This window comes from Notolabrus celidotus, chromosome 3, assembly GCF_009762535.1.
Source record: "Notolabrus celidotus isolate fNotCel1 chromosome 3, fNotCel1.pri, whole genome shotgun sequence".
Taxonomy (NCBI): domain Eukaryota; kingdom Metazoa; phylum Chordata; class Actinopteri; order Labriformes; family Labridae; genus Notolabrus; species Notolabrus celidotus.
This window is the reverse complement of record NC_048274.1, coordinates 20,810,981-20,919,966: the sequence shown is the minus strand read 5'-3', so window position 1 is coordinate 20,919,966 and position 108,986 is coordinate 20,810,981. Positions and strand designations below refer to the sequence as shown.

Genomic DNA, 108,986 nt, shown 5'->3' with positions numbered 1-108,986 from the left:
TTTGTATATTTTTTCTGGACAAACCTGTAAATGGTTTTTAAGTGCAAATTTTGCTGAAAACACGTGACTGCCCCATGTTTAAAGGATACTCTTGAGAGACGGTAAAACAGCTGAGGGATGTGTTCGCAAAACTATTAACTGAAAGGTGCTAAAATGCTCTTTGGAGCTGAGTATGTGACCCCTCGTACATTAGTCATCAGTAAAAACTTTATAAAATGATTGAATATCTTCTTTGTTGACCACTGTGTGAGGTTTGGTTTAAATATCAAAATATTAAAGATGCAGGAACATGCTGTAGACAGTGATGCTGTCGAACCTGCGTTGGTGAGTGGGTGAGTTTGAGCAAAAGTCCCATTTATTACCACTCACTTAACTCGCTGCTGTATGGCTCGATTCCAACAAGCGTTAAGATATCAAATCATCCTCTGTAATCAGTAAAGGGAAATACTTGCAGTGAAACTTTTGAACAGAAAGGAAAAGAGAAAATGGAAAGGGGGGCTTTGTAGTTTCTGCACCTGCAGTGAGGATACAACCTGCAAATGAAAAGTCAAAACATGCACACCCTTTTCACCCCTTAAGTCTCAACTTTCAATCACAGTAGGTCTAGCTGTATTAATAATCCACGGATACTCAGATATCTGGAGATGTAGCTACATTTTGTGTGGGTGTACATAAAAGCAGTGTCTGCCCACTGACTGAGCTCTCCTGTTGGCTGAACAGTGGTGTTCAGTGAGAGGAGCTCTCCGGTGTTGGTTGTCAGCTCCATGAGTTGGGGCACAAAGCTCCCTTTATGTGTGTGAGGGTTCCACCCTGTGACTCAGGGAGGCATGTGTGTATAGTGTGTGTATGTGTGTGTGTATATGTGCAGAGGTAGCGGAGCCCCGAGGGATCGGCTGTGAGGTGAGCTCTGTTACACTGAACAAAAGAACACCTTCCTGCAGGAGCACACGGGTCCCTCCACTGCCAGGAAATGAGGGAAAAAATGCTCGCCACAGGATTACCTCATACACTCTGAATCTACGGTTACTGACACTTTGTGTGCCCTTCCTGTACCTAAAGTTTTAGCCCCCGTTTGCTCTACTTCTCTAGTTTCTGACTCTTGATTATAGTCCAGCATGCCATATACTTTGTATCTTAGAAAGATGCATATTACCGCAGTTGGTTGACAAATACTTTCACATTTGATGATAAAGAGAACTATATGCACACATCCAACTTCATACACAGGCATGGTGGAACCAATCCCAGCTGTCATTAGGCCTGAGGTTGAATACACCCTAGACAGGCTGCCAGTCAATCACTGGGTAAACATCAGACAAAAAGTATCACTCAATCTCACATCTACAGGGAGATATAGTATGGGTTTACAGCATAGACTGTATAAGATATGGATGTAGGATCCGTGACGTCACCCATTTATTTCTGAAGAGCTGTTTTGAGGCCAATCGTCGGCGGGATCCATATTGCTGCTGTCGAGCGATTGTGACCTCCTAGCCAACAGCTGCAGTGTTCCCGCCTGTCAAGCAAGTCAGCTGTGCCTCTCATTGGAAGACTCGTAATCTCAAAATCTTCAAAATTGCCGTGTTAGAAAAAGATTCAACCCCCTTGAAGTGTGAGCCAATCGAGAAATGAGCTATCCTCGTCTTTTGTACCAGGCTGTACCAGGTTTATTTCCGCGGTAAAGATCGTTTTTTTTTAAATTGGTGTGTATGTGGTTTCCACTCATATTTTTAGACCGGAGGTTGCCACTTGGTTTACAGGGAACCTAGCAAGTATGTCTTAGGTTTGTTGGTGGCAGTCAAACAGGGAGGATAATTATGCAAACTCCACATGGAAAGGCCCCTGCCAAGTCTTGAACCTTCTTACTGTTCAGCTAACGTGCCACCATCATCATGCAACTGTGCAGCCCTGATAGTCTCACGTCTCACATCTAACGTTACGTATCACCTCAGTGAACACTTTCCTGACAAGTTTATGATCTCAATCGCTAGTTTCATGTCTTCCTCAATAAAGCATATTGGTTCCATTTTATGTTATGGAGTCATTTAAAACAAAAAGAGTATGAGACAGCAAATACTTGAAGATAGGGCTACCTGTGATTGACAGGTTGTTTCCATGGTGAACTCAGCATACTTGAATATTGTGGTTTATTCAACCTCTTAACCAAAATAGTCACTCCCAGCTCCAAATAACAAGTCAGAATACCAAATTTGAGGCTAAGAAGTTCAGAAATCATTGGCAAAGGTCACTGTGGTTACATTTACCTTGTTCATACAGCTGAGAAAAGAAGACCCTGATAATATCCTCATAAGTGAGCTTGAGACCTAACATATTTATCAGACAGTCCTCTGATTCAAACTGGAGTCATGAAGTTTAAAGGAGATTTATTGGTAATTTCATGGGAAATGTTTTTTAAGATTATCATTGGAACCCATCAGTCGTGATTAAGAGGCAGGATGTCTGTGCTATACTTAGTCTTAAATGTTTTTCAACCTTCCTTTACAGAAGTTAAGAAAATAATAGTTGCTACTGTAGAGTTTATGTGTTGAATTAAATCAGTGTGTTGAACTTTCTGTGGTGAGTTTGAGGTTAGTGATTCACTTTTCAGACAATTGAATTAACTATCATATTTCTCTTGGAGGAAAATCATCCTTTTTCATGAACTGAGTCACTCTGAAGCAGCTGCACAAATGTGAAGGTTAAAACAATTCACTCTACCTCCAGTTTTGACGACAGTAACCCAACGGTCTTGCCTGCATAATAATAATCCGAATCAGCCTTGATGTTTAGGAATGAGAAAGCAACAGTCGCTGTCACGGACAACGTTATGATACACAGTGTCACCAGCAGAACAAGAGGCTGAAATCAGCGTGGGAGTTTCTTTTTTGTCTCTTTTAATCTCTCACAGTGAGATTCTGAATAAGAGCCAGATGTCAGTGCGCATATCTGCGTTTCTTTGGAGAATCGGTGAAGACCAAGAATTTTACAGTGAGTGGACGGTCTCCAAACAGTCTTCAAACCCACACAGTTGAGCAGATAGCTGAACTGGAGGAGTCCCAGGAGGACTAACGAACCCAGCTGTCTGCTGGTTTTAGAAGATGAATCGCTGAAGGGAACCTCTGACTGTTCTATGAGATTAGACTTCAGCATATTTTCAAAGAGAGGTTTAGAGCTGCACTGCTTCATTTTCCCTTTACCAGATGGTCACATCCATGGGCAGAAATGGATGTATGATCATGTTCTCATGCTTTTAGTTTTGTGTGTTCTGTTTTCAATATGCAGCTCAACAATAATAAATGTAAAGATGTATCCAAATCCAGGGGCCTGTCCAGACTTTTAGGAGGTTGTGGCTCCAGCTGGACCACTGACCTCCACTGTTGGGTAGGTGTCAGACAAGGTCAAATTTAGCAGACTGCAGGAACAAACTTTTTCACAGCAAAGATTTACAGTGAGTTGCATGGTATTAAAATGAAGCAAGATAAGACCTTTCCTCAGGAAAAAACACCTATTAGGAATGCACAATGTGGATTTTTTTAATAGATATTAATATTCTCTACTTACCAATTTTAATCATAGACTGTATAAAATATGGACGTAGTATACGTGACGTCACCCATCTGTTTCTGAAGTGCTGTTTTGAGGCCAATCGTCGGCGGGATCCATATTGCTGCTGTTGAGCGATTGTGACTTAAAGAGGCGGGCTTTGAGCCTCCTAGCCAACAGCTACAGTGTTCCCGCCTGTCAAGCAAGTCAGCTGTGCCTCTCATTGGAAGACTCGTAATCTCAATATCTTCGAAATTGCTGCCGTAGAAAAAAATTCACCCCCTCACAGTAAGTGCCGATCAAAAAATGAGCTATCCAGACTACACTCATCTTTTGTACCAGGCTGTAAACATGTTTATTTCTGCTGTGAAGATCGTCTTTTTTGAATTGGGGGTTGCCGCTTGATTTTAACTGAAATCACAATTGCTCACACACACACACACACACACACACACACACACACACACACACACACACACACACACACAAATAATCAGAGGAGCTCTGACTCTACATTTGTCATGTATTTATTCACCTGTACATGTTTAAGTCTTAATCAAGGCACACACAGCATATACCTGTGGTAAAACTAATGTCAGTGTTGTTGCTGTTGATAAGACTTAAAGTGTGTAAAGATCACATCGTACAGGACAGGTAGGAATACATATGCAAAGCAGCAGTGACTCTGGATTTAGTCGGTCATCAAGTGCAGTGAACTCAGCGGGTTTTCTCATTCATTGTTTTGAGTTGTCTCATGTAACTTTCTGCAGTTCTCATTTGGTGCTAACTGCAGCTACTTGCTGCTTCATATTTAATCTATACATCTTCATTGTCCTTTCAGGTGACATAAAATACTTGTTGTGTTGAAGCTCTGCAGATCTGTAGAAACTTTTTTCATTCTCTTGGAATACTTTTAGCCCACAGTTTGTTTGCAATCATGTAATCCTCCTCTGAAACAGTTATTAACATAAACACAGATGATGCCCTTTTTGCTCTCTCATGAGCAAACTGTTTCAGAATGTGTAGGCTTGTTAATAGGTAAATGAGAGCAATCCGTTGTTTTTATTAGATAAAATTGTATCTAAATAATAGATCGTAATACAATAATCCCACTGTCTGACCCATAACTTCTCTACCCAACATATGTTTTGTATCCCTACTACTTATGCATGTAGGCTACAGATTAATAACATCAACCAAGAGTTAAAGATGCTGCTCTGTCCACAGGGGGTTTTAAAAATCCGTGGAAACCTAAAGTTCCTGACAGGAGCTTACAGATGGTGTATTCCTCTGTATTCACAACTGAGAGGTAACATATACATCTTCCACACTTTATTGTTGAAGGCCTCAAAAAAGACGTGTCCAAAGCAACAACTTGAAGTACTAATAAAAGTTAACAAGACGTTTTAATGCAAAGACGGCTTGTAGCATCCTGTTGCAACACAGGCCAGATTGTTGATTTTAACATAAGCCCCGTCTCTAATAAAGCACATGGCAGTCACAGTTTAGGATTTTGGGGTGGCCATACGGATTTGGAGAGAGGGGAAGCATGCCACCCCTGGCCACCTTTCTGGATCCACCCCTGAACAAATACTGGAGTTGTGATTCAAAGAGAGGACATGAACCCTGGGTGACAAGGGGTCACTTTCAGCCTCATAGGACATCTGCTGGTCTCTTATGCTGCAGAGGAGCAAGCTCTGCCCACGTACTTAAGTAAAACTTTTATATAACTCCAGTAATCGTGGGAAAAATGAAGCTGAGCTGGCCTCGATGGCTATTTTTTTTTTTTTTTTGCAGCCTGCAGGGTTTGCGTGTCACTGCTGTAAATAACAGCTTCAGAACACAAACTGATAACTTAAGAGAGAGCATTCGCTGAGTTTGATAATGGGAAATGTGGTGTTGCGTGGTGGCTGAAGGGGTCATGTGTTTGCATTGTGAATGTTTAGCCCAGCGGAACATGTTCCCTGGTGGTTTCTGGGAGAAGAAGATGGTTCAATCATGCAAAATAAAAGCATTCCAGTAAACCTAAATCCAGAATTGAAACCCTCAGGCTGTAGTCTCCTCTGAGGCTAATGAATTTCCGAGCTTGTTTACATGCAAGGATGCTGACCCTCATACTGCTTCCAGCTCTGCAAGCTCATCATGAATACAAATGATACAAATGCAAGGAAAACATGCCTCTCAGAGGATGCTTTAAAAGATTGCAGTACAGGATGTTCGGTTCAGACAAACCTTACAAAAACCTTACCTGGCATCACATTGAACTTGGGCCTTCTTATTCTGAAGGGGCAGGCTGTGATCCTGATCGAGTCCAAGGGAGGGAGGGTGGGCACTCTTTAACAGGCTACAGAAAAAAATGACTGACAGGCTCTGAGCAATAAAGCATGAAGTGGAATGTGAGGGTATGAAGAGCCATTGTTCGACAAACATCTCAGGAACGCACACAGAACTTTTTTTTTTATCCTGCTATTTGATTCTGCTCTCCAGCCGACTAAACCCCAGTAACTTATTTCCTCATGTTGACTGTCTTTATTTATGCCTGTTGCAGCCGTCTTTATTTAAGGTAGTGAAGAGTCATTATTCAGCATCAGTAGCTCTGAGTGTATGACTCAGATTTCAGTCTTCTACAGATCAGTTTCATTCATAAATCTAACATCATTTGTCACAGCAACTTCTTTGTAATAATCCAGATACACATGAAAAATCGTATTCTTTAACAAAAACTGGATAAATTCTGTTTATAATTTTTCTGAGGAGGGTTTTCTATCCTCAGTCGAACTCACGTCTATATCTCGGAGCAGCAGATAAAAAGAACAAGTTCGATTTGAAGTAAAGTATTGTTGCCTGGCAACAGCATTGAAAACCCAGCAGTGTCTGGGGGTCTGAGATTTTTTTCAAACTTTCTATTTGTCCTCATACACTCTCAGCAAATGTGCCCAGCAGTTACAATGAGGAGAACAAATCATGGTGAAATATATATCTTTGTTCTGGATTGTTGCTAATACAACCACATTATTCCCTGAGTGCAGCTGCCTCTCAGCCCGTTATTATACGTGGTTTTGTGTTTGGAAGAGGACTACATGGGCTCATTTTGGCACACAAAATTAAACCATTAAGCAAATAAAGTTTAATGATGTTTGGATGTAGTGCCAGGGAGGAGTGAGGTTGTGGTACAGATGCTTTTTAGTCCAGCTGTTTGTTTTTCTCTCTAAATGGATGCAGTGGAGTCTGGGGATTTGTGGGGAGGAGCAGTGCTCATGGGCTGACCTTTGACCCTTTGTTCCACTGAATAAATGGTAGATAACTGGGTGGCTAAATTGCTCCCAGTGAATACATCTGGAGCCCTGATGCCATCTAGTGGTGTGATGCTTAAATAGTTTTCTTTAAGTTGAGCGTCTACCATGTTTGTGTATTTTTAACCCACACATAACTGACACTAAAACAACCTTTTTGTTATAAGATATTTATTCCAGTGACTCTGTCTTTTTAGACACTGAGGAGGCAGAGGAAGCATATTTGACTCTGCCTTCCACAACACGCTTATACAAAAAGGTTTTCCCCTCACAGTGACAAACAAACATTAAAAGGACGGCACAGTAAACGGGCACGATATCCATAATGAGAGAGAAAAATAAAGAGTGCTTTAGCTCAACTGTGTGGGAGAGACCAGCTGCCTCTGAGCGTCTCCTGTCCATGCAGCGCAGGAGCTGGTGAGATGGATGATGATGTGGAGTAAAGTGGGGTCAAGAGATGGGGGAGGGGCTGGAGTTCGACTTAAGCAAAGTTTTTCTTGAGGAAGTTGATGAGTCCGTTGGTGGAGGAGTCGTGGGAGTGGACCTCTGTGGTGTCCTTGAGCTCAGGCTCGATCTTCTTGGCGAGCTGTTTGCCCAGCTCCACTCTGATATCATGGGGGGGGGGGGGGCACAGAGAAGAAGAAGAGACATAGAAAGAGTGCAATATGTTAATTCTTCAATGACAATAGAACATGCTGAAGGCATTTATCTCTTTATCACACATTCCTCATACATAGGCTGCCTTACTTAACCTTCGATTTCTCACTTTTGCATTTAATCTTTTTCACATCATGTTGAGTCAGGAGGCAGTTTGTTAGTCAGAAGGACAAAAATGCCTCCCATTTGTTAACTTGTATAAGCTGCAAGCCGCAGACCAAGCAACTGACTGATTAATTCAATATTAATTGCTATTTACAGACTGTTCTAGATAACACTGAAAGAAGCTTGGCTCTACTTTACAGAAATGTATCACATGTTTTCAACCAAACAGGCAAACCCGTTGAAATATGCAAAAATTAAGATCAGTGCACGTGATGTTGTGTTGAAAACAAAATGTAGTCGGTTCCTGAATGTTATCTTATCTCTACTTGTCTGAAGTTTTACAAAATCTACCCTAAATTACATATTGTTGTTGTCACGCAGTGATCATATATCTCCATATTTCATTGTTAACCCTCCTGTTATGTTGCAGGTCAAATTGGCGCATTTTATTTTAGGCAATATATGCCTTCCTAAACCAGCTAAATGCAGCATAAAAATCTGGGCAGCATGTGACAGAAGAGGTGTTGCATTCATTTATCAACATCACTTCATAAAAAAATAAAATGTAAATTTAAAATAAACAAAAATGTATGTCATAAAAACTATTGTGTTCATATTTATGGCTTTCCCATGTACATTAAAAAAAGTTTTAACATCAATTTAAATGGAAAACGAGTGAGTTATCCTCATTGAACCATGATCTGTCAGAATTAAAACACCAATGGACTAAATCTGGATCAAAAATGGTTAGTAATGGAGTTAAAAATAAGATTTAAAAAAATGTGTTTGGGGATTTTTTGGGGTTCTGACACTTTTGGATAGTTGAATATGCCCCGGGTCAAATTGACCCAGGAACATTATTGCTGTGCCAGAGAAACGAACATAACAGGAGGGTTAAATTATTTACACAACATGTTTTTGGGTGCCTGTTAGTGGGTAAAAATTTCAGCTAATGAAAACCATTAAAAAGAGCCTGTGACTGAACCCCGTTCAGTGTTTAGTTATTGAAAAAACATTGTTTTTGTACTCCTGCAAAGCTGTAGTTTTGGAGATACAAGGTTTCAGTCTGACAGCAATGATTTAAGTATGGTGTTACTATTACATCAGATTCCATTATCATTATGACTGTTTTGTGGATCACTCAACGGTTACTTCCTCAAAATTCAATCTGACATTTTTATTACCACTGGAAACTTTTTTAAAAACTTTCCACCGGTATCCTAAATGTATTTCTTGGAGATTGACACATCTTGCTGAACAGCATGAGTCTGCTTCATAATACAGACTGAAAGCTGCTCAGTGCAAACACAGGTGTGTTATCTGAATGTGTGCAGCACAACATGGGTGTGTAGTAAAAGCTGTCTCACCCCCACTGGTCAAAACTGTTGATCTCCCACATCACACCCTGGATGAAGATCTTGTGTTCATACATGGCTGTAAAAACATCACAGTGGTTATCATCAAAACAACAGAAGAGGATGAAGAGTTTTGTTTTCAGATAGATGTTGTTTCAGAGAAAAAAGAGAACTGTAAACAATAAAACCTGCTCTCTTTGTCTGGAGTCCAGAGTGCAAACACTGACTGTTACCATGCAACAATATGCCGCCTCCTCACTGAATGCATATTTGATCTTGGATGTTTTCATGAATATCAAAAGGCTGAATCACAACTGTTTACTATCTAATGATATCCATTAAAGACACTCTTAAAGAATCATTTTTCAGTTTAATTCATAATCATGAGTCACAACTGTGTGGTATGAGGAGGTGAGATAGATAGTCTGAAGAGTGCAGCCGGTAAAAATGATCTTCATAGTTGTTGGTACTCATCATATCCTTTACCGAAGAGAAAATAGCAGCACCCCACTATGAAAAATACACATGAAATGAAATACCAGTTCACAATCCCATCTAAGTCAAAGCAGAAAGTGTATCAAAATTAAGAGCACCAATTCTGAAGGGAAGCAGTCTCTGTTAGTGGTATTATTATTATTATTATTATTATTATTATTATTATTATTATTATTATTATTATTATTATTATTGTTATTGTTATTATTATTATGCATCTTATTTAATGTTATAGTGTTATCTATTGTAATAACATTTCTACACAATTGTTTAAAATATTGGATTTTACAGCAGGAGATGTTTAAAGTCCATGTGGGGAGTTTTTATCTGGTCATGAAACACAAGTGACAGTAATGCCTCTTTATGGCTTCAAAAAGCAAACAAGACCATCAGCAACAGAACTGACAATTTCTATACAATGTGATTTTTCATGTCTGTAACCACTGAGAGCAGGTAGGTGTCTGATCAGAAGACTGATATCATGCTGCAGAAACAGTACTTCAGTACAGGGGGCACCAAAATCAATACAAAGGGGGTGGAATTATTTTAACGACCTTATAGTCTGTTGGATAATTAAATCAACAGCAGTGCATCACATTAAACTAAAATAAGCTATTAAAGAGATTTCATTTTGACTTTGATGTGGGCTCTAAGCAGACTTGCTGTGTACAAGTTAAAAAGAGATATAAATAAAAAAAACAGCATCCTTATCAATAGACAATGACTACACTGCACTGTTTAATAATAAGCTTACTGACAGCTTTTTGATTGGCTGTTAGTCAGGAAAAACATTATATTAAGAGTTCATTTGCAAAAACAGTTAACTCACTTTTGAAAAATTAAAAATACATTTCAAAAAATATATTTTTTTCTAATACTAGCTTTTGGCATGATCAGTCAACTGAAGTTGGGTGGCTTTGACTAAGTCAAAATGACTTTACTAAAGAGATATCTTGAAAATGTAGCTTTATTAGGAATCTATATCAAAAAGAAATATGTCTTTTGAAAATTTGTAAAAACAGAGTTATCTGTTTTTGCAAATGAACTCTTCATATGCTCTTACCTATAAGTGCTCCCAGTGTGTGTGGGGTCAGTTTCTTGAAGATGATTGAGTTAGTTGGCCTGTTTCCTTGGAATACCTGTGTTAGACAAGGACACATATTTCATGACACAGACCGTACAGTACGGGCTTCACAAAGTTTGAGTGAATAAATATCAATGGTCACTGGAAGCGCTACCTCCTGTGCTTTCCCTTCCAGTCTTGATGATTATTGTTGTCTGCTATAAGCACTTCTTCATGCCGAACATAATCTATTTTGCTGAAGCACCACAAGATGACAAGATGACTGGCTCTTCTTATATTTTAGTTGAAGTCATATTTTGTCTTTTGAACTCACTTTGTGCGGCAGGATTTTGTCCAGAGCTTCTCCACTCAGACCACTGGCCTCCAGCTCCTTCCTGGCCTCCTCTGTGGTCTTACCCTTCATCAGAGCTTCAGTCTGGGCCAGGAAGTTAGCCAACAGGATCTAGAGCCCCATTAAACAAACACACATCATCAGATACTGCACAGTACACTATATGTTTAAAACCATGTAACACACTGTGGATGTCGATTTTGTGGGCCTTAAGTTTATGTTTTGTACAGTGCCTTTGAGATTTATTTTCCCTTATTGCGTGCGTCTTGCTGCTTTCAGTGTTAGACTTTCAACTTAGTTGTTACTGTGAATATACAAGTATGTCTAGGACTACATTAAAAGTTGCCTCTTTTAGGGTCAAAGCACAAGGGAAGTCTAATTTGAGTGTTAAAACCTTCACCTCGAATCAAACAGTGAACAAATAGATGTATTAAAAGTGTCAACAAAAAGGTTTTGCGTCATCTTGGGGTTAACCAAAAATAAGTTCATTAAAATTCCATACAAAAAGGAAACAAAACTCAGAATTTCAATGTCCTCTTTAACACCAAGCAAGAAACATCTCCCTGATGATGATACCTTATGGTGCAGGCTGTCTCTGATTGGATGCTGTGACTGAGCTGGGATCAGGAAGTCTGAGGGCACCATACGTGTTCCTGAGTGAGACACAGTTTGGATTAATCAAGTTTTCATCACACGGGTTAGATGCCCAACTAGAACATGGGTTGAATCAAACCAAATTAAAATAGAAACACAATATCTGTCTGGCCGTAAGACATGAATACTACAGTATGCGGTACTAAGTGGTAAACCAATGTTTACTTTGACATGCTGTCTAATTTAAGTTCTCTGAAAAAAGAGCATGACCACCAATAAAGATACCATAAGGAAAACTTGTTTGTGGTTGGTTAATTCCTAACACTCTAACACGCTAAATCTTCTCTTTCTAGCCGTGACTGAATAAGGATGTTTGGTGGTGTTACCTTGGTGGATGAGCTGGTAGAATGCATGCTGTCCGTTAGTTCCAGGCTCTCCCCACACTATTGGCCCAGTGTGATAGTTAACACGTCCTCCATGGTTAGTGATATACTTTCCATTTGACTCCATGTCACCCTAAAAACAAACAAAACTGTCACAGGCACGTATTTTTCTCTGATGAATGTGGACTACTGCAGACTACCACAACCTGTTTTATTTTCTGTCTTTGTTGCCCTTGTTTATATGAGCATGCATGCATGTCTTTCTGTCTTTTTGTTAGTGTGGTATATGATGCCTGAAGGTGCCCAACAAGCAAATTCAACACAAAACAGCATCTTTTAAATACTCTTCTCTTTGTTTTTTCTGTTCGGCCTGCAGCATTGTGGGGGCAGACCTGTTGGAAGTAGGCGGTGAAGCGGTGCATGTACTGGTCATAGGGCAGCATGGCGTGAGTCTCAGCATGGAAGAAGTTGATGTACCAGATGCCCAGCAGAGCCAGCAGGACCGGAGCGTTCTTGTCCAGAGGAGCTGTGCGGAAGTGGTTATCCTGCAGAGAGTCAAGTGTGCAATTATATTTATGTATTCTGTAAGAGAATATGACATGAATACTTCTTCTACACTACAAAGGTGGAGAAATGAAGGTGTTGGAGAGGTGCATACCATCCAGTGAGCTCCTGAGAGAAGCTTTTCAAAGTTGTCAAATCCTGGTGAGGGGAGCAGATGTGACAGGAAAGTTAACTGACTGAATACAAAATTTAAATACTGTTTATTCTGTGTCTGCAGATAATCAGCAAGTCAAATTCCTGTATATACACTGAAGACAGTGTATAGTATCATATTCCTGCTGCATTGTGGGGGCAGACCCATAGAAAGTATGTGGTTCAGGTGTATAAACTTTTGAATTTGGAGGTTCTCAAGGGGCCAGCTGGGGTAACCCATATGGGGATCCATGGAATCGGAAATTGGGAATGTAGACTCTGTTATGATCAACCAACCAATCAATCAATCAATCAATCAATCAATCAATCAATCAATCAATCAATCAATCAATCAATCAATCAATCAATCAATCAATCAATCAATCAATCAATCAATCAATCAACTCTGACACCGCTTAACTCTGTAGGAGTTAGCATGACTGCACACTCCCTGTGGAGTGTCTTGTAATGTCATTATAGCATGTCGAAAATTATACATTTTTAAGTTCATAACAGAGGGGCTTTAAATTACTAATTTAATGTCACTGTAAAAAAAACAACTATTCACTGCACTTACCAATGTGAAGGGCAATAGACATTCCAATTGCAGACCACAAGGAGAAACGGCCGCCAACCCACTGAAAGACAAAATAAAGTGTTTTTAATGACAGAGTCCAGCTTTGCACACAAAATATGTCCTGGCAACAACAGGAAAAATAATGGTATTATTATCCATAAGCTTCATACTGTATATTTATGCTATACTCCTCATCAAATAAGTGTATCTATATCACACATATAACAGATCAATGCAGTTCACTTAGCACATTATCAATTAGCTTTGATATTTTGCATAAGTCCTGAGATGTTGGTCTACTTCTTTAATGTGAAGTCAGCATACTCGATACAGACTGTACGACACTGGCAGTCATTTCCCCTGTGACATAAAGGGCATATTATGATAGCTTCCCTTTAAATACCAACAATGTAACTAAATGCAGCTCCCTGACCTTTGGTGACGGGCAGCCTTTACAGTAACCTCTGCAAGAGAGAAGGTCGCTACCAATAATAACTGAGTCTGAAGAGAGGGGCTTCTGATTACCCAGCAGCTGCTGGCCAGAGCATCAGACTCACCTACTTCACAGGTCAAAAGTCTAGCTTATTTTTAGCAGCTGCCTACGGCCCCCTTCATCCACAGTCTGTGCATGAAGACAGGACCCTGCTGAACAAAGTCTGCTTCAGGGCTAAAAGAGCACTCACATCCCAGAACTCAAACATGTTCTCTGTGTCAATGCCGAAGTCCTTCACTTTGGGCTGAGGTTGGAGACAGAGAAAAAACAGGGACGTTAGGATCAGATATTCAAACAGAGAGAGAATATTTAGTTGAAATAAAATATGTAGGGTGACTTACTCCATTTGTGGAGAGAGCCACAAAGTGTTTTGCAACAGCAGCTTTCTGTTGAAACATAGAGAGAATTTGACAGGAGGATATCTTTAAGAAAACTAACAAACATTGTGCTGTGTGTGGCTGCTGTATATACTCACATCCTTGGCATGTTCAAGGAACCATTCTTTGGCCGACTCAGCATTGGTTATGGTCTCTTGGGTGGTGAATGTCTTTAAGTTGAGAATAAGATAACAAGATCAATATTCAATACCATTAAATTTATGGTAGAGACATTACATTTGTATTTTAAAAAAGTGGACTTAACTACTTCAACATCATCAATTGGTTCAAAACCCCTGCAGAGTTTGCATTTGATTTCGCCTTCTTGGTTTTTTCAACCAGAAGTGACAATATTTGGAAAAATGGATGAATACACATTGCTGTATCTTTATGACGAATTGCCATGGTAGGGAAGATCCAAAATGTTCCACACGTTATCATCAATTCACATTAAATTAGATTATAATACACATAAATAACATCAAGCTTCACTAAAGAGGACTTGAAATCAAATACTAAGACGATAAAGTCTTTAAGATAATGTTAAATGAGGTTTAAAATCAAAAGAAAAGCAGGCTGTCCTTCTTGTTCCATTTAATCAGTAATTGTTTTGATCACTTGAGTAACCCCCTGCTGGCCATTTGAGGCAATGCAGCTTTAGGCATTATCGCATTGCTTATGCACTGACTTTGAAGCCTCTGAGACTTGATACTAAGTTAATTTACTTCATATAATCTATTGTTAAAGATCTATCTGCAAAGGAGGCACCAAGAGTTTCAAAAATAGGTTAAAAAATATCTAGTCTTCTGTGCTTTCCTGACTTTTTGCATATTTACCACCAAATATGAAGAAAAAGAAACATAGATGATTGTGGAATAATGCATGCAGCTTTTCCTGCACTTTCCATATCACTCATGCCAGCACTGGAAGGCTGATTTGAAAGACTTAACTGACATAACATTGGCTCCACTGCCTGGAAATAGCACCTCACACCATCCAGCAAAACCAGATTCATTTATCAGGAGGGAAACTAAATTTAGATCATGAAGGATTTTTTACAAACTCACTGTGTACACATGAATATAAATTAGAAGGAGATCTTAATCTGGTGCAGTCTTAAAATTATACTTTGTAAAGCAGCTACCTTGGATGCAATGATGAAGAGGGTTGTCTCAGCATTCAGCTGTGCCAGGGTTTTGACGATGTGTGTTCCATCAATATTTGACACAAACCAGACACGCGGTCCATCTTTTGAGTAAGGCTTCAGGGCTTCTGTCACCATCAGGGGACCCTGCAATGCAATTGAATTTTAGTTGTAGTTCAGATTTCTGCACCCTATAAATGCTCTATCGCATAAAGTATATAGTGTACAGAAAGCTCTTAATAATGTGATGACAAACTGAAGTTTTTCTGCAATTAAATAAATAGATTCTTATGAAACTGCACTCACAAGGTCAGATCCTCCAATGCCGATATTGACAACATCTGTGATTGTCTTTCCTGTGAAGCCTTTCCACTCACCGCTGCGAACTCTCTGTGACACGATAAGCACAATTACTGTTAGCATCAACTAGAACTATGTACAAAATGCTTATAGCTGTAACAAATCTTAGTTAGCAGTAATATGAAACCTGAAACTGAGAAACGTTTGAACTCAAAGCAGTGCAACAAAGCTTTTTGATTTAGGTGCATCACACTCACATGACAGAAGCCCTTCATCTTCTCGAGCACTTTGTTGACGTCTGGCATCACGTCCTTACCATCCACCATGATTGGAGTGTTGGAGCGGTTCCTCAAAGCCACATGGAGCACAGCACGACCCTGAATGTACATAACATTAGGAAATGAGCACACACCTACACTCATTGCTGTGGCATTTATCTCCTAATGTTGGCTGATTATACTGTCAGCAATGATCATGATGTTTACATTTTCAAAAAGGCTCAATTTGCTAAAAAAAAAAGAAGAGAAGAGCCACTGTGCAAAAGTCATTGTGTAACATGTTATAAGTGCTGTATCAGTGGCTTTTCAGTTTCACCCCACTGGAATAAATGTCAAGAGGTACACACTGCTGTAAGTCAAACAACAGCTGATGTGTGATCATCATAGAGCACCTCAGTGAAGTTGATCTTGTCTCCATTGAACATTTTCTCTCTGGCGGCTTCAAGGCCTCTGGACTTCCCCTGGAAAGACAATGCATTTTAAAAACTCACTTTAGCAGAGGATACATACCCACGATGTATTCAACCATTATGAAATTATATGTCATGGTTATGACTTGAATGAAAATTCAATAGATTCCAATTATATTTAAAGCACTAATATTTTGTCCAATTGCACAGGTGCAATTTCTGTTTCAGACTAAGAGCACATCAGCTCTTTATCATTTTCTTGCATTATTAGTCAGCTAATAACAAGAAATATATATGTCAGAATCGAAAGTCCATCAATAATCTAAATGGAAACCAATTTACCAGGTCCACCAACATCTTCATGACTTCATCAGTGATGAGATTCTTGGAGTAATCCAGAAGAATATCTCCATCCTCTGTTTTCAGTGACAAACTGTCAAAACACAGAAAGAAATCACTAATGTGAAGAAAAGACTGAAAAAAACACTCACTGTATCTGTATGATTCTGAAGTCAAATGCTGGTTTGATATCAAGCTTTCAGTATTATGTAATTAAGGAACAGGTGACATTGGCTGCCAACAGATGACAAAACCACCAAAATAACAGTTTACTACTAATATTGTGTGCACACAAGATTTCTGTATCTTCTGCAGTGATGCTGCACACATAGACATTCTATTTCAACAATAAAATAAGTTTTACCAGGATGCCTACCTGAGCTTGTTGAATCTCTCCTTATCAGACTCAAACATGTGCCTCATATTGAGGTTCAGGGCATGGGCTGTGTACCAGTCCTGCAGTTTTTGAAAGTTGGGGTCCTGTGTGAGTCCCATGATGCTTGGAGGGGGTCTTGCTGTGCTCCGCTGTGCTCAACTTTCCTGGCTGAGTGGGGCTGAGCTGGTCAGTGGAAATGCTTTTTGAAGGGCATCCAGTGCAGATTCACAGATGCCACTCCCACTAGAGACACACTATCCTCAGGCCTCGTGCATGTCACACCTCCACACTGTTCTGCAGGGTTACAGGCAGTGCATGTTGCTTGCTACAGGGGGCGCCATCAGCACAGCAACACGGTGGCAGATAGACAGTGTACAGGCTGTACCAAAGTTTTTCTTTTATCTTTCTAGATTACATGGCACTGTATACATCTATTGACCAGGGGGTTAAAATTGCAAAATTTACATGGCACAATATGAATACAGACATCTAAAATCTTGAAAAAAGTCACAACCCTCAAACCATTTTTAACAAGTTTCAATGTCAAACTAACTCACTCAAAAGTTATTACTTTTAAAATACACATTAACTTCAAAATAAATAAATTATTGTCATTGTTTTATTTGATTCAAATGTTTTTGTTGTTTTATTTTAGTAAAGTTACTAAATATTGTGCATGCTAAATATTCTGGTCCTTCAATGTTTTGTACTCAAAATTAAACCCATACATGCAATGGCACATACAGTACATGCACTAGCATAACATTCTATGTTTTTTCTGGTAAACAAGGAAGTATATTCATTTTCAAATACTTTATTTACTTAAAAAGAGAAACTAAAGTAGACCAAAGGTAATGATGCTCTGAACATTTCAGTATTTTATCCTCAGATTGGAGACACTTATTACATTAATTCAAATATTCCTGATCTCGTTTCGTAAATGTTTAATCTGATCAGGCCCCTGTGTTGTAAATAACAGCACTGATATGATATATGCTATGATACTTCTTTTTTGTGTCATTCAACTTTTTATTGCAATTTTTCAGTATTTCTTTGTTCACCACAAGTTGACGAATGATATATAAGTTATACAAAGCCAACAAAAGAAAAGAGAAAAAAAAATACATATAATAATAATAATAATAATAATAATAATAATAATAATAATGAAATAAATAATAAAATAAATAAATAAATACAAACAATAATAATAAAGATAATACGAAAATAGCATTCCTAATTTTCTTAGTAACTTTTTTTCATTTTTTTGATAAAGCAGATACATTTCAGTTAAATAAACACACACACACACACACACACACACACACACACACACAAACACACAAACACACAGGAACTATTAAACTATTACTTTAAAAACAAGCATTCTATGTTCTTGTTTTTATCGATCAAAATGGTAAACAAACATTTTCGGAATAACAGTGCAGCTCATATGAAATGTATCTGGACTTTAACGCCACCAAGCGACCGTTTAAAAAACATGTCGTGAAAGCTGTAATATTCTCTATCAATCACTAGAGGGCAATAAAAGATAAATCTGTAGAATGGGCGCATAAAAACTGTATCTTGAGCGGTTGAATACCACCTAAATTTAATGATCAAACCTATTTATTGGTAATTTCCGCTGCACACAATGCAGTTCCGATCAATGTAGAAATGACATTACATTTCATGCAACAGTAAAGCAAAACTAAATCCAGTCGGCATTGTCTTATGACTTTAACAACATTTTTACATACACACTACTTTTTTGGGAAATTACCACACGTGTAGTCTATAAACGAAATCTAAAAATATGGATGAAAAATAGAATACAACGCCACAAAATGGCTTTGGGATCAAATGTTTTGTTTTCGAAAATTAGGGTTAAATCAAGTATCACAGAAAAACCTTAGTCTGTTCATACACATATATATATCCCCATGCACCCTCTATTTTTGACACAAGAAAACCTGACAAATTGTAATATAAAAAAGATTCTGGAGAAACAGAGGCAAAACATTCATACTTTAATAACGGAAGGGAAACTAAATTTACCATATACCAGTAGTATACCAATGCCATGGTAAGGTGATGTATGGGTTTTATATAGGGTTACAAAGGGGTGGAACATTTCCGGAAAGTTTCCAGTAAATTTCCATGGGAAGTTAAACTGGGGAATTTTGTAAATATTCAAAATTGGAAACTTGCCATGGGAATTTATGGGAATTAACTGGGAATTGAGGGTAATTTAATGGAAATATATCATATCAAAGCGTACATATTTCTTTTGTCATAAGCAGGCATTCATCCAAAACAATACAATTAAAACTGATTTATTTGTAAGTAGAACTTTATCAAGTATTAAATATTTTATTGATCAGTCAATTATTTCATTGTAGAACAAAAACATGAATGTTGAGTTAAATATTACTCATCCCCCCGACCCAACCCATTCAAAAATTAACAAAAATGCAATCCCAAGAAAGGCCCATTCAAAATATTAATTGAGGAGAGCCCCTCTCCCTCCAAAAAAAAAAAAAAGTCCCATTCAACAAATAAAAAAGCATCTTCCCTCAACCTTCTCAAGCCTAGCCTCTGCATTTTTGCTAAACCCTTTCATGGAATGGGCTCTTCCTGGGCTCTTCCTAAATTCCCTATTAAGAGCAAACCTTCAATTTAGTAAATTCCTGGCTGGTTTATTCCCATAAATTCCCGTTTATTCACATGGAAAGTTTCCAACTTTGAAAATTCCAGGAATTTTGCAACCCTAGTTTTATGGCCTCGATATAAATCCAGATTTGAGTTTTGATATGTCATCTTTGGACATATAGGTATAATTTAAACGTTTCTCGATCAGGGCAGTCCAGTTTTGTTGTGAAGGTTTCCCCGGAAGTGTCTGCTTTTATTTTAGCATCAGTCCCCCTTGCACACAGACAGCAGGGATTCGCTGACAGGAGGGTGGATGCCTGGAGCTGGTGAGCGATGTGACGATTAACTTACCCTTTACTGTCAAAATGAACGTGTTTTACTCAAGCTGTTTGGTTTCCTCTTGGTTAAACGTGACTCTGACTGTTGTTGGTTTGAACCCTGAAACACCTGGGACATTTATATTCGCTTGTTCCTTCCACGAGCGCTTACAGTCGTGCCGCAGAGTGCTAGCTGCTAATGTTAGCTCCTCAGCTATGTAGCTAGCCTACCTAGAAACACTCATGCATCCATTATCGGACGTGCCTCCCTATGATACATATATTAATATCTTTCCTTCATTTTGTGCACATTATACCGTCTTAGATGGACTGCCTGGTGTTTTTGAGTCGTATATGTGATACATTTGGTGTTTCGTGCGTTTAAATGTCTTAGTTAGTTGCACAAACCCAGGACGATGTCTGCTGATGAAGAGATCCGCCTAGACCAGCAAAGAGGGGGGAGCGGCAGGCAGTGTGGGTCATTTCTGTTTTCACTGGCACTGCCTTGTATCCGCAGGTGATGCTCCTGGTTTAATCCATGTCTCTTAACAACGGATAACCCAGTCAATGCAGGTAGGGCAGACAAATCAGTTAATGAGCTTTAGCGCTAGATGCGACCTGGTTTGACTGCATGTCCGATAATGGAGCCGGGGCGTATTTGGTAGTAAGTTACGCGCTGCGGTCGAGCAGAAACGGTATGTAGGTTAACGTAAGACGGACAGTCGATAAAGGTATTATGTGCTGCTCATGTGGCATATTAACTAATGCATGTGTTTGAGTATTATGGTTCTGTAGGCTGGGTGAGAGGAAGGGCACCAGCGGGCTAGCTAACGAGCAGGAGTCTGGTTCTGTGTGTCCGCCGGGTGGGCGTCAGACTCAGGCATGAAGCGGACTCTGGGCTCCGGGTATCTGTCGTGTACAGTCACGCCACTCTCTTTTCTTTGGTTTGCTGTTGTGATGCACGGTTACCACTGAAAACCTGTGCGGTGTTTTTTATGTAAAGGCCGTATTAATAGCTGCGACATAGTGTTCCCATGACCTGGGCCGTATCTGTCAGCCCACAGAGTTTCGATGAAACCGGCTCACTGCGCGTGCGGGGATTCTATTATACCTTCCTGCTAAATTATAATCTGGATTTAAAATAATATCTGTACATATACAATACTAAAGCAGCTGATTTGTGTCTGGCTTCTTTATGAAGTAGTTAACAGTGTTTGCTTTTTGCATTCTGTCCGCTCGGGTGAAGCCATGCTGTGTTTGATAACATGCAGAGCAGCAGTGCTACTCAGAGGTGTTGTAATCTTATCCACAGATACATTTCACAGAATTGTATTCATAAATAGTGTTTCAATTATGGGGTCATGCACCTAAATATATTTAGGACCAGGGATGTACATTCTAAGTATTTTCCGTGATCTGTACTAGGAATGTTAACGATCAATTATCGATTAATCAATATTAAAACATATATATTATTCTTATATCAAAAAGAATGCCAAATACGTTTTTTTTCCACCTAAAGTATATTTTCTACAGCAACAAAATGCATAACTCACGGTGTTGAATACGGGTAACATGTTAAACACTGATTATCAATGATCAGGCTCATAAAAATATTCTCTGTAGACATATTCGTATAATGTGAATGCTCATAATATTATCAGAAAAGTACTTCAGACTCACATGTCCAGTTTTCTGCTTACTCATTTTTATTGAGAAAAATAAACTTGTGTATTTGGTCAGGTGTCAGCCGGGAACGCAATGAAAAGCACCCACGTTCACAAACAGGACCCAGTATATGCATTAATGGACAGATTTTAGAGTGAGGGGCCTGTACATGGATGAGCACCCCAAGCAGTTCGGAGTTGGTGCCTTGCTCAAGGACTCCCCTGTAGTCCCTTGTGAATGAACTGGCACCTTTCAAACTACTTAGTGTGTTGCAGGACTTGAACTGACAACCCTCTGAATCTCAGGGCAAGTTTCTGCAGACTGACCTACTACTGTCCCCCTTTTTTTTTTTTTGCTCACTGTTGATACAGATTGTAGTCTGTATCACAAGATCAGTATCATATTGACTTTGTATTTAAGTTTCTACATTTTAGAGGAGATATCTGACATTGTGATTATAAGTAAATTTGCCCTTTATATTTTCATGAATGAAGGTATCAGCCAGAGATCTGCATTTTTACCAAGCGGCAACCCCTCTCAAAATATGAAGCCCATGCGGAAGTGTTAAAAACTGCAGTTCATCGAGCGTCCGCTTGAGGCTGGCTGCAGAAACAGCGGAAACCACATAGACACCAATTGAAAAAAGACGATTTTTGCAGCAGCAATAAACATGTTTACAGCCTGGTTCAAAAACGGCTTTGGTCTGGATGGCAAATTTTCTATCGGCACACACTGTACAGGGGGTGAATTACAAGTTTTGTCCATTTAAGGACTTGATTGACAGGCAGGAACACTGTAGCTGTTGGCTAGGAGGCTCAAAGCCCGCCTTTACCTCACACTAGCTCGACAGCAGTTTGTTTGATTCCAGCATTTCCAATATGGCTCCCGCCGACAATTGGCCTCAAAACAGCGCTTTTAGAAACAGATGGGTGACATCATGGACACTACGTCCATTATTTATACAGTCTATGGTTCTGATCTCATGTAAATTTGGCCATATGATTGGATAGGAAAAGGAGAGCGGTAGCTGATGAACCTGGCCATTGATTGAGGGTGTTTTATTCTGAATTTGCCGGCTGGTGGAATCTAAATAAATATTAACACCCATTCATTATGTGATCCTTATTTTGCTCCATATAAACTTGTTGTAAACAAACAGACCTGATGAATCAGGATTTTCCTCAGGGGACTTTCTACCTATATTTTCTCTTGGTGTGGTGTATTTGTTTTTGCTTTTGTTGACAGTCTTTAGAGATTTTACATTACCTTTTCAACTTTAACTAGCACAAAAATATGTTCATGTATTTTTCAGTTGGAGGATCACATGGACATTGAATAGTTTGGACTTGTTTAGAATCTTGATGAAGTGTATTTCCGGACCTAAAAGGAGGTATTTATGTCGAGGTTTGCCTGTCTTTTGTTGATTTTTCCAGTCGTGTACAGCCCACCATTGAAGCAAACCTGAACCTACATGTTGACATCTGCCACAGCTGTGTCACTGTGGAAATACGTGCTTTGCTCTGCAAAATTCCTGTCTCTGTTTAAACTCATTCTTCTCAGTGGCTTATTCAACATTGTGCCTGAGCAGTAACAACAGGTCGTCAGTGGACTCCCACTAAGCCTCTGTTTGTTTTCTCACTCTTTTTTTTGTAGCCAGTGTTTGTCAACATGTGACATGGCCAGTTGTAACACTTAACCTTAGTCTTACATTAAATCCGGATGCTTGTATGAGGAAGTCGACACAGTCACAAGGTTAGTGTTTGCGTTTGCCTCGGGTGGAGTACAGGCCCGTCTTGTGCTTTTCTGTCACTGTGTCTTCAGACCTGAGTGATATATTTCTTTCAACTATGGAGCTTTATGATGTTTCTCTTGCTGCACACTTGTAGATAACACTGATGAGAGATTTGGAAGAGTCCCTGCTGGGGGAAGGGGTGAGTAAACCCAGGATGTGGTAATGTTAGAGCCTGGGAACTCAAACATTCTGTGTATTCTTTTATTGATTGGACCAGATGGATAAATGTAGTTGGTAGTTGAGTCTTTTTTACAGTGATTTTCTGTGTGGCTGCTATCTATTTGATGTCTGGAGTTAGAGACTCTGCCAAAGGAGACGTCCACAGGATCATATCAAAAGGAAGCAAATTGTTACCCCCAGTTTGTAGCTTCCACTAGACAACACCTAGCGGAGGTATTCTGAAGTTATTCTTGGCTTGGTTAGGCTAAACTTACATAAGAGTTAGCACGTCAGGCATATCTTAACATTTTTATCCTTTGGCCCATTTTTGTTGACACAGAAGCCTTCCCTGCAGAGTTGTAAACAAACTCACCTCAGGGTTGAATCATTGGATTATGAACACTTGGTAGATTCAAATTGAAGTTTGATACTTTAATGGAGAAATATGTGTTTTAGATAAGGTTATACTTTTTTGAAAGACTGTCCTACTTGAATGCTTTGTTAAATTTTGTTAACCCTCCTGTTATGTTCGTTTCTTAGGAATAACAATAGTGTTCCTGGGTCAGCTTGACCTGGGGCATATTTAAGGATTCAAAAGTGTCAGAACCCCCAAAAAATCCCAATAAACATTTTTAAAATCTCATTTTTAACTCCATTACTAACCATTTAAATTAATATTTAGTGCATTGGTGTTCTTTAATTCTCACAGATCATGGTTCAATGAGGATAATTCACTCGTTTTTTATGAAAATTCACGTTAAAGCTATTTTTAATGTGCATTGGAAAGTAATTGGGGTGAAATATGTAACACAGTTGCAAAGAAACAATTTGTATTTGACACTTCTGACCACTTTGCCTCCACTTTCACTGCCGGGTCAAATTGACCCACGATCAGTATGTGATATAAAACATGCAGGAGGGGTTGCAAATGTGTGAAATGAACCATTTTCATTTTATATGTTGTTCACACTAATTAAGCAAAGCAGAAGAAGTTTCATAGCGAAAATTACTTTTAACAATTTTTTTTTTTTAACATTTTTGAACCCTAGAATGGGTCAATTTGACCCGCAGCATAACAGGAGGGTTAAACTAGAGCCTCTGAAGTCTTTGGTTGTGTGAAAATACAGCAAACGTGGTAATATTTACTGGAAGATCCAAATACTGTCCATCAATATGAGGTTGATTTTATTCAGTGATAAATCTGGCAGGATGTCAACCTCTGGTCTAACCAAGTATGGAGAAAGAGGAAAAAAGGTTTGGATGCAGTTCCATCATCATGTTACATAATATCCACCTACAACAACTTTTGCTGGCCCGTGCATCAGAGAGACGAAAGCTTGTTCAACTTTGTATTGTGTGGCAGGATTTTCATTTAACTAACAACACTGTTCACACTGGTGTGTGGCAGGGGGGCGAGAGTTTGCTTCATCTGCATCAGGGGATTGGTCAGTGTTGTGTTTTTATCCACTGATTGGTTAGCATAGCGTATTTTCTACACACACACGTAAGGCAGACTTGATAAAGATGTCAGTCCTCATCCAGAGTGAAGCAGCTGGCAGGTTTACAGATAAGTGAGGGCAAGTCATGGAGGCTGGGAAATCTCCCCCTTGTCTCCTGGGAAACCAGTTTGACCTTAGTTTGTGGTCACATATTTGCCCCTCAGTCAAATGTTTGCCGTAAGTTGCACGAATGCTGATGCACCAGAGATGAATAAATTCCAGCAGGAAATATTTTTCTTTCCTTTGCATGAGCAGGTCGGAAGTCAGGGTCAGCTTCCAACCAGAGAATAGTGGAGCTGATGGAGAGATTTCACATGTTATTCAAAGACAATCCACTAGTGTCCTGGATCCACAGGTTGAAACTAGAATTGATCCACCACAACTTTACTTGAAATAAATGTATTTTACTGGGATAAAACCCCTTGAGATGTGCCATCTCGTTTTAGAGGGGGTCCCAGACAGACAATAACAGATAGAAAACAGTACAATACAAAATATACAACAGAACATGAATCATTCAAAAGAGAAAACAAACAGACAAACAAACAAAAAAATATACATATATACCAAAAAAAAACAAAAAACCACAAACAGTCAGACAATAAACCAACTTGATGACAAAAACAACATCAACAATAAACAAGAACAACAAAAAAACAGGGGTTGTTACAAAAAAAGGTACAATCGACAAGAGAAGATAATAATACAATTCAATAAACTAAAGGAGCTTTGGTGGAACACACAAAGAAAAAATGTGTAACAATAATCATCATAAAAAAATAAATGAATAAATAAGTAAAGGAAGTAGAGGAACAATGAGGGCTTTACTGAAAACAAACAATTTGAAATGGGAAAACAAATATTTTTTAAATAAGGGAAAAGAAGATATAGAACAAATATTTAAAGGTAAGTTATTCCAGTCAGAAGGGCCCTGAAACATAAAAGCTTTTTTACCAACTACTTACTAATTACTTAAACCTGTTGTTCTCATATCTTTTGATTTCTTCAACACACTGTCCCTGTACGCTCACTATTGAAAAGGAGACCTTTCTTTCTGTGCAAACATTTCTGTCTGTAAGTTATGCCTTACTAGGTTATTGCACCTTTTGGTATATGTGGCTTTATGTTCCTCTTTGCTATCCCCCTTTCCCTTTCCGACTTCTCTGGCACCTTCAAATCCGGTCTCATTGTGCCTAAAGTGGAGGAATAAATTCCTGCTCTTGTCCTTTCTAAAAATACAGCACCCTGGTGGCTGGCATGCAGCACAACCTGCAACCTCAGTAGACAGCTCGCTCAATATAGGCTGAGAAAAGCATTTTCATCCCCACAGGTTGCCACCAGCCTTTCATGAATGGAACTGACGTCAGGGCTTTTCAACACTGCTCTCACTTGTTGAAACCAACCGGCTGGGCACACTAAACACACACTCTATTGTACGCTACTGTCCTGGATGGTGTATCTGAGCGCATTCTGTTTGCAAATACTGAAAGGCATGTATGCTTTGTGCCCTGATTGAATCAAATCAGGCTAGACCTCTCATTTGTCACCATTCATGTGTCAATTATCATGTTGACACACCTGGTGAGACCTTATAATAATTAGTGAATTCATTATTTTCATTTCATTTAAATAGAAGATTATTTGGATAAGACACACAGCACATATGTGAGACAGACCTGTGAGACTAAAGTATATCCTTTTGTGAGAGTGGCCTGTTTGCTATTTTTATTGTAGCCATAAGCTACTTACCGTACACTGTCTGCTGTGACAGCACAGGTTAGCCTAGTATTATCCAGTCTGTTCACCAACTGTGATCAGCCTCTTGACTGAATACTCATTAGGTTTTGTCCTAACTTACTCAACAGTAGTTTGCTGTGGCAGCAGAGAAGTTTCACTACTGCTTTAGAAAGCGTAAGTCTGCTAAAATGTGTACTCAAGCAGAATTCTCTTCCTTTTGAGATTTTTTCTTGTGAACATAAATCTAATTTTAGTTCCTAACACTTTGAACAAAAGCAGAAAACGTTTTGAAAAGCAAAATGTAACCTCAAACCACCAAAACAGCTGCCTACTAAATAATTCCAGTAGAATCACAATATCAGTGGAATAATATCTATTCTTGCACTTAATAATAAATGGTGACCAAGGCCCTTATATTTTTCTCTTTCTCTCCCGAAGTCATGCAGCTGCATGTGCCAGAGTGTGTTTTTTCTTCTTTCAGTGTGCTGGTATGAGACGACCAGGCTCTGCCACAATACTCTCCTTGTGTTCTGTGGGCAAGAGGAGCCTGGCTCAGCTCCTGTCACACAGTTGCTCACGGCACATGTCCCGTCATTTGGACTGACCTCTTCGACCTGTCTGCTGATTCTCAGACTTTACTGTAGCTTATCTTCTCTGGGGAATGTCTCCACTGAAGCTTCTCAAATAAACAGCCCCAGTTTAACTCTCTGAGACTCCATTAATTGTTTCTATCTAAATATTTAGTTTACACAGTGACATATTTCAAGAAGATGTTTTGCAACGTATGGCTGGTTTTCCTTGACCTGCTTTTTGCGCTCATTTGAACTCACATCAGGAGGGTTCTGGGGAAATGCATTCCTTTGCTTCATTGGCAACAGATGTAGGGGAGAGCTTTTTTTTTCTTTGAGCTGAACCTTTTGGAGAGTCTAAAAACAGTGCGGTGTGGACCGTAGGGCAGCTGTTTTGCCCAAGGAGGCTGAAATAGACTTCATGAGAGAGCTAATGTCGGGGCCTGTGGCCGGGGCGTCACAGGGCCTGTTTGCCTCCCAGTGGCAGATGGATAAGGAGCTGTCAGCATGGGTAACAGCTGCCCTATCCGCAGCTATTAAGCTACCTAGCGGTGATGTTACAGCCACACAGATACGGCTGCAGATCCAAAAGTAACTGCAGTCGGTATAATGTGGCGCAGTATCCTGAAGGTTACAGAAGTAGGACTGTGACCACAGGGTTGACTGGTTTCTTTTGTCAAACCTGTGGGGAAATGTGTGAGGGGAAAGTGTATATAAAAGCAAATGTAACTCAACAGCTGTGTGAAGGTGCCTTTGAGCAACGGCACTTGTATGTACTGGGGGAGCTGCTCTGTGGACAGTAGTAGAAGGGTGCACATGCACTGGGTGTTATCCCAGATATAAGTGTTTGCATGCAGACAGGGTGTAAATAACTTTTTACCTTATCTGCCATTGGCTAGTGACCTCCAAAAATGTACCTGCCAAAAATATTTTTCACCAGCCAAATAAAAAATATGCCTTATTTGGTTTAAAACAATTGACTTACATCACTCCGTTTAGCTTTCTGATCCTCTTCTTGATCGTCTCCTGCCTCTTTGTTTATCCTTTTTGTTTGTGGTGGCTTCACACCGGGAATGTGTCGCACATCTTCCTCGAAATGCTCATCCCGCCGTGCGTCATCAAGCAAAGGGAATGAATAGAACTCCAATAGCTGACGTCACGCTGTTCCCGGCTTACCAAATCACAAACACAAGTACAGAGGGTCAAAATAGCCTGACATTCGGCAGAAATGGGCAAGAGTATGAAAACAAAACTTCCCATGCAATTCAAAATTTTCCATCAACCACTGACGGTTGTGTGTTTTGTTTTAGACGGCAAACAAATTTTTTACCCGCCATTGGCGCTTGGCGGGTGTTCATTGTACGCCCTGCATGCAGACATATGACATTTGTTAACATTGTTCACAGCAAAGTGTCACACTTTGTTGTTGCTTTTTAAATGGTTTAATGGAACCAACAGAATATGATAAGTAAAGTGATAAGATGTTAAAAATGGACACATGATGAGAGTTTGTGAGGAGCTTGTTGCTTCATTATCACCACTTTAAAAATGTCCCTGTGGCTGACTGCTGGCTGCAGTTGTTTCCCTGAAGCGTCACACGGACAGGTAAACCACACTTGGCACTATGATTTACTTCATACCCCCTACCCAGTGGCATACTTGGTTTGACGTTTTTGTTGCTGGCGACAGGGAGCTTGCTGCAGGAAACCTTAACCCCTTTCCTGTTGAAGCTGAGCAGCTGACATGTTTGGTGAGTGGGGAAGTAGAGCTAACATTAGCCCCTAGTAGCCCCTGCTGGAGGAAGGACATTATATCGTGCTGGCACAAGTCCAGTGCATCCGGAGGGAGTCTCCTATCACATGTGTTTGTTTGGGTGCAATCTCTTAATACAGTGTGCCCTCCACCAGAAGGCTGGCAGCCAGTGGAGCTACCCTCATTAATATTGATGCCATGTCTGTTTCTCTTGGGATAACCTCTGCTTCCAAAGTTTTATAGCCAGGAAGTAAGTCTAGACCACTAACACTCTTTAACATTACACTACTGAATTGTGTTAGATTGGAAAAACCATGTAACAAAACCAGTGGCTCATACTTTTCTCCAAAATCAGGCTTTGTTATTCAGGATGAATAGACTGTGACTTACTGAACTTAATCAGTTCTACTTTTGTTACACTCTATCTGGAGATGCACCAAACAATGTGAGGTTTCAGAAAGTTAAAAAAAAGAATCGCAGAGCTAGTTAAATCCACGTGTGACCATTAGGGATGCACTGAAAGGAAAATTCTTGGCCGAAAACCAAAACACCAAAATAAACTATTATGCTAATTATTAGTACCATTGCATTTATGGCTATGACTGTGTACTAACCTCACTAAAATCAAGGATCTCATTGAACATATCAGACAACAAGGGTGCATGCCCCTCATCTGGTTCAGAGAGACGAGTCCTTTTTTCTGTGCTCTGTTCTACTTCTTCTGCGTTGTGCGCTTCTCCTTCTCCAAGCGGGTTCTCTGCATCCATCGCGGCCTGGAACATTTCTTGTGTGTTCTGCTTTATTCCCACATCCAAGTAATGACGTTTATAACGCAGATCAAGCACAGTCGCGATGAAGTGCAGTGGATCTGAACAGTGAAACGTGTTCTGACAGACTCTAAGAGTGTACTTTTCATTATTTTCACCCCGTGGTCCGTCTCCATCTCTTTGCTTAGAAGACGCTTTAGTGCTGCAATTAAAGGAACAACTGATGCAGACGGGTTGGCCTTTATCCAGACAAGCGCGCACTGGCCGTGTTTTTTGCTTGCGTCATCACAACATTCTGTTTTGGCCGTGTTGTTTCGCTGATAACAGTATTTCGGCCAAAAACCAAAAATGCACTTTTGGGCCATTTTCGGTGGCCGACTTTTCGGTGCATCCCTAGTGACTATTCATCATTACCACAGTGAAATCACAAAATATACTGTCTTCTTAGAAAATGTCAAACAATTTTGAATATAATTCCAAATTCAAACCAAGCAACAAAGCAAATTGTTTTCTCAAATGTTAAATTTTTAGATTCTGTCTTTCAAATCACAGTCCACAATCTGTCTCACTGTACAACTAGTTGTGTTATACGTTGGCTTCTCTGAATTGTTCTGCCAAACAGCGCGCTGCTCATACCGTATGTCTGTCCTCCTGTGAGCAGTCTGAAAGAACCAGAGTGGATCGCTCCAGGCTAGCTAAGCTCAGGTTTCCTGTTTACCTCGTCTAATGTCCTATCAAGTTTGTCAACTAGCAAGTATTGTGGGGCACCTGGCAGGTTTTCACTGTGGCTGTAATCCCTGGGATTAAGAAGTCTGGCTGCCTGTTGCACTAGTTAGCTGTCAAACTGCCAATGAGTTACAAGTAGACAGTTTTGCGTGTTGTCCATCCGGCAAAGGCTTACAAGGAAATCTCAACCCTTAAGCAATGTCAATGTAGAGTGCCTTAACTTAATCCACCTATGATGATTGATGGTGTTCTATTTTTGTATTACAGTGGTAGACAGAATAAGACTAATCCCTTAACATGTCTAACAAAAGCAACATACTTTTCTTGCAAAGTGTAGCAGCAAGCAGTACCATAGTTAGTGGTGAGTAGAGAGATACATAGAGCCAATACAGCTCAGATAGACTGTGATAGCTCAGGCAAAAACACAAGATAACCCTGAATGGAAATTGCCACTTTCTCCTTGGACATACATGCTCTCTTTATGAAATAAATTATTTGATGTCATACAGAGAGGACCTCTGTAACCTCTACAACCTCCGGTCTCAAAATATGAAGCCCATGCTGAAGTGTTATAAACTGCAATTCATCGAGAATCCGCATGAGTCTGGCTGCAGAAACACGGGAAACCACATAGACACCAATTCAAAAAAGATGATCTTTGCAGCATTAATAAACATGTTTACAGCCTGGTTCAAAAAACGGCTGGGCTCTATGTAGCTTATTTCTCTGTCGGCACACCCTGTACAGGGGGTGAATGTTTTTCTAACGTGATGGTTCAGAAGATATTAAGATTATGAGTTTTTGCCCAAATAAGGACATGACTGACTTGACTCCCGGACGGGAACACATAGCTTTTGGCTAGAAGGCTCAAACTCCGCCTCTTTACGTCGCACTATGTCTGGTTGAGTTCCGCATTTCCAATACAGCGCCCAGAAAGAGATGGGTGACGTCACGGATACTACTTCAGTTATTTATACAGTATATGATTCAGAGCAGCCTTAGATTTAAGCCTGCTGTAATGCATGCACCCCAGCGTCGTGGGCATCATACAGCATTGTTGCAAAACAAATTGAGTTTTACATCCATAGTTGGCATTAAAAGTTTTTGAAATAAAGTCATAAACACAACAACCAATCTTTGATGTTTTTTTTAAGTGACCTTGATAATTAGCATCTTTTCGGGGAAAACACCTTCCTTTTTTTAAATTTGAGATAACCCAAAGTGGACATGGCCCCCGGAAAGCTCAGGATGATGGAAACAAGTATTACTGAAGAGAATGTGTTTTTAGCAGAGCCCATGAGTAAAAATCACTCTGCATTGTCTGTGGACAATTATCTGTGAGACCTCTACAAATCCATGGCCCTGTAACCAAAGGGTTAAACATGGAAAGCACATCTCTGTTGTCCCTTCATGAAGAGGTCAGTGATTTCCCTTGGCTCTGTCTTTCCTCTTTCCAGCAGAGGACAGATGAGGGCTGGCTGTTTTTTTGTTTTTTTTTGTTGGGCGTACCCCTCTGTTAGTGAAAGGAAGTGAGGTTTGAAGGTCAGGAGAATGTTGACGGGGTAGCGTTATGGAAGCTCGTCATGAAAAGCCGGCAGCAGACTGGATGGTGATGATGTTTTTCTTGTGCAAAAGTTGCTTTTCCTGGCTCATCCCTAAACACAAAGGCTGTTAGTGTGGTGCTGCGAGATAAGAGAGTCTAAATGTTACACAGTGATAGCTGTGTATGTAACTGATAAGTCTGTCGTGTTGATATTTGGTGGCACTCTGAGTACAATATTATCACAAGTCTGTCTGTCAACTTCAGAACCACTGGGGCTCTACAGAGCAAAGGAACAGGTTTGGATGGACTGTTTGCTTATGAAACTACACCTGCTATCCTACCGTTCAACACAAATGCAAATATGGAATCAAGCTCTTAACTTCACAATAAGTAAAACAAATAATTCAAAGTATTCATGATTCACCTTTAACAGTTTGTTTCTGATGGATTGATTTAAAGCTGGGGTTGGTAGTCAGATTTAGATACACTTTTTGTTATACTGGTTAAAATGATCTTTATGTTCCGATGGCAATCAATACATAATGTGTTCTTAAAAAAGAGTGAAAAAAAGCCGCTATCTACAGCCGGAGTAAACCTGGGAAAACCCCAACCAATCCCTGCCATCTGGAGCCAAAATATGAAACCAATCAAATCCCGTCCTGCCGTTCTGCCAGCCTCCTGCACGTACATTTCCCCGGCGTGCACTCCGAGTCCCCGTACCCTGCCTCTATTTACTGCCCCTCTCGCTCGACCTCGGACCTGTCCCCTCTGACCCGATGAGGTGCTTTGCTCAGGACTGTAGTCCGGATCAGAGTCTAAAAAGCTCTCACCACGGGGGCTCTGACAAGCAAAACAATGAATTCATGCTAGTTTTCCATGACTACCAACCCTAGCTTTAACCGCAACGCAAGCAAAAAGCTTTCAGACTCCAGCTAAAGAAAGTCTGAATTTGGTGTAGTTGACACAGCTCTCTTTCGCATTTTGCATTTTGCATGTTGCGTTTGTGAAAAATGTAAATTGGAAGAATAATTGCTGGTATGTGTTTTACATATCATACTGAATGCTGTTAGTTAACTCTTAGAAGAGACGTGACGCCACATTTCCCCTGATCCTGACAGAAATTATTACAATCTTCAACAAGTGAAAAGGCCAGTCGGAGAATGAAAAGTCTTAATACTAGGGTGCTAAATGGGGGGCATTGTGACTCCTACTATACATGGTTTAACAGACCCTGCAGTGTCTCCTAACAATGGCTTCTAGCAGGAATTTCTCTGTGCAGCTGTGTTCTGCAAAACCAGACACTGCCGGAGATTCTTTTCAGAGACGCTCACTGGGAGCTGTGGTGTTAGTAATCGTCCAAAAATGTGCAACTTTAAACCTCCTCTTTACCAAACTGTGGTGTCATATTACCATGTTTGGAGAAATGTGGCTACATATGATCTGCTTTCAGTGAAGGGGAAAGAACAGTTTTTGTCTCTCAGTACAATAGTGTTGTGCATGTAAAAGATAATAGTTGTTGTTTGTAAAGTATCAGCAACTGAACAAACTTGAATAAGTCACTGTATAGATGACTATGAAGTATGTAGATTGTCTTAACTGAACAAGGTAGTCAACTAAATGCAGTGAAACTATACTGAAGTCTATGTAACAAAATAGACAACTGCATGTGTCGGGTTTCTTTTAAATTAAAACCTCAAATACTGAGAACTATCTCATCCTGTTGTGATGTAAAGAGTTTACAAACAGACATATGAAATAGACCACCTGCAGAGCCTGTATGCTGACACCTGGTGCAGTATGTTATTTCTGAATGTAGGGCCCTATGATTTCCGCGTTCACGGAGTCGCGGAATAGGCCAATAAAAACGTAATCTACTGTTAAACGCGGAATATCGTGGAAACTGACATAATGTGACTGAAATGCTGTCATCATGAGGGGAAGGAACGTTTGTCTGGGGAAATGTTTCTGGGGATCGCTCATTCGTGGCACCACCCGTGCATCTCCTTACAAACACCCCCCCCCCCCCGAAATAAACATGTCGAAGTGGCCACCAGAAACACCGGCTAAGTCTGCATAAAAAACTACGAAACTCATGTCTTACTCCAAAATACAGAGCTGAACAGTTCCCAAATGACTTCTATGTGTCAGGTGCCATGCTGAAAATTCTGCCAACATACTGTTGACTGGAAATGTAAAAATAATTGTGATGACCTCTTGTCTTCCAAAAGCCATGTGAATAACAGAGAAAAACAATAAGTGTTGTAAGCACTCTGTACTTATAGCACTTATTGGTACATTGTTATGTTACAACCATAGACTGTATAAAATATGGACGTAGTATCCGTGACATCACCCATCTGTTCCTCAGAGCAGTTTTGAAGCAAATCGACGGCAGCAGCCATATTGGAAATGGGGAACTCAACCAGGCAGAGTGTGACGTAGTTTGAGCTTCCTAGCCAACAGCTATGTGTTCCAGACCGGGAATCACGTCAGTCATGTCCTTATTTGGGCAAAACTCGTAATCTTAATATCTTCTGAACCGTCATGTTAGAAAAAAATGTACACCCCCTGTACAGTGTGTGACATTAGAGAGATTAGCTTCGTAGGCGTTTTTTGAACCAGGCTGTAAACATGTTTATTAATGCTACAAAGTTTGTCTTTTTCCCATTCATATCTATGTGGTTTCCAGTGTTTCTTCAGCCAGCCTCAAGCAGATTTTCGATGTATTGCAGTTTATAACACTCCCGCATGGGCTTCATCGTTTGAGACCGGAGGTTGCCGCTTGGTTATGTTTTGACTTGAAATACTGGGCGAAAATGTGCAATGATGTGTTGCATCAATAAATTTAAGTATTTTTGCATTTAATTAACGGACATTTTATTCACTGACACAAAAAGCACACACTATATGGTTGTAAAATAAGTGTAAAGGGTAAAAAACTGAATTCTAAAAAATAAAACGGAATTTGAAAAAAATAAATAAAACGGATTTCATAGGGCCCTATGAACGTAAGGCAAGGCTCTGCTACAACTAGGGCTGGGCGACAATTTGATAATGATAATTATCGTGATGTAATTTTTCTCAGTATAAATATAACAAATGTTGAAAAAATTCAGTATATTTAAACCTGTAATAACAACCCCTAACCACTGGAAAGGGAGGGGTGTTAATTAGCAAAAATCTGCCTCTAAATTTAAATGAAATAATGATTTGATAAATTGTGATAATTATCGACAATTATTGACTTATATGAAACATTTTATCATGATAACATCATTTTCAATATCACCCAGCTCTAGCTACAACAGTTGTTAAAGTTACAGGGTGTAGTATTTATCAGAACAGACATGGTTGAAACAAAATATAATATTTGTAAGTATATTTACAATAGTGTATAACCACCAGAATATGAATAATAATTCTGTGTTTGTTAACCTAGAATGAGCCTTTATGAATTGAAATTGCAGCAGGTCCCTTTCTACAGAGGCTGCCATCTTGCTCCGCCATGTTTCCTCAGTAGCACAGAAAGAACAAGGTAGTAACATACATGTTTTTGTATTTGGTGAACAGGTGCACAGGACACCGGTTGGAAAAGGATTAAGGAGGATTGGTTGTGCAAAAGAATTTGTATTTATAGATGTCTTTCATGGTAAAAAAAATCGAGGATTATACTTCTCATGCGTCACCGGAGCTTCTTGTCCTTGAAGGCCACTGTCAAAACAAAGGGAGGGGAAAATTCAGTCTAGAACCTCACTGCTAGATATTACTAGATATTCTTCTCTCTACATGCTGTACCTTTAAGTCAGGTGGTTGTAGGGAATATGCTCTAAGTCCTACTGAAATTGAGCAGCGTTTCATATTCAACATAATATGACTCAATACCATTACACAGATGAGATCTTATTTGGCTAAATAAGGAAGTGAAGATTTTCTGGAGAGTGGTAGGCTGTGACCACCAGAACCCCACGTTGGTCATAAAAAGGGAAACACAGTCCTTTCTATGAGCAGTGGTGGAACTGCTTCATAAATGTGATCGCTCAAGCTTTAAGTCTGTACAATAAACACTTAGGCATCTCATTTCTTATAAAGAAGGATAAAGTTATTATAGGATCAGAGATTAATATTAGCCGATTGTTTTTGTTGTGTGGATTAAATATTGTGACATTTCTCCTTTATACTTTCAGTGTGCTCAGCCACTGAAAAAGAATTATTGCTTGCTTGAGAAATAAATGTGTTTCTGTACCTATCTTTTAAGGCTTGTTTTAAAATCAAAAACCTGTGACGTAATGACTTAATGAAATGCTACAATCCTTGAGATGAAGCTGTTTATTGCATGTTTATATTTTGAGCTGCAAAGGCTGTCAAGTTTGTTTTGGTGTAAAACAACTGAAATGCAACTCATCCCTCTAATGTCACAAAATTCTAACCTGCTCATCTGTGTCTGTGCTCTCTCCTCCCTTAGGAAATGACCTAGAGGCCTTACAGATACATTTGTGCTTTTGTCGCTCTAATCTGCATCCGCGGAGAGCAGTGAAATCTGGAAGCACACTTGTTTCCACGGTGAGTAATATCTACCTCAGCCAGCAGACGAGGGGGAACCAGGAAGTTGCCGGAGACTTCAGACAGGCAGACAGAGCTATCAGCTGGCCACTTGCTCACTGCCTGCAGAGCCCTGCTTCACGAAGAGGACTGTAGACGGACTGGATCTGTCTGCCCCTCGCTTCCCAAAGCTCCTCTACCAGCTGGTGCACAAGGAAAGCCTGAACCACGCCTGATTCCAGCATTTACTCTTTTTTCTTTTATTACTGTCATTTTTTCTTCCTGCTGTTGACCAGTGTCTCATTTTGCTTGGATCCTTTTTTCTCAGCTTTTAAAATAATTTTCAACTTTTATTGGTGCAGGTCGGTAGAGGTTGATATATGTACATTCATCCTATATATACTGTGTGAAGAAGGATTTTCTCCAAAAACTGAAGGAAAGTTAATGCACTTTATAGCTCGGCTGTGGAATCACTCTGATTGAACTCGAGTGTTTTTGACTCTTCTCCCCCCTGATATGATCGTTTTGTTTGAAGCTGGAAGCAGAGAATCTGGAGGTGTGTTTTTGCTGTTTTTAAGCAGGGCCTAACATATTTGCAGCAGGGCTGCATGCAAGCATTTCACTCAGCCTGCAAGTCTTTTTGATCGCACTCCAAATCTGACCCAAGTTTGTGCTGCCTCTCTACAAGGTTCACTGAGATGACCCTCTGGCAGGTGGAAGCATTGAGCATTTTTTTTAAATAACTTGAACGGTTTTCAGAGTCGAGTTTGTGTTTTTGTAAAGAGGACAAGAGCACTTTGTGGGGCAAACAAACTAAAAACAGTTTTGGTGCTGTTGCACCACATATGTATTGTTGTAGTGCACAGGAAAGTAAAATGGACTACAAGCGTCGCTTTTTGCTCGGCGGGTCCAAGCAGAAAGTGCAACAGCACCAGCAGTACCAGATGCCTGAGCTGAGCCGGACCCTTAGCGCCTCCCTGGCCTCCTCTTGCTCGGCCTCTTCACCCATCGGAACTGGGGTGGTCATGCCCGGTGGCTGCCATCCTCCTCCTTCTGGTGCCACCACCGCGGTTGCAGACATCCAGCAAGGCATCTCCAAATATTTGGATGCACTCAACGTGTTCTGTCGGGCCAGCGCCTTCCTCACAGACCTGTTCAGCAGCGTGTTCAGGAACTCTCACTATTCCAAAGCAGCTATGCAACTGAAGGACGTGCAGGAACACGTCATGGAGGCGGCCAGCAGGCTGACTGCAGCAATAAAGCCTGAGATCGCCAAGATGCTGATGGAGCTGAGCGCCGGGGCCGCCAACTTTAAAGATCAGAACGACTTCAGCCTGCAGGATGTTGAGGTTGGTGCTCACACAGAATCACACACTATCTCACTTCAACCACTCATTGTACTCATTTGTGTGCTGGAGTTTGTCACACCGTGTTGACTTAAGTAAGATGAAAGTCTCATGACTGTCTCATGTCTGCCAACAAACAAAAGAAATATTGACATTCATTTCCACTATTTGCTCTCCTGGAACTGGAACTCCTGCCTCAAGTCCACAACCTGAGGCACATTAGTTAGGTAGCACATAATTTATCACATTCATTTATACATGACTTGTCTTCTAGTATAAGTGCTAAGATGCTTGGCTGCACTGTGAGAGAAGCCTGGCTGCATGAATCAGGGTTTCCTGGCTCAAATAAGATTCTCACGCCTAGTGTTGAGCCAGTGTCAGGATCTGAGGGTGAGGTGTGAAAAACACTGAGGATGTGAGAAGAAAAGTCATCTTTTGTCACTCCGGACACCACACCATCTTTCCACCGCACTGAATCCGCTGATGTGAGAATGTGCAATTGTAGATGAGATGTTTTTTCATGTGAGGTTAGTAGAGGATTCAGACAAGGACTTGCTTAATTAACCTTTAATTCTCTTTGTACGTCTCCCTCTCCTTTTCTGTTGTTTTGGATTGTATTTTTTTCGCAGCTGATTATTTGAGAATCTTTCTGTTAAAGTCTCAGATACACACAGACACATACACACACACATATACACAAACACACACACACCTGTGTCCAACCAATTATTTCCAGTCTGGTGAATCTGTGGTTTTCACTGTTAAATAACTAGGTCTGCATGTACTGTGTTTATAAAGGGAAAATAAAAACCCTGAGCATATTGTAAATAGAACGCTTTATAGCTTATTGTACCAGCAGCCACAAGCCACAATACCTGTTGGTTATACTGCCCCCCCCCCCCCCCCCCCCCCCCTTTCTAGTGAATCTAGGCAGTCATACAAGTCAGGAGGTTCATGACGTCACGTTGAATAACACATGTTGAGAAGGTTAGACCTGTCCCTGAACAGAGTTTGTTTCAGATGGTTGCCTAAAAAAGGATCCAGACACAGTGATTCAAACATACACAAAACCGTTTTAAGTTCACAGAGCTGTGCACTCACACTGTGGCATGTGAGGAAGTCATACAGGAATTGTCTTCACACTTCTAGGCCAACTAGTGACAGAGGAAGAGGAGACATGAGCATGACGAAGACCATTTGTTAGAAATATAATAGCACTTCTGACATTTGAATGATTTTGGATTTAGGAGAGACAATGTCTCACATACCGCAGTGTAAAACAAGTTTTAGCTAACATGCACAAATAATATAATTGTCTGCAATCTGTTTCATTTATACAAAAGTATATGTAACACTTTATTTAGTCTTTCTTTTCTTTTTTTAACTGTCATTCTTGTAAATATTGACTGAACCAAGGGAGATTAACTTGGGAGAGCTTCTCCTCCTCCCCTAAAATCTTAACAACAATCTCACTCTGAGTATTTTCTTTTATTCAGATGCCATTTTGGATGATTACTTGCCTTAAAATCCTCTTCACTACACACTTTCCCTTTAATTCCCTTACATCTAATCTCTGTTACCTGAGACAACACTGATATCCCATACATTCTTTAGTGTGTCAAACACTATAAATGATCACAGATTGGGGTCATCAGGGATTCTGTAATCCTTCAGCATGTAGCAGCTAGTAGATACATGACCATGGCAAAGACACTGGAGGGACTGCAGGACCTTAGTGGATGTGGCTGAGCCTGAAACAGGAAACACTTCTGCACCGCAGTCAGTAAATCTGACTCTCTGTGGTCTGGAATATGCACAGATGAATATTAGAGGAAGCCCAAGTCTGTGAAAGTTTAAACCGCATGGTTTGGCACACATTTTCTGTCTGGCCCTTGGCATAAAGGGTACATTTGTAAAAGAAATCGCTGTACATACATAACAATATTATTCTAGTATGAAGAATAAAAATGTGCCTCTTCTTTGTGAACAGAAAAAATTAGGGGGAAAGGAGAAGCAAGTGGGTTCATTTGATCCCAAAGGGTGTTCTTATTCATAGAAAAGAAGATTTACTATTTGATTTATATTTTTGTGATGAGTCATCATTTTCCTAGGCGTATAAATGGATATCTGCACTGAGTTCTGTGTATGCAAACTTGTTCATACCTATCTTTTACTAAATAATTCTGATTCTTTCTGGCCCCTACAATGTTATGAATGTGTGTCTGCTAAAAGGATTTTCCTTTTGTCTGCATGAGTCGAGGAATGCTGTTTGGCAGCTAGATGTTATGAGGTATTGAAAAAGAACCAAATGCATTTCTGAGTTCAGGGAGTTGTGGTATGTGAAGTTTCCCCCCTTTTTCCCCTCTAACTCATGTCTCCCTCTCCTCTTCCTTTTTCCCCCCTTCCCTCTTTTTCTTTTTTTTCTTTTTTTTAACCCAAACCCTCCTAAAGTTCAGGTCAGTGCAGTCTGCAAAACAAACCAATCAGAGCCTGGCTTTTTTGGCTGCTCACAGTGACCCCACTGCCAAATATGCATGAAAATGTCACAGTTTTTTTTTAGAGGCTGTTTGCCGAGCTTGAACCACAGAAAGAAGACCAGAGGCAGGCGGAGAGGTCCAAGTGACCAGTGAGAGCTCCATGGCTGCTCTTGTTAGACAAATGCATGAGGTTTCCCAGCAAGCCCCGCTGCAGACTGGAAACACACTGAGAGACAACCCCTTGGTCATAAGCTGTTAAACACCCTTAGCTGTCTGTTACATAGTAATTGGTTTCTTTCATGAAATGTGCTCATCAAGTAGGAGGGCTTTGTCTAAATGCAATAAATCACATAGTTATTGTAAGGACTATTGTTATTTGCTACTATTACTTGCGTGTAGTCTAAGGACACAAAGTCACAGAGGAAAACATTAGACAAATGGAAAAGGACATCAAACACACTCGCTCATTTTTATTTTTGACTGATGACGTCTGTGGTTTTCTGCTCTAATGAACATTTATATGGAAAGCAGTTTAAAATTTGGCAAAATGAGCTAAAAAAAACCTTCAACAAAAATTACAAAAAGAATCAACTTTAACTAAGAAGCATAGTTTTCATGACAGGGACCCTCTTTTGTGTGCACATACTACCAGTCAAAAGTTTGGACACCTTCTCAATCAATGGTTTTTATTTATTTGAATTATTTTCAACATTGTAGATTAATACTGAAGACATCAAAACTATGAAATAATCTGGTTTTGCCATAATATGGATTACAACAGTAGTTAAATAGGGCTATCCATTGTGTACTAACCCTACCTCTGAACAACACAACTGATGGTCTCAAACACATTAAGAGGGCAAGTAATTCTACAAATGAACTCTTGACATGGCTCATGTTAATCAGAAACCATTCCAGGAGACCACTTCATGAAGCAGACTGAGAGAATACCAAGAGTGTGCAAAGCTGTCATGAAGGAAAAAGAGGGCTACTTTACAGAATCTAAAATATAAAACACATTCTGGTTTGTTTAACACTTTTTTGTTAATTGAATAATTCCTTATATGTTCGTTCATAGTTTTGATGTCTTTGGTGTTAATCTACAGTGTTTCAAATAATTAAAATAAATACAAACGCTTGAATGAAAAGGTGTTTCCAAACTATTGACTGGTAGTGTAGTTGTCAAATAAATGAATGTGAAGCAAATTATTGCCAATGGATATAAGGCAGCTTTTACAATTGAGAAACCCAGTGATGTCCCTGCACTCACTGTTCATCTTTTACACTAAAATTGATAAAACTTTGACCAGCAGCAGTTCCGACATTAAAAAAACTATATGGAAATTCTCAGTCTGGTTGCTGATTGTGTTGTTTGCTTTTGTCGCACTAGCACTAGAGGAATGTGTTCATTTCAGCTGTTCAATCAGCAGTTGAAAACTCCTCACAGGAGATCTGAACAATGCAAGGATCAAACTCTTAAAAAATCTGCTTTTGGCTAGAGTTTGACAATAACAGAAAAACTTTGCAGCCATATGGTTTACAAGAAAAAATATACCCAAAACACAGCAAAACTCTTCAGGGCATCTTGTAATATCTTGAACCAAATTAGAAATTTGTTACTTACACAAGTGACCAGTTCTAGCAAATTCAGGCAGTAAAAGCACTTTGACCCTTCTGTTTCTGGAGAATGAAAGGGAACATCAAGGAGAAAATCAACACCAAAAAACAAAACAAGATGTTGTGAGCGAGCAAAAGATGAAGATATAATCTTGACATTTCAACCAAGTTAGGTTGCTTGTTTTGTTTTAGTTTTTTCATAGTGAAGACAGCTGGCAGGACATACCCATCTTTGTTTTTTGTTTTATCAGGACCACCCTCCCTTTCCCTTGAAAAACTCTCCATGTCAAAGAAAACCACTTTCCTGGATTCGGTGCTCTTATAGTTAACGTATTCTCAGAAAATGGAAATCTAAATGTTGATTGATTCATGATTCGCCTTGTTTGGGCTTTAGAGGGGCTTAATGTCTGCTTGGCTCTGGTGCACCCTCTTTCCTCATATTTTCCATGACCGTGTGGGATACTGCGCAGCCAATCACATGTGTTATCCATTATCTCGTGCTGCAGCCATGGCCTCATTTTTTTACACTCTTGGTTATAGAAGTCAACTTTGTAACACTCTGAATTCCATTTTATCTTTAAAGTGTTCAGCCTGTGTTTGGGCTGTTAAGGGATCATTAGGACCCGCTGCAGGTGGTATCATTTTGGCATTATAGGCTGTATATTTCACATCCAGATGTCATTAGCAGGCTTTTGGTGTCTGCTCTGCTCTAATCTTTTGTTTACTGTAAAAACACAAAATCTATTTTGACTGATAGTTATTAATAGTTGCAAAACACCAACAGCAGGAGCAGGAATGTCTCATATTGTGCACACTGCATCTGAGCCTGTGTCTATGGAGCCTCCAATCACTTTGGTTCAGATAGAAAGATCTCAGCAACTATTAAGTCATGGTTTCCAGAGTCCTCCTGACATTTTTTTTTTCTGCTCGCTCCAACATCAGAATTGCACTTTATTTTAAATGAGAAGTGCAACAATTCAAGGATTACTAGTAAAAACTTGATGCAGGCCTTTCAATCTAGTGCAGGGGTGTCAAACTCATTTCAGTTCAGGGCCACATACAGCCCGAGTTGATCTCAAGTGGGCCGAACCAGTTAAATCATAACATAATAACCTGTTAATAACAACAACTCCATTCTACACATTCTGTAAATGTTCACATTTAATGATCTTTCTACATAAACAGCTGTTGTATTTTTCGCCATGATGAGTCTCATAGTGGGGCCGAATATGATATTCTTTAAGGACTGAAACCTGCTGTGAACACACCAAACACACTGGTTTCCTAATCACCTGACACAGAGTGTAATGTTTACTGCAAAAGAACAGAGAGATTATGATAATGATAAGGTAAAGTTGACCATTATGGACCCCTCAGCTCCAGCATGTACAGTTTGCTTGCTGGACAGGGTTGTATGAAGGGGTGTAGTGCTAGTGTTAGTAGTAAAGGAGCGCACTGACATGTATGTTAAGCACATGCACAATATGAGGCTCCTTTCGAAAATAGTGGATCTACCACTTCTACATATACGTAAACTTTAGTGTTGATTGGGTCTTGAAGTGCTTTAAAAAGTTTGTAATTCAACCAGATTATGCAAACTGCAAATATTATTTTCCTCACTTTGAGATAAAAAATACCTAGAGTGTCGTTCAGGTGCGCTCAGTCAGCCATTTGATTGTATGTGCCCCCCAGAGGACAAATTTGAAAAAGCAGTTACTTTTATTGAAAAATTGCAGTAAATGCCTTTTGCAATTTTTTACTTTGCAAAGTCATCCTGCGGGCCGGATTTGAACCTCCGGCAGGCCGGTTTTATACCCCTGATCTAGTGCTTTTAGGTCAAATGACCTTACCTGTGATTTGTAAAATACAACTATTATCACTCCACTCAGCTTTAAATCTTCTCCATGTTTAGAGCTCATTGGTACGCTGACCTGGGGTACTGAACATTTCCTCTGCTAAACATCCACATCAACATGTTGGTATCACCATTTTTGGTATTCTAGCCTGCTGTGTTGGGCTTAAAGCGCAGCTACGGCCAAGCACTGCTTTGGTAGCTGTAGACAGTTAGTCATGTTTCTCTGAAAACCCAGCATGAACATGTTCTTATTTTAAAAGCATCTCAAGTAGTCTGTGAGATGTAATCACATGATGTTTTCACCACATAATCTGCCACTAGCCAGAATACTGACTCAGAAAAACAGTGATTTGTTCCATGTGTTATAATGCATTCACTAGGGTGTAGCTTTTCTTTGCACCCTTTGTAAGGCACATGACATATTGCTAAAACTAGGGATGTACACAATTAATCGATTATTGATTAGTTGATTGTTAAGAAATTACTCTTACACGCATTTTTGTTATCAATTTTCCGTCACGTGGAACAAACATCATGTGGTCTCATATTATACTCATCTATCAGGGAGGTGTTTTAAAGGTGACATATCATGCAAAATTGACTTTTTAATGGTTCTTTACCTGAAATATGTGTCCCTGGCATGTCTACAAACCCCCCAAGAATGAAAAAAATCCATTCTGCCCCTGTTTTGATTTCTCCACCTTTCTGTAAATGTGTGTGAAACGAGCCGTTTCAGACTTCCGTGTTTTTGTTACGTAACAACAATATCCGGTCTGTCACGGAGTCAGAGCTCGGAGCTTGTTCAGCCCATAGACTGTATAAAATAATACTGAATCCCTCCCCCGTTTTTCATTACCTGCACAAATATGTGCCAACAAGGAGCTTAGGAGGGAGGCATGCTAGTTGTAGGCTTTCTTAATAAACGCAAAGGTCGGTTTTACTCCCCACGTCTGCAGATTTGAAGATATAGTGGATGATTTTTATTTGTCATGGATAAGTGCTAGCGCTAATTAGCATAGCCACATAGCTATATGTTCATAGCTGTAGCTGTAGCTGTAGCTGTGTACCAAGACACACGTCGACATACTGACAAATAAAACAACAAGAAACACTAAATCTGTGACCAATCCTTCATAAAAGGTCCCGCTGCCTTTCTGGCAGAGGTCGGGTTTACTCCCCACGTCTGCAGATTTGAAGATCTAGTGGATGATTTATCATGGATAAGTGCTAGCGCTAGTTAGCATAGCCACATAGCTACATGCTCGTAGCTGTGTACCAAGACACACGTCTACATACTGATAAATAAAACAACAAGAAACACTAAATCTATGACCAATCCTTCAGAAAGGTCCTGCTACAGGCGCCTCTCCGTCAGGATCAGATTCAGAGGGTTGAAGTAACGCGATCTCTGAGCAGCCGTGTATATTCAGCCAACATGTAAACATTAGATCAACGTGCTGGAGAGCCGAGGCACATCCACTTCCGGAGGGGGCGTGGTCAGAGGGAAAACAGAGTGTTCTGATGAGGAATGAAGAAAAGGACTTTTCAGGCATGCCAAAATCTGATTTCAAAGTGTTTTTTTGAGCATAAACTTTAAATACATGTTTTTGGGACCTCTTAGACCAATATATATTGATGAAAAAAGCATGATATGTCCCCTTTAAGTTTAAAGCATGTTTCGGTGTGAATCAGCTGTTAAAGGTGTTGCACACAGTGGAGACGCTCAGCTGGCGGCTGCGGCTGTGTGTCAGGTCTCCATGTGCGCTTTTCAAAGAGGATCAATACACAACTGCTGCCAACAATGACACAGACACGAAGGTTGATAACTTTAAACAGGACATTTCCCCATCTTTAGATACAAAGCCAACAGACTGGTGGGAATTGCTAGTACGCTATGTTTGCAGAGCAGCAACATCAGAGCTGATAATGACCAGGTTGCACTCCAGGCTGATACCTGACCGCATACACATGTTTATTTTTCTCAATAAGAACGAGTAGGCAGAATACTGGACACTGTGAGTCTGAAGTACTTTTTGCCTTCACATTATGAGACTATGTCTATGGAGAATATTTTTATGAGCCTGATCGTTGATAATCACTGTTAAACATGTATCCGTATTCAATACCGTCAGTTATATGCATTTTATTGCTGTAGAAAATAAAATTTAGGGGGAAAAACGTATTAGTCCTCGTTTTTGACATAAGTATAATAATGGATTATTTTATTGATCGTTAACATTTCCAAAAATCGATCAAGGAAAATACTTAAAATGTACATCCTTAGCTAAAAGCTAAAATGTCACATCAATAAAAAACATTTGAGATCATTTTTATTTATTTTCAAATTTTTGATAATCATGTTGACTCAAATCGGTTTGCTTTTTATTTTGTAATGGACTTTTCCACCTGTTATCACTAGCAAGAGAAAAAACTCTAGTTTGATCATTTTGACTTTGGCCTTTCACAAAGCTTTTGTTTATGCACTCTGACTCAGCAAACCTGTATGTTAGGATATATAGACAGGTCACTATGTCTCCTTTGTCTAGAGTTACATTTTAGTAATACCATGGTTTAGGAAACACACAAACCGTGTTTGTTAAGACATGATGGAAAGATTGAAGTGCAGCAAAACAAACACAAAGTGTCAATGTGAGTGGACCAGTTTTAGCCTGACAAGGTTTGTCGAGTTGTGTTTACTTTTGAAGATATTCTTGTCATATATAGCACATTGTTTGTCTTGGAGTCATATATTTTTAATGATATGCCTACAATTTAAGGAAAGAACATCTCATACACATTGTAGGTAAAGCAAACAAAGACAAATATTTGCTTTTGGGATTTTCCTACATTTCAAAGCCTGGGCTGCAAAACTTTTAGTAAAATGTTGTCTTCACTGTTTCATTTAGACAGAGAAAAGTAGAGGAGGGAAAATGAAGGTGAAGAAAATGGACCCACAAGGCACACCAGACCAAATAAAATTGGTCTTGGTGTGAGCAAACTAAGTACAATAAGTGTACCATCTATCATCGCTTAGCCAGGTTCCAGGTGTTTCCAGGGAACCCTACAATGTTAGAGCAGCCATTAAAGTTCCTCAGTCATGACTCAAACACACCATAGAGGATGAGGAATTTGCTGTCCCATCCTGTTCTGTGCTTGTGATGGGAACAACAACAACCAACGTTTTTATGCCCGTCATTCACACAGTCGTGCTCTCTGTATCGCCAGTAGAGTGAAACTAGTGCTGTCCTGTCCTGTTGTTCCTGTCTGCCATCAGAGTGCAGCAGCATATTTCTGTCTTTACAACTCAGCTTCCCCTTGAGATATTTTCAGCAGGTACCTGAAAAAGAAAATCCTGTGACCGTGGCAGATCCTATGGTGTCCTGTTTCTCTTCTTTTGCTAACTGGACAGCAGCCTCCAAAGCTGGACTGTCCTCTCACCAAACAAGCACACTTCAACACTTTGTCATCCAGCTCAGTGGGTGTGGAGCAATGTGTGTCATCCAAAATATTTATTATGTTTCAGCAAATATGTCAGCAGTGTTCTGATAGTTTTAATGTAATATTTAGTTTATTGTGTCATTTTTTCCCTCAATTAGAAAATAAGAATTAAAAAAGTCCTTCTTGACTGGAGCACACTCACTTCAGGGGAAGTTAAGAATCCACGACAATCTGCTGGAACAAGATAGATTAACACAAGTAGTAGGTCTGCAAGGTAGGAGACTAAGACTGAGTGTACACTTACATTGCTCAGTGAGGGAATATGATGCAGGATAAACAAATATTGTAGAGTGCATATTAGCTAAAAGTTCCCAGTTTTTATTCTAAGACAATTTCACACATGCTCGCTACCCCTGAAAAGTTTTCTTGTTGCAAGGAGGGTGGGGGATGAGTCTTGAGAGGCAGGACATGACATCAGGATCACAATGCAAAAGCCACAGACAACATGATGATTGACAAATCAGTAGAGACCTCCGCTAAGATGACAGTTTTTGCATTTTTTCTCAATGGGTCGTAGAAACAGTGGACGCACATACCTCTTCACTGACCTTGTCTTAAAAATGATTCTCCTTTTATTCAGATGTGTTAAGTTGTCCTGTTATGTGTCGCCCTAGCAGGTTCGGCCTAGTTGCATGCTATTAAAATTTTAATAAAATTTTGGCTGTGGCATGCAGCCCATCCCCCAAAATTCAGGAGTTTGCCAGGGGTTTTGTGCATATGCGAGTCCAGCTGAAGTTTATCTGCTGTTTCTCATGTTTTACAGGAAACATGTGTTTTCAACATGTCCCTCTAGATCCAAAGTAATTCCAAAAAGATTAAGTTCCACTACTAAATATGCACCCATTGATCTGAAGGTAGCTGATAGCTAGCTTGACTTCATTTGTCTGCATTCAATGGTGTGTAAGTATGAATATTACAGCCAGGCTTCCAACCAACAGGTAGAATGTATGCATGAGTAAGAAGGTTGTTTGTTTATATAAACTTATACTTCAAATAATGCTCATTTTGCTGTAGTGGTGAAATTGTGATTTGTTGCACAGGTCTAATACGTAGGTTAAAAAGTGCTCGATAAACCTGTAATAACTTTTGGATAAACCTTGAAGAAATGCAATGATCATTAAACACAGTTTTCCCTTTGTCCTACATTGTCACTTTCACGTCTACAGAGAAAAAGTTGAAAACTTTGATTACTATTTTGTGCTTTTTCTCCATCATTGTATCAAAAGTCAAGGGAGGTGAAATAATCAGTCAAAAGATGAATCTAACAGATGAATATGCATATATATATATATATATATATACATATTCAATCCAATATGTTCTCCATCTGTCTTTTGCTTTCAAATAGAAATACACAACCTACTTATTTTCTGATGTTTGATATCTGTTTAAAGCTCATAATGAACCACAAATGCAAACACATGCACATTTAGCTGAAGTCTGCCCTTGAGAGATGTTTTATTTGAAAGATGTTCTCTATAATTTGTGCTTTGTGAGATGTCCTTGGCACTCTGCTTTTTGGTTCAGAAGTAACTTTTCTATCTCAGTACTTTCTGAAGGAAAAGGAGAGGGGTCCTTGCTTTGTCTTTTTGTTTGTTTTAAATGAGTAATATCACCCAGAGGGCCTGGAAACCATCTGCGGATAAAGTTCATGTGATCTAGTAGCACAAACATAAGTTAAGAAGGAGACAGTCTTTGGTTTTAATGTGGTTTTATAAAAATGCTCTTGGTTATTCAAATTTACAGTGGATATCAAAAGTTTACACACCCCTGTTAAAATGTCAGGTTTTGTGATGTAAAAAAAATGAGACCAATATTAATCTTGTCAGATTTTTTCCACCTTAAATGTGACCTATAACATGAACAATTCAACTGAAACATTTTTGAAAATATTTTAGGGGGAATAATAAAAAATAATAATAATAATAATGTGGTTGCCTAAGTGTACACACCCTTTTTATCTCATAATTGTTTGAAGCACATTTTAATTTTATTACAGCACTGTCTTTTTTTGTAGGAGTCTGCTAGTACGGCACATCTTGACGTGGCAATATTTCCCCATTCTTCTTTACAAAAAAGCTCCAAATCCATCAGATAGTGAGGGCATCTCCTGTGCACTGCCCCCTTCAAACCACACTACATATATTCAACTGGATTCAGGTCAGGACTATGGCTGGGCCATTCCAAAACTTTAATCTTTTTCTGGTGAAGCCATGTTTTTGTTGATTTGGATGTTTGCTTTGGTTCATTGTTGTGTTGAAAGGTGAAATTCATCTTCATCTTTCTAACAGAGGCCTGGAGGTTTTGTGCCAAACTTACTGGTTTTTGTAACTGTTCATACTTCCCTCCACCTTGACTAAGGCCCTGGTTTCAGCTGAAGAAAAACAGCCCCAAAGCATGATGCTGTCACCTAGTGTTGACCGGTCTCGAGGCTGCTTATTTCAGATCTCGTCCTGGAATCGAAAGCGTTTTTACTCAGTCTTGGACTGGGCGGACCCTGTATTTTATATCAAGACCACCACTGATGCACTCTGTATCCCTGTCATGACTGTGAACAGAGAAAAAGCAAACTTAAGGAATCAAAAGAAAGGCAACAAAGACAGAACCAAACCTCTTTTGTTGCTGTCAGTGGTATTCAAAGCGAACTTAAATAAATTAAACAGAAGTCCTTTATTTTAACTCTCATAATGATTTTTCATTGATATTTATTGTCTTGGTCCTGACTCGGTCTCGATCCCTAAATGTCTTGGTCTTGTCTTGGTCTCGGGGCACTTTGGTCTCAGACATGTCTTGGTCTCAGTTAATGTGGTCTTGACTACAACACTACTGTTACCACCATGCTTCTCTGTGGGTCTGGTGTTCTTTATGCTTTGTGCAGTGTTGTTTTTATGCCAAACATAGCTTTTGGAGTTATGGCCAAAAAGTTCGACCTTGGTTTCATCAGACCATAAAACATTTAATGCTTTTGGGAGACTTTATGTGTGTTTTTGAAACATTTTGCCGGGCTTGGGTTTTTTTCTTCATAAGAAACGGCGTCCGTCTCGCCACCCTACCCATAGCAGAAACATATGAAGAATAGGAGAGGTAGTACACAGCCAGTACTAGTCAGAAATCCCTGCAGCTCCTTAATGTTGCTGTAGGCCTCTTGGAAGCCTCCCTGAACAGTTTTCTTTTCGTCTTTTCATCAGTTTTGGAGGGATGTCCAGTTCTTGGTAATGTCACTGTTGAGCCATATTCTCTCCACTTGATGATGACTGTCTTCACTGTGGTCCATGATATATCTAATGCCTTGAAAAAGTATTTGTACCTTTCTCCTGACTGATAACTTTCAACAATGGGATCCCTGTGATGATTTGGAAGCTCTCTGTGGACCATGGATTTTGCTGAAAAATGCAACTGAGGAAATGTCATGAAAATCCTCCTAGAACAGCTGATCTTTATTGGGATTAATCAAAGTCACTGATCAAAGTCAAAGTCAATCAAAGTAAATGATGACAGGTGTGTACTGACTACTATTTGTCATGAGTTTGAATGTGATTGGTTAATTCTGAACACAACCACATTCCCAACTATGAGAAGGTGTGTACACTTATGCAACCACATTATTTTATTTTATTTTTGATTCTTCCCCCTCAAAGATAAAAACAAATAAAATAATTGAATTGTTCATGTTATCGGCCACATTAAAGGTGGAAAACGTTATGACATGATTTATCTTGGTCTCATATTTTTACATCACAAAACATGGCATTTTAACAGGGAGCACATATGCACACCATTGAAAATGTTTTATTATTTAACTCGGCATAACAACTTTTTTGGATTGGGTTTGTAATTTGATTGTAGAGTAGCTCATGAGCTAACCAATCACTGTGGCATGTGGACGTACATGTTAGTTTTGTAGCCTGCAGGTATCCATGTTGTGTGATGTCTCAAACACTCTGACTTCGATACTCAAGCATATAAAGAAGGACAGTGACGTGTGCTGCTGTGACAATAACGTGTTGTCATGTCTCTCCAGGTGCTGGGTCGGTGCTTCCTCACAGTGATGCAGGTCCATTTCCAGTTTCTATCCCAGGCTCTGCAGAAGGTCCAACCTGTTGCTCAGTCCTGCCTGGCTGAGGCCCTCGCCCAGGCACAGGAGCGCTGCGCCAACGCCCGCTCTGAAAACTCTGATCTCGGGCCTCTCACAGAGCTGGAGGAAGCCTCTCGCTTGTGGAAGGGCGCAGCTCAGGTATGCAGCCACTGGGCGCCTCGGGACTCCTTACTGGTCTGGATCTCAGAAATATTGTGCTTGTCTGTGTGAGGTGAAAAGCAGACTTGTTGCACATTCCTGAGAAATGCCAGCTGTTTATGATTTCCAGCCCCAATTTCCTATTTCCTCTTTTCTGGCTGCAGTTTGTCTGTGAACTTGCAGTGCTAAGTTCTGTACCTCTTTTAACCCCAACTCATGTAAGGGAGGCAGTTTTGTAAGAGGACCTGTCTAATCCCCAGGCTAATCAGCCCCACTGGCCCATTTTGAGCTGTGCTGAATAAAGTGAGGCAGAGAGGAGAATAATGGGTTGATTGATCTGTTAAGCCCCGGCATGCAGAGAGTTAGCCCTGGGGGGGACTAGGTCTGGATGGACCCTGGTATAATGTTCTGGCTGGGGGGTTAGGCAGGGCGAGGCAGCCAGCACTCTTTTTAGTGATATGCGCCAGGTCTTCTGCTCTGTTACGTCAAACGCTTAAACGTTAGTGAGATTCTAGCAGTGTTAAATTCATGATGACTTTGTGCTTTCCTTGGGGAAAACAACTTTTAAGTCTTACTCAATACATCCTTGTAAGCAATAACATTTGGAAAATGCTGGTCGTCTTCTTCTGCAGTTCAGTGTATTTATTTTCAAATATTTCCTGCATTTCACTGTGAGAATTAATTGTAGCAGAGTCGATGTTCCTGCTGTGTCTCTGACTCTGTACTCTGCTGTGCCCTCAGGCCATGGCCAGGCTGAGAGAGAGGGGCCGGGATGGCTGCCTGGCAGGCATCCAGGTTCAGCAGCTCTTCTGCTCCAACAACACATCCATCCCAGAGCACCAGCTGAAGGAGCTCAACATAAAGATTGACAGTGCTTTACAGGTAAAATATCTCTCAGAGACCAGGGAAGGGAAATGTGGTAACCTTTGTTCCAGTGGCTTGCATAGATATGCTGCAGTGAATATTCACTTCTACATGTAGTGTAAACTAAAGTATGATAACTGTGAAATTAGTGAGTATAAAATTATAATGTAATAAACAAGGGTAAAATAGATGTGTGGATGATGAAAGCAAAGTTGGAATGTTTTCCCTCTATCTCTAGGCCTACAAAGCAGCACTGGAGAGCCTGGGTCATAGTGAGTACGCACTAAAGGCCGGCTTTCATCTTAACCCCAAAGCTGTGGAGGCAGCCTTACAGGTAGGTTCACTCTGAAAGACAAGTAGAAATCTTCAAAGATTTTTAATGTTCTAACTTATTCATTGGTGTTTGTATTGTGCATTGTTTTGTATGTATTAACATGCTTATGTGTGTGTTCAGGGCTGCTGCAGTGAAGCGGAGGCCCAGCAGGCTGGTAGAATGCAGACCACCTCCCAGCCCATCCAGTGCGAGCTGCCCACCATCCCTGTACAGATCGGTTCACATTTTCTCAAAGGAGTTTCCTTCAACGAGTCAGCGGCTGATAACCTCAAACTGAAAACGGTAATGTCCCTGACTCTTGATGTGCCAGGTTCAAGCTACCTCTGCTGTTCTTCCTAATACAGACTAAAAAGCATGAGTATTAAGTATGCATTCTTCAAAGAAAGAAATGATCAAGATGTTCTCAGGAATAACTTCATGAGGTATATCAGACTTTATCAATCAGACTTTATTTATAAGGTGCTTTTCATACAATGGTATTGTAGCACAAAGTGCTGTACATCACAACAAACCTAAAATAGAATAAATTCAGAAAAAGATCCCAAGGTAAAGAACGCAATATATGCAACAATAGTAATAAAAACAATACAAATAAAATAAAATAGACAAAAAAGAAGTTGCTGAACGAACTGAGGAAATGCTCTGATGATATCTTGATGAGGAAAACACTGGAGGTAAAAAAAGACTTAAAACTCAACACAGGAAATTAAAATCATCAAAATAAGATAAATTTCTAAGATAATAAAACACTAAAATATTAAACCATTAAAAGAAAATAAGATGCTATACTTAAAATAAATAAATAAATAAATAAGCACATAAATAAATAAAAGTAGATTAAAAGTGAATACAATTTTAACTGGATAAAGAATAAATAAATAAATAAAACTGTTAAGAATAAAACTTGAGACTAAAAAGGTAGGTCTTAAGTTTGCTTTTAAAAATATTTATGCTCTGTGCTGCCCTCAGATCTTCTCATAGGGTGTTCCACAAACATGTGTTGTGATAATAAAAAGCTGCCTCACCATGGGTCTTAGTTCTTACTTTTGGTACAATTAAAAGTCCACTACCTGGAGACCTGAGGGCTCTCACTGGCTCATATAATAAAAGCAAATCTGATAAATATGAAGGACCAAGACCATTAAGAGATTTAATAACCAACAAAATAAAATTAAAATCTATTCTAAAAGATATATGGACTAGTGTTGAACTGTGTGTAGTTGTTGTAATGACATTTGTAGAGTTGTATCAGCACACACTGAACATGGACTTCTTTCATGGATGACCCTCATTGTTTTGTCCCCTCAGCACACAATGCTGCAGCTCATTAAGGAGGCGCTGGGCCAGAACGGAGTGACCCCGAGGGATGACTCTCCTGTCACTGAGGTCCTCAACCAAGTTTGCCCTTCCAGCTGGAGAGGAGCCTGCAAGACAGCTGTCCAGCTGCTGTTTGCCCAGGCTGGACTGGTGAGTGGAGATGTTTTAAAACAGGGTTGTTACATCCAACCTGTATTTCCTGAGTATTGCTGTTAGTTTGTCACAAGTGGACACAAAAGTTTAGTTAATATAAAATTAAGTTACCGTCTACTATCTGCTTATTAATAGATGTTTTGTTTTTGAATTACAATTTTATAGTTTTGGGCATTTGGCTTATTCTTTTGATAAGAAAAACTTAGTGAAATTACTGTCGCTATTCACTTTTACTGCAGTAAATTGGCTGTTAAACTACCAATAGTATGGTTTGCAAACATAGTTTTTATGTAAGCCTTAAGAGTATTGAAAAGTATGAATTAGCATAAGCCACTTCACTTTTTAACTTATATTTTATCCATGTATTGTTAGGGAAAAACAGTAACCTCCTGTTTTGGATTTTCATTTATCAAATACAGATGTTCTGACCTCAAAACCTTTCTTTTAGTTTGTGAAAGAGACTTCTCTTTTCTATCCTCTTTCAGTATTTTGCTCTTGTTAACATCCTTCACCACAGTTGAGTTGATACTACAGATTAGCAGAAAGGTGACGGCATGCTGACGTGAACAGGCCTGTTGTTCTTCACTGACACTTCTTGCTTAAGTTACCGACTTCTCTCCTTTTGTGCGTCTGTGGGTTTGGCAGCCTGTATCTCATTGTTTATCAGATTTGTAATGGAGATGAGGAGACCTGTCCGCTTGCTTTGTGGCAGCGCAGAGTTGTAAACAAACACCAGAGAGACATAAAAGAAAAGAAACATTCCTGCAGCATCTGGGTGAAGGATGGGCTTGCCTGGGTGGGTCTGCAAACAGAGACCCCCTCCCTCTTCTGTTGAAGAGAAGAGCAAGAGGGAGGAGGGAGGGGAGAGGGGCAGCAGTGGGACTCCTCTCAGAGTAACACCAGAGTGTTTATTTTCTGCTGTTTATTTCCTCTGTGTGGTCTGTCCTTTTCCATGCGTTCGGCAGAGGGAGTGTTCCCATTCAGCTCTGCCAGCCCCGTGCTAACTGTAAAACAGTCTCTGGATGATGGATGAGTGCTTTGCATTAGCTCCTTATCTGAGCCTGTGGCTTCTCCACTCAAAATAGATCACACAGAGAGCAGAGACAAAAACACACTCACATGCAAAGTATCCTCTCTACACTTTTAAAAAGCAGCTTGGATGCACACATTCCTTCATTAGTCATACACTATTCATACCTCTCCACACAGTCTTTCTATCCTCTCTGTTTTATTTCTCTTCCACCCACACAGCACTCAGTCAGAATCATTAAACATTATCTGCTCTGTTGTCTTTCACCACCAACTCCCTTTCCCCTCTCATCAAGCAGCAGAAAAAGTTGACATTGTCTATTTAGCCGCCGTTGTTCCTCCTTCCTGCCCTCGATGACTGTCCTATGTGTTTCGACATGGCTGACAGACTGTTTGTGTGTGTGTATGTGCGGCTCGAAAGAGCAACCCGGGGTTTCCAAGGATACACCTGCTTTTAGAACAACAATAGAGTTGCTTCCTGCAATAGAGGAAATAGACTCCTCCCACCTTCTCTCCCTCTTGGTGACCCAGTTGCATGGGTCTCGAGGAGCCAAGGCCACTTTCAAAGAACTCTCAAATAAATCTGAGCGGCACTGTAGGCAGGAGGCAGGAAGGCCAGCCTGTTTGTTGTCACTGACTGATTGAATGCGTCCAGCTTCCTCACCTTGAACTGCCTAGCTCTGCTTGGTGGGGAATTAATGCCAGACAAAAATGAAACCGCTTTTACTTGTAGCTTTGTTTGTTCATGTTAGCATGGCTGGGGAAAGTGCAACATAATGACTTGTTTACATACATGCAGTGGTAGACAAATACATTTTCTTTGTTACTGAGTACTGTACTTTTTTTGAGTATCTGTACTTTACTTGAGTATTAATTTTTGGGGGAACTTATGACTTTTACTTCACTACACTCAGAAGACAATTATTGTACTTTTACTCCACTACATTTCTATCAATGCTCTAGTTACTCTCTACTTTTGCTTTGAAGTCAGCTCATGCATTTCCTTCTCTTTTCTGAAATCTGATCCCTAAGACAGTAAAATCTGTTTGTCTCAGTGGTTTAGTCGTACCTGTATATTGTGCGTCTCCATGGTTGAACGTGGAGCAAACACAGAGCATCACTCAGATCAGGCAGTTCATTTAGAGGTGGTAGTGATGGCTATAATTCTCCACCTGAGCACCCATGGCCATATCTTCAGCCCAAGTTAGAGGTTTTTGAAATGAAGAATGATGTGAATCGTTTGAAATGTTCTCCCTGTTTCCCACTCTGCCCAAACATACAAACATTCACAGTCCAACCTGAGAAAATGCGTTGAGCTACGTAACATTTGTTTCATTCCAGATGAACATTTCAAACTGAGATTTGAGAATTCAAGTAATGGTTTCTAAATAAACATGATGTAACAAAATGTACTCCTATATAGTCTTGACTGCCATCATGCTTTGTGTAAATACAATGTTTAGAGATATTTTAAGAAGTACTTTGAATACTTAAGTATTTAAGCAAGTACTCCAGTACTTTAATTAAAGTAATAATCTGACTGAACAACTTAAACTTGTATTGGAGTAATATTTGACCTGGAGGATCTATACTTTGACTTAAGTAATGAAGCGGTGTACTTTGTACACCACTGCAGACATGACAGAGTTAAAGTAGTTTGTTACAGTTGAGGATTGCATGAATGAAAAAACAGTCAACTGTTAACCTTGGGCTAGAATGAACACATTTGACCTGTGAATAAAGTGTTTCTGTTTGGAGATGCTTATGCAGGTGTGTTTCTGTGTCCCTGCAGGTGGTTGTTGATACAGCTCAGATTGAGAACAAGGAGGCCTACGCTCCCCAGATCACTCTGGAGGGATCTAAGGTGGTGGTCCAGGTTCCTTCTACATGGTACGCACATCAATATATATGTATATTTTTTTTAATTAGATAGCCAACTGCGAAATATTTTCAAAAGATACTTCTCCCACCCGTGACAGCTGTGGTTAAGATAATCAAAGGTAATGTTTGGCTGCTTAAATAATACTTCAACTATGCTGGTTGCCTCAGCCAGTGCAGAAAAAACAGCTTGATATTCTTTTGAGGAATATGTATGTATTACCGATTTTTTATTATCATTATCCATGTGCAATTGCATGCAAAACTATTTGATCATGTGGTTTTGTGAACATGGCAGAATAAGTGTAACAGAGTGAACAAACAAATGGCACATGATCAATCTGTTGTTGATTCATGCCCTCAGAGTACACATAAGGACTTCCATAAAGAAGGATATAAAACTGTCAAGTCCATTGGCTGGATTTTCCTCTCCTCTTTTCTTGTTTAGTTGTAAACACAAGATCTTGAGTACACAATATCCATTCAGCACTTTTGCGGTTACTGTAACTCGTATCCCATATGAAACTGAGGCACTGATGTTAGCAGATCCTAAAACACTAATGTTTTGTGTGTTACTTAAAGCCACATGCTTTCTCCTCTGTCTGAATGCTAAGTCTGACTGAGAAACCAGCACAAAGAGACGTGTCTTAAAATTCCACCGCACAGCTGCTTAGACAGAAGAGGCATCACAGTAAACCTAAACCAGTCTGTGAGCTGAAAGCCTGTCAGCTTGTTTTTTGGTCTTATCTAGTTTATGAATATCACATATCACATATTCATCTTTTTAGCACACACACCTGGACCTTTGTTTGTGAGACGATGTGCTGGATTTGTAGTTCATGTCCGGTCCTGTCTTGCTGTGTTTGTTTGTGTCTATGTATGTACAGGTGTCTGAAGGAAGACCCAGCCACTATGTCCCTGCTGCAGAGGAGTTTGGACCCGGAGAAGACCCTTGGCCTCGTAGATGTGCTCTACACAGCAGTGTTTGACATCAACAGGTGGAAGGAGAGGAAGTGAGTGTCTGTTTGATGTTATAAGTATTATATCTGTTGTTTGTACGATGCACAGATGGTGCAGGATGACAAGCATCAGTCTGCATAAGTCAGGGGTTTCCCAAATTTTTAAGCCCGCAACCCCCACTGTCCCTCAAAGTGATTTAATGTGGCTTCATTTAGCTGGTCTGCAGAAAATGACCCTACCTATATGAGCATGTGGCTGTTTCCTGTGCTGTCATGAATTAACCTACTGCTACTGATGCTTTTGATAATTAACTGTTCACTCACCCTAAACTTAGGAGTCATCTGGCAACAAAGGCAGAAAACTCATTACATTTTCTATTTTCAAGGTTTTATTTCAAGTTTTGCTACTATTTTTGTCAATATTTTTTAACTATAATGGGTAAAATGTACTATTTTTAGATAACTTGTCTTTCAACTTTTTTATTGCATTTTTTTAGTATTTCTTTGTTCACCACAAGTTAACAAATTATATATGAGTAATACAAAATAAACAAAGAGAAGAAAAAATAATAAATAAATACAAAATAATAATAATAATAATAATAATTAACAGTACAAACAAAAAGGAAGATAAACATGAGGTAACAAGAGGTAACAAAACAATAATGATCATAATAATAATAAATATTTTTAGATAACTTAGAAAAAAACATCCTGGAAGACATCTCACGACCCCCCATTTGTGTCTTTCGACCCCCAACTTTTTTTTTCCCACTTTGGGAACCCCTGTGGATAAGTGCAGTTTAACTGTTCATGTGTTTGTGGTAAGCCCTGCAACTTTTAACAAATAAACCAGATTTAAATTGAAGGCCTCACTTTGTACTCAACAAACTTATCAAAAATATGAATAGATCTTTTGTCAATAAATGATCAGCCATATATTTAGTAATGAAGAGAACAACAATGTCCTGTTATATCAAATAATTGATTTATTTTCTTTCCCTCAGAGAGCAAGCCCTGCCTACCATTCAGATCCAGCTGCAGCGGGAGATCCCAGACTATGGCAGTCAGGCAGACCTGCCTCCAGGCACCAGCTCAAAGACCTCCAGTGGGCTGCCTAAAACAATATCCAAGCTGACTTCCAAGTTCACAAAGAAAGTCTCCTCCAGTTCTAATAGCGGAGGCAGTTACTCCATCCCGAACACCCCATCTCGCAGCATGCTTACAACCAGCAGCTCTGAGGAAAAGACCAAGAGTTTGGGCCACAGTGATGGGAGGATCCAGAGCATCCTGCAGATGGGCAGTTTGTCCTGCACCCCAGACTCTCCTCTGCAGAGCCAGCTGGCCAACGGTTTGGTGTCAGAGGACCAGGGCATGAACCTGCCAACTGACCAGGAGATGCAGGACGTCATCGACTTTCTCTCAGGTTTCAACATGGGAAAATCACAGCAGGCCTCGCCCCTGGTCAAGAGGAGGAACTCTGTGGCGTCTGCAAACCCAGCTGAGCTGAAGCCCCCAAGCGGACCTCTGCCCACCTCCCAATCTATCTCTCACAATGTCCTGCAACCCCCTGCTCAGAGCATGCCCCAACCCCAGCCTCAGCCCCAACCTCCACCATCAGTGCAGAAGCAGCAGTCTCAGTCACAACCGCAGCCACCTCCTCCTCCACAGCAACAACAGCCTCAGCAGCAGCAGCAACCCCCTCCAGCTCCTCCTCCTCAGCAGCCCTCCCCACAGGCCCTGCAGTACTACCAGCACCTCCTGCAGCCTATCAGCCAGCAGCAGCCGCCTCCTCCTCAGCAGACGCCACCCCAGGTCCTCCCACAGCAAAGAGTCCCGAGTAAGTGGCTCGGCACCTCTGGGCAGCAGCCCCCACCGCAGGGCCACCCTGCAGGGCTGTCACCCCTGGGGCCAATCGGGCAGTGGGGCTCTCCTGGACTGCCGGATCTGAGCTCAGATCTATATAGCCTGGGTCTGGTCAGTACCTACATGGACAGTGTGATGTCAGAGATGCTGGGCCAGAAGCCGCAGGGGCCCCGCAACAACACGTGGCCCAACAGGGACCAGAGTGAGGGAGTGTTTGGAGTCCTGGGAGACACACTGCCTTTTGACCCTGCAGGTGAGATCCATGTCTTTGAACTGTGGTTCAATTTAACTCAGTAAGCAAAAAAGGGACAAACATGGCCCCCGGTATTGTTTTTTTTTACCTAAAATGATGCCAAATTTGGTAACATTATTGAATATTACTAAAAAATAATTCTTTCTTTCAAACATTCACCGTCGCCTTCCATCTTCAAAACATGTGCCTGTTTAGGAACAGCTGTGACCGGTCATCTTTTCAGTCATGAAAAGACATCCAAATAGGAGTGTTGCTTTCAACCTGTCATGCTCTTTAGTCATACTGTAGTGTCAGCTGTGTGTGTGTGTGTGTGTGTGTGTGGGTGTGGGTGTGGGTGGGTGTGGGTGTGGAGGGGGCATGCAGGCCTGAAGCTCTGCTGACACCATCATTTCGTTATTCTAAAAATCCTCAGAGAAGCAGCTTGGCGATGTTGAACTAAGCTGCAATCATTCATAAGTTATTCATCGTACCTGGAGACTAATGTTCAGATCAGGGTATTGGTGCTCTGAGTCTCTGTAATCCAGTTGAAACCATTATGATGCATGAAATGGTATCAGCTGTCGCATAAAGGTTAGGTATAAAGTTACTCATCAAAACTCAAACCTTTGTTGTCCCATAAAAGAAAATGAGTTTGCAGACATCAGTTGCTAACAACATAAAGGGACTGAAATGCAGAGGTTATATTCAGTGTTATCTTGCACAAAAAGCAACATGATGACTTTAGATATTAAGCAATGCAACAGGGGTGGGGATCACTGATGTCCCGGCTTGTTTTTTGTTTAAAGCCAAAGACCTCTGATGGGATTTTGGAGCCGAAATAATCTGGATTGTTAAAAGTTGGTTTGTGCCAGACCACATACAAGAATGTTTTTACTGCGTTCAGCATGTACGATATCTTAAGTCCTACCGAAGCAGTTTACAGACAACTTTGGACCCCAATAGGAGTCGAATAATCAATGTAGGTCAGACAGGATGAGCAGCGTGTTTCTCCCCTACATGCCGCTGTGACTGTAAATTGACAAATTATGCTGAATTACGCCTGTGTCAGTTGCTATTTTTACAGTGCAGCGGCCTCTTTTGATTGCAGTCAGGCCTATTGTGCTGAGCTGACTTATGGCCATTGTGATTTTCTGCTTCGGTCGACAGTCTGGCTAAACGGATTGAGCTCTAGGGAGCGAAAGAGAAAAGCTGAGGGTGTCAGAAACTCATAGTTGTGTTTATCCTCCCTTTTTTTTTTCTCCACGCACAGTCGGCTCTGACCCGGAGTTTGCACGTTACGTTGCCGGCGTCAGTCAGGCCATGCAGCAGAAACGGCAGGTGCAGCACATCCGTCGACCCAGCAACCCACGCAGCAACTGGCCAATGCCTGATGAGCAGCACAGGACCTGGTCACACCCAGAGTACTACAGTGAGGGGTACGTAACTGTTCCTGACAATCATGTCCAAGAGGTATTAAAAAATGACATTACGACATGACTTTGTTCAGTAACACACTGAGGTAAACAGAGAAGAAGAAGAACAAGAAGAGGAAATAGATTTAACATGAAACAGATCATTTAAATGTATTCTGGATTTATTCTAGATCTCTTTTCCCCTGAAGACCTGGCCAAGTATGGCAGCAACACAGTTTCAACAGCAACATGATGTGAATCATACAGTAGAAATTGATATTATAAAGTCACCTGTAGTGTGATGTCATCTGCTCTCAGCTCTCACTCTTTTATGTGATGCACTCGTTTTCTGTTAACTATCTCTGTAACTTTCATGCCTTTACAGATTTTTGGAAAACAAGTGGCACGTACACAATCCCTGCTGCCATGTGTCAGGGTTTGTTTTGGATAACAGTATTAGGGATAGACCGATTTATCGACTGGGCCAATTATCGACCAAGCCGATATTTAGCATTTTGACGCATCTCAGCATCGGCCTTTTTTTCAAAATCTGACGGCCGATAGGATAATAATTTAAAACTGGATTATTTTGGCTCTGATGCAGCTGCGCCTCTCCATCATTGTCCCACCCACAGCACCATCTGATTGGTTACACGCAGAGCCACGGCACAGGTAAAAGCCAAACAGCCAATGAGAAACTGCAGGGAGAAATTTAACGCAAGCTAGGCTACCGTTTCTGCAGACGGTGTCATTTCAGCCATGTGATTTAACGAATTTTGAAAGATTTGAACCCGAGCACTAGGGCTGAATGATTAATCAAATTCAAACCGACATCGCAATGTATTAGAATGCAATTTTCAAATCGCAAAGGCTGCGATTAAAAAAAAAAAAAAAAGTTTCATATACACAGACGCAACCTTACGTGACATGCATGCAGTAGGTGGCCGTAATGCACCTTTCAGCTGGTTTGCCGACGGCCAAAAATCTCCGAAGAAAGAGACACGTGCGAGCAGGGGATGAAGAAAACAACTTCAGCCACGCTAAGTTTTGATTTGTTGTTTTGTTGTTGACATCTTCACTGACTGCAGACGAAGAGTCAGTGAAGACCCAGACAAGATGTGGATTTACTGCAACAGGACAACTGGACAGAATCATATTTAAGACACACAGTGTCCAGTTTTCTGTCTACTGGTTCTTATTGAGAAAAAATAGCATGTTTACATGGTTAGGTGTCAGCCAGGAGTACAACCGGGTCATAATCAGTCCGGCAGCAGAGAAAAAAAGAGACCTGTCACTCAGCCGCTGCCCCTAGCTGAGCGTCTCCGCTGCAACACCTTTGGTCAGCTGATTCACATCAAACCATGCTTTAAATTTAAAACACTTGTTTGGCAGAATTTAGTAGTTGTGGTGAACGCTTACAAGACTGCAAGCCAAAGTATTTAGTAAGTTTACAACTGTAATTCAAGTAGATAAATAAACCGTCTTTCATATTAATTCATGCTTCATTTGCCTTTATCTTAACATAAGCCTAGCCTATGAGAAAGAACTGTTTGTGTATAATAAATCTGATATTGTTTATCATAATACAGATTGATTTATTGCTTGTGTTTGTTGAAAAATAATGAGAAGAGGACCTTGAAAAAATAATTGCATATTAAATCGCAATCACAATATCAAGGAAAATAATCGCAATTCGATCATTTTTGAAAATCGTTCAGCCCTACCAAGCACTCACTTCTGTTTAGGTGTACGCTCCACTTAGATTTTTTCAGCACTTTAATTTGCCACTAGAAAGTCAGCTTGTTTTTGCACTATTTACGGCCGCAACACAGACGTGCTCTTCCGCCTGAATATCGGCTCCAAATATCGGTTATCAGCCTCCTTGACTCATAATCATTGGTATCGGCCCTGAAAAAACCATATCGGTCTATCTCTAAACAGTATAATGCTGAGCTGCCAGATAGTTCTTTTATGGTTCAGTTTAATAGTAGAGAACATTACCTGTGAGCAGACATCATTGTTATGAGAGGCATTTACCACGTTATTAGTGTCTGTAGTCATTGAATTCAGCCCACAAGTGTGAGCAGGCACCATCCTGCTGAGACTAATCTGAGAGAGCAGGCAGACTGAAACAAACACTCATTACAGCAGCAGCAGAATCAGGCATATTATAAACTCTGTGCTGTAAGGCTCTCATCAAAAACTCAAAGGCTTTAGACATTCAGATTCTTCTTAAAATGTAGTCAAGACAAATGAATTCAACCATTGTACCTTCACACACAACTGTATTGAAGTATAAGACAGACAGTGCTCACACCGCCTCTGGTTGTGTCTTCAGGGAGGCCGTGAACAGCAGCTGGTCAGCCAATCAAGGGGACTCGGCCAGCTCCAGCGACGAGACATCTTCAGCCAACGGGGACAGTTTGTTCTCCATGTTTTCTGGGCCGGACCTTGTGGCGGCTGTGAAACAAAGACGGTGAGTCCCAAACTCAGTCACTGACCTGGATTAATTGTCAGCCAGCTAGACTGTGAAAAGAAGTCACACTGTCATGTAAAGTTCATTGAACTTCATTTCTTTGGATGTAAAAACTGAGATGAGTAGATAGTGTTTTTCCTCATGCCATCTCATCACCCACTCATTGATACTTATTTCAAGCTGTGTGACTTGAGGCTGATTGATACTTCTGACATGAGCACTACATACTTGTGCGTCGTTGTGTCTGTGTCGCGCAGCAATTCTCCTCCGAAACGCCTGAGGGCAGTGTGGTCTCTCTGATAGCCGATCGCCTGCTTCCAGCCTCGCTATGATCTCTGTTTACTTTTCCACAGCGATTCAGAGCGTGTTACGTTAATCTACAGCTGATACATGTTGCTGTTTATCATACAGACATGATTACATGAAGAATAGAGAGGAGGAGATGAAATATACGGCCGATGAGCAGTATCCCGGAAGTGATGTAAATGCAGTAAACACAATGCCGCCGAGCGGACCAATCACAGGGCTTGTGGTCTGCGTTGATTCTAAGCGTAGTTCAGTCAGACAACTCACGTTTAAAATGTTTATTGTAGCAGCAAATATTTCATGTTTGGCGCCCAGGCTCCAGCCTCATCACTCCCTGCAGTTAAAGGTGACATATTACGCTCTTTTTCATCAAAATATATTGGTCTAATATGTTCTAAACATTCTAAACATCTAAACATGGTTTTAAAGTTTATTGCTCAAAAAAACACTTTGAAATCAGATTTTGGCGTGTCTGTAAACCCTTCTTTTTCAGCCCTGCTCAGAACAGGCTGTTTTCTGTGTCTGTGCCTTTAAATGAGGATGAGCTCTCTGACCACGCCCCCTCAGGAAGTGGATGTGGTCTCGGCTCTCCGGCACGTTGATCTAATGTTTACATGTTGGCTGAATATACACGGCTGCTCACAGACCCGCGTTACTTCAACCCTCTGAATCTGATCCAGAATCTGAACCTGACGGAGAGGCGCCTGCAGCAGGACCTTTCTGAACCATTGGTCACAGATTTAGTGTTTCTTGTTGTTTTATTTGTCAGTATGTCAATGTGTGTCTTGGTACACAGTGACGAACATGTAGCTATGTGGCTATGCTAACTAGCGCTAGCACTTTTTTATTAAAAATAAAAATCATCCACTAGATCTTTAAATCTGCAGACGTGGGGAGTAAAACCGACCTTTGTGTTTTTTAAGACAGCCTACAACTAGCATGCCTCCCTCCTAAGCTCCTTGTTAGCACACGTGTGTGCAGGTAATGAAAAAAGGAGGAGGGGTTGAGTTGTATTTTATACAGTCTATGGGCTGAACAAGCTCCGAGCTCTGACTCCCGTGACAGACCGGATGTCGTTGTGACGTATGAAAAACACGGAAAACTGAAACGGCTCGTTTTAGACACATTTACAGAAAGGTGGAGAAATCAGAACAGGGGCTTTACAGGGGCTTTACAGGGGATTTATTTCATTTTCGGGGGGTTTGTAGACATGCCAGGGAAACATATTTCAGGTAGAGAACCATTAAAAAGTCGATTTTGCATGATATGTCACCTTTAAGTCTACATGCAGACATTGAGGAGTGATAAGCAAAACATACTGAACACCCCTGGAGCATGCAGGTGGATGCTGGGGTGGCGGTGGGAATGAAAGAAAATTCAGCAATAGGCTTGAAGGAGAGTTGGGAGATTTTCCTGGTTTAAATAGACCGCCAAATTGAGAGGCAGAGGGCGGGATTGGATGATGGTTATGAGAGTGGGACATATGACGTGTATAGCAGTGCAGCTCGAGTTGTCTGCCTGAACTAGCTCGCAGGCGTTGTTTCATTTACATTTTGGAGGAGGTGCACGTCAGCTACGTTCGTAGGCCTCTGCGTAGGTACGGGAGCTACGCGAACCCTGGCGCAGGCTACGCCGTTGATTCGAGAAGTATCACAGAAGTATAAATCAGCCTTTAATGCTTCAACTTTCTCTGTTCTCAGAAAACACAGCTGTGGTGAGCCAGAGGTGTGCACTCTGCCGTCACCACCACTCCATCACATTGGCGATGATAACCAGGTAACTATTAAGAGGACTGTGCATAGTGCTGAAACCCTGCACTGACAATTTGTGGAAAAAAACAAAAATTAGAACATAACATTTTTTTATTTTTGTCACAGCAATATTATAATATATAATAAATGTATAATAAACATTGTTTTTTTAATGTATAAATACAGACACCAAATACCATTTGAAGTGCATTAGCAAAGGCACATTTTCAATCATACACAGGCTTCCTGCTTCATATCTTAGTTTTCAAATTGGCATAACAAAGGGTTACAATTTACATAATGTCCAAATTATAGTCTTCTTTTTTTATAATAATTAGCTTGTTTGCGATGCAGAATCTTTTTGATGTGAAATTTGTAGCAACATATATATACTTTACCCATTTTCTCAGCAATATCAACTGAACATTCTGAAAATGAAAGCTAACATCATGGCACCTTTCTGATCCTTTCACAAAATAACAAAACAATCAGCTGCACTTTTGGTCAGATAATCATCGCAATTATCACAGCACCAGCGGGAACGCTTTAGTTATGGGGATTTTAGTTTGTTTTTTAGTTTGAAGGGACTGGTAAGACAAAGGCTTGTTAATCAGACGCTGGTAAGACCCGTCTGACTAACATCTAGTTATTGTTTTTAGCTTTACTGATTTCTATCTGCTCTTGTCCACAGGACAGCAAAACTAAAACCTGGCCTCCTAAAGCACCGTGGCAGCACTCCACCCACACCCACACCAACACCATGCCCAATCCCAGCTCTTCCTTGTACCAGATGAACATCCCCCCATCTTCCCAGTGGAGTGACTCCATGCAGATGCTGCAGTCTCCCGTGTGGTCCACTGCCAGTGACTGCTCCCCCTCCACTGGCATCTCCTCTGGTTTCCCCTCCTTCACCCAGCAGCAGCAGCAGCAACAGCAACAACAACAACAACAACAACAACAACAACAACAGCAGCAACACAAACCCATGACCAAGGGCTTTAAATCCTTCCCCCTCAAACATGAGCACAGGCCCTCGTACCTTCACCAGTACTGATCACGGTCTAATGTCGAACGTGTTCATGGTGAAGAGCCACTGAGGGCCTGCAGCTCTGTGAGACAAGTGGGCCGAGCTGCAGCCGTCACAGTCCACACCCACTCAATTGGAAGAATTCAAAGCCGCATATAGAGGCAGAATCAAAGTAAACACACTGGCTCAACATTTTTGTAACTATATTTTTCCATGTCAGACATCCCACATTTGAAACAGAGACATATTTTGAAGTTTTTTGAACTGCCATGTTTTAACTATGAGAGGTGCATGTGTCATGCCGGCAGCAGTCTAGTGGTCGTTTCTCTGTCTGTTGAGCTGACGTCTCCTCAGACAAGAGCTGGAGACGTGCACGGCCGTCACCCACTTGCTTCTGCAGCTGAACGTGTGTTTGTTTGTGTACGTGTGTGCGTGCGCGTGTGTGTGCGTGCGTGCGTGCGTGCGCGTGTGATTGTGTGTGTGTGTGTGTGTGTGTGTGTGTGTGTGTGTGTGTGTGTGTGTGTGTGTGTGTGTGCAACTGAGCGGATTACAAGGGGGCAGGGGCTTGTGATGCTCTCATTTTGCCCGTAATAAATATACTGTGTCTACATAGCTGTAACTGCCAAATCTCACGCAAGATGACTCAGAGTACAGCTACCATCTACTGTTTCATAGCTTGTAAAATACTGAAGTTGAAATATAAATATTTAGTTCTTTTTATTAAGAGGCTTTGAGCAGGCTCAGCATAAATATAGTAAGTCACTGCAGAGGTGTCATTTGAGAGAAATACACTAATTTTTCAACAACTGACCAGAGTTTAGAGTTCTAGCAGTAACAATGTGCCATGTTGGTATTGATAGCACTTGCAGGATATTATTTCCAACCAAAGCATTGTTCAGAAGATGAATGGTGCTGAGGAGACGAGAGGCAGTCTGAGATTATAGAGAAACAGTGAAGTGAGACGTCCTATTGGATGAGAGCGTTAGGGAACATCTTCACTTCCATTCATTTCCTCCTCCTCTCTTATTGGCAGTTGTTTGACACTAACTCCCATAACCCTAACTTTTCTTCTGTTTAATGATACAATATTTTTCTTGTAATATTATTGACAGTATTAATCTTATTTTTGTATTTTCTTACATGTTATACCATTACTGTATGTTAGTATTCTTGTAGACATATTGCATAAAACATTATTTTCCACCTCCCAATATGTGAAAAAGCACATTTTTTCCTACAGAGTTGAACTACACCATCTATCTATAAAGGTTACCAAATATGCCATGCTAAACACTCAAACATTGTGTGATGAGGGTGTTTTTGGAGCCCTTGTTTCTTCAGTTTCTATGGCAATGGGCTGTATTTAAAAGCCCAGAATGTTATCTTTTTGTGATGTTTGCGGATGCCAATGTTGCCTGTATTTATGAAATGACACCATGTTTTCAGAAAACTAACATACTTAACATGTTTACAGAGAATTGTTTGCTGTATATACATATAAATATATATCTTTTTATAGTTAATGTGCTTTGCACAATCAAGATATAGGGTTTGTTGCTTTTTGTCTGTGTTCTCTCCCTAACTGTTGCAGCCTTTTTTAAAGACATCATTACAGACCTTGGACTGTAACTGTTAGCTTCTCAGCTGTGTCAAATGGTTTACTAGTGGCTTCTATAAAAGAAAAAAAAAGAATAATAAAAACATGTTGCCCTGATAGAAGATATAAAGGGGGACTGCTTGGCTTATGTTGCTTATTGTTCTCTTGAGCTGGCAACTGAATCTTTCCAAGTGTACCAGCAATGCAAAAAATGAATAAAAAATGACTAGCAATTCAAAAAGTTGTCTTTTGTAGTTATTCTGTTGAAAGATGTTTACATTCCTGCTTCAATGACAAGACATTCAAACTGTCCTCAACTTCTGGCTTGAGTAAAGTTTTATAAATTGGCCTCTCAATCACTGATAGAATTAGATGAGTTTGACCCAAAATCTGGTCATACTTCAAACAAAAACTAAAAACAGAGAGACATTGTTGGGATAAAAATCTTTGGTCTGTGAATCAACTGTATCGTTATGTTATTGATGTTTGTAAATTATATTGAAATATGTCAAATAAGTATTTACAGGGATTAGGAAAATAACAAATGTATTTAAGTAAGGTATTAAGAGTTCATAATGACCTTTTTTTTGTCCCTCAAAGATGTGACTCCACATCCTCTCCCTCATGACAACGTTCATTCTAAATATTAACACAGATGTTGAACAGGTTGAATATTATTGCCCTATTTTCATGTAAGTTAAATGATTAAATTATCTATAGTATCTGTCTGAGAACATTTCCATTGTTAAATATTACTTTTGTTACTCCAGCTTGGATAGCAGTGTGCCTTTATATCTGTGCGTACAATAACAGATCTGTGCTTCAAGTACTGATATTTTTGCACCTTTTGTGTGACTGTTCTTGTATCAACACAAGATAGGATGTAATCACACAATGATGATAAAATACATTTAAAAGTATAATCTTATTTCAATAAATGTTGCTTTGTTTCATCCTAAAAAAAAGAAGAAAAAAAAAACTTCAGTCATGTGGATTAAATCAAAACTTCAGTTCATGTTTCGTGCTGTCAGACCTGTGGGTTCTGTATTAGGAAGATTATTACTACATTTTACTATGCAGTCTGAGTAAAGGTAACATTTTCCTAAACCAGTCCATCTTTTTTACTTGTTAATTACTTAAATGCAATACTGAAGTTTGAGAAATATTCTAAAAATGATTTAATTACACGAGTACTTACAATGTCCCTGTACTGATACAATTCAGAAACAGACATCAGGAAACAACTTCCAAAAATAGCAAATCTCTCTTTAATGTACAAACCAAATGGTATCAAAGAATGCCACTTGGTATTCACAGAATCTCCTCGTGCATAATAAATATCCGGTGGTATTACTGAACAATAACACAGGTAAACCTGAAATGGGAAACATGATTGGGAAGAGTAAAACTTCTTCTAAATACTTAGTTATGCAAAATAATTCTTGACATCAAATATTAAAATATAAATCCCAACTCCACAGACAGAGGCAGCGATCTTCATGTCCCTCCATGTTCATTCACAGCAGTTGCTGAGGCTTCACTGGATGTAGACTGGAAACAGAAACAAAGAAAGGTGTTAGAGATGAGGAACACTGCGGGACACTGTTCTCACTGTGGGATGTGGTTTGTCCTTACACTTGAAGCAGGGGCCACCGAGTCTGGGCTGGCATCAGCTATGGTTGCCAGATAGACAATGTTACGATGCAGGATCTGTTGGTATCTGATGGCAGAACACAAACAGCAGCTATAAATATACAGCATTGAAGACACTGACATCCACATACAACCAAACTGATCTGTGTGTAGTCTTCACTAGTTAAAATACTTCACATACTGTAAGACAACCCTGAGATGGTGGATTTAAATCATTACGGTTTACAAGTATAATGATTACAAATTATTAACATGAGTGATAGTGTTTCCAGCTGTGAGAAAAAACACACCCTGTGTAACGTTGTGAGAGCTGAGATAGTGCCATCATGGTTGTCAGAGTTACACAATCTACTCAATTTTAACGTTGTGTTTCTAAGCACGACATGAAAGGTGGGTAAATTAAATACCACCTGAAGCTTTTTCTGTTTATCTCTATGGTACCTGCTCCATGAGTGTGCTGGCTTAAATGTGATCAACATGCTCTAAAGCAGGGGTTCCCAAACTTTTCAGCCTGCGAACCCCAAAATATTGGTAGCAAAGACTTGCGACCCCCACTGTCCCTCTAAGTGATTTAATGTGGCTTCATTCAGCTGGTCTGCAGAAAATAAGCCTACCTATATGAGCATGTGTCTGTGTTTCCTGTGCTGTTATGAATTAACCTACTGCTACTGATGCTTTTGATAATTAACTGCTCACTAACCCTAAACTTAGGAGTCATCTGGCAAAAAGAAAGGCAGAAAACTCATTACATTTTCTATTTTCAACAGGGTTCCCACTCTTTTCCAGAGATTATTTTCCAGGACATTTTCAGTGGTGATCAAACTGGTATGTCTAAATTTAGTTCCTAATTTAGTTCCTAAATAGTCTAATATGTTCCTCTCAGTGGAAGACTACATTGAAAAACGTGCAGTCTATGGCTATGTATGAAATCATCTCTTACATGCTTAAAAAAGTATGGCAAATTAATTATAGAACAATGCAACCACAGATGTACAGCACTTCACTTTATTAGTGCAACCAAGTAACAATGATGGCCAACTCTCATCTCAGCTTTCTCTTTTCTCAAAAAATATAAAATTAGCTAAGTAAAAAACAAAAGAGCCAGCAAAGGAATCTGGAAGCTGCCTTATTGAAATAATTAAATAATAATAATAATCAGAGGATCAGTGCATAAGTTGACCTAAATAGAACTGAATGACAAAAATGGCCACAAATGTTGTATGGGGATGTGTTTTTTTTTAACCATGTCAGGTCGCAGGCAGTCATGTTGGAATAATTTTCCAGGACAATCTGTGATTTTCCAGGACATTTTGCTTTTTATCTCATTTTCCAGGTGTTTTCCAGTACTGGAAAACAGTTGACCAGTTTTCCAGGGTTTCCAGGTTTTCCAGGATCCGTGGGAACCCTGTTTCAAGGTTTTATTTCAAGGTTAGCTACTATTTTTGTAGATATTTTGTATTATAATGGGTAAACTGTACTATTTTCAGATCATTATTAAAAAAAACATTCTGGAAGACATCTCACGATCCTCCATTTGTGTCTCGTGACCCCCCAGGGGGTCCTGACCCACACTTTGGGAACCCCTGCTCTAAAGGGCTCTGCTTTATCATCAGCTGTGCACAAAGTAGAAACTCAACTCAACTCAAACAACTTTATTTATATAGCACCTTTCATTCATAAACACATGCAGCCCAAAGTGCTTCACAGAATAACAGAGACAGAAAACAACAGCAATGTTAAAATTATAAAAGGCATGATTAAAAATAAAATTCTTAAAAATAAAATAAAGTCAATACAGTAAAATTAATAAAATAAGTAATATTGGAAAGAAAAGTTGAAAATAAGATAGCGTTAACAAGATCAGATGAATACAAGAAATAAATAGATAATTAAATAAGATAAATATATGTTAACGCAACGATTAAAATAATAATAACAACAACAACAATAATAATAATAATAACATAGCTCTGTCTGGTGATAGTTGGACTTACTGTACACACTCCACCGCTCGTCCTTTCTGCATGTATTCAGCGATGCATCGGATTAATTGGTCATTTTCATCCAGCAGCTGGGACAGATCAAACACTAGGTTAACTAAAACACTGAACATTCAGGGGTCATTTTACCATCTTTCAACATATTAATGCAGGCGTATGTAACACTCAACATGTTCACGGAGTATGTAATGAAATGAAGACTAATTTTAGAGCATGAGATACCTAGATGAGAGTGAAAATGGTGATCACTCACGCCTAATCTTGGGTTTTGAGCGTTGATATTATTAGGTAACATTTTTCGAGAGGTTACTTTTAAAATGTTTTAACAGTGGCTTACCCTTTGTATTGTTTCTTGGTTAATTTTCGCTTTTCCACGTAATTTCTTTGGCACGAAAACAATCGACATTTTGAAAAATTTACTTTGCACCATAACACTTCCTGTTTGTCTTCTTCCTCCTCTTCTTCGTTGGTTTGTTGCAGCAGCAGCTGAGGCCTTCTCTTGTATTACTGCCATCTTCTGGCAACCACGGATACAAATATAGATCATGTTCTTATACAATCTATGGTTCTTATACAATCTATGGTTCTTATACAGTCTATGGTTATTATACATTCTATGGTTATTCTAGTATTCAAAACTTGACTTTTTTTTAACATGGATTTTCAGCTAAAGACATTTAGAAGGACAAACAAAAAAAGAAAAACAGGAAGCTTTGCAGATATTGATAATGTGATGAGAAAACATGGTTTAAATAATGCAATTAGATTCATCATCATCATCATCATCATTATTATTATTATTATTATTATTATTATTATTATTATTATTATATTATATTATATTATATTAAATTATTTGCTATATTATATTATATTATCATATCATATAATGTTATATTATATTCTTTGCTATATTATATTATATTATTATATCATATTATGTTATATCATATAATGTTATATCACATTCTTTACATTATATTATATTATATTACATTACATTACACTACATTATATTATATTACATACTTTGCTATATTATATTATATTATATTATATTATATTATATTATATTATATTATATTGTATTATATTATATTATATTATATTATGTTATAATATTTTATATCATATCATATTATATTATATAATATCCTCTGATATTTTTCCAAGTTTCCAGTAAAAAGACATCATCATTTTTAATCTGGCATTTATGTCTCTTTAAACATCTGTTTCTGTTACAGGCGATCCCTTTGACATGAGGCTAACCATGTTAAACCACATGTTCAGGCTACTTGATGACCTATGAAATATATTCTCTAAAAGGATTATTCTATTTAAACCTTGCTTGTCGCATCTTCATTGTTTAACAGCTACAGCGGATTAATTCTTCAATTCAACCTTTCAGCAAGCCCTAAAGTTTTGCATATATTTCAGGAGTTAATAAATCACCCAGTAGACTCTGCCTCTAACCTGTTAAATGCTCAACATACCATAAAGTGTACTCTTCTGCCACCCTCAGGATAAAATGTCATAAACCCTGTGGACTGTCACAGGACCTGGGAAGAATTGTTTATGCAGTAAAGCAGAGGGGGCAATGTATTAAGATCAGGGTGTATCAATTATAAGTTACTAAATAATTCACTCTTTCTGTTATTTGTAATATTAACATGTAACACTTTAGTTCAGTCCATTCATATCCTCCATTACGTATTAGACCATGAAAACTGTACAATAACATTAGCTCTGTCCTCGAGGGATTGTTGTCTTTCTGTGGGGACTGGAAACACGCCAAGCTAAATCTTTTGATTATGATGTGTAGAAGTTATCTGATTAAAAAAGACTTTTAGAACAAGTTTAAATGTAGATGCTAGTTTACAGAATACATTATCTGTGTTGCTCCTTGTGCTGTATGTTTCAAGTCTTGATTTGATTACAATTAAGACTTAAAACCATGTGGCACTTGAGAGGAAATCAATATTTCGTGGCAACACACTGAGCAGACATAATATCATGACCACCTGTTATATATTATATATTGTGTAGGCACCCCTCTTTGTTGGCCCTGAAGGGCAAAACACAACATTCACAAAACACAACATTTCACAAAACATGACAACATTACAGAAAAGAGAAAGGAGAGGGACACCACTTCTTGTCTCTGACTGGATAGAACCCGACCACTTGACGTCATCTCCTGTTTCTATTTCTACTACTCAGGTTGGTCCCTGTAAGAGTTATGACGAAGCAGCTTTGTAGTGTTGAGGATAAACCCAGCTGCCTTTCAAACCGATAGTTCTGGGTTCAAATCCCACTACAAGATTGAAATTAAAAAAAAAACCTAAAGAGGCAAGCTCTGCAAAGTTGGCCAGTGGTGTGGTGGAAAGGGCTGGTGCCTTTCAATGCAAGGGTGCTGGGTTTGAATCCGTGCAGTGACTGTCCATGGGAAATGTGCTATTAATTTAGAGCTTTTGAACTACTTCAACCGAAAAGTCGAATGAAAAGACCAAGAAAAAGTATGCACTGCCAAGCAGCTCTGTCAATGCAAGGTTGTGGCAAGAAAAGTGGAAGAAAGAGGAGGAAGAGGCAGAAGAAGGAAGAGACAAGGAGGCGCAGGATGGAAAGTAATTAATTCAAGGAAAATCCCAATAACAAAGGGTCAACGCAATGAGAAAAGTTTAAAAGTAGAAACGGACCCGCAGTGCATGGTGATATCGCAAATACAATCTAATTCTTAATTCTTCTCCTCTGAAGTCCTTCTTTGACTCTGTGGTGGCATCAGCCATCTTCTTTGGAGTGGTCTGCTGGGGAAGCAGCATCTCTGCTGCTGACAGGAAGAAGCTGAACAGACTGGTGAAGAAGGCCAGCTCTGTCCTGGGCTGCCCACTGGACCCTGTGGAGGGGGTGGCTGACAGGAGAATGATTGCAAAGCTATCTTCTCTGATGGACAACACGTCACACCACCTCCAGGAGACCATACAACACTAAGTAGCTCGTTCAGTGACAGACTTCTTCACTTGCGGTGTCTCACGGAGAGATATCGCAGGTCTTTTCTTCCTGCAGTGGTCAGACTCTATAACCAATAAAAAATATATATATATATATATATATGTTGTAGATATGCTTACTTTTTACCTCTTTAATTTTAATTTTTAATTGCTAATAACTTTTTAATAATTGTTACTTCATAGGCTCTTGTTTGCTTTACATTTATTTTTTGCACCGTCTACTCTGTTACTGTGACACTTCAATTTCCCCGTTGTGGGACAAGTAAAGGACTTTCTTCTTCTTAATTCAACGGAGAAAGGTAACAAGGTGATTCACGAGTGCAGAATGGTACAAATGTGCCAAAATATACAACAGGTCCATTCTGTTTCAATTTTACACAAACTACTAACACTTGTTACACAGACATTTTTTTTAGAAAGCATGTATACATGGTGAAAATTCATGCTGATCAAAACAAAACACCAGAGACGTGGATATTGTACAACTCTTTATTTTACGTAAAAACTCAATTTTGCTGATATTCTCAAGAAAACAATTCCTGGTTTACAATTCCACTGACTGGAAGGAGTAACAAACATATGAAAAACATGTCAGTTTTCAATTATTCAGCAATAACTTCTGTCTCAAATTTAGTATCGCTGGTTATCGTGAAAGCCCATATGAAGTGTTGGTTCCTGTTGGCTGTCATGCAGTGATCAGCAATCTGTGTAATATTCAAATAAACAGCACATCTTCAACCGGGCTGCTCTTTTCAAACAACCTCAGCTACTGAGACAGATGTAGTTTCATCATGTAGTGCTATCAGTGTTTTGTAACCTTGAAGTTAAAGGGAGAGCTGTATAAAAATCACTCTGAAGGCAGAAGTACTCTGACGTCCCTAAAGTACTAACAAATCAGCGCTGATAAGACAAAAGAAATATGCACCCTCCCTCCGACATACTGGTACCACATCCAGTTCTTGTCCCTTTTATCACATCAGTAAAAAAAAAATATAACGAGTTTACTCCAGAGAACAATCACATTGACAACAATGCAACAAGGGGGAGCTACAAAGAAGCCAGCAAGCCAATATCTAGCAGAACTTTTTCCTTTCGTACTGAACTTATCTTTTCAGACATTTTTCAATCCATTTACAAGAATTCCCGTTTTCAGTAAACAATCATTGCATCATTAAGTACTCCGATCTGCAGTGGAAACAGCGACAACAATGCAGATGACACAACTGTAAGACAATACTAGGATGATGATTACAGAATGCTTCGACAGACGGCTCAGTATGTGCTCAAACATAAGAAGAGTAAACAAAAAGAAAAGAGTGTACTGTTGGGCTGGGAATTATTTTAGCCTGACTGAATGTTTTAGAGTTCCTTTTTTGGCAACACAGCAAAAACATTTTGAATCCAAATCAGACTTGTCCAAGCTCATCATGACTGCAGGTCTCCCCTGAGAAATCTTGGGTAATTCTAAAGCCATTAATAGTACTGAATGTTTCTTATTCTCAGACAGAATCATTGACATGTTCTTTAATAAAACAGACCCGGTCAACAAATTCAAAAATAAGTTTAAAGCTAATGCTGTAAACCCAAAGCATCCTTCCGAATTTGTCCAGATATGTAACCAGAAACTGAATTCATCTGATGTTGGGAGGCCGGAGAGTCACAGTTTGATCTAATGACTAAATACTGAACACACATTTCTAAAAAAAAAAGTCTAAACTAAAACTGTCCCGTGAGCCACAGTTTGCTGGGGGGCCCAGAGTAGGAGATATACATTCATTCAAAACAATATTCAGTTCAGGTTGTTGTATTAGCTGGCTTTACTCTCACTACTTCACTGTGAAATCATGGAGGTACAAAAAAAAAAACATATCCTGCAAACTAAGTGAAAAATACTGAACAAATGACCAAACTAAATATTCTGAGTACAGAGAACTATGATGCAACAGGCTGCAGAGAGAATTTCTGATGCCAACAAAAAAACTTAAAGAATGGAAATAAAGCTATCGATCACATGAACTGTGATCCACTCACAGTATCAGTGGGCTTTCTGCTCTCAGCTCATATTATCAAAAGATACCTTCAGGATGAAATGAACTCCGTTGATGGAAAAATGCAAAATAATTCTAAAGCAATGTATTCACATGCGTGAGTGGGGCAAATGGAAAAAGCCTGTTTCTCAGAGTGCAGGACAGAGCTGCACTCTCACCGTCGGGTGTAAAGCGGCAGACCCTGGTGCTGGTGACTGAGACCATATCTTCCTTCTGTCTGTCAAATGCTGACGCCAAAAATCTTCTTCAACTGGAACTATTTCATAATGAGGGGCTCCCATTCTCTGTAGATCCGTAGCCGCTGTACTATGCAGCCACTTTGTTCTCCTTCTGGGGGGGAAATAATAAAACAAGTTCAGATACAGGGTTGTTATGACATCAGAAGTTTAAAACTGAGATGATATAGGTACAAATCAATATCAATACTACTCATCAACAGTGCCACATCAACATAGTGGAGAACTTCTTGTCACCTAAAATGACCCTATTTTCTTGTTTCAAAGCGACCTAGACACAGTGCTCAAATAGAAAAAGAAAGAACCCCCCAAAAAATGTCCGGGCATTATTGAATAGTCATGAGGAGCCTTCAGCAGACAGTCTACAAGGTTGGCAACGATGAAAACATATAGTGACCACTACTCCTCTATACTTTTCTGTCTGTCTGTAGACACCACAGTAACTTTTGTATTCATTTACAATACCAAAAGAACTTGAAAAAGATGCCTGTATGTTCTGTTTGATGAATGAGAACAGCTGCATGGGTCTTTGCTGTATGAGAGCTGCAATTGTGTGACGGAGGGATCAAACACACACAAAGAAATCAGACAGGCTGCAGGAACTTTGTTGGTTCTGTTGGATCCTGTGTGGCAGAGAGGCTGAGGTATCAACTTGTTAATAAGTTCAGCTGCAGTTGATCACTTTGAATAAGAAGTGATTTTGTCTTTATTACACAGTTACATGCTGCTGACTTTTTAAATTCAGGACCCCAGTGTTATTCTGGTTACAGCCTTCAACACAAAGACACACTGAAACCAGGTGCTTATCAAAACCCATAGACTGTATGAAATATGGACGTAGTATCCGTGATGTCACCCAACATGTTTCTGAAGCGCTGTTTTGAGGACAATCGGCGGCGGCAGCCATACTGGTACTGTAAAGTGATTGTGATGTAAAGAGGCGGGCTTTGAGCCTCCTAGCCAACAGCTACAGTATTCCTGCCTGTCAATCAAGTCAGCTGTGCCTCTCATTGGAAGATTCGGAATCTTAATATCTTTGAAACTGTCGCGTTCTGAAAAATTCACCCCCCGTACAGCCTAAAGCGGATCCTTGACGAACTGCAGTTTTTAACACTTCCGCATTGGACTCATATTTCCAGACAGCAGCCAGGTAGAGCATTTCCAATATGGCTATCGCCGATGATTGGCCTCAAAACAGCGCTTCAGAAGCAGATGGGTGACATCACGGATACTACGTCCATTATTTATACAGTCTATGGTCAAATTGGAGTGGAAAAGTTGTTTTAATTTAGAGTCCCACACATTTTAAAGTAGTAATTGTAATACTGTGAAACTGTGATATTTTATCTGTAGGGTTATCATCTTGTCAGAATCTCATACTGGTCCAAGCCTACGCTTAACAGAATTGCATTGTTTAAAACATGTGATGTTGAGCGTTTTCACATAATTTAATAATTTTTTTAGACATGCCTGTTCAGACCAGCGATAACATTTCCTTTTTTCTAAATGGAGCTGAGAAGTGTCTGCAGCACATCAATAACACTTTTCATGACGGGTGAATACAAAGAGTTAATAGATTTACCCTGTATTCAAAATCAGAAAAATCACGTCCTCCTCTGCCACCTCTGAATCCGCCTCTGAAACCAGGTGGAGGACCCCTGGGTGGCCCGAAGGATCCTCTGCTCAGCGGTCGCCCTCTGCCTCCTCTGGGCCCCATGAAGCCACGGCCGCGGAACCCTCCTCTTCCTCGATTGTGCCTCAGAGGGATGCCGAATGTCTCAGAATTCATGCGTCTCTCCTCTGCCCAGCCGGACCTTCTCTCCCTGTCACACACAAACACCATTAGGATCCACATTTTGGGCAGCAGAGAAACCTCATCACTAAATAAAAGTACTATAGGCTCAAATAGAAATGTTGGCTCATAACATATATGTCAGAAGTCCTGCAAAAATGTTTCTCTGTCTTAAAGAGAGAGAAAAAAAAAGTGCAGTCGTGTAGCTAAACAGAGCACATGTTTCAATAAAAGTTCTTAGCAGACTAAAGTTTTAGTCAATGCTGCAACAATTCCCAGATCTGAGCAGGCAATGAGGCAGAGAAGAAAAGTAGCTTGTAGTCTCTTTCTGTACTTAATGTTTGTAGTATGTTTAGAGTACATAGTCAAGTTTATGGTCAATAAGGACACAAATTTAAACTTTTCTTTCTCCCAAACACACAAATCAGACTTACCTTGTAAATCCTCTATCGCCCCCTTTACTGGAAAAGAAAAAAAAAAGTTTGTCAGTGTTAGTTGCAGAACACATTTCACATGATTCATGCATTTTGGGGAATTTAATAACACTTCTGTCAGTGATAAAGTGAATTTAAAGAACATTTCATAAAGTGCCAAAGCTGGTTTGTGTTGAATCATTTTTTGTGAGTAGCTGAAACTCTCTTTTGTTCCAACAGAAAACAGCTGAAGTAAGGAAACCCCCCCAAAATGTAGTCCTAAAGTTTACAATGAACGAAACAATTCAAACCATGGACATGTTCAAAGTACCTTAAATCATCACAGGACAGGTTATCGAAGAAGGACTTGGTCTTGTCGTAGTAACACGAGTTTGTCCCGCCCTCCTCCTCCTCATTGGTCCCCTCAGTGGCTGGATGTTCTGAGTCAGCAGTTTCTTCTCCATTTAAAGGCTTCTCAGTCTTGTCATCTTTGGAGGGAATTTAGATATCAATTAACCCCCAAAAAACAGATGTACTTAATAAAAAAATAAGATGACAAGAGGGTGAGCAAAGACCTAAAAATGGTGGAGGGATTGTAACTCAATAGCTTATGAAATTACATACAGAAAAACACATTGAAATGGCTAAAAATCCCCTATTTGTGGGGTTCGTCAGGTCTTGTAATTGTGTGATAACTGATTAAAAACTGTTTTTTCTCATTGTACAGTCGTCTTCTGAAGGTTTGGCTGCTGATATGATAAACATGATATCAACAGTCTTGCCTCTAAACAGTATAAACTGTGCCTTTCAGTTTGGATGTTTTTGAAGTTCTGACTGACTCCCACATTTTGATGGATACGTACTCTCATTCTGATCAAGCACTTCCTGCCCAGGTGAGCCATAAAAACAGCACTTGTTTCTCAGCTTGCAGCTCTCGTCAGTGGTATATCGTAAGAAATATTCACTTTGGTGAATAAAGACATTTCCTCCTTGAAGTTTGCTCTTTTTGCCTTTTAGACCCATGAGTGTTGAAGTCGTACCTTTCAGCTTGAGCTTGTTCTGAAGCTCTTTGTCGATCTCATCTTTGTTGAACAGGGCATTGGCAGTCTCAAAGTCAAAGTCTTCTTCAAACTTCATCGGGCCATCCCTGCGCACATTCATTTTGCCTCGGCTGCGGTTTCCTCTTCCACGTCCTCTGCGCATTGACTGAGCAGCAGCTGGAAAAAAAAGAGGCAAAATTTGAAATCCAGCAGAGCTCCGGTGAGACTACATTTCAGATTACTGTGCAGTCAAAGTTACAGAGCTAGTGACGAAAGAAAATGTTTAATTTACATTCATCCTAAATGAGCAGTGCAGTGACTGCAGCAGTTTCAATCCATCTTCCCTTTTATAAAGTCAAGTCTTTCAGCAAGAAAACATATACTAAAAATTAAGAGCAAAATCAAAACCAAATATCTAGATGCAAATCTCTTTCAGTCCACATCAAATAGACTTCAGAGTATGACCTGCAGCATCCAGGGAATATCCTGCTGTGCTCTGCTGCACCTCCAACAACTTCAGACACTGATGGTAAACCCTTACACTTTATCTTTAAACCACATTCAATATGTCCTGATACAGCACATAATGGGTGCATATGAACAGTGGGGTAACTTTGTTTTTATTCCAAACATTACACATTCACAATGTGAGTGCTCAGACACCTCTGGGAAATCAAATTATTTTATCAAAGTATAGCTATGGCTGTGGAAATAACACATTTCAATTCATATTAAAAAATATTAACAAGGACCTTTCGCAGTCTGAGTCGCCGCTGATCATCTACTCTCCACAGGAGCTTTATAGAAGTGATACCTAACAGACGCCTCCATTTGACTTTGATTTTTTTTTTTCTATCATCTTGGTTGATGTGTGAATTTCCCCTTGATCTCTCCCCCTCCTGTACCTGTTGTGAGGAGGGCTTAACACACCCTTTACTGAGAAAAAATATACACAGACCTGCTCAGGTATTTACAAACCTCGAGTGCATGGATATGGTGCAATGTTTTCTGTTTAACATTTTTATATCTCCTCCTGTCACTGTTTGAAGAGCTTGTAAAAAGTGCTGATGTCATTCAGGACCACATTCTTTTCAATACTTTTAAACATGACGTTGTTAACTTTACTCCTTCACTTGGGCTCATGTGCTGTGAAAACTGGCTCATGAGGAGAAAAACTTAACTCTTGCAACTTATGGCATTCTGCTGATGAGGAAGGAGAGAGACAAACAGAAAGAGTGCGGCAGATCGCACTGAAGTAGCAAGTTTGTAAGGCAACACCTAATAACAATTCAAATGGGGAATTAGTAGGGATGTAACGACATATCGCAAATGGGTAATAAATCCCTACAAATAAGGGTGGATTAAAATCGATTCAACATAATTTGTTTTGGGATATTATTCTTAAACAGTAGAAGGCGCTTCCTGCGTTATACTCCACTTGTTCTTGCGCTGCTCTCTTGTCACTCGCTGAGTGGAGGTGTTTTAAGATTAAAGCATGTTTCAGAATCAGCTGACTGCACACAGCGGAGACGCTCAGCTGGGGGCTGCAGCTGAGTGACAGGTCTCCACAAGCGCCTTTTTGCTCCGCTGTTGGACTGATTAAGACCCGGCTGCGCTCCCGGCTGACACCTTACAGCGTTTAAATGCTTACTTTTCTCAATAAGAACCAGTAGACAGAAAACTGGACACTGTGAGTCCAAAATATAAGATAAAAAAATATATATTACAAATGTCCATATCTGAGAATTGAAATAAAATAATAGTTATTTAAATTTTGAGTTCCATCCAGTTTTCTTGAAAATCGTTAACGAATCGTATCGTGAACCAAAAATCGGGATTCCAATCGTGGGTTGAGTGTATAATTACATCCCAGGGAATTAGGTTAGAATCATCCACAGATAAGATTATGTCCTACATCTACCTGTAATGTAATGCTTCTCACATTATTGATATATGCTATTTATTCATCACAAGCCTGTAACAAATTCAATCTTTTATTTGATGCTTGACACTAATTCTGACTTTTTCTTACCCATGAAAAGAGAGCATTAACATTCCTACCCACAAAGCTAAAGAAAGCAAGCCTTACCTATTATGAGTCATTCTTAATTGTTTATAAATACTTCTCATTGAAGGTGTAAGCTACTTACCAGCAGCTTGGTGCCTGTTGGGATCCCTGTTTTCAACTGCGCCATGTTCATGTTCTGGCTGTAACACCTTCTGAACCTCGGGAGCTGAACAGAAAAGTCATTTATAGACATAAGTCTAACTGAAAGAAAAGCTGTAAGCCTCAAACAAAGCACTGCAGACATACATCAGCATAGTAAGGTCAAGCACCTGGATTAAGTCTGCTTAAAGACATTATCCAGGTGGGCTGCATGTGTGAACGCAAACAGCAGTATCTGTCTAACTGGGTGACTAGACACGGTGACTGTAGGAGTGTGATGGTCCTGAGTGAGAGAGGTGATGATGTTCACACTGAGTTTTTCTGCTTTACACTCTGATCACCTCAGTTGTAAGTGTTGTGTTGTCTGCTGTTGTGTTGGTAGCGTATAAACCATATAGCTTTACACTCTGGATATTTACACCGAAAACAGTCACATTTACAAAATACCTCCACTCCTCCTGCTGCTGCTATGTACAACCCACTCAAGCCAAATGGAGTCTATCTAGCTGTCATAGTGTGTACAACAGAGAATCTCCAGCTGTGAGGTAACAGTGTGAAAGAAAAGTTCCTGGAAATATCAGAGCCTGCGTGTCTTGATATTAGCTCTAAAATGTCAGGAGTGCATGTGTGAAGGGTCTTTACATGCACAGTCAGAATCTAACACATTTTTAACGTTAAGAAATTAATCACAAAACATCCCAGCATGCATTCTCACCTTTTCTCTGCTCAAGGAGGTCTGGGGGAATCTGGCTGCTTGTGATGCTGCTGGTGGGTCTGGGGGCTGCGGTCCCAGCCTGACTCCTCTGCCCCACAGGTGCAGGTGGTGCTGGTGCAGCTGATGATGGGGCCTGTGCTGCCTGCTCTGGGGTGGGACTTTTTCTTAAAGAGTCCAGCTGGGTACTGGTGCGTCCTGCAGGACCAACAAAGAAAGAAAGACTTAAGAACACTACATATTGAGATTCTAAATGTATGCATTGCTAAAAAAGGAGCTGCAGTACTTGTCTGACAGATACTCAGAGGCACTGAGTGCGTATGGAAACATGGGATGACGAGTGATGTGCATCATGCCACATGATGTAAATGTGGCAAAACTACCTTGAAATAATAAATGTTACATCAAAGAGGATGACACCCTCAGTAAACTGGTCATTTAAGTCTTCTGAAGTTAAATATGTCCAAATCAGCTCAACGTGTTTGGCTAACTTTCCAAACAAACACATGGATTCTTCATATGGATTGCTCATTTTTCAATATTCAAGGAAAAAAACACATTCATCTCCACCTTGTCACATATACCAGTTCACTTTTCTGTGGCTTCACAAAACATAGAATTGAGTAAAAGCATGTGAACTATTCTTACCACTCTTTCTCTCTTACAGCACATCATGTGGGCACACACACTTTTTTTCCAAAAATAAAACTAAAGAAAAATATAAACTACATTAAAATAAAGACATAAAAAGGACTTCTTACCCGCAGCTCCAGCAGGTCCAAACGGCTGAGCTGAGAGCGGTGTCACACCAAACTGGCTGTATGGTTGAACCGAGGCTCTGCTGTAAGGAGGGGCGTAAGGCCCGGTTGACTGGAAAGATGGTGGTGGTCCAGCACTAGATGTTCCAAGTGATGACTAGACAAAGAAATACATAATGGGTGAGAGAAAAAAAAATCACAACTGAAAGAACACCTTTAAACAAATTCACATGGTTAACACCAGAGACAGCAAACATCTCTTTTGTATTTATTTAGCAGACCACTGACAGGGAGAAAATCTACCTCCCCAAGACACTGATGCCTTATTGCAACTTTAAACAGAAATGTAAAGTAGAACCGAACTGTCATGGCTGTCAAAGTTGTGTAAGCCTACTGTACATTCTTGTTGCTTTCAAAAAGTCTTTTTGGCGTGTACATGCATTCGTTTAAGATTAACACTATGAATACAGCAACAAAAGTTTGTGCTGCAAATGGAAGAATTTTAATAATTTTTGATGGATGAAGCTGAGGGTGTTCACATTTTTACCATACACTGATATATTGATCACAGCAAAAATATAAATGGTGTAAGCGGATGGGATGTTACTGTAGGCTGTGTCTTGCTTTATTTCCTTTTTAAAAAATGCCTTTAATGACAGGACAGGAAATGAGAGACAGAAAATGTGGGGGGTAGAGAGCGGGGAAGACATGCAGCAAATGATCGACCGGCCGGGAGTCGAACCAGCGACGTCTGCGACGAGGACTATAGCTATACAAGGGGTGCTTAGACCGCTAAGCCAGCAGCGCCCGTTTTATTTCCTTTTTGTTGTGAAAATCTAGAGACTGTTTTGTTGAACTATGTTTACTTGCTTTAAAACTTTATGAGCCTTCATTTCACAGAATATGGATTTAACCCATTACTTTTCATTTACTTTAAAATTAATGAACATGAAGCAGGAGTTACTGGGGAAATCACTAAACTACCCTCTAATTCCAAAACAGCCAATTATACTTGTCATCACATGAAGAGCATAGGTCTAATGATTAGTCCTGGTATAATGCACACTGACTATAATTAACGTTATCAGATACACCTGTGCAAGTTAAACCCTGCACACCTAAAAGGTGTTTTTGGTCTGAGCAAGTAATGACTGCATGCTAACATACTGCAGGTTACATTCCCATTTTTCAATTAATGAAGCTCTCCGTAACTTTACATTTTTATAAACTGTGATCAACTTTCTCTATAAAAACACACACTTTAATAATAGGAGTGCTTCATTTGTAAGTTTCCCAGTGTTAATTGAGCTTGTAAGAGCTTGTGTAGAATTGTACAGCGTTAGGAAAGGTGTGGTACTAAGAGATGGCATATATTTGCGGCAGACAGTTTGAGGTGTAATTTTAGGTTAGACACAGGTGTTACTGATATTATTAAATAATGATGCTTTGAGTTGTCACAGTAAATTAGCATGCAATTAAGTACATTTCAAAATGTACAAGCACTTTGTAGTCCAAACAAGCAAACAGATCAACTTACTTGAACAATGGCAGGGTCCTGAGGCAGACTGCTAGTGGCTTTGGGTGGCTCACAAACTGTGAGGTCTTTAATATCACTCCCTCTGAATATGATGTACTCAAAGACTTCATCCCGAGGCGGAATAGGCCTGTCAGTAGGTCTGTCCTCAGTGCCGAAAGAGCGAACTGTGGAGAAATACAAAGAATACTCGGATTTCTTAACATCATTCATCTCCTTCTTGGACTGGGTGGATCCTTGCTTGAGTGTATGTCCTTCCTCTGTTCAGTTTCTGCACAGTGTTACAATTTTTTAATTGATCTTGATGTATTTATATAAACAAGAGTAATAACAAAACTCTAAATTAGAAGGATTTAAGGGGCTTTAACAGGTATCTTTCCAAAAGTAAAAACTTAAATGTTATTAATGCTGATTTTTCTTAGATTTTTGATATATAAAAAATCCAATGAAATCATAAACAGGCATTAAGGAGAGATTTAGAGTTGATTTGCATCGAGTTATCCAACAGAAACTCATAACTCAAAGCCAATGGTTATGTTTTGTGGTTGATTTTCCTTATGTTACCGAACTCAACTCAACTTAAATAGAAAGGTTTTTAAAAGGGTAGTGTTAACAAGATCAGATGAGTACAAAAAATTAATAGATAAATAAATAATTACATGGTGAACATATTTTAAAGCAATGATTCAAATAATAATGGTTAAAATTAAGATTACAAGATAAAATAATAATAATAAAAACTCTGTAAAGTAGCCACAATAAAGACATTCTGTTTTTAGATTTTCCTGGGTTAAGAGGAATTAAAGGCTCATTTTCCCAATTCTAAAAGTTGGCTCACAACTTGAATGACTAAATAGATGAAGGAATAACTAAATAAAAAACAAACAAACTCGAAACTAATTCAAAAAGTGTTTTAATTTTGTTTTTTCCTTCAAGTTGTGTTCGTGTCACATATTTAAAAGATATTTATATTACATAATGTCGTAATGTATGAGTTGTGAAGAGCCAACACTTACTTTAGTGAAACAGGTTTGCGTGTCTCGGCTATAAGTGCTTCCATGATTGAGTCTGTTATCGGACTTCATTACATAAACCTCCAAAAAGATTACCTTTAGTGCCTCAGCCAATGAACTTCAATTATCACTTCATCAATGTACGTTTCAAAGTGTCAAAGGATGCTGTTTAGTTACCTGTAGGCCCTTTAGTAGTGAGTGATAAAGGTATTTTCTCTGACTTTAGCCCAAACACAAGGTAAACAAAGGACGCAAAGTGTTAACTCCTGCACCACTTAGCGAGGACTTTGCGACACCGCTAGCTAGCATGGCTGAATAGCACGCACTTCATTTAAGATCCCCGTCACTCACAATCTCCTTAAGTTATGTTCCAACCATGTCTGCGTACAGAAGTCTACTCACTGGTTAGTAAACTTACCTTTAGCGAGAGCTACGGTCGAGTTCTCAGTGTCAATTGTGTACAAAATCCCTTCATAGCGAATCTCGGCCTTGGAAATCAGGCTAATTTTGCTACCAATGTACGGCGTCCCTCCTCCGCTCATGTTCGTCTGAAGGTGAATCACGAACTAAACTACAAAACAGTCTGGTTTCCGTCAGACGAGAGGGTAGATAGTTTGATTACAGAACTTTATATAGATAAGGCGTCATTAAAGTACGACTAGCCCTTTTCTGAACTGAGCTCTAACACGACATGGCCGTGAACATTTTCCTTCACCCGCCGCTAAGGATCATGGGAGAAAGCTTGTCTCTCCTCCTTTGTAGTTTCCTCTCTGTTTCCTCCTCCTTGTTTCCTCCTCCTCCTCCACTCACTGCTGTCCTTTCTTGTCTATTAAAACGTTGTTTCGAGTATACACTGAACACTGAATAATATAGGGCTACATACCATGTTTGTGTATAATTCTAAATGGAACACAACAGCCTAACACTTATAATGTGCTTGAGAATGGTTTGATAGTCGACCATCCTTAATATCGCGATATTATGACCTCTCATTTACCGAACCCCATAAGACCATTTGTACGGAAGAGGATTAGGGCCACTAAAAAAATTTAGGGTCAAATTTTTTTTTAACTATTATTCTGAGAAAAAAAGTCAGAATTCTGAGATTAAAGTCTCAGAATAATAATTAAAACGTATTTTTTTACCTTTTTTTTTCTCCTTTTTTTTCAGTTGCCCTAATCCTCTACCATACCATTTGTTACTTTTGTATTACTTTTTTTTTTTAACCTGACTTCACATGACATCTCCTACAGCAGCAGGCAGGTATCTATGGGGCGCTGTTGGTAAAGTTGTGCGCATCGAGAATAACAGCAACATTTCTCCACATTTAGCTCCAAAACTTCACTTTTTTTTTTATCACATTTAGAGGAATATTTGTGATCTTCTTTGTATTTAATTTTGTTGTGAAAAATATATTAAGTTAAAATAATTGTTAAATCCAAATGCTAAATATAAATATAAATGTTAAATATAAATCTTAATGTTAAATATAAATATTAAATATAAATCTTAATGTTAAATATACATATAAATGTTAAATGTAAATATAATTGTTAAATATAAATCTAAATGTTAAATATAAATCTAAATGCTAAATATAAATCTAAATGTTAAATATAAATCTAAATGTTTTAAATAAATCTAAACGGCGCCCCATACTTATCAACTGGTATCAACTCGTATGTGCAAAATATTTACAAATATGGCTATTTAACCCTCCTGTAATGTTGTGGGTCATATTGGGTGTGGGTCAAATAAAATAAACAAAAATCTTTGTCATGTAAAACTATTGTATTTATATTTAGGTCTTTTCAATGTACATTAAGTTTTAACATGAATTTTCATGAAAACCGAGTGAGTTATCCTCATTGAATCATGAACACAAACAGACTAAATATTGATTTAAATGGTTAGTAATAAAGTTGAAAAATTTGATTAAAAATGTTTATTGGGATTTTTTGGGGTTCTGACACTTTTGGATGATGGAATATGCCCGGGTCAAATTGACCCAGGAATATTATTACTGTTCTAGAGAAACCAACATAACAGGAGGGTGAAAGAATAATTTAATTAATTGAAAACAATTGAAAAAAAGACATTCCTTAGAGATTTTAACAAATGTAGTTTATGCCACTAAGATGAAAGTTTTTTTTTCTCTCCTTGAATTTCAATGTTTGGAAAAATATACAACACTATTAATGGAAAACACTGGAATTGGGTACTGTTTTCAAGTTTGCCTTTTCTTAAATTGAAAGATATTCAAAAGCACAATAAAAAACATTAATAACCAATTTGTGTAAGTCATAGTTCACACACCAAACATGTTTGGTTTTATTTGGATTGGCAAATTCATAAACTTACCAGCACCCTTAAGGCACTTACAAAATCCCAGACAATCAAAATATACGATCATATCATAGACTGATCATATAGGCCTATTTAGTCTCAGATTAACCGTATTTTGGAATTTGTTGCTGTAAACACTGCACGAATCTTAACTTCGACGGCTCTGTTACTGCATGGTACTTCGTCTCTTATAGCAGTGATTCAATTATTCCAATCTCAGTTTATAGGGAAGTCAGAAAACATACAGCTTTTTTTCTGAGCATGAGAATAAAAAAATACTACCAGGAGACCCCCCCCCCCCCCCCCCCCCCCTTTCACATCTAATGACGTAAGATTCATTCCCACAATGCCTAGTAACACGCAGGCGCAGTGTAAAAAAAATACAAGAGCTATCTGTGATCAGAGATGGCGGGCGCCTCCGACCCCCTGGAAGATATGCTCTTTTCAGAGGTGGATGAAAAAGCGGTGAGCGACCTGGTGGGCTCGTTGGAGTCACAGCTTGCTGGCCAAAGCAACTCGGCAGGTAAAACAGACGAAAACGGAGGCGCTGGCTCAGTGGCCCCCGCTAACCATCACTTAGGAAAAACGCTACCAGCTCCAGTGGGCACCACAACAGTAGAACAACAACAACAAGGACGGCGGAATAAACCTGAGATGCGCCAAGAGATCAACTCTAAAGACGCTCGTCCGGATAAAATTGTCACATCTCCTGCTGTGGGCTGCACACCTTCTTTCGACCAGCCCTCCTCCACCACTCCAGCTGCCGGTGTGAACGCCACTAGCAGCGGTTTGCAATCACATGGAGCATCCATCACAACACTGACTGCATCTGGTGTGTCAACTTTGGCAGCTACGCCGAGCAGCATCAGCACCACATCCAGTCTGGGGTGTAAGGTTTCCCCGGGTGCAGGTGAAACGTCGACGGAAGCTAACCCACCGAGAAAACGCATCAGCACCCCGCGGAGGAACGCTTCTGCGCGGATCAAGAGTTTGAACGGAGCCGGTGTTACGACCAGGAGGAACAGCAGCACAGCGGTGGTAGAAAACGTAAGCTCTGTGGATACAACTACATCAAACTCCACCCGGACAGCAACAGCCTCTATTAACACTTCCACTTTCACTGTATCTAACGCCAACCTCCCTGTAGGTCAGTCTGCTATTGCTTTGGACCGGGGGACTCCCACCATTGCTTTACATAGACTCCCAAGTCACATTGTGGCGAGCATTGCCCAGAACGGCAGCGGGACCAGTGTGTCGGCCTTGGTCCAGCAGGGCACCCGTATATCATCCCCTACATCCTCAGTTTCACAGGACAACAACAGCAAAACCCTCACAGACACTGGGGCTTCCAAAACAGACGATTGTCAGTCAAAAATTGTAATGTCAAGCCAGTCTGTCAATTCTGTAATAAACACTGTCTCTCCTACACCTTCTGCTGTCACACCAACAACAACTTCAACAGCAGCAGCAACAACAACAACAGTAGTAACTCAGACACTGAGCTCTCCCACAGCTACTGCTTGTGTTACAACAAGTTCTGTATGTGGAACTGCTCAGACTACATCAGTGACCACCACCATCAGCATGGTCAGACCCGCAGTCCCCTCCCCAACACCTGCTGTAGCCACCACCACACAGTCTCAACCTCGTCCTGGACTCACAGCACCTCAGAGGATCGTAGCCCCCCAGCTGATTGTGAGACCACCTCAGCAGCAGACGACCATTCAGCTGCCCCCTGGGTTTACCATCCCGCCGGGTAAGGTTTGCAGGAGGGGGAGGAGAGAGGCAAGAGGGTGCTGTTTACACCTGTGGAATAATAACCATACCAGAGGCTTACACGTTGTAGAGTCTGTTTGACTGTCTGTGTATGTGGCTGTTGTGTGACATCATGTCATTGTACCATGTTCTGCTATGTTTGGGAAGCCTTACACGTTTCCAGCTGACATGTCTTTGTTTTCAGTCATTGGGGGAAAATGTGCCTGTTGATAGATGCTTTATTCACAGTAGCTGTGCTGTGAGTTTCAGCATGTGTGGCCCCATGGGGAATCAAACACTTAACACAGCAGAGCAATGATGTGCCAACTGAGCCGTGTAAATTATAACATTTACACCAAGCACCCTCAACAGCACCGTAACACAACGCTAATACCACATCTGTGAATACATTTGAATAAATACAACAAATAATGCTTGAAGTTTACATTGCAGTTTTGTGAAATGAAATGTACAATTACATAATTTAACTAACCCAAGCCTTTCACATATGTCTCTATAAGAGATGAAACTCTCATGTTCTGCTTATAAAAAATGAAAATGAATAAGGTGACCATGCTGAAAATTTTAATAATTACAATAATTTATATAGCTTGGTCCAAAGAAAGTTGTAGTATCTGACTAAATCTCTAAACTTTAGAAAAGTTCAACCTCAGTGTGTAAAGACTGCTGTAGCTTGCACAACACACTCATTAAGAATCCCTAAAGATGTGCAAGGTTCTATTCTATTTTTCAAGAAAGCAGCGTGGACTAACTTTAATAAAAGTTGCACATGTTTAAAACTTAGAGGCTTTTTTTAACTGGCTTTTACTTTGTGAATTACATACTTGAAAATGACACTTTGTGCACACCTGTTGCACGTCACACATGGAACTCATACAGGGTAAAGCTGGAGATGAACAGTAAGGTAAATCACTCTAGATTGTCATTTTTGGGAAACCGTAGTGGTTTGTAGTTTTTTAGGACTGTAAGTCGCTTTAACTAATTTAACTGGGAGGATTGTGACCTTTATTTTTTCCCAGTTTATGAAGCCAACTAAGACCTTATATTATCATCGAATAGCCTAAAACACAAACAGATAATGTAGCAAAAATCAACTAGCAGAGATGAACTAGTTATGCACATTTATACAAAAAAAAAAAATCTATACAACATGCCCTTAATATGGCTATCCTACTGGCCAGCAAGGAAACCTCTGCACAGGTTTGTGATTCTGTAATATTAAGTAATAACTGCAGACAATGTGTGCTGCTGTACTGTTTTGTCTGGAAGAATACCCTGAGTCATCTCACCCCAGGATTAACAGCTCAGTCAGATAGACACGATAATTACCAGAGAACACTATTAGCCTCAAGTATTGTTTACTTTATAGAGTCTGAAAAGAAAAAAAAAAGTGTTGCAAAGCATTTTACCTTGACCTGGCAATGACACTAGAATAACTGGAATCCCTGCAGTTGTCACAGAGTTAAAAATGTGTGTATCAAAGCTTCAACTAAATTCTCATTAGTGTATCACACATCTTTTCTAGAATCAGTAACTTAGGTATTTCAAACAGTGTCACAGCATAAATTGAAATACACAACAGGTTGTCCTAAATTTGCAGGTAGCACAGGAGAGAGTCTGAGTTAGTTCAATGTTTTACCATGCGTCATTTTTCAGCTTGTTGTCAGTTTGATGACATGATTTGATTTGCTTCAACCTTAGTGAGGTTTGCTTCATGCAGGTAACACAGCATACATCAAGGTACTGTTTTAGTAAACTGGTAAACTGCACTTTAAAATTTGACATGCACTGATTTAGGATAATAGTAAATCCAAACAATTGACTGAGACCCCAGCAGGTTTGATTGAACTAGGTAGTTTTACTTCCCACTATATGATCACATTCCCCAGTTAATGATCATTCATTTAGAGCACTTGACATGCTGGTCATCTTATTTATAAGTTGTTTTTAGTGTTTTAATTGTTACATTTTGTCCCACTCTTTTCTTTGTGGTGAAGTGGCTTCACCATCACAAGAACGCAAATTAGCTTTTTCTGCAACAACATTTTAATTGGCTGCTAAATTATTTACACTTGCTGTTTTTGTTGGTGCTCATGTTTTCACTCTTTAACTTCATATTTAATCTGGCAGAAGATTAGAACACAAATCTCCCAATGCAGTATTCTTTTTTTTTTTTGGTATGAATGTCAGCTGAACAATATTTTAAGGATATATGTCAAGGATAGAGTGATGGTTACAGTGGGAAGAGAAAATTGGACCCACTAGAATAGAATCTAATAATGTTTAAGACATAATAAATAGGTTTAAGCAAACAGTAACTGCATTTTGTTAATGTATTTATGCATTTTTGTATGCCTGTGTATGCATTTTTTTTAAAGATGCTTGGTTAAGTTTCCAATTAGTTCCCTAATATGCGATGCTGAAGTCTTTGCATGGGGCTTGTATATTCCCTAAACTGCCATTTACATCTAAAATATATCTGCCTTTGGTTGGAAGCTGGATTGAATATCATTCAGTGTCAACGCTGTTGTTTTGTCTCCTCTAATGACTGTTCCCTATGACCGTCCAGGGATGGTGTTGGTACGCACCGAGCTGGGCCAGCTGGTGATGGTTCCACAGCAGGCTTTGGCTCAGGCTCAAGCTCAGGCTCAGGCTCAGGCCCAGAACAACATCTCTCCTCGACCCCCCACTCCCACGACAGGAGCGTCCTTTAGAGTAACAACGCCACAGGTGAGTGGAGTCTGCCAGGAAATATTAAAATGACCACAGCAGCATAGTTGCTGAGCCATAATGTTTGCTTACAGCTCCGAAGAAACAAGAAGAAATTAAGCTAGATCGGTGCAGGAGCTGTGTTATTACATAAATTACATATCCAGCGTTGTGTCATGGTTCATCTGGTTCTGGTTTATCTGGATTCACAGCACCACAGGTTTTATTTTATTTTGCTCAATATGCAGTATAATGCTACACAAAAAATGTGTTTGAATCTTAATGTAATGGGTTTCAGCACGCCAGTGCTATCAGTTCAGTGTCAGTGTGCTGACTCCTCTTATTCTACTAATGTCCCTTTGAAAAAGGCTGGACTTTTAGAGACTATAAAACTGACGGTGACCATTTGAAAAAAGATAAGAGCTGTCATCTGAAACAGCTGTAATTTCTTTGCCTTTTGAAGCAGCAGCACTGCACTATTTGTGATTGAGGCCTCATGAATTGGCCTGGAGGTAATATCCAAAAATAGCATTTATTTTTCCATCTCAAATACTGTAGGTCTTTTGCTGGTACATGTCAATTTCTGTTAAGTGCTTGTATGATATTAAGAAACACAAATTAATCTTTGAACTCTGATACACTTTATTTATTGTGAAAAACATATCAAAAGTAGGATTTAATCTTAACTTAATATTGTGATTTTTTTTGAACGAAAATATGTATATTATATTTAGGATAATAAAAATAAAAAACATGGGTTAGCTCTGATTCAGTGGCTTAAGGAATGTCTGAATTTCTTAATATTCTCTTAGAGCTTAAATAAGCCTGTCATTGGATGGTGATGTTTTATGGATAAGGGTAAGAACTGACTCATGTTGGGTGCCATGTGAAAGGTTTGCAGATGTTGAAGATGTATTATCATTGTCAACAGAAACAAGTTTGATCACATGGATACTAATGAACTGTGGACAGCTCCTGGTGCTGAAAAAAGACTCAAAGCAAAAATGAAAAAGAATGCCTAAAATAAGGTGCTTTGATTTGAACAGAGTGAATCAGAAGAACGTCTTTTCTCAAATATATTATCCAACAGCTACAGTTTTGTGTTGCAGAGTGTCCTGTATATACATTTTACATACCAACCAGTTTTATGGTCATTATAGTAACCAGAAAACATGACCCATCGAAATAATTCAATCAATACAGACATTTGAATTGAATAATCTATATTGTATAACAATTGTGGTGTTGGAGCAAAGTGTCATCACAAGCCACACAACTAATTCACTCAAATAACACGGGTATAAAGCAAACATTTATTCAAAGGGTCAGACACACACAAAGCAAATGATATAGATGCACATATTTATCGACTGTTTAACCACCTGCTTAACAAAAGGCTAGACACACAGATAGGAGGTGGAATGCCCAAATATGTTAGTATTTTTAAATTTATTTTATTTCAATTTTTTGCTTCCTTTTTATTTTTTAAATCACATGCTATTATGTCCCTTTCGGCACACTGTAGTTTAGCCGCAGTGTATTCCTGCTTCCTGCTGCAGCTTTGATGGAAAATAACACCACTGTGCTATTGAATGATACATTTCGCTTTTAAAAACTGCCAGACGGCTCAGTTGGCAAGTCAAAAGTAATCTGCACTTTATGTCAAACAGCATGTAAATACCTCTGAAGTACCTACTGAAGTAGTAAGAGTTTGAACTACCACCTATATGAGCTAGGTGCAGATAATCAGACTAATGTCACTGAGCAGCTTCATCTCAAAACTGGCAGAACACTATTTAGAGTTTGCAAATTGCCACATTGTGGATAAAATTAAGCCCAACAACTTAACTACAGGGCTTGCTGAATGCGTGAAAGTTGACTACAAGCCAGCCAACTCTACGGAGGACTTCATAGCATTAATTTAATTCCCAATTCAAGACACTGGTAAGAATTTATTTACATTGTTCATATGGACTTAAAATGCAAAATCATGGAATTTTAAACATGTGATTTAAGATTACATTAATTGCAATTAAGTATTGAAATTCAGTGATCAACCATGATTTAAAACTAAGCAGTTGACAGCCCTTGTTGTGTTGTATTGTGTTAAAGTGAAAATGATTGTGCTCTTAATTCTACAAGTGTTGCCAGAGTTTTGTCTTCTCCAGACTTCATACACCTTCACAAACAGGGAAGTTGTACAGGAAATCCCACTTCTCCTTTACAACGTTTGCTGGTAGCCCAAATCAGCACTGAACAACATACTGTCAGGGATTAGCCCTGTCCCATACCAATGAAACTGAGCCATACATTTCTCAGTGTGTGCTGAATCAACTGAAAAAGCTGAGCTCTACTGTTCAGGGGACCCACAGTGCCTACATGTATCAGGATGTATCGTGACGCTGCAGTCTTCCATGCTGCATTTTTTTTGTGCTCATGCAGCTACAGCTGAAACGCTGTATTATGTATCCCTGTTAAACATTACCAAGATTTGGTCTGCATGATACGAGAATTCTGTGATCGGAGATATCACTGTTCAATATTGCAATAATGGTTCCAAGACCAATTAATAAACAGATAATGATTAGTGCATTTTGGCTACATGCAGCTTTTCATGCTTTACTCAACAGTACCTCTGTTTGCAATGTGTCCTTTTTGAATAATTAATTAATCTGAAATACTTTTTTGACCACCAATTTGACACCAGTTGTTCAGATGGGTAGCTGATAGCCAGCTCCAGCTTCAGCATGTTGTAAAAGCATGGCCACACTACCTGGTCCACCATCCAATAGTTAAGTGAGAAAACATTACTTGTTTGCATAAATAAGTGTTATTTTTTGGAGGATAAGATCAGACTTTTATCATGTGTGTTTTTTTATTGCAATACCAGCACAAGGCATAGACCAGAAATGAAAGCTGAACTAACCCGTAGTGCTTCCCAGCCACAGACTACGTCATATGACAGGGGCCAGTGAACAACAGATCTGGTTGTCCTGCTGAGCAAGACATAGAGAACAGGCGTTTCATTCTGGCAACCTTCTGGACACCTTTGGTTTTTTGAAGTGGGGTTACATAAGTTAGTGGTCCATAGGAAATGATCACCCACTGGGGATCCTGGTCAGCTCTGCCCCTTTGCTGAGAACTAGAAAATAAACTATGCTATCAAGTAATTGATGCTAAACCTTATCTGAAACAAAAACAAAGTGTTAATCTGATGTCGTCACTGGTTCAGGGCAGCAGTGGCATTGGCAAAGCAGAGGCAGAGACTGTAAATCTTGCAGCTTAAATAGACCACCTAATTGGTCAGATAGTTTGTTGGGTGATTGTGAGAATGAGGTATGGCAAATGTGAAAGCAGTGCAGCTTGAGTTGCCTGCCTGAACTTGCTCGCAGGCGCCGCTCCATTTCAGTTTCCCTTTGGACTAAACTTTGGAATGCTTAAAAAAAAGCTTTCAAAAGTGGCTTCATGAAACTACAACACAAATTGATCAGCCAATTTTGAAACAATCATCTGACACTTCTTCATTTATGCAATTAGCATGTAATGTAGCTACATCATGAAGGCCGATGCAACTGCAGACTTTCACCTCTGAACAACTTCTCTCATTGCTATTGAAACGACTGTTGACCTTTGTCAACAGCAGCTCGACTGATTAAATTGTAGAAACGTTGATCTCATTATGCTTGGTTACACACGGTCCATGCTTGGTGGGCTCCACCTCATTAAGAGAACAGCTGAGCTCTGGACCCTAATTGGGCGGTGATTAATATGTTAAACTGTGTAATTATATTCAATGAATATTCTTGATGATTTTACGTATAGATTAAACTGAGATTAATGAGTGAATTAATGTCTCAGGGCTCATTAATGACTCCATGGGGTCCTCTCATCAAAATTTAACCAGCCACTGAATCATTAATTGGAGTTTGCTTATTATCACCTGTGGATACATCATTCATGTGAAAACCTGAGCTCTTGCTGCTGGGCTCACACCTTTGGAGCTTAACTCCCTAAAATACCCAGACGAGTGTATCGTTATTTAACCTATTTCTTTTTTTTTTTTTTTTTTTCACCACTTCTCTGTGAATCAAGGAGGGCAACTGAAAGCACAGATACATATTTCTTCTGATTAAAGCATCTTAACTCCTCTTTATATGATTCATTGCAACCTCAGAGCATCAGGCACTAACTAATTCATTTACCTTGATATGTTTATTGTTGGCAAATAGAAAAAAAAAGATCTTCTCTGACATAATTAGTTTCTCCTGGTGCATTTTTAAGACCTGTTTACTGCAATGAGACAGCTGTTATTATCAAATATTACCTGACTGTCGTACTAATCACACAGATCTGTTAAATACTTGATTCTGATCACAACCCCAAAGTACCGGTTATTAATTTTTTAAAAGCAAGAACAACCCCATGGACAACCTGAGCATAAACCTTATATGAAATCAATCTGCAGAAAGGAGTCCAGCACATTTGTAAAGTTAGTGATTTCATCTCTTCTTGTTGACAATGTGGCAAAACTCATTAGATTCCAATATTATTGGAAGAAAACATTGAGGGTAATAACTGACCAGTCCACAGAAGAGAAAGAAGACGAGAAGAGGAGGAACTGAGTGAAAGAGACATCAACTAAATTGATGAAACAGTCAAAATACAACCACAAACCACAACTCAGTGTGGACTGGTTTAGGGAGAAGACAGGGTTCCCACGCGTCCTGGAAAACCTGGAAAACCTGGAAAACAGTTGACCAGTTTTCCAGTACTGGAAAACACCCGGAAAATGGGAGAAAAAGTAAAATGTCCTGGAAAATCACATATAGTCCTGGAAAATTATTCCAACATGGCTGCGATTGACTTGACCCTATTAACAAAACACATCCCCATTCATTGAAACTTGAGTGCACGCTGTGCTGGAAAAGACACAGCGCAACTTTTTTCACATCTTTTCTCCTTCACTTCATAATCATGCATTCACAGAAAACGGGGGTATATTGTTTATGTTTTATGGTACATTTGGCTCAATTACCGTACTCTAGCTCAGTTGTTCTCAAAGTGGGGGTCCTGGGACCCCTGGGGGCTGCGAACCATAGCGTGGGGGTCCATGAAATAATTTGAATACATTTCTAGTAAATCATAAAATTATGCTGTGTCATTACAAAACAGCATACACCATTGTTATGATACCATTTGGTGGCTCGAAGGGATATGTGAGTCTTGTTACTGTTAATTTTCTGAAAGCGTTTCAGATCAATTACTTGACAAGTATAAATGCTGACATGTTGAGTCCACAAGGAATGAAATGACCCTCTGTTTTAAAGGATACAAGTAGGATTTACTTGATTCAAATTGAAGTGTTATCTGTTTATCACTATGGTACAGGTCTGAAGTATTTACATCGATACGTTTTACAATACAAATAGTTCCAAGGGCAACTAAGAGTGCAAATGGTAGTAAGCATGTGCTTTAGTGATGGGAAGTTGGGCTCTTTTCAGAGAGCCGGCTCTTCTGACTCTGCTCCCAAAGAAGAGCCGGCTCTTTCGACTCCTGAACGGCTGTTAACTTAGGATCTTTTGTAGCCGTATATTTTACCTTAACTTTGCAAAAACTAATGGTTTTGTGTGTTAAAAACCCTTTTACGTACGGTGTTTTTATGAGAAGCCTTATAATTGCCCAATTGTGTGCATTTATTCTGTTACAAAATCATTCTCACTCTGATCCTAGGGTTATGATTAGGGTTAGGGTTTTGATTAGGGTTAGGGTTGTGATTAGGGTTAGGGTAAGGGGTTGTGATTAGGGTTAGGGTAAGGGGTTGTGATTAGGGTTAGGGTTAGGGTTGTGATTAGGGTTGGGTTGTGATAAGGGTTGTGATTAGGGTTAGGGTTGTGATTAGGGTTAGGGTTGGGGTTAGGGTTATGTTGTGATTAGGGTTAGGGTTAGGGTTATGGTTAGGGTTGTGATTAGGGTTAGGGTTGGGGTTAGGGTTGGGTTGTGATTAGGGTTGGGGTTAGGGTTAGGGTTGTGATTAGGTTTAGGGTTGGGGTTAGGGTTGGGTTGTGATTAGGGTTGGGGTTAGGGTTAGGGTTGTGATTAGGGTTAGGGTTAGGGTTGTGATTAGGATTAGGGTTAGGGTTAAGGTTGTGATTAGGGTTAGGGTTGTGATTAGGGTTAGGGTAAGGGTTGTGATTAGGGTTAGGGTTGTGATTAGGGTTAGGGTTAGGGTTAGGGTTGTGATTAGGGTTATGATTAGGGTTAGGGTTAGGGTTGTGATTAGGGTTAGGGTTAGGGTTAGGGGTGTGTTTAGGGATAGGGTTAGGGTTAGGGTTGCGATCAGGGTTAGGGTTATGATTAGGGTAAGGTTAGGGTTGTGATTAGGGTTAGGGTTGTGATTAGGGTTAGGGTTGTGATTAGGGTTAGGGTTGTGATTAGGGTTAGGGTTGTGATTAGGGTTAGGGTTATGTTGTGATTAGGGTTAGGGTTAGGGTTATGATTAGGGTTATGATTAGGGTAAGGTTAGGGTTGTGATTAGGGTTAGGGTTGTGATTAGGGTTGGGGTTAGGGTTAGGGTTGTGATTAGGGTTAGGGTTAGGGTTGTGATTAGGGTTAGGGTTAGGGTTAAGGTTGTGATTAGGGTTAGGGTTGTGATTAGGGTTAGGGTAAGGGTTGTGATTAGGGTTAGGGTTGTGATTAGGGTTAGGGTTAGGGTTAGGGTTGTGATTAGGGTTATGATTAGGGTTAGGGTTAGGGTTGTGATTAGGGTTAGGGTTAGGGTTAGGGGTGTGTTTAGGGATAGGGTTAGGGTTAGGGTTGCGATCAGGGTTAGGGTTATGATTAGGGTAAGGTTAGGGTTGTGATTAGGGTTAGGGTTGTGATTAGGGTTAGGGTTGTGATTAGGGTTAGGGTTGTGATTAGGGTTAGGGTTGTGATTAGGGTTAGGTTTAGGGTTAGGGTTGTGTTGTGATTAGGGTTAGGGTTAGGGTTATGATTAGGGTTATGATTAGGGTAAGGTTAGGGTTGTGATTAGGGTTAGGGTTGTGATTAGGGTTATGGTTGTGATTAGGGTTAGGGTTATGTTGTGATTAGGGTTAGGGTAAGGGGTTGTGATTAGGGTTGGGGTTAGGGTTGGGTTGTGATTAGGGTTTGGGTTAGGGTTGTGATTAGGGTTAGGGTTAGGGTTGTGATTAGGGTTAGGGTTAGGGTTGTGATTAGGGTTATGATTAGGGTTAGGGTTGTGATTAGGGTTAGGGTTAGGGTTGTGATTAGGGTTAGGGTAAGGGGTTGTGATTAGGGTTAGGGTTAGGGTTAGGGTTGTGATCAGGGTTAGGGTTAGGGTTGTGATTAGGGTGAGGGTTGTGATTAGGGTTAGGGTTAGGGGTGTGTTTAGGACTAGGGTCAGGGTTAGGGTTGTGATCAGGGTTAGGGTTAGGGTTAGGGTTAGGGTTAGGGGTGTGTTTAGGGATAGGGTTACGGTTAGGGTTAGGATTAAGGCTGATTTATACTTCTGCGTCGCCCTATGCAGCAGGGGCCGCCGAAACGCCTGAGGGCAGTGCGGTCTCTCTGATAGCCGGTCGCCTGCTTCCGGTCCTGCTACGATCTCTGTTTACTTTTCCACATCGATTCAGAGCGTGTTATGTTAATCTACAGCTGATACATGTTGCTGTTTATCATACAGACATGATTACATGAAGAATAGAGAGGAGGAGATGAAATACACGGCCGATGTGTGGCCGATGTCCGGGACCCCTGAAGTGCTGTGAATGCGGGAAAGACAAAGCCGTCGAGCGGACCAATCACAGAGCTTGCAGTCCGCGTCGGCTCTACGCGTAGTTACATTTTGGAGGAGGTGCACGTCAGCTACGTGCGTAGGCCTCTGCGTAGGTACGGGAGCTACGCGGACCTACGGCGTAGGTTACGCCGTCGATTCGACGCAGAAGTATAAATCAGCCTTTAGGGTTAGGTTTTGAACCAGAACTAAGCTTAAGCATACAGAACCAGAACCAAACTAATGCAAACAGAACCAGAATCAAACTTAACCAGAACCGAACCAAAACCGAACCAGAACCAAACCGGAACCGAACCAGAACCGAACCGAACTAGAACCGAACCGAACCGAACCGAACCAGAACCGAACCGAACCAGAACCGAACCGAACCAGAACCGAACCAGAACTGAACCAGAACCGAACCGAAACGAACCAGAACCGTACCAAAACCGTACCAGAACCGAACCAGAACCGAACCAGACTTGAACCAGAACCGAACCAGAACCGAAACAGAACCGAACCAGAACTGAACAACAACCGGAAACTTACCAGAACCATACCAGAAATGAACCAGAACCGTACCAGAATTGAACCAGAACGGGAACCCAACCGAACCAGAACCATACCAGAACCGAACCAGAACCGTACCAGAACCGTACCAGAATTTAACCAGAACCGGAATCGAACCAGAACAGAACAGAACCAGAACCATATCAGAACAGAACCAGAACCGAACCAGAACCGAACTCAAGCAAACTGAACCAAAACCAGAACCAAACTCAAGCAAACAGAACCAAAACCAGAACCAAACTCAAGCAAACAGAACCAGAACCAACTCAGGTAAACAGAAACAGAACCAACTCAAGCCAACATAATCAGAACCAAACTCAAGCAAACAGAACCAGAACCAAACTCGAGCAAACATTAGTAACGTCCTCAGGTTGGCATAGAGAAAAATCAGATGCCTCAGCTTGGATGGGCTGATCCGATTTCTCCTCCCAGTGAGTATTTTCCCTGTCTTCAAGAAGACTCTCTCTGAAGGAACAGATGAAGCCAGGATACACAGCCTCCCCTCCCTCACCTGTATCCTATATCCTCACATATGATTGGCCGCATGGCCGCCATGCTGACCAATCAAAACAAAGTTCTGCTGTAAGCAGAGCTGGGGCTGAGCACTGTGAGAGCTAAGCAGCGAAAGGAAAAAACTGGGAGCCGACTCTCGATGTGAGCCGGCTCTTCTGATTCACTATAAAGCTGCAGCTCTGAGAGCCGATGCTTTTGATAATGACATATCACTAATGTGCTTAATCTGTGTTACAATTATTAGGGGGCCATGGACAATTTTCTAACCTGTAAGGGGTCTCTGGCTCCAAAAAGTTTGAGAACCCCTGCTCTAGCTAGTAGGGGTGCAAACTCCCGATAGTGAAAACAATCGGAACAAAAGAGCGACGCAGCTGCACAGAAACTCCACAATGTAGAAATCGCTGATCGTAATAGACATCGCCACGCAGGAAGACAGTTTAGATTTTTTTGAATATCTGAGAGATCTTCAAATACAGAGTGCGTCTGTACACCGGTGCGATTTTTTTTAGAGTTTACGGTAACTCAAATAAAAAAATGTGACATTTGCTTTGTTTTATATCGACCACTTAGCAGGATGAATATCAGGATTAAACAGGTATATTTTGAGTCTGAGTTGAGTTGAGAAACATTTGTGGCCATTTTTGTCGTTCAGATCTATTTAGCTCATTAATGCACTGATCCTCTGATCATTATTATTATTTAATTATTTCAATAAGGCCTGATTCCTTCACTGGCTCTTTTGTTTTTTTCTTAGCTCATTTTATATTTTTTGAGAAAAGAGAAAGCTGAGATGAGAGTTGCCCATCATTGTTACTTGGTTGCACTAATAAAGTGAAGTGCAGTACATCTGTGGTTGCATTATTCTATTATCAATTTGCCATAATTTTTAAGTATGTAAGAGATGATTTCATTGATAGCCATAGACTACACGTCTTTCAATGTAGACTTCCACTGAGAAGAACATATTAGACTATTTAGGAACTAAATTAGGAACTAAATTTAGACGGTCATACCAGTTTGATCATCAATGAAAATGTCCTGGAAATGTCCTGGAAAATGATCTCTGGAAAAGAGTGGGAACCCTGGAAGAAAATGTCAACAGAAAAGTTAAGGGAGGAACTTATACAGGTGCTGTTGTTATTTTCTGCATCTGTTAGGAATGTTAACTGAAAAACGTGTTTTTGACTCAGCTGTAAATACAAGTATTAAGTTTAATTTAACCTGCAAGTAAGCTGATAAGAACACTGTTGCAATGTAAGCACTACCAACCATAGATTCGAGGGACAATATTTTCAGATAGCTGCAAAAAAATAATATTTTCAAATCAACAAAATAATCTCCAAATCAATACTTAGTTTTGGCTTGTTTGTATCTTTAGTTGGAATCCGGTTCATGTTTGGTAAATGTATAATGTTTGAGTCGTTCTGTGAAATAGAATCCCAACTGGCTACTTATTCACTACTTTTTTTGATGAATTGATTGTTGGGTACAAAAAAAAAAGAAATTATATTACAGTCTGCACTAAAATTTCCTAAGGCCAAAGTTTTAATCAGTTAGCTTATTTGACGCAAATAGCAGCCAAACAGAAAAATACTGAGTCATTAGTTTTGTTGATATTTAGATTACTATCACAGAAATCTGAAAAAAGGAAGTTCATGAATGACTAAAACTGACAGAATTACACTTTTACCTAAAATTTTACTAATTCTTAAAACTGCCACTGATTCATTTCAGGTCAGTTTACTGATGGATTAATCAACATTTTTCACATTTAAACTTCAAGTTTTAGTTAAAGAGAAAAGGCAACACAAACAAATGAGAGACAGCTGCATTTGTCTGTATTCTTTTCATAACAACACATGTATTGAGTTTTCAGCATTTGGTGAAATTACCAAATAAAAATGTTAATTTTTAAAAAATCTATTAAAATGTTATATAAACACTTTCTGCAGACATGATAGGGTTGCAAAGCAGAATGTGTGTCATTAAATTAACTGCACATTTTTAATGCATATGACAAATACATTGAATTGAAACTGACATACATAACAAATGTATCCATGCCGATCCATATGGCAGATCTTTTCATCTCAGTTCTATGCTTTTCTGTGTTTACAACAGCCATGTGCGTCTCCTACGTCATAAGCGCTGGCTGGTCTGTGCATTTTTGCCCGGTGGAGCATGATGGAGGATAACTACAGAGGCTCTGCAGTTTAGGTGCACCCGTCTTTTGCTAACAACTCCGCTGTAAACTTGCAACATGTGCAGCACTAATGTTTCAACGGATGGCGGTCGCGCTGAAAAATCTAATGGAAGCCCAAAGGAGGAAGTTTACGTCAGCTGTAGCCTACTGCAAAGATGGAAAAAACCTTCTATTAATGGATTCAAAGTGTGAAAAAAGGTTATTGGATTTAATTGTTCCGACAAAGTCAGAAAAGCCTGAAGTTGTCAAAACATTATTCTATCCTCACATTAGGGAATGGAGATTGTCAAATCAATACTGGGATCGGATCGGCCAGTATCGGTATCGGCAGATTCCAAAGCCCAGGTATCGGTATCGGTATCGGTATCGGTATCGATATCGGGACCTAAAAAGTGGGATCAGTGAATCCCTAACCTCAATACTCAACAACACATACAAAGCAGTTACCCAAATGGCCTCACTAACAGATGTTGACCACCCGTCACCGGCCTCATCAGGCACACAATATAAATCATTATCCCAGAGAGAACTGATACATGGACCCCAAAGAATGTGATAGACTTGTCCCACTGCTCATTAACACATTTTGATAAAGAGCACTATCCTCTGTAAATGTAACAGATGTTAGTATTATCATCCCACCCATCTAATGTTAAAAAAATCATTCCTTTTGTGTATTAAAGGGTTACATTTACTTAACAGACAGGGAAAATGAAACTCAAGCTCAAGAAAAACACAGACAAGGTTTCCAATAATAAGTTATCAAATACAAGTTGTTGTTTCAATACTTTTTACAACAGTCATCTCATCAGATGATGGTTGGCTAAAAAGCTGTACTTCATAAGACAGACACTTGTTTTACTACCAACCATTTTTCCTCACAAAGACTAAGAACTGATATCATCCAACCACTCTTCATTTAGGCTGTTGAGGCCTTAAAAAGGCCACACAAAGATCTGAGGCACCTCATCAGTGTCACTGGCTGTGAGGACAAAAGACTAACACTAGAGGGCAGCATTTTATTGTCTTTCTTTGAGTCAGAAACACGTTCCTCTGTGTTCTTGGGTCTACTTTCAGGTTTCAATTCATGTTCCTGTAACATTTGCACTTAGGGCAACAGCAAGACCATTTGTCTGCTTTATAAAAGTGTTTATGAAAGCAAATAGTCTATTAATGCAGCAACACATTTAATAAATCTGGTAATAAATGTCCAGGTTGCAGAGGCATCAGCACAAACACACATACGTTAGTTAGTATAGCAGTTGTACAGCAGCGGTATGTACTCTGCTTTATTTTGTGTATTTTTTTATCATTCGATAATTTTGCTGCATAGTAGACTTGGCTGTCAGAAGCCACACAGCCCATCTGAAAGCTGCCATGAAGTGGATTTTCTTAAAGGTGACATATCATGCAAAATTGACTTTTTAATGGTTCTTTACCTGAAATATGTGTCCCTGGCATGTCTACAAACCCCCCAAGAATGAAAAAAATCCATTCTGCCCCTGTTTTGATTTCTACACCTTTCTGTAAATGTGTGTGAAACGAGCCGTTTCAGACTTCCGTGTTTTTGTTACGTAACAACAATATCCGGTCTGTCACGGAGTCAGAGCTCGGAGCTTGTTCAGCCCATAGACTGTATAAAATAATACTGAATCCCTCCCCCGTTTTTCATTACCTGCACAAATATGTGCCAACAAGGAGCTTAGGAGGGAGGCATGCTAGTTGTAGGCTTTCTTAATAAACGCAAAGGTCGGTTTTACTCCCCATGTCTGCAGATTTGAAGATATAGTGGATGATTTTTATTTGTCATGGATAAGTGCTAGCGCTAATTAGCATAGCCACATAGCTATATGTTCATAGCTGTAGCTGTAGCTGTAGCTGTGTACCAAGACACACGTCGACATACTGACAAATAAAACAACAAGAAACACTAAATCTGTGACCAATCCTTCATAAAAGGTCCCGCTGCCTTTCTGGCAGAGGTCGGGTTTACTCCCCACGTCTGCAGATTTGAAGATCTAGTGGATGATTTATCATGGATAAGTGCTAGCGCTAGTTAGCATAGCCACATAGCTACATGCTCGTAGCTGTGTACCAAGACACACGTCTACATACTGATAAATAAAACAACAAGAAACACTAAATCTATGACCAATCCTTCAGAAAGGTCCTGCTACAGGCGCCTCTCCGTCAGGATCAGATTCAGAGGGTTGAAGTAACGCGATCTCTGAGCAGCCGTGTATATTCAGCCAACATGTAAACATTAGATCAACGTGCTGGAGAGCCGAGGCACATCCACTTCCGGAGGGGGCGTGGTCAGAGGGAAAACAGAGTGTTCTGATGAGGAATGAAGAAAAGGACTTTTCAGGCATGCCAAAATCTGATTTCAAAGTGTTTTTTTGAGCATAAACTTTAAATACATGTTTTTGGGACCTCTTAGACCAATATATATTGATGAAAAAAGCATGATATGTCCCCTTTAAGAACTAAAATTTTTCACTTATACTTCCTATGGAAGGTGTAGATCATTCTCAGCAGTCCGTAATCTCTCCTTCCCCAGCCTTGAAAGTAGCCCTCTGGCGTCACAGACACCCAACCTGTATCCATCCTGATGTGAACCCCTCTCAAAAGAGACTTGCAGATTGTCATCGCCTCTCACAGTCACACTGATGACAAATTAGCGGGACGCGGCGTTGCCTCCTGACAGGAAAAGCAGTAGCGAGAAATGAAAGGGAATGGTGTTTATTCCCAGAGCTCAACCCCTCTGTCGGCCTGTCACTCTTCCCACAACCCGAGGGGAGAAACGGAAGGCATCCTGAGCTTCCTTCCTTCCATACCTGTTAAATCATTCATCATCCAACTGCCTGATTATTTTAAAAAGCTAACAAGGCTTTGGTTCTTCAGTGCGTTTGCGTGTGTCTGTCTGTGTGTGTGAGAAGCAGAGAGAGCGAGAAGAAGAGAGGCATAGCTAGCGGTGGGATGCACCCCGTGGCTCTAACCAACCCTCCTTTACCCCCACTGTCTCCCCCGTCTCCTCTTCCCCCTTCCACTTTCCCCAGACTCAGTGCATCTTTCTTTTGGATCCTGCAAAACTTTTATTGGAGGGGAGACTCCCTCCTCCTCTCTCTATCCTACTTCTTTTCTACTCTTTGCCTCTTTCCCCCCTTGTCCTTTGGCACGGCTGTGTGTGTCTGTTTGTGTGTTTTCATTTGGATGCAAGGCAAGTGCAGTTAATCATGTGTTTAAATGTGTGTCTGTTCTCTCTACTGTCTGTATGTGGATGCTTTTGTCTGTTTGTGAATGGACGGCTGTGTGCCAGAGGTCGGGGCAGAGGCCCTCTTCGGTTTTCCTTGCCCGAAGACAAGAAAGCAGCCTAGAAGTGTGTATTGGTGTCTGCCTGATTGTAAGAATGTGTGTCTACATATGTGTGTATGTGTCATTGAGCCACTGAGCATCACTGGAGTTTTGTGGTTCTCACTGCCAAACCATCCCACTTGCTTGAGTGCCATTGACATGCAAAAGAACAAAGCACCCTTAGTACCCTTAATAACGTTTGTCCACCTGGAGTGAACAACATGAGACAAGCCTGTCATGTGTGATTAGAATGTTCAGTGTTGAATAAAGACATTACGTGCTTTGATTGAAAAGTACTAAGGTTTGTGTGGTAGCTATAACTTAAAGCTCTCAGACTACGCTGCTGAAGGCTATGCTTTAAAGAGCACCTGTGTTTGTTACACATCTTCTCTCCTGAGCCCACCCCCCCAACAATAAGATACGATATGATACAATACCATAGACTGTTTAAATAATGGACGTAGTATCTGTGACATCACCCATCTGTTCCTGAGCGCTGTTTTGAAGGCGATCGGCGGCGGCAGCCATATTGGTAATGCTGAACTCAACCTAACTTCTGTGGAGCTAGTGTGAGGTAAAGAGGCGGGCTTTGAGC

At 39.9% G+C, this 108,986-nt stretch overlaps 5 protein-coding genes across 6 annotated transcripts in view; 2 read left to right on the top strand and 3 right to left on the bottom strand.

Moving 5' to 3' along the window:
• Positions 1–6,996: 6,996 nt before the first annotated feature.
• Positions 6,997–19,925, bottom strand: gpib (glucose-6-phosphate isomerase b). The gene is made up of 19 exons (XM_034679540.1): positions 19,834–19,925; positions 16,831–17,124; positions 16,458–16,548; positions 16,098–16,166; positions 15,685–15,804; positions 15,434–15,517; positions 15,128–15,274; positions 14,082–14,153; positions 13,948–13,992; positions 13,797–13,850; positions 13,114–13,174; positions 12,499–12,542; positions 12,233–12,385; positions 11,844–11,973; positions 11,440–11,516; positions 10,846–10,974; positions 10,512–10,587; positions 8,966–9,032; positions 6,997–7,441 (listed from the first exon to the last, which is right to left on the bottom strand). The coding sequence occupies exons 2-19, from the start codon at positions 16,947–16,949 to the stop codon at positions 7,318–7,320; spliced, it is 1,662 nt and encodes a 553-aa protein (XP_034535431.1). The 5' UTR covers positions 16,950–17,124; positions 19,834–19,925; the 3' UTR covers positions 6,997–7,317.
• Positions 19,680–69,037, top strand: LOC117810003 (uncharacterized protein KIAA0355-like). Of its 2 annotated transcripts, none has more exons than XM_034679538.1 (14): positions 19,680–19,808; positions 36,474–37,899; positions 51,365–51,577; positions 52,319–52,459; positions 52,680–52,775; positions 52,896–53,057; positions 54,084–54,242; positions 57,067–57,164; positions 58,040–58,165; positions 59,119–60,230; positions 61,480–61,645; positions 63,960–64,097; positions 66,104–66,179; positions 66,846–69,037. In XM_034679538.1, exons 2-14 carry the CDS (start codon positions 37,396–37,398, stop codon positions 67,206–67,208), a joined length of 3,354 nt encoding a protein of 1,117 aa, XP_034535429.1. In that variant the 5' UTR covers positions 19,680–19,808; positions 36,474–37,395; the 3' UTR covers positions 67,209–69,037. The 2 variants fall into 2 exon arrangements, with proteins under 2 accessions (XP_034535429.1, XP_034535430.1); XM_034679539.1 differs by lacking the exon at positions 19,680–19,808 and adding an exon at positions 20,322–20,372.
• A 986-nt stretch (positions 69,038–70,023) lies between these two features.
• ss18l2 (ss18, like 2) lies at positions 70,024–72,916 on the bottom strand. The gene is made up of 4 exons (XM_034680330.1): positions 72,769–72,916; positions 72,426–72,502; positions 70,414–70,498; positions 70,024–70,329 (listed from the first exon to the last, which is right to left on the bottom strand). Exons 1-4 carry the CDS (start codon positions 72,859–72,861, stop codon positions 70,276–70,278), a joined length of 309 nt encoding a protein of 102 aa, XP_034536221.1. The 5' UTR covers positions 72,862–72,916; the 3' UTR covers positions 70,024–70,275.
• A 2,998-nt stretch (positions 72,917–75,914) lies between these two features.
• On the bottom strand, positions 75,915–88,130 carry lsm14ab (LSM14A mRNA processing body assembly factor b). The gene is made up of 10 exons (XM_034679547.1): positions 87,571–88,130; positions 86,143–86,306; positions 84,609–84,762; positions 83,851–84,045; positions 83,119–83,202; positions 80,969–81,145; positions 80,260–80,416; positions 79,950–79,976; positions 79,306–79,546; positions 75,915–77,817 (listed from the first exon to the last, which is right to left on the bottom strand). Exons 1-10 carry the CDS (start codon positions 87,692–87,694, stop codon positions 77,794–77,796), a joined length of 1,347 nt encoding a protein of 448 aa, XP_034535438.1. The 5' UTR covers positions 87,695–88,130; the 3' UTR covers positions 75,915–77,793.
• Positions 88,131–89,841: 1,711 nt separating this feature from the next.
• Positions 89,842–108,986, top strand: part of LOC117810596 (transcription initiation factor TFIID subunit 4) — a 110,568-nt gene continuing 91,423 nt past the window's right edge. The window contains 2 exon segments of the mRNA XM_034680509.1: positions 89,842–91,254; positions 93,844–94,004. Of these exon segments, the coding sequence (XP_034536400.1) occupies positions 89,904–91,254; positions 93,844–94,004 (1,512 nt within the window). The 5' untranslated portion in view covers positions 89,842–89,903.

Bases quoted from the DNA above. Each gene is read 5' to 3' on its own strand.
- gpib (XM_034679540.1), bottom strand. From the start codon at position 16,949: ATGGGACTCACACAGGACCCCAACTTTCAAAAACTGCAGGACTGGTAC. The intron at 15,805-16,097 runs GTGCTCTATGAT...ATGTACATTCAG, and splicing joins ACAAGATCAACTTCACTGAG to GGTCGTGCTGTGCTCCATGT. The intron at 12,543-13,113 runs GTAAGTGCAGTG...TCCCCTCACCAG, and splicing joins GTCTATTGCCCTTCACATTG to GATTTGACAACTTTGAAAAG.
- LOC117810003 (XM_034679538.1), top strand. From the start codon at position 37,396: ATGTATTGTTGTAGTGCACAGGAAAGTAAAATGGACTACAAGCGTCGC. The intron at 51,578-52,318 runs GTATGCAGCCAC...CTGTGCCCTCAG, and splicing joins TGTGGAAGGGCGCAGCTCAG to GCCATGGCCAGGCTGAGAGA. The intron at 58,166-59,118 runs GTGAGTGTCTGT...TCTTTCCCTCAG, and splicing joins AACAGGTGGAAGGAGAGGAA to AGAGCAAGCCCTGCCTACCA.
- ss18l2 (XM_034680330.1), bottom strand. From the start codon at position 72,861: ATGGTGCAAAGTAAATTTTTCAAAATGTCGATTGTTTTCGTGCCAAAG. The intron at 72,503-72,768 runs GTAAGCCACTGT...GATCTGTCCCAG, and splicing joins ACCAAGAAACAATACAAAGG to CTGCTGGATGAAAATGACCA. The intron at 70,499-72,425 runs GTAAGTCCAACT...TTCTGCCATCAG, and splicing joins CGAGCGGTGGAGTGTGTACA to ATACCAACAGATCCTGCATC.
- lsm14ab (XM_034679547.1), bottom strand. From the start codon at position 87,694: ATGAGCGGAGGAGGGACGCCGTACATTGGTAGCAAAATTAGCCTGATT. The intron at 84,046-84,608 runs GTAAGAAGTCCT...TTGGTCCTGCAG, and splicing joins TGGACCTGCTGGAGCTGCGG to GACGCACCAGTACCCAGCTG. The intron at 81,146-83,118 runs GTAAGTAGCTTA...TTTTTTTTCCAG, and splicing joins CAACAGGCACCAAGCTGCTG to CTGCTGCTCAGTCAATGCGC.